The sequence below is a fragment of the Mangifera indica genome, unplaced genomic scaffold (genome assembly GCF_011075055.1).
Source record: "Mangifera indica cultivar Alphonso unplaced genomic scaffold, CATAS_Mindica_2.1 Un_0053, whole genome shotgun sequence".
In the NCBI taxonomy this organism is placed as follows: domain Eukaryota; kingdom Viridiplantae; phylum Streptophyta; class Magnoliopsida; order Sapindales; family Anacardiaceae; genus Mangifera; species Mangifera indica.
Genome location: NW_025401145.1, coordinates 1 through 140,101, shown reverse-complemented (window position 1 = coordinate 140,101; position 140,101 = coordinate 1). Strand labels below are relative to the sequence as shown.

The 140,101-nt window shown below is 32.9% G+C and overlaps 18 protein-coding genes and 1 pseudogene across 32 annotated transcripts; 7 read left to right on the top strand and 12 right to left on the bottom strand.

Annotated features, from left to right (window-relative positions):
* Positions 1–6,471: 6,471 nt before the first annotated feature.
* LOC123206900 (transcription factor MYB106-like) lies at positions 6,472–8,138 on the top strand. The gene is made up of 3 exons (XM_044624175.1): positions 6,472–6,770; positions 6,873–7,002; positions 7,087–8,138. Exons 1-3 carry the CDS (start codon positions 6,638–6,640, stop codon positions 7,967–7,969), a joined length of 1,146 nt encoding a protein of 381 aa, XP_044480110.1. The 5' UTR covers positions 6,472–6,637; the 3' UTR covers positions 7,970–8,138.
* An 11,419-nt stretch (positions 8,139–19,557) lies between these two features.
* On the bottom strand, positions 19,558–23,051 carry LOC123206897 (vesicle transport v-SNARE 13-like). The gene is made up of 6 exons (XM_044624170.1): positions 22,721–23,051; positions 22,515–22,630; positions 22,345–22,403; positions 21,367–21,555; positions 20,670–20,840; positions 19,558–19,983 (listed from the first exon to the last, which is right to left on the bottom strand). Exons 2-6 carry the CDS (start codon positions 22,606–22,608, stop codon positions 19,834–19,836), a joined length of 663 nt encoding a protein of 220 aa, XP_044480105.1. The 5' UTR covers positions 22,609–22,630; positions 22,721–23,051; the 3' UTR covers positions 19,558–19,833.
* Positions 23,052–24,153: 1,102 nt separating this feature from the next.
* LOC123206912 (ARF guanine-nucleotide exchange factor GNOM-like) lies at positions 24,154–30,317 on the bottom strand. 2 transcript variants are annotated; one of them, XM_044624195.1, is made up of 3 exons: positions 30,111–30,317; positions 28,746–29,559; positions 24,154–28,154 (listed from the first exon to the last, which is right to left on the bottom strand). In XM_044624195.1, exons 2-3 carry the CDS (start codon positions 29,481–29,483, stop codon positions 24,516–24,518), a joined length of 4,377 nt encoding a protein of 1,458 aa, XP_044480130.1. In that variant the 5' UTR covers positions 29,484–29,559; positions 30,111–30,317; the 3' UTR covers positions 24,154–24,515. The 2 variants fall into 2 exon arrangements, with proteins under 2 accessions (XP_044480130.1, XP_044480131.1); XM_044624196.1 differs by lacking the exon at positions 30,111–30,317 and adding an exon at positions 29,905–30,095.
* A 4,260-nt stretch (positions 30,318–34,577) lies between these two features.
* LOC123206904 lies at positions 34,578–35,686 on the top strand (annotated as a pseudogene).
* Positions 35,687–36,825: 1,139 nt separating this feature from the next.
* On the bottom strand, positions 36,826–41,156 carry LOC123206921 (SNF1-related protein kinase catalytic subunit alpha KIN10-like). Its single transcript, XM_044624206.1, has 11 exons — positions 40,892–41,156; positions 40,263–40,453; positions 39,712–39,896; positions 39,436–39,618; positions 39,175–39,306; positions 38,867–39,052; positions 38,529–38,618; positions 38,376–38,459; positions 37,802–37,939; positions 37,483–37,719; positions 36,826–37,238 (listed from the first exon to the last, which is right to left on the bottom strand). Coding segments are annotated over exons 1-11 (1,542 nt in total). The 5' UTR covers positions 40,894–41,156; the 3' UTR covers positions 36,826–37,124.
* Positions 41,157–50,008: 8,852 nt separating this feature from the next.
* LOC123206899 lies at positions 50,009–54,138 on the top strand. 2 transcript variants are annotated; one of them, XM_044624173.1, is made up of 10 exons: positions 50,009–50,234; positions 50,837–51,144; positions 51,316–51,399; positions 51,560–52,045; positions 52,154–52,289; positions 52,400–52,562; positions 52,667–52,795; positions 53,107–53,301; positions 53,391–53,513; positions 53,606–54,138. In XM_044624173.1, exons 2-10 carry the CDS (start codon positions 50,859–50,861, stop codon positions 53,717–53,719), a joined length of 1,716 nt encoding a protein of 571 aa, XP_044480108.1. In that variant the 5' UTR covers positions 50,009–50,234; positions 50,837–50,858; the 3' UTR covers positions 53,720–54,138. The 2 variants fall into 2 exon arrangements, with proteins under 2 accessions (XP_044480108.1, XP_044480109.1); XM_044624174.1 differs by lacking the exon at positions 50,009–50,234 and adding an exon at positions 50,384–50,590.
* A 529-nt stretch (positions 54,139–54,667) lies between these two features.
* On the bottom strand, positions 54,668–58,362 carry LOC123206915 (probable WRKY transcription factor 3). Its single transcript, XM_044624199.1, has 4 exons — positions 57,779–58,362; positions 55,864–56,558; positions 55,621–55,776; positions 54,668–55,308 (listed from the first exon to the last, which is right to left on the bottom strand). The coding sequence occupies exons 1-4, from the start codon at positions 58,184–58,186 to the stop codon at positions 55,029–55,031; spliced, it is 1,539 nt and encodes a 512-aa protein (XP_044480134.1). The 5' UTR covers positions 58,187–58,362; the 3' UTR covers positions 54,668–55,028.
* Positions 58,363–60,273: 1,911 nt separating this feature from the next.
* LOC123206902 lies at positions 60,274–63,551 on the bottom strand. 3 transcript variants are annotated; one of them, XM_044624178.1, is made up of 7 exons: positions 63,269–63,551; positions 63,092–63,186; positions 62,230–62,347; positions 61,982–62,100; positions 61,334–61,517; positions 61,063–61,206; positions 60,274–60,920 (listed from the first exon to the last, which is right to left on the bottom strand). In XM_044624178.1, the coding sequence occupies exons 1-7, from the start codon at positions 63,473–63,475 to the stop codon at positions 60,918–60,920; spliced, it is 870 nt and encodes a 289-aa protein (XP_044480113.1). In that variant the 5' UTR covers positions 63,476–63,551; the 3' UTR covers positions 60,274–60,917. The 3 variants fall into 3 exon arrangements, with proteins under 3 accessions (XP_044480113.1, XP_044480111.1, XP_044480112.1); XM_044624176.1 differs by having other exon boundaries at positions 60,274–60,848; XM_044624177.1 differs by having other exon boundaries at positions 60,274–60,848; positions 61,063–61,203.
* Positions 63,552–65,124: 1,573 nt separating this feature from the next.
* On the bottom strand, positions 65,125–67,266 carry LOC123206905 (lamin-like protein). The gene is made up of 2 exons (XM_044624181.1): positions 66,957–67,266; positions 65,125–65,807 (listed from the first exon to the last, which is right to left on the bottom strand). Exons 1-2 carry the CDS (start codon positions 67,132–67,134, stop codon positions 65,476–65,478), a joined length of 510 nt encoding a protein of 169 aa, XP_044480116.1. The 5' UTR covers positions 67,135–67,266; the 3' UTR covers positions 65,125–65,475.
* A 4,750-nt stretch (positions 67,267–72,016) lies between these two features.
* On the bottom strand, positions 72,017–73,980 carry LOC123206919 (chorismate mutase 1, chloroplastic-like). Of its 2 annotated transcripts, XM_044624204.1 has the most exons (6): positions 73,554–73,980; positions 73,362–73,448; positions 73,044–73,187; positions 72,579–72,671; positions 72,194–72,465; positions 72,017–72,113 (listed from the first exon to the last, which is right to left on the bottom strand). In XM_044624204.1, exons 1-5 carry the CDS (start codon positions 73,899–73,901, stop codon positions 72,229–72,231), a joined length of 909 nt encoding a protein of 302 aa, XP_044480139.1. In that variant the 5' UTR covers positions 73,902–73,980; the 3' UTR covers positions 72,017–72,113; positions 72,194–72,228. The 2 variants fall into 2 exon arrangements, with proteins under 2 accessions (XP_044480139.1, XP_044480137.1); XM_044624202.1 differs by having other exon boundaries at positions 72,017–72,465.
* Positions 73,981–81,993: 8,013 nt separating this feature from the next.
* LOC123206913 lies at positions 81,994–87,629 on the top strand. The gene is made up of 5 exons (XM_044624197.1): positions 81,994–82,363; positions 82,457–82,571; positions 83,399–83,628; positions 83,766–84,564; positions 85,141–87,629. The coding sequence occupies exons 3-5, from the start codon at positions 83,401–83,403 to the stop codon at positions 87,345–87,347; spliced, it is 3,234 nt and encodes a 1,077-aa protein (XP_044480132.1). The 5' UTR covers positions 81,994–82,363; positions 82,457–82,571; positions 83,399–83,400; the 3' UTR covers positions 87,348–87,629.
* A 641-nt stretch (positions 87,630–88,270) lies between these two features.
* Positions 88,271–90,200, bottom strand: LOC123206911 (UDP-glycosyltransferase 708G1-like). Its single transcript, XM_044624194.1, has one exon. It carries the CDS (start codon positions 90,173–90,175, stop codon positions 88,799–88,801), a length of 1,377 nt encoding a protein of 458 aa, XP_044480129.1. The 5' UTR covers positions 90,176–90,200; the 3' UTR covers positions 88,271–88,798.
* A 1,163-nt stretch (positions 90,201–91,363) lies between these two features.
* On the bottom strand, positions 91,364–97,999 carry LOC123206910 (probable ubiquitin conjugation factor E4). Of its 2 annotated transcripts, XR_006500153.1 has the most exons (17): positions 96,938–97,999; positions 96,452–96,656; positions 96,214–96,365; positions 95,811–96,114; positions 95,510–95,662; positions 94,879–95,082; positions 94,680–94,792; positions 94,466–94,583; positions 93,944–94,033; positions 93,638–93,841; positions 93,464–93,559; positions 93,233–93,355; positions 92,740–92,832; positions 92,464–92,628; positions 92,277–92,366; positions 91,834–92,194; positions 91,364–91,741 (listed from the first exon to the last, which is right to left on the bottom strand). XR_006500153.1 is itself a non-coding variant. In XM_044624193.1 (16 exons), the coding sequence occupies exons 1-16, from the start codon at positions 97,798–97,800 to the stop codon at positions 92,015–92,017; spliced, it is 3,153 nt and encodes a 1,050-aa protein (XP_044480128.1). In that variant the 5' UTR covers positions 97,801–97,999; the 3' UTR covers positions 91,364–92,014. The 2 variants fall into 2 exon arrangements, 1 of the variants encoding a protein (XP_044480128.1); XM_044624193.1 differs by having other exon boundaries at positions 91,364–92,194.
* Positions 98,000–99,619: 1,620 nt separating this feature from the next.
* LOC123206927 (cyclic nucleotide-gated ion channel 2-like) lies at positions 99,620–103,429 on the bottom strand. The gene is made up of 8 exons (XM_044624217.1): positions 103,266–103,429; positions 102,516–103,170; positions 101,567–101,782; positions 101,158–101,474; positions 100,898–101,009; positions 100,561–100,797; positions 100,372–100,458; positions 99,620–100,277 (listed from the first exon to the last, which is right to left on the bottom strand). The coding sequence occupies exons 1-8, from the start codon at positions 103,301–103,303 to the stop codon at positions 99,789–99,791; spliced, it is 2,151 nt and encodes a 716-aa protein (XP_044480152.1). The 5' UTR covers positions 103,304–103,429; the 3' UTR covers positions 99,620–99,788.
* An 8,624-nt stretch (positions 103,430–112,053) lies between these two features.
* LOC123206922 lies at positions 112,054–114,523 on the top strand. The gene is made up of 2 exons (XM_044624207.1): positions 112,054–112,321; positions 113,158–114,523. Exon 2 carries the CDS (start codon positions 113,312–113,314, stop codon positions 114,116–114,118), a length of 807 nt encoding a protein of 268 aa, XP_044480142.1. The 5' UTR covers positions 112,054–112,321; positions 113,158–113,311; the 3' UTR covers positions 114,119–114,523.
* A 1,539-nt stretch (positions 114,524–116,062) lies between these two features.
* Positions 116,063–119,064, top strand: LOC123206914. Its single transcript, XM_044624198.1, has 3 exons — positions 116,063–116,292; positions 117,241–117,319; positions 117,481–119,064. Exon 3 carries the CDS (start codon positions 117,484–117,486, stop codon positions 119,062–119,064), a length of 1,581 nt encoding a protein of 526 aa, XP_044480133.1. The 5' UTR covers positions 116,063–116,292; positions 117,241–117,319; positions 117,481–117,483.
* Positions 119,065–120,977: 1,913 nt separating this feature from the next.
* On the top strand, positions 120,978–123,714 carry LOC123206909 (EID1-like F-box protein 2). 5 transcript variants are annotated; one of them, XM_044624189.1, is made up of 4 exons: positions 120,978–121,059; positions 121,209–121,304; positions 122,358–123,138; positions 123,396–123,714. In XM_044624189.1, exon 3 carries the CDS (start codon positions 122,373–122,375, stop codon positions 123,117–123,119), a length of 747 nt encoding a protein of 248 aa, XP_044480124.1. In that variant the 5' UTR covers positions 120,978–121,059; positions 121,209–121,304; positions 122,358–122,372; the 3' UTR covers positions 123,120–123,138; positions 123,396–123,714. The 5 variants fall into 5 exon arrangements, 4 of the variants coding, with proteins under 4 accessions (XP_044480124.1, XP_044480125.1, XP_044480123.1 ...); XR_006500152.1 differs by having other exon boundaries at positions 120,989–121,126; positions 122,358–123,322; XM_044624190.1 differs by having other exon boundaries at positions 120,989–121,126; positions 121,209–121,263.
* A 2,688-nt stretch (positions 123,715–126,402) lies between these two features.
* On the bottom strand, positions 126,403–129,907 carry LOC123206907 (membrane-anchored ubiquitin-fold protein 2-like). Of its 5 annotated transcripts, XM_044624187.1 has the most exons (5): positions 129,649–129,897; positions 129,008–129,293; positions 127,417–127,581; positions 126,706–126,798; positions 126,403–126,625 (listed from the first exon to the last, which is right to left on the bottom strand). In XM_044624187.1, the coding sequence occupies exons 2-4, from the start codon at positions 129,138–129,140 to the stop codon at positions 126,743–126,745; spliced, it is 354 nt and encodes a 117-aa protein (XP_044480122.1). In that variant the 5' UTR covers positions 129,141–129,293; positions 129,649–129,897; the 3' UTR covers positions 126,403–126,625; positions 126,706–126,742. The 5 variants fall into 5 exon arrangements, with proteins under 5 accessions (XP_044480122.1, XP_044480119.1, XP_044480120.1 ...); XM_044624184.1 differs by lacking the exon at positions 126,403–126,625 and having other exon boundaries at positions 126,779–127,321; positions 129,581–129,907; XM_044624185.1 differs by lacking the exon at positions 126,403–126,625 and having other exon boundaries at positions 126,779–127,321; positions 129,631–129,907.
* Positions 129,908–132,595: 2,688 nt separating this feature from the next.
* On the bottom strand, positions 132,596–138,701 carry LOC123206917 (probable galacturonosyltransferase 14). Its single transcript, XM_044624200.1, has 6 exons — positions 137,960–138,701; positions 137,130–137,185; positions 136,827–136,982; positions 134,645–135,235; positions 133,997–134,299; positions 132,596–133,577 (listed from the first exon to the last, which is right to left on the bottom strand). Exons 1-6 carry the CDS (start codon positions 138,195–138,197, stop codon positions 133,293–133,295), a joined length of 1,629 nt encoding a protein of 542 aa, XP_044480135.1. The 5' UTR covers positions 138,198–138,701; the 3' UTR covers positions 132,596–133,292.
* Positions 138,702–140,101: the final 1,400 nt, after the last annotated feature.

The following is a 140,101-nucleotide window of genomic DNA, read 5'->3' as shown; positions in this document are numbered from 1 at the left end:
AATTCGCTGAGGTTATATCGGCCCCCATCTATGGGCTTTCAGCCTGAATTTGTTCAGTTATGTATGTATACTAAAAGCCCAATATATAATCTTGACTCATTATTCATACAAAAATTGAGTTCTATTTTTGGTTGAATTCAAATAAAACCCAATTTAAGATCAATTTAAATTCAAATTAATTATCTTTTTGTTGAGTTTAAATTTGAGCTTCAGAGAATTTTAGCTCTCCAACTAGACTTAAAACAAAATAACATTGTTACCCTTAAGTTTGGTTCAACAAACTCTAAAATATATAATTTTTATTCAAGTTACAGTTGAGCTAAAAACATATTTAGAATTGACTTAGTTTGTATCTGCGCATACGAATAATTAAATTACAATATTAACGAGTCGTTATACTTGTGGATCCTGTAACATTATAGACGAATAAATATACTCAAAAAATCATCAAGCATTTACGGAATTTTAATAATAAGCACTTGTTTCCTTGGCTGAAGGAGAAGGATATAATTTTAACAGCTCTGGATAAATCAAAATGTTATGCAACTTCAGTGATGCAAGTACAATTTTAGGGTGCGTTTGGTTAATGTATTCTTTTATTATTAAAAATGAATTTAAAAATTTATATAAAAATAGGTCCTCTGAAAGGTTATTGATAATAAATTTATTATTATATTTAATAAAATTAATATATATAAATAATTATTATATTTAATTTAGAGTAATAAAAATATATTAATATATTATTCTAACTATTATATGGAAGATTAATGGGTGTGAAATTATTTTTTATATTATTCTTATTTTAAATGAAAAATAGAAGCAATTTTGTTTTAAAAATTTAATAAATAAAGATAAAATAATAACAAAATTAAAATTATTTTAATAATTTTTTAATAATTAAAGTAAAAGTAAGAATTAAATTATGTAATCACAAAAAAAAAAAAGCATGATAATTCGTTGGATATATTTTCGTCGGTGCTATTGTAATCACCAACCGTAAGCATGACAATTATAGAGTGTTTAGTCAAATCAGAAAGAAATAACTTTCTTTCTTGTCAATTGATCGGGATATAACACGATTAGTCATTGATTTGATGGGATTGAACTATCATATAAGCTAATGTTTTCATACACATTTATAGATTAACATCAAACGGCATGGCACTAGCACCAAAAGTTTCACAGAAAGGGAACTCCACCAACATCTGTTTTATTATGACATAATTGGGCTATACACCAATTCTACTGTAACTCGTTTGGACGAAGGCTCCTAAACATATAGTAAGTTAAACTTGTATTGACAAATAACCCATCCATAATGAATAGGAAAGATATAGTAATGCTATGAATAACCTAGTATCGAATGTTAGTAATAACATCAGCAAAAGAACATCTCTTGGTAAGCTCAACATTGAATTTAGTTTATTTAAATAGTCAAAGAAAAAATTATTATAATCGGAGAAAGAAGAAGAATTGTCGACGAATTAATTTTTCGGTATGACAATCCCAATGTGGTGAGAAGATTCAAACTGAACCAAATTTAAATTCAAATAGTTTGAATTGGATCAATCCATTGCTAATTCCAGTAACTTCTTCACATGTAAGTAAGTGTTGGATATGCCAATGTGAATTTAGGAACAAGGGTTTCAAGTTCCAAAACAAGTATTTTAGTATTAAAATAACCGTTTCATCTAAGATATCAAAATTAAATAATTTTAAATTAAAGATAAAATAATATTTAATCATATAATGATATGTCGTTTATGTATATAAAAATATATACATATAATATTTCCCATATTTCTTGTTAGGTATCACATATTTTAGTGATCAAATAATTACCACTCATTATTTAGTTCATTTCCTAATTTCTCATGTAAACGCTGGAGTCTTCTTGCTTCAATAGAGTGCAGTTGCTCTATAGAATTCCTCCGTTTTAGGTCTATCCCAACAACTAAATGTCTCATTATAATATTTTATGGTTTTATTTAAGTTATCTACAGTAGATTCAGTATGAGCCAATCCTAACCTAAGGTCGGTTCAAGTTCAAATTGAAGTTATAATATTTGTTTTGAGTTTAAATTTATTCTAATTGTTACATAATCATTATACAGTTGTCAACGATATAAATAATATCATCAAATATTATTAATGAGATAAACAGTATTATAAACGAAAAAATAAACAGATTTTAAATCAAATTATTAAATTAAAGCTTTAATCTGAAATAGATCCATTCAAACTGAATCATGCCACTCTATAGTGACATTGCATGTTATTTGAATTCGAATTGGATTTCTCCAATTATTTATGATGATTATGTGGACGAATAAACGATCGACAAACGCGATAGAAAGTCATTAAATAGCGCATTAAGACAATGTTGGACCATGCACAACGGTGGAGCTTTCAAGTGACGAAGAAGAATTAAAGGAGGACGTCCCCATTGTCCTCGCCAATTACACCCACTAGCTGTTTGAGTTCTCCTATTAAAATCCTTGCTTTGCTCGTCACTCAAGAAAAAACAAACAATAAATTTTATCTATTTTTTGGGACTTCATTTATTTTATTTGTTTATTTATTTAATAACAATCAGGACCCTTTTCCTTGTCTTTCGATGCTAGAAAGAAATCAATGAAGAGTGAAGAAGCCATAACGAATAGCTAAGAGCCCACCTCAATTAATCTCTATTGTTCTTGAACCCTTGCTTATTAATTGACCAATTTGCCCGTCTTTAATTGCATAAATTTTAACAACATATTTTTGATATTTAGTTTATATTATAAGGTCACAATCACCGCCATAAAGTGTCACTCTTTCTAGGCAGGGTAAGTTTGATGAACCCCACAACTTGATGATCAAATTTTTTTTTCCCAATTTTATTGATGAATTTATTTGAACCCACGAAAAGAAAAAAAATGATAAAAGTAAGGGTAAATTCAATTTAAATCAGGTCTAAGTCAATTCGAGCTTAGATTAAAGATATAATGTAACTTAAGCTCATTTAAGTTCATGCATAGTTTTATCGACAATTACAAATCTAAAAATAATACTTAAAAGGGTTAATATTGAATAAAAATAATATATAAAAGGGTTAATAAGAAATAATAAAATTTAAAAAGGTTACTATAAAAATTTACGAGAACTGATAATTTTTTAAATCCAAAAGTACACTACTAGTTATTGGATAGTTGTCAATAAGATAAATAATATTATTAGATAAATGAACGATATCACTAGTTAAATAAACAATGTTATTAATTGGATGAACACATAAGTTGATTTCTAGCTACGTTAGAGTCGAGTCATGTTTGGATAGTTAGAAGAAACAATTATGCATCATCAAGATTGACTTATTTGAGTCGAGCTAGTTATGTTTGAATAATTCAATTACCTAATGATACATCATTCTTAGTACCTATTAGTATTATTTTTGTTAATACATATAGTATTATATAAAGGAAGTGAAAGACTATGAAAAATATAATTAATTAGGAAATAAAATTAGCTTCCAATAATTAATATTTAGATTATTAACACAAAACTTTTTTAGTTATAAATAGGGTTAGATAGATTCGAGTTAAATCAAGTTCAACCTAATTTAAATAAAATCAAGCTTGAACTTATCAAACTTGCTTTAAAAATGTTTGAGGTCAAGCTTGAATAGAGTTTTAAGTTCAACTGGGTATTAAAACAATGTTATTTTAATATATTTTATTTAAAATGACGTCATTTTGTATTGAATTTTGTAGACTTATCTATTTGATGAGATGAATGCCTCAAAAGCTCGAGTTTGAGCTCAAAAATATTAAATTTTCAAAGTAAAAATCATTTAAACTAAATTTGTTTCGAATTCATTTAAGCGTGATTTGAATCTAACTTTAGTTTTAGGCTTTACAGTAAGTTATTACAATTCTAGACTCTGTATTATTTTACCAGCTAATTGACTAGCTGGCTGGCTCGATTCAATTTAATGGGATATTTTTAAATTGGGACCAATATATATTTATGCATATGCATGAGACATTTATTAAAATTTAATTATGAAATTAATTTAGAGAGTAATTAAGAGGACCCTTTCTTTACCACAATCATAAAGCTACACGTGTTCATTTCATTTCATATTATATAATTTTATTTACTTGTAAATCTTTATAACCATTAGATAGACATCTTTATTTACTTTTGATAATTTCAAAAGAAAATTTTAAAAGCTTAGTTGCATTAATAAAAATATTTTGATAATTTAATACCTGGAAATATTGTTATCTGTTCAACATATATCACTAAATATGGTCGAGCCCACGGGGATTTTTCTCTTTGATCCGTCCTACTAAGTGGAAACTCATGTAAAAATAATTATATATAACATGTGAAAAAGGGTGAATAAATTAATTGCTTGTCAGGTAATTTTAATATTTATTTATTTATTTATTTATATATCAGTAAGTAATTCGCCGAAAGGGAAATCTTAATTAATTACTATTTATGAGAATTTAATTTACTTTTAGTAGATTACCACAAGTCAAAATCCAGCTGATCCAAAAACATGCTTAAAAAATATTAGGTCTGCCTAGATTTATAATTCATTCAATTTAAATTTTTCTTTGAGTCAACAATTGAGAGCTTTTAGGTCAAGCAAATTAATTATTCTACATATTTAAATTACTTCTGAGATGTTTATATATGAAACGAAAATTTTTTATCATCTGAAATGGACTAAGATACCCTTATTGGGTCAAGTTGTTGGTAAGCAACTGTCGACTTGTTGCTTAGGTTCATAATTTGATTTTTTATTATCTTAAACGGACTAAAATACCCTTATAGAGTCAAGTTGCTGGTAAGCAAGCAATGACTTGTAGGTCAAGTTCATGACTCACATTTGTTGAAGACCAAATTGTAAAGATTTTTTTCTCATGAATTCCATAGTCTTGGTGGAGATCCTTTTAACTTGATTGGAGAATGAATTTAATTATTAGTCTTGTAAAAAACGTTCATACTAAATAATTTTCTTTTGGATTATGTATATGTTTAAGAAAATTTTCATTTTCATAAATATATATTTATTTATTTATTTATATGAGAACAATGATTTATTTAGTCAAACCTTCATACTTTTAACATAGTTAAGTTGTTTCATAAAATTTTATAATTGTTAAGACTTAAATTATAATTTTATTTAGTTAAATATTATTTTATTATTTATTTAATCTATCGTATTATAAAATTGATCAAGTTGGAAGGGCTTAATCAGAATTGGGCTACTAACATATACACTACACACGCTACTACTATACAAAAATTTTGTTTAATTAAATATTATTTTAATGTTTGTTTAATCTGTCACTGATTTGACAAGTCAAGTCCTGAAGTGGTTTCCTGATTAGGTTAATGTCTTGTTTAGTTCTGAAAACATTGCAATACATAGAAATTGATTTTCCTCCTAAATCAAATCACTTAATACATTTTTAGTAATAAATATTTTTAGGGATTTCACATTTGATTGACAATTTTCTTGAACTACTTTATTTCTTGTCTAGGATGAAGAAAAATTAAAATTACAAAGTACTTGCATATTAATGTAAATTGGCTAAAAGACTTGTTTCCAATTTCAAGTATAGTAAAATTTTAAAATTTTATTTGTTAATTTTTAAAAATATAAATATTTATCTATAAGACAATTTTTTTTTTAATTTTAGTTAGGATTATAAATAAAATTGTTATTTAATAAAAAATTTTAAAAACAAAACTTTTATCACATTTCATCTCTCAATTTAAAAATTTTACAATTCCTCCACCCCAAATTTTCCTTCAAAGTTTAAAAAGTGGCATTTTCCTCCTAAGAGTTTTTCTTTTTTTCTCTAGCGATTATCCACTGTCTCCGACTATCAACCGTTCCCTCTCTTGTCTTATCTCTTCCTCTTAGTCTCTCTCTCTTTCCTCTCCAACCACAAATCAATGAAAATCGTTTGAAAATCTAGATAAAAATCATTTGGAAATCCAAACTATTCATTTGGACATCGTCATCCAAACGAAGAGATCTCTTCATATGGATTTCCAGATAACTTTTGTCAATATGTGGCTAGAGAAGAAAGGAAGAGAGACCGGGAGGGAGAGATAAGATGGGAGGAAGGACGACCAACGATCGAAGACTATGGATCGTCGCTAGAGAAAAGAGGAAAAAAAACCTTAGAGGCAAATTATCATTTTTCAAACTTTGGGTGAGAGAAATTGTAAGTTTTTAAAATCAAGGTGAAAAATGTGATAAAACTTTAATTTTTTAGTAAATAATGGTTTAAATCTTAACTCTAATTGAAAATTTTAATCAAAATTGTCTTATAGGTGAGTATTTGAGATTTTGAAAGTTGAAGGGTGGGACTTTAGATTTCATTATACCTAGGGTGAGAACAAGTTTGGCTAGGCAGATTTAACTTATACTCTGATCAAATAATTGAATTCCATTTTATTTTTGGCCTCTATCCTCTCAGCCCATCTCCTTATTTATGAGCACAACCCTTCTCCTTCGCCTTCTTTCTCCATAGCCACTGCCACTTTCATCAGGAAGAAGCTAAGAAGATATCAACAACAAACACTTCTGTTTTCCCCTCTTCAACTTCCTTTTCCTGGTTCTTATATGGGTCGGTCACCCTGCTGTGACAAAGTCGGCTTAAAGAAAGGTCCATGGACTCCTGAAGAAGACCAAAAACTCTTAGCTTATATTGAAGAGCACGGCCATGGCAGTTGGCGTGCCTTGCCTGCTAAAGCAGGTGATGATAGATTGTCGTCAACTAATGAATCAATAATCAGCTCCAAATCTTCCTTTCCTTTAGCTCCGTAAATGTTATCGTTTTTGCTCAATCGTTTTACAGGTCTTCAAAGATGTGGGAAAAGTTGCAGGCTTCGATGGACTAATTATCTTCGACCTGATATCAAGCGAGGAAAATTCAGTTTACAAGAAGAACAGACCATCATTCAACTCCATGCCCTACTAGGGAACAGGCAAAAAAACAAAATTTCTTTCATTTGTGAATTGTTTTCCTCATGATTTTGATCCTTGCATTGAAAATTTCTAGGGTTTTTCAGGTGGTCGGCTATAGCGACTCACTTGCCGAAGAGAACAGATAACGAGATCAAGAATTACTGGAACACCCATCTCAAGAAACGGCTGACGAAAATGGGGATTGATCCTGTCACCCACAAGCCAAAAAACGACGCTCTTCTTTCGAGCGACGGTCAATCGAAGAATGCTGCCAATTTGAACCACATGGCGCAGTGGGAAAGCGCCCGACTGGAAGCTGAAGCGAGGCTGGTTCGAGAGTCAAAACTCCGTTCACATTCTTTTTACCCTTCTGCTGCTTCGACTTCAGCTTCAGCTTTGAACAAAACCGCGGCTTATGCTGCTGGTTCGACTTCAATCGGTCATGGCGGCGGCGTTGATTTAGAGTCTCCGACTTCAACGCTCAGTTTCTCTGAGAATAATAATAACAATAAAGTAGCCGCGGCTAGTGGGATTGGAATCAATTCGTTGAACATGATCGAGTTCGTTGGCTCTTCTGGATCATCCCCCCATCATCATCAGAATCAGAGTGGAGGAATGATTAAAGAAGAAGATGATCAAGTACAAGATTGGAAATACAAAGAGGGAATTGAAAATTCTTTGTCTTTTACTTCAAGTATTCATCCTGACATGACACTTCCAATGGAGAATCCATGGACTCCTGAGTCTTCGAGGACAAATAATGGCACTGCCAATATGGAGGAAAATTTCACCAATCTTCTGCTTAATGACTCTATCGACGATGGCGGCCGGAGTCTGTCGGATAGTTGCAAAGATTCCGAGAATAGTGGCGGCGCTTGCGGCGGTGGAAGTGATAGTGGTAGTGACTATTATCAAGACAATAATAACTATTGGAACAACATTCTGAATTTGGTGAATTCTTCTCCATCTGACTCCCCTATGTTCTGATGATAATAATAAAAATAATAATTTCATCAAGACTCCTCAGTAATTAATTTGTTTCCTCCATTGTTGAACATTATTATTATTATTTTTAGATCACAGCAATTGGGAATTTCAATTTCATTAATGTTTTGTGTCAAGAACATCATGAATATCAAGTTTTAATATGTTGCTATTTCTTCCTTAATAGTTTAGACAATATGTTACATTTTAGTGATCAATTGCGTGGTATTGCATACATGAAATCAATAGCTGATTTTATTTTCTATAATTTTGTCTTTGGTATAATGGCTGCGAACATAGTCAACTTGGACTCTATCCATATTTAGATACAACAAGCCAAACTTAAGTTGAAGCTTTGGCTCAACTGGAGTTTGGAGATTTGTCAATGATTCTTTATTCAAACTCTTTTTATCTTATAATTCTTTTCTTTCTTGTGATTCATGTTTAGTGATTTTTCTTCATTTTTGTCTTTGTTAATTCTTTTTTTATAACTTGTCATATCATTTGATATTACTATTCATCATACGAATCAATTCAAACTCAAACTCGAACGTGTTATTCCAAATTCAAATCAAGCTTAACCTTATCTTTATTAAAGCTCAGTTCGAATCCACCGTTTCATCTCATTTAATTCAAAATGGTCAAATATTTAATGATATACATTTTATTTTATATGAGAGTATTTTTCTTTAATATTCAATAAGGCTTTAATTATATATAATATTATAAGTGTGTGTGTGTGAAGTGAAGATGCCCCAGTAGGAGATGTATTTATGACAGACTTTATTGTTGTTGGTTTCATGTCACATTCTGCTCACATTTAATAATTGATAAAAATTTTTAAATTTCGTGAATTACGACTTTACATTATCCATATCTTGTCTGTAATACTAGAGAAATTTTTAAATTGAATTTTTTTTGAGACACTTTTGATTTTGAATTTATGTTTGACCCAAACAAGCCATTTTTCACATTGGCGCTTTAATTTGATGATTAAGATTGAGTTTGAGAGTTCATAATATCACCATTTTAGTGCTCTTTTATATCATTCTTTCTTTTTTCAATATATTTTTTTTAGACAATTCTTATTTTCTTATTTGCAATTACTTCTCTTATGATTCTTATTTCCCTTTTTTATGTCATTTTAAACTCAAACTTTAATTGATTAATCTAAATTCAAATCGAATATGATCTTAAACTTATTCGAGTTAGAAACACCTTATAGCACCAAGGAATGGAGTTAAGTTGTACAAAATAAACACATAAATAAACAAAGGTTGGATTGCCCATTTCTATTCTTCATTCTTCTCTTACACAAATATATTATAAAATAAACAAAGGTTGTATGGATTGTTAGATAGTGATAAAGATGAATCATCTTCGTCAGAGACCAAAACATCAGAGAAAGGGAAGAAGGGTAAGACAGTTATTGGAGGGAGAAAGAGTCAAAGAAAAATGGTCGAGAAATGAAAAACTTAAGAGGGAAAAAATGTAATTTTTTAAAATTTAATTTTGAGGGAGGCTAATTATTAATTTTCTAAACCTATGAGAGAAATGAATAATATTTTATTATTTTAAATATATTTTTAATTAAATAATAATTTTACCCTTAGAACTAATTATTTATATTAATTTTAACACCATATAGGTGGGAATTTGGAGTTTGAATATTTAATAGGTATCAATTTGAGTTTACAATAAACCTTGAGTGGGAATATTCTTTTGGCCTTAATGTTATGATAATATTTGTTCAATTGATTTTGAAATAAAAGGAATTTGTTTATATAATAAAGTCGGTAGATAATTATTAATTCAATTAGTACTCTTATTATGGACCAAAGAGAGACTGTGACCAAGTAAGATTATTTGGCCACTGCATAATTCTATTCTCTTGTATTTGTATATGCCGTGCTCAGTAGAGATTCCCCCACCATTTTTATTACAAGTACTTTGATTCTGAGTTTTATATTTACTAATCTAACAATTTATACCATTTATCGTAAAGGGTTACTTTCTTCAACATAAACATATTAGAAAACGTTAGTTTGTATATTCAAGTCTATTTATGAGATTTCACATCTTAACCAATTATTATATTTATAGCGGATAATTTAATATGAAATATTAAACACCATTTGATCCTAATTTATGTGAAATTACTATCCGAAAAGGTCTTATATTCAATGTTTAAACACTTTGGTATTTATAGAGAGTTTTGCACTTATACATACCAAAATGAAGCCTAAAGTGTGTCCTATAGGCAACCGTCCAAAATAAATTCATTGAAATAATCTTTTTTTTTTATTTTAAAAAAAAAGCATATTCTCCTTATCTCTTAGTCGGTTTCTTTCTATAGCTTAATTTGACAGATATATTAATAAATTATGATCATAGCGACATTGTTGAGTGGTCTATATTGCAATAAACATGACCCTTCGAATGCTAATTAATTCATGTGTTGGACTGTGAAATGTGCTTAGATATCTTTGGTAGATTAAGATACATTTGATTTTGGATCTTATAAATTATTGCATGTGCCTATCCTAAAACCTAATTGTGTCAACAAATTTCATATGAGGCAATCTTTTATACATACATACATACATACACACAGAAGTATATACACTCAATTTTCATATACGTACATACACCTTGCTTCTTAATAAATTAATTTTCTTGACCACCGAAACATGACAACATGACATTTTGAGGCAAAGGGTTTTCATTAAATACATTTTTCAATATTTTTTATGACAAAGAAATTCTACTTAGATTGGACTATTCTTTTGGGATTAAACTGATGATATTAAACATATAAAAATCTTGAGTTCAATGACTAGTCTGATAACCATTATATTAGATAAGACAAAAGTTTAATTTTAATATATTATCGATAGAATATTCAATGAAATAAAACTACTCTTACATAGATAAAACAATTGGTTAAAATGTAGAATCTAAAGTGTCAATTTAGAGAATATATGTTTGACTCTATACTCTTGTAAATAGATTTGAATACTTGTTAATGTCTTCTAATATACTTATATTGATGTGAAAGACTCTGATGATGAGTTGTTAAGTTGTTCTCTCCGAAGTTTACTAGTTTGGGTGGTCGGGTCTTTCCAACAAACTCTAAAAAAAATTATAATATTTTTTGTAATGAACATACTCAAATGCTTAAGATTATGCTAATTAAAATAAAAATATAACATATATAAGTCAGGACCATTGAAGATTTACTTTTGGGTCCAACAAAAAGATAGCTTTAATTTTTGCCTGTAGCACATCAGCCATCTCATGCAGAAGAAGCAAACTAGTAATTTTCTGACACTCACAATGACCATTTAATTTCATACTTTTGATCCATTGAGATCTGTTGCATTCAATTTCCAGTGACAAAAACAAAGAATATTTTTTAAATTTATAAATAATATGGAATATAAATATACCAAATTAAATGAACAGCTTGCAGATCCTCCATGTATCCAGTTCAAAATAAAATCCATAAATATTTTCCACATGGTATAGTATAGAAATAGAAGCACAGGCAATGGATCGTTCAATAAAAAAATAAAATAATTATTGGTAGATATTCAACTAATTTATTTACAATTTTGTTTTGAGATGAAATATTCTGTATGAGATGACTAATTAATTCAGTTTATAAATATACTTATATAAGAAATTTATTGTTTTTCAATAGGTTGGTATACGTAATTAAAATATCATTCAGTAATATTTTGTGTATTAACAATAAATATAAATATGGATATAACACTAATGTATCATTATATTATGAAATGATTTTAAATAAAAGATAAAATAATATCTTATCCGTGACACATCAATGTTTATATTTGTATTTATATTCATTATTAATGTATATAATATTACTTGACTCCATTGCTTAGACATAAGGGTGTATATGAATCAAATCGAGCCAGATATCCCCTAACTCAAATTTGATTCGAATGAAAAATATGTTAACTGGAGTTCAACGAGTCAAAATTAAGAGTAGCATAAGTTCGATTCGAATTAAAAATTATTTGACTCTATTCATGTTTAGCTTAAGTTCATAGTTCGAATTTGTGACTTGAATTTACAACTCAGACAAATTTATATTGTTTTACCCATAATGAATAAAATAACGTTATTTTAATAATTGTTTGACATAATTCAAATTGAGCCACTAATCTAATTCCAACTAAATTGAACCACTCCTTAGCTCACAAACTAGATCGAGTTGAACTCTATTGATCTTGAATTTTGTTCCATTTTAAAAAAATGAGTTAACCCTTTCCACTTGAATTCAACTTGAATCTAAGCTAAATGAATTTGAATTAAACAAAGTAAAACCAACTTTTGAGATCGAACCAACTTGGTTTGAGTCCGATCTTAAGACAATATAATTAAAGTTTTTAAGTTTAAGGTAATATTATTTTATTTTGTTAAATAATACAAGATTTCAATAATATCTTATTATTAATGGTGATGTAACAAGTAATATAAAGAATAATATAGTTATCAACTCTACATTAAGTATTAAAAGATTATAAATATAATATTGATCTTCTTACAATTATATTTTTACTTATTAATTATTTATATAAAAAATACCAACATTTTAATTAATATAACAAGTAATATGAAAAATATTTTAAAATAATTATACCCAAAAACATATTTAAATAAAATAATATTTTTTTATTTTTTTATTACATCTAACCTTATTTGTATTTATAAATTTTTTTTAAATATAATAATAATTTATACCTATTAATTTTTTTAAATAATTTATTTTTATAATATTTTTTAATTTTTGGTAATATTACACCAGCAAAAAGCACCTTAAATGTCCAAGATTGATAATAACCTAATAATTAATGTAATTGGGGAACAGCTGCCTATTTTTGGCTCGTTTTGTTAAATGTTATGAAATTGAAGGATAGAGACAGTCTCTTATGTAGGAGAATAGTAAGTGGTTGAGAAAAATATTAATTATTTCTTGAAATATTGAGTCTTGACTTAATTAATATAATTGTTCATGGCAAGGTTGGTACAAAGTTTCTACTTTGATGAAATAAAATAGCAAAATATTTCAAATATACGATGCATATAGATATTAATTACGTCCATAAATTGGTTAGCTGCCTCAAAATTATAATTATTATGGGGCCAAAGGATTATTTCTCACCTAAATTTTAGGCAAATCTCAAAAACATATATATAGTATTTTAAAAATTGAAATACTCATTTATGTACTAATTTTTATTAAAATTTTTACTTATAAGTAGGAGTAAAATTTATTTTACCTTTTACATTAAAAATATATAATTTATATTATTTTCCCCCCAAGATTTAGAAAAGTGATATTTTAACTCAGCCTCTTAACTTTTAAAAAATAACATTTTACCCCCACAAACCTTTAGGTTTTCTTCTCTCCAACAACAATGACGGCAACGATAATGACTATCATTCTCCTCATTTCTCTATCTACCATTGCTGACGATATCCCACGATGGACGAAGAAGCACCAACGTGACGAATCAAAGATGAAGAAGTTATCATCGCGTTTTTCTCCCTTCTCCCTCGGATCCGTCACATTTTTCGTTGAATTAACTACAGACAAAAGCTTCTATTGTACGATTCATCTTCGTCTAAAACTGAATCGACTAAAAATGAAGCTAATGTTGCTTCGTCGCTCTGGTGCTAGAGAAGCCGAATTCTTTCATCTTCAATTCGTCGAGTCGGTGCTTCTTCATCCGTTGTGGGACGTCATCGATGGTGGTAGAGAGAGAATGGTGGTAGTTGTCATCTCCGTTGTCGTTGCTGTTGTTGGAGAGAAGAAAATCTATAGATTTGTGGGGGTGAAATATCACTTTTTCAAAGTTGAGAGGTTGGCTTGACATGTAACATTTCAAAAACTAGGGGAAAAATGATATAAATTATATATTTTTAATATAAAAGGTAAAATAACAATTTTATCATTACTTATAACTGAAAATTTTAACAAAAATTAATCTATAAATGAGTGTTTGGAGTTTTAAACTATCGTAAGTATGTTTTTTAAATTGGGTTAAAACTTGGGTGAAAAATAGTCCTTTGCCCCTTATTATTGGACATATATATTCTAAGGTGATAACACACGATTATTGAAATGTCACTTTTATTATAATTAATCGAGTAAATTATTATTTTCCATCCAAAAATTTGGAAAATTCACAAATTATCATGAGTTAAATAAATAAATTGTCAGATTGAAACATAGCTTGATGTGATTCAAATTGAATCTAATTAGATTACAACTTCACAAATGTAATTCAGGTTGAATAACAACTGAAAAGATGTCTTCAAATAGCCTAAATCACAATCAAAGTGCAATTTTGTTGGGTGCACCTTTCTTGGTGTGACTCCAACTAAATCAGCATTTTTCAAATGTGATTGACTTGAATCACACCTAAAAGTGTTATTACAACTATTAGATTTGTACCATACAATCGGCAATCCGACCAAATTATACCTCTCTTGACGTGATCTTTGATAAATCATCACACCTGATCTGATGCAATCTAATATTAGTTAATATTTTTTAAAATTTTGAAATACTAAGAAACTACCATAAGTTTTTATTTTTTAATGGAATCAGATGAGTACATGGATACCCTTCTAATTTTGTTAAATCCATTGATACCGAGCTGTTGTTTCTCAATGAAAGGGATTGAGAAATTTCCATGAAGAAACAGCTAGCTAGATTTGAAGGGAAATCCAAAATTAGAAATTGTTTGCTACCAAATAAGGTGAAAGTTTAACTAAAGAGCATTATTTTTCCACGTAAATATAAATTGAGACTCAACAATGTCTACCTCTATAATTGTCCCTCTATAATGAAAGCTGCAATCAAGGGCATCGCATTCTCATAACGATGATTTACCGACGAGATTATGGGTTTTCATGCAACTGAAAACACTTCAGACTTGTCGAGAAACGATTATCGTTGAGACGATATGCCGACACAATAAGAGGCTGTTGGCTTGCATCATTCGTCTTATAGAGACATGCACACCAAAACTATGTTCAGGAAACCGGTGGAAGTCTTATTATTATATTTTTTTGAAACTGAAAACTGTTTAAATTAGTTATACAAATAAATTTAAAGGTATAATAAATGAATCTATAATTATTATTTCGAATAAATTATAGTTTCATAAATATAATAAAAACTCAAATAAAAGTCTCTTTGATACATAACAATTTTTCTTGTAATCATATTGTTGGTGTTGAAGTTTACATTTTTTATTTGTGGTTTATATAAGAAATCGTACCTTATCACTGCTCGTTAATCACCCTGCGAATTTTGATTATGCCTGCATAACAGATGTCATACAAGCTAATTATGTGATATTTATCTAAATAAATATAAGACTGTGTTCGTCTTAATAAAAAGATAAAAATAGAAAGTAAACTATTAAAGTACGCGTAAAATGACCTAAAAGGAAGAAAGCTAGGATATCTATATAGTCTAATAGGGTAGAGAAAAATGTGAGAATGCGCCGAAACAGTTGCAATTCTGTTGACGATTTGATAGTTTGATGGGAAAGAAAATGAGAACAAAATTAATAACCCACAAGGAAAATGTATATAAATTTGAAGTCAATCCATCTGAGTGAGAAAACAAAAGGATTTAATTAAACTGTAATTTTCCTATTAAATGAGAGGGATAATGGAGCCAGCTGTGTTGAAAATGGTGGATCTACGGCAGAAGAAATATTGAAATTTTCGTCCACTGAAACAACACGACACAACGAACAAGACAACACATCCATGTATAATCTATTATCTTCTATCTCTTTTTCTTTCTCTTCTCGTTTTTGCGTACAATATGAACATTTATTTCTCAAGATAACGCTCACATGGGTCATAAATTACCTCGACTGCAGCCAACTGCCCTTATTTAATGACCTCCTCCTCTCTATCTCCCTTCCCAGTTAAACATCCATGTTCATTTGATCCATATTTCTCATTCATTTTATAATACTAGTAAATCCTAAAGGACGTGATTCCTTCCTCAATGTTTAAATCCTAAATAAACTGTTAGATGTTGTAACCCAAATTCTAGAACAGACGTTCCAAGTTGAAAACCGGGTGTTCTTGAACAAATGTTCCAGTGCAGTGAACGAGCCTTTAACCAAAAAAATTTCAATTTTTTTTCTAAGAAATCTCTAGAGGAACAGTCTCATTTCTAGTTTGAACGCTTTGACTTAAAGTTCTTGAAAGGGTGTCCCGTTGAATGAGACGTTTGTTCCTTCACAGGTGTAAATTTATTCTTTTCGCAGATTGCATTAAGGTTTTAAGAAAGGCTCAAGTAAGTGATTAGGGGTTTCAGTCCTTTGTATTCTCCTTGTAATTAGACTCTAATATTATTAATTTCTCTATACTCAGCAGTGGTTTTGTCGCATTTTGGATTTTCACGTAAATTCTTTGTATTCCTTTACTTTTGTATTGTTTGTAGTTTGTTTGCTTCCATTATTTGTTTCTTTAGTTTCCGTATAGTAATAATAATAATATAATAGCTGTAGTGTATGGGGAGCTAGGGATATAACATACGTTCCTTCGTGTCCATAAAACTGGATGAATAATAATGGAGTTAGGGTTTATTGCAAAGTCTGCAACTGCAACTTTTGTACGAGTTTGTTCATCAATGGTGGACTGGTATCTTATCTGAAATTTAATATCTATGTATTGTAATAAATGTTAATTCCATAAGGGTCTTTTTTGGATGGGGGATTTAAAAATTATTTTAACCATTTATCTTTTATTATTTCTATTACTTTACTTAGTTTACAAAGTAACAAAACATCTTAATAATTTTTTATTATCAGTAGTGATATGATGAGTAATATATAAGGTAAGTGATAATTTTAATTATTATTAATTTTTATCCTTCCTTAATTTTTAATTAAAATAATAAAAAATATAAAAAATATTTTTTATTCCCATTAATTTTTTATATAATAAAAAAACAATATATTAGTATTTCTTATTACTTCTAACTAAACATAATAATTATTTATACATACTAATTTTATCAAATATAGTAATAAATTTATACCCAGTAATTCTCAAAATAATTTATTTTCAAGATAATATTTCAATTTTGATAATAATATATTCTTCAAACTAAGCTCCCCCTAAATATCAAAGTAAAACGTTCAGTATGCATAGGTACAGAGCTCACCATCTCCATTATAAAATAGGCCAAACGACTACTTTCCACCCAAGGTTTGATGTGCACCTAACTTTTCACTCGTTAATTATTGAAAATCCAAATACTCACTTATCTATTAAATTTTACTGATATTATCAAAGACAAAATTGTTATTTACTAAAATATTTAAAAAAAATAAAAAATTATCATATTTCCATCCCCAAAGTTTGAAAAACTTACATTTCCCCTCGAGATTTTTTCTAGCACATTGTTGACGGCCGGAGACAATAGCAACAATGACATTTTCTCTCCCTCCCAACTTCTCTGCCAATCTTGTTTCATTCTCGGCCAACCACGATCGACAAAAAGCTGGAGACAAAGATGAAATAGCTTTGTCTTAGACGAAGATGACAAATCATCGTCATTTGAGAGACGATGACACGTCTTTTCTTTTAAGACAAAGACAAAGTACACCTTCGTTTGGAGATAAAAACAGTCTTTGTCGACCAATTTCCTCAGTTGATGACAACTATAAATGAAGAGGAACTGAGAGAGAAGTCAAGAGAGATGGAGAACATTGTTTCTAGTTATCGATAGTGGTGACTAAAAAAACTCTAGGGAGAAATGTTGATTTTTTAGACTTAGGTAGGGGAAACTTTATTAGATTTTTAAACTTTGAGAGGAAAATATAACAAATTTTTAGTTTTTTCAATATTTTAATAAATAACAATTTTACCCCTAACACTAATAATGAACTTTAACAGACTGATAGGTATTTAAATTTTTGATAGTTAACAAATAAAAAGTTAGGTTTGCATCAAACTTTGGGTAGGAAATAGCATTTGGCCTATAAAATATTATCTCTAACTGTTTCAAATATTGTGATGTCAAGTTATTTTGTACTATCAGATAGCTTTAATAGTTTGTGTATCATTATGTGAATAATAATATAATTGTTTATATAATCTTTAATTTCAAATTATCAATCACATAAAGAGGTGGATTCAAATCAAATTAAGCTCAAGTACAAACAAACTTGAGTTCAATTCGGTTTGAACTAAATCAATATAAACTCAGCATAATTTGAAGAGAGTTAAACAATAATTAACTAAAATAACGTTATCTTGATATATATGAATTAAAATGATATTATTTTAAATGATTTGAATCGAATTAATTTTCAAATTTACGAATTTAATGAATTAAACACTCAATAAATTCAAATTCAAATTTGACAATATAAAACCTTTAAATTTGAATTTATATGAAGTGACGTAATTTTTGACCATTCAAACCAGTTTGTAAGAAGAAATGGTCAATCTCATAATTGGCCAGCTGTTTATTTTAATTAATCATATAAACAATATTAATGGTTTATGACTTTATGGACAAAGCAATGTCCCCTTGTAGAAAAAAATTCAATGCATTTATTAATGAGCTCTTTATCCAAATTATGGTATACAATTGGACAGATGACATCACTACAACCATCAAATTTTGTGGAGATTTTTTAGTGACTTATTATTATTAGATTTAAACATTTATTTCCTTGATAAAATGATTTTCTACTTGTAAAAGTATTTATTTCATGTATTTATATAATTTGATTATTTTAAATTAAACATAAAATAAAAAAACTCAATTTTAGACTGTAATTGATAATGCATATGAAATGGCCCATGGGCCTGCTTGAAGACTCTCTTGAGAAGCAAAAACTAGTAATTTTTAGCCACGACCCACAGACAAATACCCACCTGAAAAAGACAATTTCAAATGAAAAAAAATTAAGCTATTCCTATTTAAGAAAAAGAATCTCAATATCTAAACGGAATAATGTTTCCATAAAATGACATATTTATAAGCCATATACCCTATCTCTAGGACACCCCCCATTTACTTTGTATCTTTGGCGGTTGAGAGATTTGCATCCACTCATATGCATAAACAATAAACGCCTTGCATCTCATAACAAATCAAATTTGGTATGATAGTATCAATCCCCATTAATAATTTTATTGATATAACCCGAAATATTTTTTTGAATAGACAATGACATGATAATTTTATTGATGTACCTTTTAAGAAATTTCAAAAATTCAAAAGTTTCTATGATAATTAAAATTTTTATTATTATTATTATTATTTAAAAATATATCTTATAATATAATACAATATTTAATATTCAAATCAAAAATTAGATTTTCAATACACAATACAATATAACATCAACTAATATGACCATCATGATCATGCATAAATGAGTTTTGCCAATTCAATCAAAACTGCCTGGAGATCTGATAGACAAAGAAGTAGCCCAGAAAACAGACCTGACAATACAACATGGCTCTGGAGATTGTCGTATTAAAACATGATTGAGTCATTTGAATTAAAATAAAATAAATAATTCAATCATTCAATCACATAATAATACATTAATAGTTGATGCCCGTTAACACCTGCCCATTAGCACATATTATATACATGTAGTATAGGAAGCAAAGAGGTCAAAATCTAATATAAGTATTTCACTTCAGCACTCAATGGAAAACTCAGGAAAAGAACCAAGAACAATACCTGGAGGAATCTAACAGGAAGAAAGAAAGTAAAGGGAAAAAATTCATTGTTGCTAGAACAGCCACAATCCATAAAGAAAGTATCAAAGCTACTTCAGTTTGATGTACAATATCAAGCCGATTGCAACCACAAGGACTGCAACAATGATGCCAATGATCCATTTGTTCTTGCTCATTCTCCTTGACATGGCTGTCAAAATTCTCTTACTTTTGCCTATGTTATCATCCACTCCATGAAGCTACAGCGGATCAGCAACCAGAAGTGAGTATGATGGTGTGTAACCGAGTTAAGTGTCAATACAGCTTGAACCAGAAAAAAATATATATATCCATATAACAATGTTTTCAAACCAAGATTGGGCATTGACCGCCAGTCCAGTCAGTTGATGTTTGGATCAGGTTACTGTTTAAACCAAAATTAGAAATAATATTCAAAATATTTTGCCCATTTAATCATTTAATATAAAAGCCGAATTACATTAAATCAAAATCTAATTAGACCTATGGCACAAATAAATGCACATTGGCAAGGTGTTGTTTTGAAGCCCAACAATAGCAAAAAATTTTTGAAAAAATATTTTGCCCAGATCAGACCGGGCACTGGGCCATGGTCAGATTGTTTGAACCTTCAAAAACATATATTTGAATAAATGTCCATATTAGAGCTTAATTGTATTACTTGGTTTAGAACAGATCAAAGCAGGTAACTTGAAAGAAAAAGAAATAGTAATTGGAACCCAAGAGGTGGATTCTGATACTTCATTATTTCTGGTTTAGAAAAACAAGAATCAATATCGATAGGTAATGTTGATACTTAAGAAGAAAACACTTTACACAGAGATCACAAGCCATTAAATTAATATCAAAAGGCAGACTGCTCATGTCACAAAAAATAAGGGCATAATGAGTTCAATAAATGACCTACCATGTTGTCGGCATGTAAAAGCGCTTGTCTCTGTGAACTCAAATCTTGGAGAATTGAAACACCGAGCTCCTCAGTTTCCAGCATGGTTTTTCTACTTTCCTTAATTCTACCACTAGAATGATACAATCTCTCTGTTGTCGACATTAATCTTGATCTTTGATCAGCTGATGCCTATTAAATGGGCATTGTCAAAGTGGGAAAAAATTGACCAACAACTTTTATAACAAGGATGAGCGGAGACTAATTGTTGAATAAACCAATAAGGTAAAATGAATTTGTATAAGATTTAATAAATAGCTCCCTATTCCTTTTTAACACTAAACAATTAGGACACCAAGATGAATATATTTGATACTAGTATGTAGGTCAGCAAATAAAAAAATCCTCCATAATTTTATAACTAAGAATTGAAGAAAGGTTTAAGAAAAATAAAATCACGTGTACTACATTTTTTTAATTCTTCAATTACTCAGCATATACAAGGGTGAAAAAATAACTAAAGCAAACTGTATATCACCCTTGAAGCACCCAAAAAGAAATTAAGTTCAGGCAAATAAAGTCAAACTAGAGCTCAGCTAATTATCTTTAACTGTTTCCTCTAAATTATGGACATTAAATCTCTTATCAAGATGATACCATAGAACTGCAATGAAAACTATTAACTATCTTAAAAACAAAGTAGACAGATCATATATACCATCAACGCATCAGCCATTCCTGATTCCAACAACTCATCACGAGCAGCTGCATTCAAATTCCCAGATACAAGTCGCTTCAGTTCAGTTTTAAGATTGTTTAAATCTGACTTATACTCCCTCAACTTAGCAAGAAGCACAGCCTTAACATTTGGCGGTAAACTTCTCGCTTCAACGTCCATTTTCCGAATCTGCCAAAATATAACCCATCATCCATTATTAAACACAACCAATAAAATCCAAACTACAATTTAACAAAATGTATTATGACCACTAAACATTAAAACCCATTTTACATTTTCTAAATTCTTCTAAAAATACATAATTTAGAAACTAAGCAAGCAAGAGATGCAAGAAGTTTTATAAACTAGTTTGGTTAGAATGATTAGAGTTTTTTTTTTTTTAGCCGAGCCAGTTCAGCCATGAACCTATGTTCATTTTGAATGAACTAAACTTGAGTTAAAACTTCAGCTTGACAGTTTAGTACAAGTTTGAGAGCTTGTCAACAAAGAAACTGGAGGTTTTCTTCTCCATCAATTCTTCTTGAGCCGAACCAATTTTAAAACTCCAGCTCAGCAACTCGACTCGAGTTTGGGAGCTTGTTGGCAATTCTACATTGGAGCTTTTCTTCTTCGGTAATTCTTCTTCTTTTTCAACAATTCTACTTCTTCTCCCTTTTCGACGACTTTTTATTTTTTTATATCACTGTTTACCATTTGAACTAGCTCAAACTCAAACTCAAGATTTCCAGTCCGGATGACCCTTAATCCAGCCTTAATTCTGAATGATTTCAAAAATATAGTTCACATACACTCCTAATCCTAAAAACGAGTGCAAAATTAGATAAAATTCTTAAACTATTATATTCAAATTTTTAGATTTGAAAAAATAAAATAAAATGCAACTAGATTACATATTAATATGTATAAAAAAAAATAATAATAACAACAATCAAACACTACATCAATCAATTACTATACCAACGATTCGGCTTCATCAACTCCGCTTTTTATTTCAGAAACTTTTTGCTTCTTCTGCTCTACATATAATTACACAAAATCATCAACACCAAATAAAGAAAAAAGTAAAATCTAAAAAAAAAAAAATTTAAATCATCGTAAATTATCACTAACTTCTTTTTCTACAGTACCTCCTTGAAGAGCGGCAGCTGCAGTGCACTTCTTCGAAAGATTCGCCGAAATCTCGCAGTACTGCCGCTCGTATCCTTCGAATACCTCACTCATCGTCACTTAAATCACAAATTATCTGTTCACAAATTGATCAAAAAAAAAAAATACAATCTTGATTCCGAAAAGCAGTCACAAGCAAATCGTGATTCTGTAAACGTTCTGGAACCTGAATGATTCGGAGAAACCGACTTCCCTTACGATCGTTGAGAAGGAAAAAAAAAAGTTTTGCGATTGCGAAGGTTCTCGAAATGGACTAGAGGTTAATTGGCTTCAGGAAGATCGAAACGACAGTGATTGGTTTTGTGGGAGATACTGGGAGGTTAATGATACTCTTGCTAGCTGATTCGTGACCGGTTAGTGTAAAGTTGGCGCGTGGCAGGAAATGATTGGTTGTTGGAGGGAGACTAGGGATGAGACTATTTTCGCTCGAGACTCTATGGGAGTGGGAGTATATGGCTCAGGATATGGCAGTATTCGAAGCTAATGTCAAGCTGTGTGTTAATGAAGCCAAACTAAGGTTCCTCCCAAGTTGAATTCAAACTCATCACTGTCAAGTTTGATGAGCTCCCACAATTTATGACTCAATTGAAATATAGTATCAATAAATCTTACACAGGGGCATTTAGTTAAGACGTATTGAAAATTATTTTAGTTAATTATTTTTTATTATTTATATTATTTTGTTTGATTTATAAATAATAAAAGATTTTAATAATATTTTATTATCAATAATAATGTGATAGATAATATAAAAAATAATTTAATTACCATTTCAATCTTAAAAATTAAAAGATTATTAAGTTAATATTCGTTTTATTATAACTATATCTTTATTTATTAATTTTTTTAGAGTAAAAATAATATCATTTTTAATTAATATAACAAATAACATAAAAAACATTTTAGAATAATTGTACCCAAAGTTATTTAAGTAAAATAATATATTAATATTCTTTTATTATCTTTAATTAAACATAATAATTATTTATATCTATCCAATTTATCAAATTTTATCAAACATAGTAATAATTTATATTCATTAATTCTCAAAGTAATTTATTTTTAAAGTAATCCTGTAATTTTAATAATAAAACATTTTCTAAATTAAATGCCCCTTTACAAATGTTATTTTTTAACTTTGAATGTAAGAGATAATAAATAAATATATAAACTATAAAATTTATTTGTAATTTTTTTAACCAAAATCAAGTTGGTCATTTATATCTTAAACTCAAACCTACAACTTTTAAACTCGAACTTTGTATAAACCCTACTCCAACCAAACAATGCTCAATTTGATTTGATTATTTAAATATGAATACTTCATATTAGGTATTAACAATTGTCATGTATTGATGATCTAAATATCTATTTTATTTTTAATTCAAAATTATTCGATTATATACTGGAGTGATTGGTATTAAATACAATAGAAGTGAAATATGTGAAAAAGACTATCAAAGGCATCAATTATGTCTAAAGAGTAACATAATTGTTCCACTTATAATCATCTTGCCTAGTGATATCTTTCTATCTCTCCGCCTAGTGATATCTTTCTCTCTCTATCATAGAGTATATGACACCAAGTATACAAAGATATGGTGAAATTTATGGGTTTTGGTATAAGAATAGTAACAAAGTACAAAATTTAAGGGGTACACTTAGATCCCTTGAAGAACAAATGGCCACTCACTCCTCTCAAAGAGTGGAAAAATGCAGTAGCAAGTAGCAACTCCTGGAAAACTGGGATGCTGAAACTGTCAAACTTGATATGGGTATTTCTGCTTTGACATTTCCTTCTTAATGGCTTGAATCTTTTTGACAAATCTTCTCACTTGGTGAAGGGTGAATATTCGCAGATGTAAACTTAGACAGACAGTTGACTAGAGTTAACAACTGGTACAACTGAATTTGGGCAAACTGACAAGACATATCATCAAGATAATCTACCAGTGCAAAGCTTATCTGCTTTCTGCATTCTCATGTGATGGAATGACATCGGATCCATCAGGTGCCAGAATTTCCCTGGTTTCTATGTTTTTTGCTTTTATTTGCTCCACTTCATGATCAGGGAAAACTTCCGATTGCAAAGATGGGGCTATTTGATTCACATGCAACCAAGTTAGCTGCCAAAATCTATCTCCACCAATATCATCTATTGGCCAAAGAATGCCAGCAGTCTTCATCACCAGCAGATTGTTCTTCAGAAGCTCAGGAACTAATTCATGAATCTTCTCAGACCGCTTTCCCCGGAGTCTTAGTTTCATATATCCTTCCATATGATTAAGAACCCCTAGCCATAACTTGCAGAAGGATGGTTGCTGAAAGAGATCCTGAAGTGACTGTAAGAATGCTTTTGACATTACTTTCATGGCTAAAACTAGTGTTCCATCAATGTTTCTGTAATCCTTTGGAGAGTTCGCTTGAGCAATTTCTAATAAATCATCAAGCAATTTGAATATGACCATATCAAAGCACTGAAACCACAGGGCATTTGGAAGGTGCATCCCATCTACTGCTGCCAAAGATCTCTGCAACACCAGAACAGCATGGTTCCTCACCTCTTCTCTCTGGTCCAAACACACTTTCTTCAGTCCCTGAACCAGCCTCAGCCACATCTCCCCAATGTCCTGGCTCAACTTCATAGCAGCCTCCTCCCCAGCAGTGTTCTTTGTCTCAGTAGACCATCTTACTAGACAATCAACTGAGCCTCCCATCAAATCTAGGGCAGAGACAGACCTGTCAATTTCACCAACCCGAGATTCAGCAAATTGTCTTGCTGCATCCACACACAGAATATAGTTTGACGGCAACAAGTGCACCCTGTCAGACATGATAAAAGCTAGCACTTCAAATCCTGCTTCTGATGCTTCAGGATGTCGGGCTGTGATAGATAGAAGGGAAATGATTGTGCGCCACCCTGCATGAGATCTGATGTGAGTAGCATTTGCTTTTACAAGGCGCATTACTTCCTGTGTGATGTGCTCACAATAAGCATCAGCAACCCGGGCATCAAGTTTCAATATTAGTTGGAGTGACTTGAGGAGATCTTCAGTTAGGTTTTCCTTATAAGGCAGAAGTCGCTGGCATATCCTAAGGAGCCCAAACACGGCTTTCTCTACCAGCTTGCAGGGCATTACAGTTGACTGAACAATACTGGCTATGTGCTCATAAATACCCTGCCAGATAAGTATAATTCTATCCCGATTATTCAGTGCAATTGCAATCAGTAATTCTAGGCAGAACACACCCGTGTCTTCATCTTCCATGGAGCTACTTCCCTTACGGAGTCGCCCGGAAGCCAAAATAAGAGCCTTTACAAGCTCCATTAAAGAATCAGCTTGGAGAAACTTACTCTCTGTAAATATGCTATCAATGTGGCAATTCTGTATTATCTCACGGGTTCTCAGCTTAGCTGCAATTTCTTCCTCACTTGGCTGCAATTTTGGTTCCTCTATATCAAATGATAAGAGTTGACTGAAGCGACCAATCAAACCAGATGACTTTCGTGGAGTGGTCACAGGTGTTACATGCGATGTTGATAAAGAACCTGTAGTGGGTTTCCCTTGCTCCACATCAGAGGAAAGCTCCATATCATCAGCTGCATCTCTAGCTAGACAAGCAGGTAGAAGACCAAGCTTGTGCAAGCTCAGGACACAATCCAAAATATTTTTCCAGCCAGAGTGGATGTAATCACCATACCTGTTTGCTATGGTAAAAACTGCTGTCATTGCCATCCTGGCTTTGGTGTCATCTCCAAAGGCAAGAATAGCTTCTTCAAGGGATAAAGGAGTCAAGAGGGTTGTAAATTTACAGAGGGACAGAACTAAATCATCCAAGACATCACCAAAATGACAGCATGTAGATATTTTGGCAAAGGCCAAGAATCCATTGATGCATCTCTGCAATATACCTTCCTGCTCCGCTTGATCAAAAACCACTGACATTGCAGCAATTGTGGGACCTGACAAGATCGCAAACATATCATGGTCCAGGAGTGCAGTTGAATTACACATGATGAAAGGGGTGGTTTCTTTGGATTTATGCATTACATTAATCCACCGGCTAGATGTCATTGCTGGAAAATTAACACCTTGCTCCGGGATCATCAGGATTTCATTATCACATATGGAGTGATAAAGCTCTGAAAGGTATTCTCGAGGGAGATCTTTCCCTCCATTGATGTGCCGATTGTTTCGGATGAAATCCTCTTCAGTCATCTTTTTCTTTACCTGTACATTGTGTTGATCTGTGTTAAGCAATATAAGTGAATATGACAACAAGAGAGCAGCATCTCTATTGGTCAAAATATCTGGTGATTGCTCATAATATCTTTCAGCAAATGCCTCAAGCACCCTTTGTATCTTCTGTGATTCACCAGGCAATCTGAAAGTTCCTAGGAAAAGACGCAATGCAGTATCTAGATTCATGCCATGGAAATTAAAAGTCCCAGCAAATTCTTGAAGCACCTGAATGCAAAATTCATCATGGTTTCCAAGAAAATCCCCAATGAGATTCTTATCCAACCCAGTTGTGTACCTAAAAAAAAATGCTACACTCTGTGGGTCAAGTTTGTCAGGTAGCAGATGCATTCCTTGAAGATATTCTAGACCTTTCTTAGAATCCCGGTTAAAGTGATCCGCCCCAACCATTAACCTTCTCTTAATATACTTCATCTTACAAACAAATGGAACCCAATAATTAGGGTCACCATAATCCTCACATTTCAAGCTCCAAAATGAATTATATTCCTCAGGATCTACTGATGACCCTTCTGAAGCAGGCAATTCATTGTTCATCCTCTCTGCCATACCCTGAACCATGGATATCATACCATCCAGAGCAAGAACATGCATAGCAGATAACGGTCCATTAACCGGAAATGCACTTTTTGATAATAGGTTTACAAGGTCCTCAAACAAATTGCAAGAGGTTATGTCACAATCAAAGTTGGCATATATCTCAGTCATAAATGTCTGCTGCCTACAGATATCAACCAAAGCCTCCATAGCAACCTCCTGCTGTTGGTAAGAAGACCCATGCTTGCTCTGAGCAATCCGCAAAAACACACATGAAAAGAAAGCTTCAAGCTGTGCTTTGAGTTCAGTACGCAAATGATGATAAAGATTGAGAACAATGCTACAAACTGTTGAAAGTATTAGTGGGCTCATGGACAAACCAAACTGCATCAGATTGCGAAACAGTTCATCCTGAATTAATGCCAATAATGTAGGGTGTTTTCTGAAAGACGACCCACCCAATTCTATAGCTGAATTAATCAAACCCAATGCAAATAGTGGAACATCTTCATCATATGCTATTGGATTTGATCTAGGACCAACTCCCATGTTTTCAATTACATTCAATAGAGAACAAAGGAAATGAAATATCTCCACCATGCATGGAACTCCAAATGGCTCCAACATTATCTTCTTACCATTTTGAGCAGCCTCTGCACCACTGCTACTCTCAACCTTATTTGCATCCATCTCACTTGCTTTTGACATGCATTCATTTGATGACTGGCCACCATTTTCTACACTGACATTGCCATTCTCTAGCAGTCTGTCTCCAAAAGCAAGATCTTTCTCCACTCCCACCTGCACAAAATGAAGAAACATCAAAATTGTCCAGAGAAAGATAAATTTCTCAGTTTAGCAATAAAAATAAAGGAGGCAGAGAACTTCTCAGTGAACTGCAAGTCAGCTCTATACTTTGATTGCTCAATGAAGGCTCCAAACATGAAATGAATACTCACTCTGACCACAAATGATATTTATCAATGAAAGACATAAAGCTTGAAATTTTATAACTACAATAGACAAGCAAACCTTTTTTCACTTGGCTTGCTTAAAAGCTCAACATCTACCTTAGAGCTCACTAGTCAAGCCTTTGAAATATTACATTAATTACATATTTTTGTTAGCATTTACAACTACAATTAAAATCACATAAAATTCACCTATCGAATCTTCAGAGCTGACCTACTGAAACAATATTCAAGTTAACAAAATCAACAGAATAATATACAAAATATGGAACTTGGGGCTCCACTACTAACTCTTGCATTGGAAAGGGAGGTTTACTCTGCAACATTTACCAATCATCATAATATCATGCCATAGTCTTTGACTAATTTAAACTCTAAATTTTCCATTTGAGAGAAGAGCCTATGACTTAAGGTTAATTACCTTTTCACCAGCAGCTACCCAGCTTCTATTAAGCAAGGAGTTTTCTGGGGAGTCAATATCAGGGAGGTGAGAGAAAACACACCGAACCAATTCATGCATTGTATGTCGTGCTATCCGTTGCAACAATTCACCTTTGGTGCTTGCTTGATGAACTATGTGAAAACAAGTATTAACAATATTGCACACATGCTGATTGCTCAACTTCACTGCTGCTTTGCTTTTCATGCATGCCAAAAGAACCTGAAGTATCTTCATCAACACCACCTCTTCAGATGCTGGATCAGTTACTTCAAACCGGCAGCTTGTTACAGCATCAACAATTAATTGCATAGCAGCACCCACATTCACAGTATCAAGATCAAGCACATCAAGGGTCAAGATTTTGTAAACAGAAGATAAAGCAACACCAGTAATTGGTGCACCAGTCTCATCAGATTGAATTACATCCAGAAATGGCTGAAGGAATACAGCTGGATCAATAGTATGCCACTGATTTTGCCATAAAAATATTTGTTTCCGTAATTCTTTCAGAGAATGAATGAGATAATGCTCTAGCTGATCATCATCTGCCACATAACGGACTCCCCACCTTACATTTCTCCTCATCACAGCCAAAACTGCACCTATTTCAGAATTTATCATAAAAGCTAGACCACTCCTGGAAGGTTTAACACGGCAATGCTCAAAACCTTTACAAATTGCATTGCTTCCAGACTCCATATTCACATGCCCCATCATTATCCCAGATCCTTGTACAATCCAAACTTACTCTTAAACCATGCTACAGTCCACCAAACAATCAATAAACACTAACCTGGCCAAAATTACACCAATTACTGTAAATTAACAAATTTCAACCCAACACAAAAACAAACTCATAAATTAGTACAGCCCTTGGTATTGATCACGCATCATACATTACCAAAAAAATGTTGCATCCAATCCCTATTTAGTCTCTATATTCAGATACCAAACCTGGACGTAACTAAAACGCATTAATTCTAGTAACAAAACCAATAACTGTGATCCCAATAGCATAGATGAAACAAAAAGAGCTAACAATTTGCAGTAAAAGATGAAACTTCTGACTTTAAATTACAACCCACATTATGTTTTTTCCTCATCAAAACCCAAAACAAAAACGTTAAACAAAGAGCACCTTACTTCACAGCATAAAAACGAAAATTCGGATCACATAGTCCAGATCTAACTAAAATTCCACACTTGACTAAACGGCTCAAAACCGAACCATCTTGAATCAAACGACACATAGACGAAGATCAGTGGACAAATCCATAACATCATACGATCAAATCGGTTTCAAATTTAAACAAAAACCCCGGAATTGAGCTCTGTAATGAATACCTGAAATTGTTTTTCACAGGATTCCCGGCTCTAAAACTCTTCCGTGAATAAGAAACGACGACGTTTTGGAGAGATCCCGTTAGTGAAATCGGAGGATCCCTTTACAATCGAGTAGAGACGTGAAAGAGGTCTCTCAAGTGTTATTGAGACTTCGATTGCAATACGCACAGATGTTTCGAGTTTCGGGGTGGTTTTAAGAAACGTTTCTAATAAAATTACTTTTAAATTTTTTTTTTTTTTTTGGTTGATTTGTTAATATACTTTTCCAATTTGGAGGATTTAATAATTATAACTTAAAAAGATAGATCTATCTTGTTACGTTGCAAATAAAAGTTTTTTAAAAGGATAGGGCTTTACCTGTTTATGCAGTTGGTAAGTCGAGTTTGAGGATATTCAAATGTTTAAGTTCAAATAAATGATTTAACGGAAAATAAGAAATTCTTCTGATAATATATTTTCAATTACTAATATCATATTTTTTTTTATTGAATATCTGGTTTTCACTATTTTTTATTAAAGGTACCAAAATAATAATCACTTTATTTCAAAAACAAAACAACAATTTTGTTTTTATTGAATACCTATAGTAGGAAATACAGATAATTAGCTATTTTTAATGAAAAAATTTAAAAGCTTTTAGTATTTTTAATTGAAAAATCTTGTTGTTTAACTTTAAAAAATATGAAGATCATTCATTTTAATAGAGAAAAGTAATAATTAAATACCTTTAAGAGTAATCATCTCTTAGATAGGATAAATAATATTAAACTCAATAATATCTTTAGTAACACGAAATTCACTAATATAATTAATTATTAAATATCTTTGTAGCTTTATTTTTCGATTGTTTCTATCTTTTGTATTGCCCATCATGATACCATTTTTTCTTTTATTGAAGGATGCATATCCCTCATAACTCATTTTGTTTCCTCGTAACTGGCTCTGTATATGGAGGGGATTCCTTGGAATAAGGGGAGATAAGGTTAGGTATATCTCGCCTTGAACTCACTCTATTTGTACATAATTCTAAAATATAATTTATAAAAATATTCATTCCATTTTTAATTATTTAACATAAAATCATTAATGTGATAGTATTTAAGTAGGTAGGATAATAGGGATAAGAACGAGCAAAAGTTATTTCTTGCAAATTTATTTAAGTGAATGACCTTGGCGATGGATTGTTGGGGTAGCGTTATCAAGGTTTACTAACTTGGTGTAGCATCTCACTGCAAGAAAGTATCCATTGTCTTATCCAGAGTCATACATGTTTTTCTGCACTCCACGTGTGTGTTCTTGTAGACTATGCCATTTGTGCATCACTACTTTGTTTTCCAGCTGGTTGATGAATTCTAGTATGTAATTAATCTGACAACTCTCAGTTTCATTTTCGATTTCTTAGTGTTTGTTTAATTTACGTCAGCTATCCTAGCCCAACGGAACAAAATCCAGTGAAAGTCAATTTGAAATCAAAAAGATTTGTTTGAAGATCACTCAAAATCGATGAATTAAATCTTAAATTTAATTAAAAAATAATTTAACTTCAAATTTAATTTAAATTAAATTAAATTCAAATATTTAAATCGCCCTATCCTAAATATGTTTATAAAAACGTGTTTAATATTTTATTTTCATGTTAATCAGGTGAGAAAATGAGCATTACTAAATTCTATAGTGAAATTAGTTTCAGAGGTTGACATTCACTTTGTCATTAAACGTCCACGTGGAGGAACAAGAGTGGGCATTGACTCCTTTAAACAGCCTAATCCCCTTTCCAAGTGATTCATAATGGTTAACTTACCTTGTACGGTGAAAACAACCTACTTGCGAGTAGTTAAGCCGATTTTAAACTTACCATTTGGATCAATTAAAAATATAACAATAAATTATTCATATACTTTTGAGTGTCTAAATAAAAAATAATATTATGTATATTTATTTTGAATAAACAAATAAATATATTTATTTATATTATTATATAATTAAATATTATTTTATTTTTAATTTAAAATCATTTAATTATATAATGATATATATCTCGATGTACATAGTTTTATTATTAAATAAATATAGACATAATATGTTATTATAAAATTAGGTGATATATAATATATATATATCTATTTGTATACTAAAAAATGTATATATATATATATATATATATATATATATATATATATATATATATAATATTACTCAAAATTTAAAGTAAATTTAGTGATACGATCTCATCATGATGTTAGTATTGCAATTAAACCAATCTAATTGTTAGCAAATTTAGTTGAACCATAGCTTAGTGCTATATATATAGAGAGAGAGAGAGAGAGAGTTCAACCTCAGGGCACTTTATTCCAATGAAACAGGTTTTATCAATGATTCAGATTGTTTGAATAAATTGGTTCAATCTAAATTTTAAATAAGTGCTTCAAAGGTATAATTTGGAAAATATTCAAATACTGTTTTTTTTTTATATAAATATAGAATTTTCGACAAAAAATTGTCAAGTGAAAACCCTTTTAATAATATGAAAAAAGGCATTTTAAAATACTTTTTTTATATAAAAATAAATAAATAATTACAAGAAATTGTTAAAATAAAAACTAGAAAAATGTTTAAAAAATATTTTTTTATTTTAAACTTTGGAAAAATCGACTCTCATGGTTTGTTTGGCTATTAACCCAAAGTAACTCTCCCAACCTTATTCTAGCTTTTGAAAGGGACTGACTTGTCTCACTTGTAGTCTTGCTTTGAATCTTACATTGTACAAAAATACATTTTTGCCCTCATAGTTTTTTGTTCACTTATTCCATCAAGTGAAATGGTTATTGATATGCATAAGTGAATATGAACCAAATTGAATTCAAATACTTTTTAACTCAAATTTTATTTGAATAAAAAATAAAATTGAAGTTTAACTTGAGTTTATAACTCAAATATATAGTTTAAATTTGTGGTTCATTAATAAAATAACATTATTTTATTCAATAATTGATAAAAAGATGTTATTTTGATAATTATCTAATATAATTTAAATTGAACCATGATTCAAGATCAAACCAAATCAAGTTATAAGCCAAATTTTCTTTAACTTGAGTTTAGCTCAATTTCAAAAAATGAACTAATCCTTCAAGTTCAAGTTCAAACTAAATAAATTCAATTAAGTTAAACTGAACTAAATTAGGTTTGAAGACCAACTCATGTTAGTTTGAATTATGTTATATATAATTCTCTTATATAAAAAAAATTTTATCTTCTTTTTCTTTTTAATTCTTGTAATAAAAAAATGAAGTTTGATGTAATTGAAACTGTTTTAGTTTCTAAAAGAATCGTATTACAATGAAAGTGTTGTTTTGTAGTACTCCTAAATAAATCTCACATCGATAAAATATATAAAAATGTTTTATAAATATGAATATTTAACATCGTTTGAGAATGATAACAAAATATTGTTTACATAGTCAATAAACTCTCAAATAAAGCTTAAAACAAAACAAAAAAAAAAAAGCTGTAACAAATTATTATCTAAAATATATTATAATTTAACAGTAGATTAAATTAAACTGTCTAATAATATATAGTAATGGGGTGTTAAAAATTTACCCATTTTCTCAATAAGTCAAATAATACTAAAATGTTTAACCTTTCTAAATCTGCCCTAGTTCTGCTCACAGTTTTTGGGCAGTTTCTTGTTGCATTGAGGAGACTATCTTTGGGTGGTCTCTTTCAAGAGAGTGATAACTTCTATGCTGTCTTCTTAATGCTTAAAGACATAGGCATATATTATTTTCATAATCTGACCATCAAAAAATAGTCTGAGATAGAGGATGAAAGAGAATAAAAGTGACATCTTCAATTATGATTGAAAACGAGTAAAACCAATTATTATTTAGCTCAAACTCAATTTGATTGTATTTATGCAAAATTCGAGTTTGAGAAAAGAACACTTAATTCAAACATGATTCAATAATTATATTTAAATCTTATAATTTATATATTTATCAATTACTTCTCATATTAAAAGTTAGAAAATAATATTCTAAGAGTAGAAGTGTAAAATTTTAAAGCAGAAGAGTTTATTGATATTATACTTAAACCAGAATCATAAACTCATTGAACCAAATAATAATAAACTAATAAATTTGAATTCAGTTTGAGAGCTAAACTTGAGTTGTTCGAGCCCAAGCTTGGATGGACTTATTTACAACTCTATGTTCAATGACATAGAAAGGTACCATTTGGCTAGGTCAAATCAACACTGTCAAATTGGGTTCCATATGGTTTGATACGGAGATCAAATTAGTATAGTAACAAAAGGGTATTGAGCAAGCATTAAGACCCTTTCAAATGTCTCTTTTCCTTGAAAGAATCTTCACTTTTTCAGGTATAAAAATCAGCCACTCAACACAAAACACCGTAGCCAAATTTCAACAAGCACTCAAGTTCTCTCACAAGTGAAAACATCACTAAATGGTAAGGAAGGGAAAGGCTTGTGATGGAGTGGCAATGGAGGAGAAATTCACTGGCAATATTGAAGCAAACAGGAGTTGGGATGAGATGGCGAAAGAGGCTGCGGCAGCTGCGGCATTGGGAGGAGCAAGGCGGGCTCGAAAGAGATTCGTGGGCGTCCGGCAGTGGCCGTCGGGAAGTTGGGTTGCTGAAATCAAGGACACCATACAGAAAATAAGAGTGTGGTTGGGGACTTTTGACACAGCTGAGGAAGCTGCCAGGGCCTATGATGAAGCTGCCTGCCTGCTCAGAGGCGCCAATACAAGGACAAATTTCTGGCCTTGTTCACCATCAACTTATGCAACTCTGGCTCTTCCCACAAAGATCACAAATCTCCTTCTTCAAAGACTCAAAGCGAGGAATGATTCGGTGTCGTCTGCATCAAGTTCTTCGCCTGCGAATCTGCAGAAAATCGGCAACATCAACGGGGACAAGCAGCTGCAGCTGAGCACAACAATGATTCACAGTTCACTGTTTTTCTTAACGATTCTGAAGGCTATTACACCAATGATAGTATCATTAGCAATAATGGAGGTACTCTTGATTTGATCACAAACAGTTTTGAGACTTGCTCGACGGAGAAAGAAGAAGATTTTGCAGGCCAATGTTCAAGTGCTGACAGAGAAGATCGAGAACAAGAATACAATGAAGTTAACTCTATTGACTTCCATTTTCTCGACGACATTCATTCATCAAGCTTCTACTCTCCATTTGAGTTTGCAGAAGAGATAGAGGAGCCAATGGAGACAGCAGAGTACTATGCAGATGAGCCATCAATGTTAAGAGCAGCAATGAAGAGGATGAAATTTGAGAGGATATTCTCAGCTTCATTGTATGCCTTTAATGGCATCCCTGAGTGTTTGAAATTGAAGCTGGGATCATCAGGAAAACCTGAGCAAATAAAAAAACTTCAAAATGCTTGAAACAAGAACAAGTTAATGGAGGAGCATAAAATTCGAGAGAAGAAAGAGGAACAGAGCGAGGAGGAAATTTTGAGTTCAAGCAATGCTGAAGGTGAATTGTCACTTTGGAGTTCTCTTGGTCTGCCACCAATTTGTTTTGTGAACTAATTTGCACTTCAGCTAGGGGTGGAGAGCCCTAATTTAACATTTTAGCTTGAGTTTAACCTATTTATTATATTTTATAGTCTACGTATGTTTTTGTTAAATAGGTTAAGTTATATACTTTAATAATAACTAATTTATATACTGATATTAACATATCATTATATGATTAAATTAAATTTTATTTTTAATTTAAAATTATTTAATTATATAATGACAGATTATCATTAATATACAAATTAGTATATATTATTAATATACACAGTTTCATTGTCCGTTATAATACTCAACGTACACCTAAAATTCATCATAGGAATGTATTATGATAAGATTGATTTTAATTTTGATTTTGATATGGTCTAATTGACATTGAGAATCTTTTTACATAAAATATGATTATATTAAAAGGTTCATTCAATTTCATGCTATGCTGAGTTCTGAACTTGTCTCAAAGAACAAATGCAATGTAGTTTCAGGTTTTTCTGCAGCAATATGAAATGAGTTTTGTTTGGTTTTGATCATCATCAAGATATGTCTTTATAATACCTCTTATACAAAATGATTAGATATTTACATATACAAATACACTGTTGTATCATTAGGAGTAGATATAAATCGGATCAAGTCTGAACACCTTTTGGCTTAAATTCAGGTCAAATGAAAAATATATTAACTCAAATTCATTGAATTAAAGTTAAAGGTTGTTTAAGTTCAATTTGATTCCTAAGTTAAAGTTTGAAGTTTAATTCAAATGCGTGATTTATTATCAAAACAATGTTATTTTAATAATTGTTTAACATGACTTTAATCGAATCACAAGTCAAACTCAAACCAAATCATCGTTTGGCTCACAAATCATATTCATTTTAGTGTGAGTTTGAGCCAAACTGAACCAAGTCAAACCAGCCTTCAGGATCAAACCAACTTGGTCCAGATCCATCTTGACATATCATCTATTATTACCATTTTGAATTGTCAATGATCTTTTCGACCATTGTATTTACCATATTTTGAATGGTTAATGCTATTAATGATTGAGCAGTACTAACAATACTTCATACTGTGTATAAACACTTACGTATGCTTCAAACTTCCCTAAAAAGTAGAAATTTTATCAACCAGAGTGAATATAGATGGACGATAAATGATGAAAGAAACATTATTCTTTTATCGATTTCATTCAAGTTACCTGTTAGGGTTCATATCATAAGTTCGAGATTCGACAGCATTAATAACTGGACTATCAGTACTAGAGAGTAAGTGACAAAGCCAGAGCCGAAACAAGCTTTTGCCTTGGTTTCAAAAACATTCACCCGTATAAAACTATAGGGAGAAGTTAACAAAAGATCCCAACCAAAAACTAGTTATGTACATCTAAAGGTTTTATTCACACGCATCAATAGTTTTGTGGATAATTCCTTCTTTAATGCCCTAACCTTCTTGTTTAAAGGACCCGAAGTTGTGCAAGAAAGGCCGCACAAAGATCCAGGAAAAGCAACTGTGGACCTTGAACCCTCTGAAGATCAAGCAGGTATTTCTCCTCGCGAGTTTTGTAAAGCTGTCAAGACACATAGTGAAAGGTATTATCAGCAGTGAACATTTAAAGACATCCAATATATCAGATTTAGTTCTGTCTGCACATGGCAAAGTGCTCAACACTTAAAATATCGCCATGAAAAGTGACTCAACTAGGTATTTCACTAGATTGAAGAGTGATCAATCTTAAACATTCATTTCTCGGTATAAAAATTTTTGTACACCACCATTATACTGAATAACAAAATTGATCATATTTGTGTTACCTGAACTTCAAACTTGATTACACTTGGTGACTTGATCTCATTCTCAATAATGGTGGATTCCTCCCCAAAGTAGTGATTATTGTGTACTTGGTTGTTAACCATGCCCTCATGATGACCAGGAAAGCCAGAAATCCACCGGCACTTCATGTTGTAGTGCCCGATCTTCTTCCAGCACACATTTAGTTGTTGCAAAGCTTTGAGAACTTCAGTCATTATTTCCCGTGGATGGGCACGGGACTGTTAAAATACACATTCAAAGTGAATAACATGTTAATTAATAAAGTGCTACTCAGCCATATAAATAGATCACAGACACAACCTGCAGTCCAAGAGACCATTTCCTTTCGAATGGCATCTGTGCTTTTAAACCCATTCCTTGGTAATCCATGAACGCTGGAAGGCGATTCCCAACAGGCGAAGCAACTTCACCAGGATGCATACGATTGAAACCAGAATCCTGGAAAAATTATATGAAAAGAGAAAAGATTTGCCAAATTCAGAACCTAGATAAAATAAGTAATATTCCACAGAATATAACTACCAATTAACCAGATTGCAAAATAATTCTACATAGCATGACAATCAGTAAATACTTTGGGTCCAGGACAAAAATATCGTCTCTTTCACATGCAAAAATTTGATTATACTGCTCCAGCAAATTTAATGAGGCATCTTTTACAACAGGACAACCTCCGCAAGGGAAGACACAAAATTAGATATTTAGCATCATGCCTTCTCATAACCCAGCTTGACTACAAATGAAAATAATTTTTTGTTATAAGCAATTATTTAATATTGTTTTAATATTTAAAAAGTAGAAATGGTATTCATTAGATCTAATTGGCATGCAAAATGATTAACAACACAAATAGAGTTAAGGAAAACAACTGCACCATAGTTTCTTGAAACTCAGCTCCAAGATAGCCACTGGAAACACGGAATCGGTTATCCAGCAACAGATAATACGCAACAGTAGCCTGAAATTTGCAGCAACTAATTATACACTATTGGAAAACCAAAAGCAAAAGAATTGGAAAGTTACCAACCTCATTTTGTATTCTGTTGCCAAGAGACTCAACCACTTGACTTTGATCGAATCCCATCTTAACCACTTCCTTAAGAATCTCCTCATCAATCTTCCAGAACACAATCATATTTTAATTAGTCATCATGAAAAATAGAATAGTATAATTACCAATAAATACAAGTAAGCATTCAGAAGCATTGCTCTAAATTGTCACATTCCTATGTAATCTAATTAAAAATTACACCAATACCATACTATAAAGCTGGCTGCAAGGAAATTTTGCTTAATAATGAAAGCACTATATTCACTTTATATTTACAACTGAAATTGATAAACACTATTATAAAATCAATCAACCTTTTTGGCTTGTTGCATAGTGTCAGGCGGGGGAACAGCTAAATAACGTGGAAGATGAGCTTGAAACCATGGATGTTGACGAATATCTGGAATGGAAATTCGCTTCATTGGATCAACTATAAGCATCCTTGGGATCAAATCTCTTGCACCTGGAGATAAATGACTTGGAAGTGTGTATATCCCACCCTACGATTCCATAAAATCATCAGTGAGCTCAAAATTTTAAAAGCTATCCATGCCAATATTGACTGTTGTAGATTTTGCTGACTGGAAAAATAGTAAACTTGATTGCACAAATTCAAAATTACCTTTATTTTCTTAAAAAGGTTGGGAATGTTTTCATCATCAAAAGGAAGGGTACCACAGAGAAGAGCGTACAATATAACACCACAGCTCCACACATCTACTTCAGGCCCAGCATACAGTTTTCCAGAAATGACCTATAAAAGGTAAAGGGACTCAAAATGTTAGCTTGAGATTGTTATTTAACAAAATAATTTCATTCATAAAAGAGAGCACAAGGGAGCTCAAGAATTTTAGCAATAAACCCTATCTTGCGATGTTCATACCTCAGGGGCAGCATAATTTGGGCTTCCACAACTTGTCTTCAGAAAATGTCCATCTCTCATAATATTGCTCAAGCCAAAATCAGCAATTTTTACATTGCACTTGGAATCCAAAAGCAAATTTTCAGGCTTAAGATCTCTATGAACCACCATATTTCGGTGACAGTACTCCACACCAGATATTATCTGCTTGCAGTAAAAGATTTGATTAAGTGTAAGCCAATTGGAAAGATAATAATAAAGAGTAGGATCTAGTATACAATAATTGCCAATCCCTACCTGCTGAAAGAAAACTCGGGCTTCATCCTCCTGTAGCCTGCCCTTCTCAACGATATAATCAAATAACTCTCCAGACTTCACATACTCCATCACAACATAAATATCATTTGGTGTCTCTATGACTTCATAAAGTCGTATGATGTGAGGATGCATAAACAGCCTCAAAATTTTTATTTCTCTTCTCACTGCCAAAAATAATAGTAATAATAATAAAATAGTAAGGTAAGAGACATTGTAAACAACTCTTTATAAGGACCATATAAACAACACCATTCATGCAAAATTACAGGAATTATTACCCATGAAGAATAACAATAAATCTATTTCCTCTTAATTTGTTTGAGAAAATAATCATGAAAACTACAAATTAAAAGGGCTTATAATTCAATCTCTAAGCCTCATTACATGATATCAAAGTAAGCTGCACACATTTAAAAAAAAAAAAAAAAGGAAAACAGATATAATTCTGATCACAGAGAATCAACCAAATTAACAAAGTATAGAAGTATCTTTTAAACCAGAAAATATCATAATCAAAGGACAAACCATACCTTTTTCTTCCATTTCCATGTTCTTGATCTTGCGACGATTGAGTATCTTGATAGCGACTTTATGGCCGGTCAATGCATGCTCCGCAATTTTCACCTTACCAAAGGATCCAATTCCTAGAGTTTTACCAAGCTTATAATTTGCTAAAAACAAATCCACACTACTGCTACCTCGATTAGATCCCTCCATGTTCCTACTCAGAAAACAAGATTTAGATTTGAGAAGACACATCTAGCAATAATCAGAGTTCACACAAAAATTCTTGATAACATAAAATCATGTTTCCCCTCTGCAACTAGCTTGACAACATTCCCAGGTCAGTACCGCAGTGCTTCTTCAAAAAACGCATATTTTAAACCATAAAATTTCCTTTACTACTATTTTAAACCCTAAAACACAACTAAGCCGACCTTCATCAATCCCACAAAGACCACAAAAAAAGTAAACATCTTTCGCCACAAATCCAGTCAAACGAAGCTTCAATTACAACAATACAGAAAAGATTCAACAAAACCCTAGCTGAAACGACAGATCTCAAAACCCAGCCAAAACGACATCGAATAAAACAGACAAAAACGCCCAACCCCAACAACATCCACATTCACATTAAATCAAATAGAGAAGTACTTACATAGAGGAATTCGAGCGAAATCGAGCTTGCAAATTCCAAATTAAAGCATGAAAAAATAGAAAATAAAATAAAATCAATATGACTTCAATTACAAAATACTGGAATCGAAGATTTCGTTTTGGGAGATGCGATTATTAATTATTATCATAATAAATAATTAATTAATTAATAATAATAATAATAATAATAATAATTGCCAACAGGTTGAAGGGAAAATCGTTTTGTTTTTACAACTGAATTTATAAATATATTCCCTTTCTTGTCTGTAGAGAGCGAAGAGCGAGTTAAAACGAACGGTGATGTTGTCGTTTGCAATCGATGCTTTTGATGCATCATGAGTTACTGTGTTGCCCTTCACTTTTCATATATTGACAGCAATGCCCTACTTTGGCTTCCAATTTCTTTGGGTACGAGGGGGATGTGACATTAGACCCAAACGGACGTAGCGTAAGTTTAAGTTTGACGTGTGATTGGTTAAAATGAGTTAATCTCAAATAAAAATAATTTTAACATGAGATTTAACTTAATTATGAAGTTGACAAATACAATTTCTTTTAATGATTTTTCTTTTTTGACAATTTTTTTCTTTATCGTTTTTGATAATTTTTTTTATCTTTGATATATATATTTTTTTATCTTTGATAATTTTTTTTATAATTTTGTGACAATTTAGTCAATGAACTCTTTTGTAGTTTAATAAATTAAATTCAAACAAAAAAGGGTTAAACTTATTCTAGTTAATAAGTTAGGAGATGGTTCTAAACAATTAAGTATGTTAAACAAAATTTTAAACAATGTTATTTTATCCATTATTCAATAAAATATCATCATTTTGTTAATAAATTATAAATTTAAGTCATAAATCCAAATTATAAATATGAATTACAAATTCGAATTATAAATTCAAAATAAAATTGAACTAAACTAAGTCAAATCATTTTTCATCGAAATTGAGCTCAAATTACCTTTAACTTTGGTTCAAAAAACTCAAACCAATTTTTCATTTAAACCAAACTTAAACTAAATGGTTTTTTAACTTGGTATAATTTGAATTTAATTGAATTAGTTAATTATATCATTTCTCCCCCTTAAACCCTAAAAATTAACAATTTTTCTCCAATCCAAGTTTTTTAAAAACAACATTTTCTTCCTAGGGTTTCCAAACTTTCAAATCCAATTTTTTCAATCACGAAGAGACTTCTTTGACAATCTCCAGATAACATGTCTTTCTCTTCAACGCATCTTCCTTTCGACTTGGTATGATGCCATCTTTGTCCAGAGATGAAGACGAGGTCTTCGTCGACAAAGAGTCTTCGTCATCGACAAAGACCTCGTCTTTGTCTCTAGACGAAGATGAGTCATCTTTATTTTCTGACAAAGATAACGTCACACCGAGTCAAAAGGAAGACTACCAAAAGAAGGACGTGTTGAATCTGAAAGTTTGGAAATCCTAGGGGGAAAAATTGTTTTTGAAAATTTGGGTTAGAGAAAAATTGTTAGTTTTTAAAATTTAGGGGGGAAATGAAATCAAATTTAAGTTTATTTTTAATAATAAATATAAAATAATAATTTTACTCTTAAAACTAATAGACTTAACTACTCATAAATAGGTAAATGAGATTTTCAAAATTAACAAAAAAAAACTTAAGAAAACAATATACATTAAGTGAAAATAAGTCCTTTAAAAGAAAATTCTTATTTGAATTAAATTATTCTTTTAAAAATTGAATTAATTATATCAAATAGATAAACTCATAGATTTAATAATTAATCTTTACTGATATTATAATAAAAACAAAAAATTTAATATTGAAATGTATTTAAATTATTTTTGTACTTATAATCTCCTCTCTTAACGCCCTAATACTTCCAATCAATAGTCATCATGTTAAGGATGAATATGATAGCTAAAAAGTACCATGAACAAGAAAACATTGGGATATGATGCCGAGGAACTGGAGAATATGCTGAACGGAGTGCGGTGAGATGGTATTGATGAGTCAGAAACGTGTTGCCATTCCTACTTAGTACCTTTTTTGTTTGGTGAGATTATTAATATGATATAATTGTATTGGTAATGATTTGGCAACCACAAGAGCCCAAGTGGGTCACGTGTAAACCTCAGTCTCGAGGCTGCCAACGCCAAGATCCCCACCATTTTGGCTGCATCTGCATTCTGCATCAGCAATTGACCTCGCACCTTATCTCTTCTTACTGAGTCTGCTACAATTTTTTGCTGCATCCGGCACAAAGTCAAGCAGGCAACCCTAACTCAAGTTGAATAGTAGCAGGCAATCATCTTTTTATACAAAAATTTTATTGTCAATTCAAATGAATTTAAGTTTAAATTGAATTTTATGAATTTAAACTCAATTTAATCCTTATTTAGATTCAATTCACTTCGAATCCACCATTGATTACATTACATATTTGATCAAAGTTTTTAATTCGATGTGTGAGCAATGCATACACTACCTCGCAAATAATACACTCAATCAGAAAGTGGCAGCTCACTGTGGATATGAAGGTGGGTGCTTCAATAATCAGGGATGGCGGCGAAGCGATATCCTGGAATTCGCCTCCGCGAATAATATGCTATCCAGGTCTCATAGAAGCCTACAGCCAGAAAATCGATATCACAGTGATCAGTTTATAGGGTTGTCAGGAGAAGGGAGAAGAATACAGTTAAATGTTTCATGGCATTTACAAGTATAATGGACAAAATAAGAAGCATATGGCAGATACATGAAAACAGCATTTCTAATTTACCAAGTTTGCTGCACCCACATCTTTATATGGGAGTTACCAAAAGCCAAACTACTCCAAATGGGGCATAAATCAATCATCATAGACACATAAAATCTATCTAGCCTGCCACATCAGTTAATAGACAAATATCAAGAGAGCATAAAAAATAACAATTTTCATATGAATGGTCTGACATCAATGGGCTGCAACTGAAGAAAGGCCTATTGATCTTCAGCCTACAGTTTTACAAGCTATACCAATCAAGCATTCAAAGCCCTTTAAGAATCTTCGCTTCTTTAATCAAATGTCTGATTCCATTTGCAACTAAACATGTTAGACATAAGTTATGTAGTATGTTGCACAAAAAGAAAATTAACCATCAAGTTCAAAATGCAAGCATAGCAAATCTAATTAATTAGGCACTTTTACCTGAAAGGAATGAAAGAATTCCAAGGACTAAAAGGCCATAAACTTGGGCCCTTTCTCCACTCATATGACCAGTGAAAATAAGCACAGAAAGAAAGAGAAGCAGACAAAGCAAGAAAAGTGCGAGTGCAATCGACTTCCATGGGATCTTATCAAAGCTTTTGGCGAATAATCAAATCTATAATCGTCTCATAGGTACCAAGTTTTTCATAATGAACATTGCGCTTAGATGCCATATAAACTGAACCCAATTCTTAATAATTTTCCCCAAGGAACCACACACCAAATACCTGGAGCCTTCAATCCAAAACAGACAAAAAATTTTCTTCAGAACTCAAATCAAACTAGAATATTCACAAAAGCAGAAAAATAAACAAAAATAATAAGTCAAATGAAAATATAACACATTAGGGAGCCCAGTTATTCTCTTCCAAACTAGAGGGTATTCTTGTTATTGACTGAATTCAATCAATATCTTCAGCCTAGTTAACAACTAAATCTAGATCTTTTGCTTTTCAGCTTTACTGTTATACAGAATGGACTAGCAGCAAGGAAAATGGGATCTTTTATACTCATGATTAAACATCCCAGGGAATGAATCAAGTGTGAGAGTAAATAAGAGTTAGTGAGGAACGGAAAATATCTATCTGAATATCTATATTTGAATATCAATGTCTACCTGCCTTTGCTCTCAAGAAGAGGGAGCAGCCACAATGTAACTTCCAGAATATGGGGAAAAAAGAGTTCATCTCTGGCATAATTGGAGTCAAAGTCTAAATTTATACTGGTATGGTATAGAAATCTGTTAAGAGCATAGATTGGTTAGTTATTCTTCATATAAAATCCCAAAATGAATACAGAACAATTTATCTTTAAAAAACAATTATTCAAGTTGCTTCACATCCATTGAAAGTATTTCACATCAAATGATTTCCATGTTCTTGTCCTCTTGTTTTAAAATTATCTATATAAACTCATTTTCTTCTTCTCCCTTGCGAGATGCGTTTTAAGGGTAACATCTCGAGACCAACGAAGAATTTAAGTGGTGCGCTGCGCTATCCTCGGATTGAGGCGACATCCACAGTTGCCATTTAAAAAAGAATATCTTTTGCTATGAAGAATCAGTTACGCAATCAAAAACAAAATCATTAAATTACAAATTTCAATATTTTGTGCTCATAGGAATTGCTGCTTTAGCGAGCAAGACTTTCTATTTCCACAGAAAACTACTTTTCTATGGTTGCTAAACACGCCATAAAATATAAATGAAGAACTGTGATAACAACAACACGAAAGAGAACAGATTAAATGATCTAATTTATGGAAGAGAAAATTATATTAAAGGGCGTTTGGTTCTAATTTTTTAAGATTATCTTGATAATTTATCTTTTATTTCCTTGTTTAATTTATTAATAATAAAATATTACAGTACCTTTACCGTAGTTATTTAAAGATTACTAAAGTAATCTTAATTTTATTATAATTATATTATTATTTATTAATTTTTTGAGACCAAAATAAATTTATTTTTAATTAATATGGTAAATAATATAAAAAAATTTAAAAATAATTATATTCAAGGACATTTAAGTAAAATAATTTATTAGTAATTTTTTATTACCTTTAATCAAACACAATAATTATTTATACCTATCAAATTTTATCAAACATAGTAATCATTTATATCCAGTAATTTTCTAAGTAATTTATCTTCAAAGTAATTTTTTTATTTTTATAACAAAATATTACTCAAATCAAACGCCTCCTAAGAGATTATTATACGAATGGGGAAACTCACAAGATGTCGTTGGCGGAGGAGGATGCGACGACTGATGGGGAGTTTGCCAAAGTATAAGTACAAACCACATTTCTAACCTTTTGACCCACAAATAGCTTGCAGGGGAGAGATCCGAGCCCCCCATCATCATCAGCCCCATAATAACCCAACAAGTTGATAATTCAACTTTTAACAATATCCATAAGATCAGAAGTATGAGTAGCTTTGATCTGAGTCAAGCTAAGCTAAACACTGAATCAAACCCGACTCAATTTGATAACATACAATATCATCATAAAGTTATTGATGTGAACAACAGTATTATAATAAACCCAAAACAATAACATCAAAGAAACAAACCAGCTAAAATCTCAACAACTAGCTTTGTCTCGGATCAATCACTCAAGTAAAGTGAAAACCAATTATTAATTCTATATATAGAATCTACTTAAAATCAGTGAAGTGAAAAACTTTAATTTCCCATGTGCCAATGCCTTGCATTTCTCAAACACCAAGTTCTATGTATAAAATTAATGCAATCACATTGAACCTGGAACCAAACTTTTCAGTTCCTGAAAAGGCCATCTGGCATCTGGGTTTAATGCTGTTCTTAGCTTTGACACTGCTCAATATAATATAAGTTATCAGGTGCAGCTGATCCAAATTATTCTGTCCTACAATTTTTTATTGGTCTCTTACTTTATAGACTATGGTAGCTAATTTTTAAACAAATATTGAATTTAGATATTGTCATAAAAAAGAAAGAAGATGAGTTCTTTTCTTTTCTCAGTCAAAAGTGGTGTGAAATGAAACGTTTCATGCATGATTTATATCAGAGAAATAAGTGAGGAAAGTTTTCTGTTTTCGACTCCCAAAATGTTTTAGACAAGAATAAGTGACATCAGTAGTAAATAATTAAAAATTTTGAAACTGGTTTTAGTTATATTCACATTATTATGACAATAGGATTAGTTTGACTTTCATTTAGTTGTACTTTGAATTAGTCTAGTTTGATGACTGACGCAGGTTTTAACTTTAACATGGATTGAATTTATCTCCTATTTCTGATCGATCTGAGCGGTGTGATCTAGGTTTTAATAACCTACTCTTCCATTCAAATTATTATTATATATTTTATACCTGCATGCATGTGCAATGTTGTCTTGTTCCATCTGTAGATGTTTTTTTGACTTTGTCAAGGTCAATGAGTTTGCCTCCGTTTGTACTCGTCTAGCAAAACTATATTTGCTTTCATTTTGTGTGATTTAATAAGGTTTGGATTCAAGATTAATTTATTTGGGTTGAAATTCATATTTAATTCAAATGAGTTACACTTAGTGCAAAATAATTTAGCTTGTCGAGTTTAACTTCAGCTTAAGATTGATGTTAACAACAAAGTTTATTTTGTCGGCGATTTTTTTTAATGATTATTCTTCTTTGATGATTTTTCTCTTTTTTTAATGTTGTTATTTACATTTTTTGATATTATTGTTTAAAACTTAATTCAATTCGAATCAACCTCTTATCCCACTCTTCTCTTTTTTTTTTTTTTTCAACTTAATGTATTAATTAAGAAAGCACATCAGTTTTTAGTGACAAAGTAGAAGCATTTGAGAAGCACTTTCAAAGTGATTACTTTTACTTTATGTCCATTCAATTAGGATTGCAAATCCTCAACTCTAGTAATTGAAGCTTAGTCATTCAACAATGACCTTTCAAAAGCACTTTTGCAATATAAAAAACCAAGCCAGCTTATTCAAAATCCCATTTAGAGAGGTTCATCCACTCAACACAAGCATTGCAATTCTCTTTTGCTTATTACATAAATTATTTTATGGTATTAATGGTGCACATAATGCATGTATTATATATTCTTGGCCACAAGGCTGCCCATTATGTTCTTCAAAATTCCCATTTCTCAGCTCATGAAGTCTAAGGTAAGGGCTCTTTGCACTATGGTCGGATTCGAATTGAATGGGATCAATTCAACCTCAAACTCATTTGAGTTAGTTGGAGAATCATCAATAAAATAAATAGTATTACTAAAAAGATAAATAGTATTACCGATAAGATAAATTATGTTATTTAAAGAGGATTTGAATTGAATTAAAATTTTAATTCAAACTCAAACTTATTTAAATTGGTTAGAGATGTTATCGATGAAATTAATTGTGTCATTAATAGGATGAACAAAGTCATCAAAAAGGGATTCTAGTTGAGGTAAAGCTCTAACTCAAATTGAGATGAAGTCAAACTGAGTTGAGTCAATTCAAGTGCAACCCTACTTTTTGCCCACTTAGAGCATTTGAAGGACATTCTTCTCTGTATTCTGGCTATCATACAAAGTGACCACTCATGAAGGGAAAAACTGTCAAACGATTCCTCCAAGAACAGTACTCTGAGATGACACAGCGTGAGCTAAAGTTTCCACCAGATACAATGAAAAGTAAGCCCCACCCCATTGATCATTCCCATCAACCAAACTTTGAATCACTAGAGACAAGGCCCAGTCCTAACATATAACACGTACGTAACCCTTAAAACAACCCCTAAAAATATAAAAAATTTCAAAATCCCCTCAACTCCAAAAGGGTAAAAAATGACTACCCTTGTAACATTATCAGGGGATTTGTTCACTTGGCCTTTTCAAAGTGTCCAATCGAAAATCATCGCATTTTAACACTATCGATGATATCCATCTTAGTGGAGGCCTATAACAGGTCTTGACTTTTATTTTAAAAGGATATTTGATGACTTTTCTTTTATCCTCATCAATCTCGTTTCACCCAGATGAAATCCCCTTTACATCTTGACTTGGACCTTAAATCACGCTTTGCCGTCTAGGCCCTATCTAACTTTATACATCGAACACATTAGAGAGCTTTATATTCGGAAGTCCAAATATAAAAAGCATGCTATATGTGACAAAAATGCACAACTTTATATATAGAAACTCATGTATAATACTGTTTAAATGCAGGCTTAGCTTTATAATTGAAATAGAATTCAATAAAGTTCACAAATGCAGCTGGATTCAGCTGGAGTGGGAGTGGGCTCTGATTTTATGGTCATTTCAAAGCCGAATTTAATGGAGTTTTATGTTTATGTCTATGGCTTGTGCGCTGTGTCTGTCTCTCTTGTTTTTGGACCATTTCTATTGCACGTATCTCCATGTGGTGCCTTAATTTACTATTAGGGTTAGATTTTATCGAATCAAGTTTAAGTTAAAAAAATTTTAGTTTAAACTCAATTTAGCTTGAATTTTCTCATCTTACCCGTGTTGTCTTATTGATGAGATGAGCTGATTCTTCTTTTTCTATTAGTTAAGTTCAAATTGACAATTCATCAATGTCAAAGTCAATCTTGAATTCACTGTTTTAGATTTGAGATAATTTCAAATTGAATTTTGTTTACTCTTAATCAGATCATAATTGATTGTGATTCAAGTTATATTATTCCTATTCAAAAATGGCAAGGCACAACACATCACAAATATCGTGTCAAGGCTCGTAAAAATACAAACATTGACAAGTCGTATTGATTGATCAAACCTCAAGGGCCATAACACAATCATGACACACAGATCATGTCTTTGTGAGCTATTTTGTAACTTAATTTATAATATTTATATTTTTGTAAAATTTAAAAATTTTTAATTTCTATATATAGTATCATATCAATCTATAAACCTTCTCGTGAGATATTTGATATAACTTGCTATGTTTACAAACCATGCCAAGGCTAAGTCATGCCCACAAAAAGTGGGCTATACTGATCCACTTGTTCACACGGGCCCACTCCCAGCTCTAGCCTGGATCAAATCAAACTCTAATTTAAATTATTAATTGAATAAAATATGGAAGAAAGCAAGGCTTATTTTTTTACCGAGGGTAAAATGGGAGAAGATAGAAACTGATAAAAATACAGGAAACGGGATCACGTCAAACTAGTTAGAAAAGTCAGTTAAATAGATTGACCGACAGATGACGTGGCACCTCCTCAACAAACTGCGATCAAACTTATGACTCGACGACAGCGAAATTTCGATCATGTTACCAAAATTCAAGGAGACACAGACAAAACCTTCAAGTAGATTTATTTAAATTAATAATTAAATTTCTATTTTTGAAAACAAATAAATTAATAATCAAGTCTGGCAATAAATTCTTATGTACCTCTCTCTTTGTCAAATTCTTATAGAAAAAGGAAGAAGAAGAAGATCAAATAACAGTCCTCTCTGTCGGTTCGTAGGATTTTGACCCGGATCCGACCTCGCCGTACGGCGTCGTCGTTGGACCCGGAAGCCGAATCAGAACACAAACCCAGTTTTGTCTTTTCTCTCTCTCGGCTGGGTGTCGTGAGAGAGGGAGAGTGACACACAGAAAATTCTACGTAATTTGTTTTTAAAATCGTTTCCTTTCATGTTCATCTTTCTGGGATTTCTTGAAATTCCTGTAGACGCATGCATTGTAAATTTATTTTATTTCTTTTAAATTTTTGTTAACTTTTAATGTGGACCCGTTTTGAAGCTTTCTCATTTGTAGCTTTTTATATATATAAATGTGAAAACAGAAGCTTCCGTGTTGATGAACAGAGAGTGGCTGGCCTCTCTTCCTTACTCTTTCCTCTTTTTGACTTCAATTTTGTAACTTTTAGGAGATACGGTTAAAAACTTTTCTGGGTATAAAATAATGAGGGGGGAAAAATAGGTATTATTTGTGATAATGATGTTGTAGGTGAAGATTATTGTAAGTTTGAACCCTAATTTATTTGCTTCTGTATTGATTGTTGCTTGCTTGCAACTGCATATTAGGCTCCTTATTATCATTGATTGGTTGATCTGGACTATATTTTGAGGTGTGTTGTGTACATGACACTTAAAGGATGATGACGCGAAAATGATTTTTGATACCATTTTGAGAAATGAAAAGATGGAGTGTGTTTTCATATTTTTTGCTACAGAGCTCTAATGGGGAATATGATTTTGTCTGCAGGATTTTGTAGTGAAATAGTCAGATGGGCGCTTGTGCTTCAACACCAATGCACGGCATTAAGGTAAGGAGGCGGCGGAGGTACCGGGTCTCCAAATGGCACCGGAAAGTTTCAAACGCTGTTTTTGATGGCACCAAGAAAAAAGGTCGTGATTCAGGACCTTGTGTAGCAGATTTTGCTGTTAGTCAATATGTGCATAAGGATTTCGAAAATGGTTTAACCGCCACTGGCAAAAGATCTGAGCTTCCCAATACAACAATCCATCTAAGGCAGTTGCAATGGTGCCTCAGTAGAGAACTTGATGCAAACGGTATGTACTTTGCAAAGAATGAGTAGCTTACTTTTCCATTGATAATTTGAAGCTTGATTTTAATTTTTTTTTGCATATCGCAATTGATGTTACTGACTTGTAGCTTCTTCAGTAAGCATAAATTCAACCATATAGCTTAATGAAATCTGATTATAATCTTGGTGGTCACAGTAATTTGCCAAGAGGATGCTTGGTTCGACTCAGTTAGTATTCTGGAGTCTGACTCAGACGATGAGTACATTAGTGTGTATGGAGGTAATGAATGTTTCCAAATATATTCATATCGTAAAGATAATATCAGCTTTTCCCCCTTTTCATGAACTTGTTGGAATATTGTTTTGTTAGCACCAAAAAGGCCAACTACTTAACAAATCTGAGTTTTCTCTGGTGTTTTCTGTTTTCATTTTTGCAATAGATGGTTTTCCAATTGTGGGCAATACAATTGGGACCATCTCAGGTGGCCAAATGGTTCAGTATGAAAGTTCTGCATGCATTATGGACGACAAGGGTCAATATGAAGAGTTCCATGAGAGTTATGTAGAAATGGATACAGGCAAAGCAGAAAAATGTTTGAGCAAAGATGAATCAAGCAAGTTTACATGTATTAGTGCCCAAGGTTACGACCTTTCACGCTTGGGGAAGACGGACGAGATTTTCAGCAAGAGGAAGAAAGTCTTAGATCAGTCTTACGGAAGCTTTAAAGGTCTAATAGATAATAGACGTGACTCTGAAGGGAACAACATGAAATCAAGCTTGGCTCGGATGGTTCCTTCTGTAAGTTTCAATGACAAGAATTTTAGTTCAACGGTTTCAGGTCCACAGCCTCAAAGAAAGAAATCAGCAGTTTTCAGGCTTTCATTTAAGAGGAGATCATGTGATGGAGAAGAGACTACTGAATTATGTTAGTATTCAAAATTTTGAAATGCATGTCATTTCAACTCTTCTGAATTTAGGACCCTTGAAAATATTTGGGTATTCTTGGTATGAATCTTCTTTGGTATACATGCAGGTGCTTCAAAAAGATTCGTGTATCGACCCAAAGCTGGATTCATAATTCCACGTTGCACAGATGAGAAGCCAACTCCAGGGTGTTGGTCCGAAATCCCACCATCGACTTTTAAACTCCGTGGCGAGTCATATTTCAAGTATGCAATTGACTTAGTTTCGATGGATTTCAAGGCATATGCAAAAAATAAATTTCTATTTTCTGTTTCTTGATTATGGTAGGGTTATAATTGCCTAATCTACATTGCAGAGATAAGCGAAAGTCTCCAGCCCCAGATCACAGTCCGTACATACCAATAGGTGTTGACCTATTTGTCTGCCCAAGAAAGTTTAACCACATTGCCCAGCATCTTGAGCTTCCAAATGTGAAAGCAGATGGGAAAGTCCCTCCACTTTTGATAGTAAATATTCAGGTACTTATTTGATATGTTTATTCATTAATTGCTTCCTTTTTCCTTTTTTGCATTTCATTTGGCTGATGGTGCTTATCTTATCATAACTCTATTTCTCTCGGCAGTTGCCTACATATCCCGCTGCAATGTTCCTTGGAGATAGCGATGGTGAAGGGATAAGCCTTGTTCTATATTTCAAACTTTCTGAGAATTTTGAGAAAGATATCTCCCTCCAGTATCAAGAGAGCATCAAGGTAACCTCATTTCAAATCAGGACTCAACAAGGTCTTGTCATTTCTTTATATATTGTCTTTGCCAGAAAGAATATGCATAAAGGCATATTTATACACTGCTTTTTGCATGAATACAGTAGCCAAACTCTATTATCCCAAACTTTCGAGAGAATATGATATAGCATTTTACCCTGAATTACCAGATTAGATGTGTGTTTTTCATATATGGACTCATTGTCGAGACAGTTTACAATTTCCGAATAGCAGATGTTTGCATTGAGCATGGAATAGAATCTGCTGCTCCTTGCTTACGGATTTTTTATTTGCTGCAGAAATTGGTGGAGGATGAAATGGAAAGAGTTAAAGGGTTTCCAAAAGACTCCTTTGTTCCTTTCAGAGAAAGATTAAAGATTTTGGCCGGATTGGTTAATCCAGAGGATCTCAACTTGAGCTCCACAGAAAGGAAACTCGTCAATGCTTATAATGAAAAACCGGTCCTTTCTCGCCCTCAGCACAATTTTTACAAGGTAGAAACATTAACTTCTTGTTCTCTAATGCTTCCAAATGCTTAGCCTGTGAGAAAGAGTTGCATATCAAATTTCTTGTTCTTCTGTAGGGTCCAAATTACTTCGAGATTGATCTTGACATTCATCGCTTCAGCTACATTTCAAGAAAGGGACTTGATTCATTTCGAGATCGTTTGAAATCCGGAGTACTTGACATGGGTTTAACTATCCAGGTAACAGATCAGTCTGCGCTGCATTTTCTGTCAATAAGCTTGAGAGTTTCATCGGGATTAATTTTTGACTGACCCTCATTGTTATTAAGCAGGCACACAAGCCAGAGGAGCTGCCGGAGCAAGTCCTGTGCTGTTTGAGACTTAACAAGGTTGAGTTTGTAGATCATGGCCAAATTCCCACTTTAATGACCATTGATGAAGATTGATAAAATGCAGAGAAGAGAATCCCACCAATTCCACGCAATTTAAAGCTTTTGTACATGAGAAAGGGGAAGATTCACCACTTTGTTCCAAATAATTAACCTAGAGTAACTTGAGATGTTCTTTAATTCTTCAGCTAAAGCAGTAAAATGTATGCTTTTATAGCTTTGTATTTATCCAGTGGCTACGAACCAAACCAAAACGAGCTCAAACACCCTTGACATGAGTTTGACCCAAATGAAAAAAGAAGCGGCTCGAGTTTGGTTCAAATTTGTCAAGTTAAAGTTTGGGATAATTCGAGTTTAACTCAGTCCCTAAGTTTTAAATTTAAAGTTTGGTTCGAATTTATGGTTCGAGTGTATGATTTATTAACAAAACAATGTCATTTTATTTAATGATGAATAAAATAATATTGTTTTAACAATTATTTGATATGTCTCTGACTGAATTGCAAGCCAAGCTTAGCTGAGACAGCTTTCAAGATTGAACTAATCTGGTTTGAGTTCTATGTCGAGGGGATTAAGTCGACCTACAATTTTTTTTAATTACCTTTAGGGTATAGTTCTTTTCATATTAGTGAAGATTGAAATTCAACAAAATATTGTTGGTTATGGATATCATGAATATACATGATTACTGATGTTGATGTTGAAAATCGCAGCAATGAAAAAGGCCACAAAATATGCACCAGTTTAAGTGGTAATGATGATGAATATCATAAGATTTAAGTAATTTTGAATGAATTACTAACAAAACAACAGCGTGCCTATAGAATTGCCCATTCTAGCTATAAATAATGTCCGTTCTACTCCTCGTTCTTCTGCCCATTCGACGTTATGCCATGGAGTAGAGATTTTGCTTGGAAAGTCCAATCTTCCATCGGGAACGCCCATTCTGGACTTCATATTTAGATTCAGCAAGTTCCCACAAAATGTTAGCAATCAACTTACAAATGGCTGTAACTTCTATTTTTATTTTTTCTGGAAAAGGAACAAACATACGGTTCTATTTCTTTTAGCTCCAATATTCGCAACAGCCAATGCCAGCAGAAATGAACAAGGGCTAAAGAAAACCAGGCAAGTCAAATTACATTACCAAGAACATCTCTGCCTTTAAATTTGAGAGGTCCTATGCAACAATAGTACTTACGGATTCGATTTTAAAGTTGGTCTAGGCAGCATGACTCATACATTGGTGCAATGCTTCTTCCATATCATTCCTTGCAATGCTTCTTCATGTTGCACCATGTGATTTTGATGGAAGCAGCCACTGAACTGGTCTCGTGACAACTTGAACGGATTTTGAAAGAGAACTTTACACTATGATTTGCTCTTCTTTTAACCGCAGAAGCACTGGTCTTTGGTCATGGTTTCCGAACTCCATGTCTTTGAGTAACGGATGCTTCTGAGTCACTGCCTTCGGCCGTTTTAGTTGTGGTGCATTGTTGGCTGCATTCTGACTGCTATTTCTTGAAGCTGGGACATCGTGATTGTGTTTCCCCTCATATGTAGTTATGACAGCTTTGGGGTCAGTTGGAGCTCTCTCGACATGTTTACGGACATTGCAGCCTGCACTGGTGCATTTGTAATAGCTCCTGTAGATAGATTTTAATGCATCAGAAAAGATCCTTAAATAAATGGATCAAATTGCTTGTGAAAGTACCAAAAGCTTCACTGCTCAAACTCAAAATGGAAAAATAGAAATAAATGAACATGCAAAGCAAGATAAACAACTACATTGGGTAAGCCCGTCAAATTGAAAATGGTAAGTTAAAAGCAAGCTCTCCAAATTCCTTACTGATCCATATTCCAAGAGTGTATTCAGCAAAAAGTTGCCTAGAATCCACAAGCATTAATTTATTTTTGTACCAAAATACAAATGATAGATATGTAGGCAAAAATACCACCTTGGATAAGGATTCCCTTTGACCACTTTCTGCCCGTACTTGCGCCACCTGTATCCATCATCTAAAAGATCAACTTCGCTTCTTGTTTGCACAATGATCTTTGGTTCTGTGACTGTCTTATGTGACACCATTACATCTGGCTCGCCAGCAATGTTCCTGGTCCCCAAGGCACAGAAAACTCAAAATTTGGAAGAATGAAGGAAAACTCGGTATCATTCATTAAGAAACCAGTTTAAAACTTACCTTCTCTTAGGATTTGGCTCATCATCATCCCCTTCCTTTCTATTATCTGCATCACCTAGTTCCTCGCTGTCACTTGACTCTGGAATCTGTATGGGAGCTGCATGACTAGATTCCTGGTTATTTCCTGGAACCGAATGAGAAGGTGCTATTTGACCTTGCAAAACAACTTCAGGCTTAGCCTGAGAATTTATCTTTTCATTTACATCACAGCCATCTTTTGCACGTCTATTCAGTTGAGGCTTTTCATGGTTGTGCTCATTTTTGTAGATGATCTGAGTTATTGCACCCTCAGAAGAACGCTCTACTTTCTTTTTAACTGGGCAATTCAAGTGCGTGCATTTATAGTAGCTTCTAGGGAATTCACTGCCCTTAATCGGCTTCTGCCCATATTTACGCCAGTTGTAGCCATCATCTGCAGGTTTATCCACAGCAAGAGAAGGATTCAGGTGCCTTCCATCAGACTGAGAGACCTCTGATGTATCCATCACAGAACTTTGAGGGTCTGAGTTAGCAGGTTGCATCGGCTTTTGTGAAGCTTCATCTAGAGTTAACAATGGATGATGTGCCAATGACTCTGCAGAAGCAGATACTTGTGCAGGTTGATATTCAGCTTGCAAGTGCATATTTGATTGGGCTAGTACAGCTTGAGCCGTAACCTGTGCCAACGCCTGCTGATGGGACATTCCAAAGGGACTCTGCATGGATTTTAAGGTGCATATGTGAAAGTATGATACAAACACAATATATTGATGTCTACTGGTGTCAACACTAGAAAGAAAATATAGCCCAATAGCATCGTTTTCCGCACCATCGCAGTAGCACAATCCAAGTTTAGGTAAGCAGGGAAACAAGATCTACACAATTTTTTAATTTTTTTCCTTGTGCAGAACATCTTTCCCACCTGTCCCTAAGAACAAACACAAACTAAACTGCATTTCCACTCCTCCCTCAAAGTTGGCATGAAGGAGATCGATCCCTAAAGTTCTTTCTCCGTTGCAAAATCTACCTATCCTCTCAGGGACAATAAAAACTACACAGTTCTCAACAGAAATTTCAAGGTTTCCAAATGGTAAAGCAAGTTTAATGACAAGCAGCATTTAGTCTCATATAATATTATTTTACATATCTCACCAAATTCACCAGAACCAAAATCTTCAATGTTTCATGCTAAATAGTAAGTTTTCATGGAGACTCACCATGAAAATACATCCTGCATGAGATTTTGTATGCAGAAACATACCAATACGAATTTTTTTTTTAAACGTCCAGGAAATACACAGCTGAAGGACTTAAAACACTAAGACAAACTGGCATAAGGAGGGTTGACTTCCTTCCAATTCCAAAACAACCTAACCGTCGAATTATAATACCCAAATCCAAAAAGAAAAAAAACCACACACACATTTCCCAATCTCATTTCACCCTAGAGAAAAAGATACACAAACTGTCTCATAAATCTCCACTTCAATTCTAATAGAAGTAACCAAAGCAAGCATCATTTTATCACAGCAACAACCAATCCTCAAACCCCAATCAGAAACACACTAAATGGCAAAAACAAACTTAACCATAAAAATCAACACTAAACCTTATTCTCAATTACAAAATTCACAAGCACCCAACTCATAAATATCTTAACTTCAAGCTCAACCTGATAACACATTCAAAACAAGCGTAATTTCATCACAACTACAACAATACTGAAACACACCAAAAGGCAGAAACAAACTTAACATTTTAAAGCCAACACAAAACTACTTCTCAATTTCACAATTTACAATCACCCAAATCATAAAAATCTCAACTTTCATGCTCAACCCCATGAAGTAATCAAAACAAGCATCATTAAAACACACACCAAATAGCAAAAACAAACTTAACCCATTAAAACAAACACAAAACTCATGGAAATTACCTGAGGTGGAAAGAACCCAGGTGAATTAAGCAACCCGGAAGGGCTTAACCCAGGAGGAACACTGAAAAAAGGAGAATTAGTAGCCACTACCAAACTCCTCGGCCTACTATCTTTAAAACTAAAACTACCCCTTTCATCCCCATGCTTAACATCTTCATTTCTACCATTATCAACCAGAAGGCTCGGTGTTGGAGTTGGAGTTTGTCTAGCCAATGGTGAAGCCATGGCCCCTGCAAGAAGCTGAGAGAAAGATTGGTAATTTAAGTCCTCAGAGAAGAAACTTGAGACCAAAGTCATGGGTCCAGGGCTGAACCCGGTAACTCCATACAAGCTCTCCATAGACGGCCGAGGTGGAAGTGTGATTGTAGGCTTCTTCTTCCTCGATTCTTCTTCTTTCCCAGTTGCCATTTGTGGACAAAAATCCGAACTTGAAGGTTGGACTTGAAGACTCCTTGTTTGTGAAAGTAGTTTGAAGAAGTTAAAGGGAAGTTTGGGATCAGATTTGGGTTTGGATTAGTTTTTAGTTTTTATCTGTGTGGGTTGTGGAGGATAGTTTCATTAAGTTCATGCTCATCTTGAAAAACTCTCTCAGTGGAAAGCAAAAGTCCATGGGGCAATAACTGAAAGTGACTTGCTTAATTTTTGTTCTTATCTATTATTTATTACAATAACTAATAAATAAATATAAAGAATAATTAATTTCATATCATTACATTTAAATTGAGTTGAAACTGAATCCGAAAATAGGTGTTCTATTTGAATTAAGTTGATTGGTAATATTATTAAAAAAATTATTAAAAAATAAATAATATTATTAAAAAATTCGACAAAAGTGATATATGATGAAAGCTTGTTTTTAAGACATTTTTCCTCCTCCTAATAAAGTCATCTATCAGCATCTCATGATGTTTAGGGTGAATATATTTCAGTTCTTTGATGGGATTGAAGTCTTGTCTTAATAGACTTTAAATTTTAATTTCAAGGGGAAACAAACAAATTTATTTAGACTGAAAAAAAAAAAAAAAACAGTAATACTTAGTTCCCCAATTACTTGTGAAAGTATTATTTTGTATATAAATTAGTATTTATTATTAATATTTATTAAAATTAATAAATAATATTAAATATATTCAAAACTAATTAATCAAACTGATTTAATATTATTTTGAATCTAAACAAAATTTTTGTTTAATGAAACTCATAAATCAAAATTTAATTAATTTAAAAATTAATTGATTTTAAACTAAATAAAAAATATCAATTAACTTAATCGAATTTTTAAATAATTGATTTTGATCAGAGCTTCAAATATTCACCCTCTTTATTGTTTCTTAATTATATTTTTTGAAAATTAGTTCAACACTTTTATTATTTTTTCAAATTGATTTGATTCATTTAATTGGTTTTCAAAATAAATAAATCGTAAATCCAATCAAAATATCGAGTTTTTATATTATTGAAATGATATCTAAATCAATTTTTCATGAAACCTAATTTTTTTGTTCAGTTTTTTATTTGAATATCAGTTCAATTCGTTCAACAGAATCTTTTGAACAGCTCTGCATAGGATTTTGATAGGCTATGACCAAGAATGCAAGTTGGAAGCAAGATGAACAAAGACACTTAAATTAAGTTTGTGGGCAGATTCAGAGAATTAAATGGTGAAATGGACTGTGGCAGAGTGTTTCAATTCTGTTCATGAACCTCGCTCACTTGCTATTGAGCCTATGTTTGTACCTTCAACATTTTCACTACCTATTGTACCCTAGAACCCCATTTCACATTTAAGGGTGTGTCCACTCCTGCATGGTTGCATTGCAACCGCTATTTAGAGCATAGATGTCCATCGTGAGACTTAACTCGATTCGAAACTGAGTCTATTTGTATGGTGACAAATTTATTATCGTTAAATTTATCTTCTATTGAATTATTACAGTTTATGATACATGTAAAATTTTAATTATATCATTTTCATCATATTGTCGTTATATTGTCAACTGATTGGTCAGATTGGTCAAAAGTCAAAACCCAAACCAGCCTTTAATCTGATCGGAAAAACATCGGATAGAGGTGCTTGTAACTTGATGCTTACCTGAAGAACTTGTGGTGCTGGTTGAGGGAACAAATTGTTGATGCATTTAGTATCAATAGACGTGGTTTCAATCAACTTGTGTGGAGTCATTGTCAACATGAGAGCCGCAGGCCAACTGGCCATCTTCACCAACTTTGAGATATTTATTATTCAGCAAGTTGGGGAGTTAAAGACAATGTTTTGCATTGTCAATGACAACGTTATACTGCTATTTGATCTTCTCCCTCATCATCGAGAAATGCATCTCAACAATTTTTTTTCTTCTTCTGCAGCGATTCTTTTCCTTCTATTAGAGTTTTGCATTCTTTCTTTGTCAATTAATCCTGCTGTGATCAAGTTTGAATTGGCTATGAATAATAACTTACAATTGGTGGCATCCAAGAGTACATGAAAGGGCAACTTATAAGCCTCTCAAAAGTTTTACTCTTTCAATTCATATCCAAGAATGCATACATAGTTTTCGTTATATTATTGAAAATCCCCAGCTAGGGGTCAGAAAAGATAAAGAGACCATTTACACAGACGGAGAAAAATTACACCAATGGACCTTTGAATTTCTGTTTAAACAAATTCCTATCCTCACAACTCAATCAATTAATGGAAGGTAAATACTACATCAGTTGGCTTTCTCAAAAATGGATCTCTCATTCAACAGAAGAAAACTAGGTACAATGATGTGGGTGAAACTCAAAATTTGATCTCAGAAAAATAAGTTGATGAAACAGCCAAGCCTTCGACATCATAGGTTCGAACCAGTCTTTGTCTCTTACCAGGGGCTTCAACCCAACCAAACTCCAAATGGAATGACTTCGACTCTGCAACACTCTTTGCAATATCGCAAGGCCATCCCATGTACATGCCTCCTGGCAAAAACGTATATTGGTAGCCTCCATCAAATGTAACGAGGTTGTCCAACATCGTTCCTGTCCAGTGCACATTAGTCGTAACCGCTTTTCCATCAGATGTTGAAGAAAAATCCTGATATTTTGAGTGGAGAGAGTCAGGACAAAAAAGGAGCTCAGATTTTGGCCTTCGTTAAATATCTGTTCACTATAACAAGTACAATTTTTTGGTAGTATTGGTATACATTAGACAGTAAGCGCAAATGATATTTATTGCAAATTTAATACCTTAAAAAGTCTCCCATTTCAACGAATTCAAGAAGATGGTTTGAGCATATTAAGAAGAATACCTGAATTAACTGACCCTTGCCATCCATTTCAAGTAAAGCAACCGTATCAGCTTCATCAATTGTTGCTCCATAAACTCCACTGCGCTTCGTTATAGAATGGCCTTTCCAGTTACCAAGAAATGGTACAATTTTGTCAATGTTCTTCTGTAACCAACAGAAGGAATTGGTATAGCCTTGTGCATTTGCACAAATGTCTAGTTTACTCTCAGTACAAACCATGGAAATTAAGCAAAGTACAAAATAATTGCTCTACTTGGCCACTTAAACTTACCACATCACTGTCAAGTGAAGATGGAAAATCTTCACTATCTCTGTCCTCGAGGAAGATAATAAGCATATCCAAATTCCCTCTTGGATCCATGATATGAAATGCTCTTGCTCTCCTATCTCTCTCTTGAGAATATAAGCAATTTTCACATACGATAGCAGGCCGACAAGAGGGAAGCTTAAGATTTCTGCAAAATTAAGAAAAAATATGTTAAAAACAGTACATACTGAGATTCTGGAAGCACTTAGTAATTTACTAGAAATCTTAGAAATGGAGATAAGTAGTACAAAGCCTCAGCATCCACTGGTATAGGTTTGTCGAAAATACACATAATACAAACAAACATAAAACAAGAGCCAGGCTAGCAATTCATTCTCCTTGGGATACATGTAAAATAAGAGTCACAACCATGTATAAATTGAGATTCCAACAGAATTATACAGTTCTTTTTTCCATTTTTAAGGGGCAAAAAGGCACAGCCCAAAAAGCCTGGCTTAGAAACACTCAACAATATGAGAATTGGCTTCTTTATCGACAAAAATTTTACATCACTGTTTCTCAAACATGTTCAGATAGTCCCACTCAGATAATCTAATGGTAGATCTCTTACTGATGGAATAGAATAGCAATGCTGTCTGAAGCATGACTTACTTGGGTGATTCTTCTCCAATGTCATCTTCCCCCAACACACCTTGCCTTAAAACGGTTTCCAGCATGCCGGCAGTCTGATATCTCAATGAAAAAGCCCTTTCATTGGGAAAAAAACCAATCTGCAGACTAGAAGTAACACACATTCAAGAGAAAACAACAAAATCATAAAAGCTAAGATGTAAGCTAATTTTGAACAAGGTAAAGAACGAAGAGACAGTCTGAATTCTCAAAGTCTCAAAAGCATTCACCTGTTGGTATTTGTCCACAGTGAACATATTGGTTTCTTTGATTTTGTATTCAGCCCATTCTGGTTCCTCTTCGTATCCAGAAATCAACGTGCTTGATGGAGGTTGTTTTATGTACAGCCTACAAGGTACAACCAAATTAAACCATAAAAGGATAAAAGCCAAATAAAAAAGAAAATCACTACTAAAGAGAATCCCCATATAGTTTGATATGGGAAAATCTTCAACTTTCTCAGTAAAATCGGAATCTGAACAAATGGCAAGGATACAATTTTTTTTAATTTCAATCTATTTAACTTAAAAGAAAAAAATCCAAATTCAAAATTTATGATGAGCCATAATATATTCTTCCACACAACATTTCAAGAAACATCAAACTTCTGTGCAATCTACCAGGAACTCAACAAAAATCCAACAACCTTATATGGGAAAAATGATGGAGGACCAAGCCAGTAGCCCACGCACGTAGAGGAACCAAGGCAAGAAGAGTGCACAATCAAGTCCAAATGGCTGATAGGCATATAGTGACATCATCAAAGAAAATAATAAAGAGGAAAAATAATAAATCTTTTCTTTGTTAGGATTACAGTTGGTTGTTTTGGAAGCATATCTCATAGAATCCTAGTCCTAAGTTTTTCAAGAGCTTGATATAACAAATTGATTCTCAGTTGTATGCTATTGTTCTTATCTTGTTGAACAAGAACATGAACATGATGTCTACATGAACGATATCATTACCAATTTGACGCATCTAAGTGTTACAATCTCTTCATTGTGATCTCGCCGTTCAATGTTAAACTCATTTTTCATTTGCTGAAGATACCCAAAATAATAATCTTGAGAAAAAATAAAAATAAAAACTTACGTTTGAATGAGACTAATGAGTTCATCTTCTCCATAAGTATTGACAGAAAGCTTTGTACGAATTTTTTGCATCAAATTTCCAGTACCATCAAATTGCTGCAAAATTAAGTAAAAACATTTAATTGTTTTATTCAAGCAGAGATTAAGTTGAACTAGAGCCAAGTTACGAAAAACTCACGTGGAAAGAACCGGACCAGTTGCCAACGTTGAGGTCGAAGAACCGTTTAAGGTTGTCTATGCTCATGGAGGCTTCGCCTGTTCGGGTTGTGGAGTTGACCCGGGTGGTCTTGGAGACCCAGATTGTGGAAATGGATCGGGGAAACGATTTTGCATTTGGTGGGGTAGAGACTGAAGGGAACAATAGTGAAACGGAAATGGACGCCATTGGAGGAGATTTGAGGTCAGTGAGTGTGGAGGCTTTTTTTAAGATAGCTTATCATCTCAAATAGAGGTTGATGTTTTGATGGAAAACTTGTTCGATTCCCCATGGCCTATAAAAGAGTAAATCAGATTTTCCTTGCCCAAGGTTTAGCCGGAAAGACATTTTTACCCCTAGATGGCTTAAATTACACTCTCACACCCAAGATAAAAATTTGTTAACGAAAAAAATTAGCAACACAAAAAATTGAAATTATCTTTTATCTTTATTAATAAAATTATGTGTATATATTTTTGAATATATATTTAATATGTTATTATATAATTAAATATTTTAAATTAAAAATAAAATAATAGTCAATCACATGATGATACATTAGTTATATACCCAAAAGATGTGTATATAGTATTAATCTATCTCTATAGTTTTATTTTTTCTAAATTATCATATAACTCAAAATTAATAAAAATTAGATAAATTGTCAATAACATGTAATTGTATATTTAAAGGTAAACTGTATTTTTTTTAATATTAGAGGTATTAATGTATTTTTGAAGGCTTTTGGGAACCAAAAAGTCCGAGGTGTTCGGAAAATTTTTAAAATTTTAATATGTCCTTTAATAGTTTTAATAATTATATGACACCCCAAAAAAATTAAATAGAACTAAGCTAAATTCGAATCGAATTTATTGAAACTCGAGCTTAAACTCCGCTCGAACGAGTTTGAAATAAGTCAACTTATACAAACTCGCTTGAGCCAACATCTTCAAGCTCAAGCTACTCATTAAATTTGTGAATTAAAAATTTTGATACAAAATGATGTTGTTTTGACTAATATATATTAAAACGATGTCGTTTTAATAACAAGATAGTTAAAAGCCTGAGTTCGAAACGAGTCAAGCTGAGTTCGAAATGAGTCAAACCAAGTTTGAGCTTAGTTTTTATGAGTTCAAACTCAAACTCTAGCTCTACTATATACAAACTAAACTGAGCTCAAATTCAAATGAGTTTGAGTTCAGCTTAGCTCGAATCTAACCCTAAATAGAACAAAATATGAGTGGAAAGTCATATTACAACATATATAGACTATAACAACCTTTTCAAAATACATAACTTGAATAAAATAGTTTAGTTTGATAATTTATTCAAAATATATAAGTTGACTAGGATAATTTTTTTAACAAAAAGGAGAAAATATATATGTGCCCTTCAGAATTTTAAAAAACTAATTTAAATCCTTGAAAAAATGTTCATAGTTCAATCTGGAAGGGTTTTATTATAATATTTTAAACTTTATGGGTGACAAGATGAGGACATGATAATAGTGAAGAAGAGGTATCAACGTTAGTGTTTTAAAAAATCTTCGTAAGTTTTTAAATTTTTTTTTCAAGAATCCTATTTAGACCTAATTTGTAAAACAATCATTTTTATTATTATCTTTTTTTTTTAATTTTTGGATGGTATATTTAATATTTAGCTTTACACCACTAGTTTATTAAACAGAATTTAATTTTAAATTAAAAATATCTAAACTATTCTTTATTTAATTTGAAATTGAGTAAGGGAGTATTAAAACTCGATTAGATTCATATCCACCACCCTTAATAGGATACCCACCTGCATTGAAAATTTTGGATGAAGTCTCTCTCAGTGTGGTATCAGTATTTAAAATTTCAACAGGAATCTCTGCAATTTCACCTAAACAAAGGCATGCTATGTCTCTCCAGAGTGTAAAGTAAACAAAGACAGGGACGATCTGTCTGAATCAATGGCTATATTTTACAGCATTAAAACATGGTGCATGTGGCCCAAAACAACTCAAAAGAGCAGAAAACATTTGCATAATTATGCAGACAAATCCTCCAATAAATAAAATCAAATCTTCAAGTGTCTTTTCTCAACATTCACAGCAACAACCACCACAGCATTTCTAGAGGTAATCTTTCACAAATTGGTTAAGGAATGTAGAATCTGGTATCCTGATAGATATTACTAGCTTGTACTGGTTACCGGAATCGGATGAGGGTGTCCCACAGGGCGCCAACGGCAAAAAGAGATGTTAAGACAATGTTGCATTGGTAGAGTGATGGAGAGCTGCTTTTGACCGGGGAAGCGACCGGAGGAGGAGGCGGGTTTATCACATGGACGGCTAACTTCATACCACCATAGCAGAAGCCCTTGCCACTAACGAAGTAGTAATTACGCGTCACATTAAGTGGAACCACGTCCCTCCCTGCTCCGGTACTCCAATTGTGAAGTGGATAATCAGAGTTGCACGATTCGTAGTCTGTCTTGTTCACCTCTAGCACATTCATCTGGTTCCTGTCATACACAAAAACTGAGGACAAACAAGAGTTACCAAGCAGCAAAAATGGTTCAGAAGTACCAATAATGTGTCAAATTAACTCAATCATATCAAAGATTCAATCAAAATGATGTGTTAACCTTCAAAATTATCGCATTCAGTTCGATCATAAAAGATGTTACTCAACCTAAGGCCAATGGGTTCATATAAGAAATCTGTGCTTGCTTAAATTGCATTTCTGTTATCTGCTGAGGTGATTAAGGTTGAGGCCTAATGGACTGGTTGCTGCTGAAAATGCTGAAAACGGGTTTTTGACACTGCTAGTTGCACCTCTGGTTATCGAAGAAAGAAGATGGTTCGCCTATGTAATCAACTAACCGATTAGGCCTGAAAATGGGGTTCGCAGAGTTGCTACTCGGAGACTAATCGAATTGCCATGATCAATTAACCAGCAGCAAAAACCAGAAACATAGATCAGAAAGGCAAGAATGTAACTAACAAGAAAACAACAAAAAGGTGAAATATCCTTTTCAACTAAAAGGCTGAAAAGGGAAACTTTGTGATTTCGACTAGCCAGATCAGAAAATTGAAGAAAGTTCAACAAAGAGGGGGGATTTCATCAGCGGAGAAAAGGAATAAAGAAAAAATTCAAATCTGGGTAATCCAGGAGAATTAATATAAAATAAAAAAATCAATGGAGAGATCAAAAATAAAAAGCACTTCTATTCAATTAGTTTCCAGCACACTTGAATAGAGCTCATCTTAGTCAACAAGCAAAAATTCTTTTTCTCAGCAGCCAAACAGGGCTGCTCATTGAAGCTAACAAAGCTGAAAATAAATAACACAAAATAAAGAAAAAGCACATATTCTCAAACAAACTACTCATTTTCAGCACAACCAATTTCCAGATCCAACTCTTTACAGCTTCAAAAAAACCAAAAATAGATTAAAATTAACGAAGAACATGAGCTACTCAGCTCCCCATAAAGACATATATATCAAAAGAGAAAGTAGAGAAGCTACAATGGGTTAAAAACAGATCTTTAAACAATTCATTCATAGAAAAGCTAAAATTAAAGAATGTAATGCAGCTATACAAAGATAAACAACGGATCTAAAAGTAACTCCATGCAAAGAACCAGGACTAAAAACTGCAAGAAGATAAAGAAAGCGAGAGCATACAGAGCCAATCTCCATTGATAAAGAGCTTGTCCTGAGCCCAAATTGTGTAGCTCACATTAGTAGTCCAGCCCCGGTTAGCTCCCACTTGCCACCTGGTTGCAGCCACCTCAGGAATCATCACCATGGCCCATGCCAGCCCTAGAGCCACCCCTACCACCATTTTTGGTGCCACAGCCATTCTCCCTTTATCCTCACAAGTTTGTGCAAAGTTGAATGCGTGAAGCTCTGGCTGGTGGGTTTTTATAGGGTTATTATCAAGACAGCTCAGGGAACACAACAAAGTTGGTGACTTTGTTTTCGCTGTAGTAGACTGTAAAGTAGCTTTATATCTGTACAAATAGTAACATGGGTTAGTTTCAGTTAGCCGCTTTTGATGGTTTGCAAATCTTAAAAAGCCGCATGGATTGGAGGATATTTTATTATAAAAATTAAAAAATTATTTTATTAATTATTAAATATAAATTATTATTATATTTGATAAAAATTAATAAATATAAATAATTATTATATTTGATTAAAAGTAATAATAAAATATTAATATATTATTTTACTTAAATACTCTTGAGTATAATTATTTTAAAATGTTTTTATTATTATTTGTTATATTAAGTAAAAATAAAATTTTTTTAACCTTAAAAATTATAAATAAAATTATAGTTATAATAAAATTAAAATTATTTTGATATCAAATAAAATAATATAAATAATAAAAGATAAATTATCAAAATAATTTTTAACCCCCTTAAACCGAACACCCAATAAAAATCTTCATGTGTCTTTTACAAGTCCATTATTATTTTTGTTACTTATAATACACGTGATTAATTTTCCTTTCTTTTTCAATACTATCAACAAATCTTTGCGTTTCAAATACCCCCCAACTGTTTCGGTTTTAGCCCCTTTTCATCTTAACATTTTATATATATATTTTTCGTCCTCATTTCTTTCTTCTTTTTTCATTCTTTGGCCACTAAAAAACACATTGATTGAGTTAACATAGGTGGGAGAGATAACTTCTAGACTCGAGAGTTCTGTGTCACAACTATTCTCCTATTTTCAATATTGTTCTTTTTTTTATGATGTTGTTATCTTATTTTTGACATTGTATTTATATTTTTGATGGTTTTCTAACATTATCCTCTAATTTTTAACACTGTTTTAATGACCTTCCTACATTATTATCTTAGTTCTAACATCACTTTATGGTGTTTCCAACTTCCGTTATTGGTTTGATGATTTTCCAACGTAGTTCTCCTAAATTGATGTTATTCTTCTATTTTAGATGTTTTTTTGATGGCTTTCTAAAATTATTCTTTAATATCCAACCCTATGTTGGTGGCTTTTCGACACTCATCGATCTACCTTGTTTCCAACTTCTGATTATTTTGGCGAACAAACTACAATGTAGCTTCCATAAAGACAATGAGCATTTTTATCTTTTCATCCATTTTATAAAATATTAACCTATTTTATTAATAAATTTAATACAAGGTAAAAAATAGAGTTTTTCAACTTAAAAATGAAAAATTATTCCTTCATCAAAATTCAGATAAAAAATAACTGTTTGAATATATTTTATTAACAGGTGTATTTTATTAAACAAGCTTGCTTTAACAACTCAGTAATGTTGAAAGCCATTAATGCATTTAGACAGAAACTTTCAGTACTTCATGTTCCATATTCATGACTGTGAATAATCTTTTTACTATTTTACTTTGGCCAAACGACTATTTCCTACCCAAGGTTTAGCGTTTTCTCAAAAGTCCCCCCTTTAACTATGGAAACACCAAATACCCACCCATGGCCGGTTAGATTTAACCAAACCCTAACGGTGGTAGGGGTAAAATCGTCATTTTTGCTATAATATTAAAAATAAACTAAAATAGAATCTAATTTTGTCCCCCTAAACTTTAAAAACTAAAATTTTCCCCCACCCTAAGTTTTAAAAAATCACAGTTTCACCCTAGGGCTTGGTTTTGAAATCTCTGGCGACCTCTCCGGCTCCGTTGCCGACAGCCGCTCCCTCCCGAAGCAACCTCTCCTTCCGGCGATCTCTTTCCTCCCATTTGGAGGTCCGATCGACGTCCGGAGACGCCGTGGGAGACAAAGAACTTCGTCGGGAAGACGAAGTTCTTCGTCTGGAAAGACGATCGTCTTCCCAGAAGAAAACCTCTGGGAAGACGACCGTCTTCCCAGACGAAGACGACGGCGTCGGCTTCGTCTGGGAAGATGAAGAACTTCGTCTTCCTGACGAAGTTCTTCGTCTCCCACGGCGTCTCCGGGCGCCGATCGGACCTCCAAATGGGAGGAAAGAGATCGTCGGAAGGAGAGGTTGCTTCGGGAGGGAGCGGCCACAAGCAACGGAGTCGGAGAGGTCGCCGGAGATTTCAAAACCAAACTCTAGGGTGAAACTGCAATTTTTTAAAACTTAGGCAGGGGGAAAATTTCAGTTTTTAAAGTTTAGGGGGGCAAAAGGAGATAATATTTTCAGGCTTTAGGGTTTGGTTAAATCTAACCGGCTATAGGTGGATATTTGGTATTTCCATAGTTAAAGGGAGGACTTTTGAGAATACATCGAACCTTGGGTGGGAAATAGTCGTTTGGCCTTTTACTTTCTTAATTGCATGCGTTTTGGACTTTTCTTTTTTTCGCCAAATAACTTATTCCCACCCAAAATTTAGCGAGTTGGCAAACTTTTGTCCGTTAAATTTCAAAAACTCAAATATTCATATATTTATTAAATTTTACTGTGACCGTTAGAAATAAAAATTTTATTTAAAACAATTATTTCTATTTTTCTATCTTACTTTTAAAAATTAATAATTTCTTCTTTAACTTAATTTTAAAAACTTAATTTTTCACTCCACCATCTAGGTTTTCTAGGTTTCTATATTTCAGGTTAATATTTGTCTTCTTAAACTTAAAATATTACACTTACACCTCAAAAAAAGTATATTCTCTCTTTGGTGACTGTTATTTTTAACAATTCATTCTCTCAATTGTCAACCCCACTATGGGCAAACTCTCTCTCTCCCCGGTGGTTTCCTAATACGATGCAAGAAATAACATTTTAGTGCATGGAAATGGAAACAAAAAAACATAGAAACTTGGAAACAAAAATGTGAAAACACATTATTTTTTTAAATATAAGAAACAAAAAATAGGAAAATTTATAAATATAAAAAATATAAGATTTTTTATAAATACCAATTTTTTTATAAAAAAAATATAAACTTAAATAGTATAAAAATAAATAATAAAAAAGGAATGAAAAGAAAAAATATTATAAAATAAAATTATAGAATCTATTATAAATCATTTTTGAGCAAACACATATAGATATTTAAAAAAAATAATAATACATATCAATTTATATAACATGTTAGAGAGAAAATGAGTAATACATCGAATAGTGGGATTGAGATGAATTCAATATAAGATTTAAAGATATTTCAAGCTTGAAAATATAAAAATATGTATTTAATCGATTTCATGATTTTTTTTTTAAAACAAATACCTATCAAAATTTTTCAAAAATTTTGAAATGATTCAAAATATTTTGTATAAGTTTCTAAAAGTTTTGGAAACAGAAATATTTCTAAAACATGAAAACGCAATCCATTATGAGTTTGCGTGCAATTTTGGTGCAGAGCATTTATATTCCTTTGAACATGCAGGCGTTGTCAAAGAGAATTCATTACGGTAAATTTGTCGCCGAGGTTTCAGCAGATCCAGAAACGCACAAAGCTGCCATCAGTGCACAGGTATAGTACTTTCTTGCACTCGTTGCAAAGACAACACTTCTGGTAATATTCTCGATTTTCCCTGAATTGTGGTTCTCCACACACTAATATTTCCTTTCGTGTGAATTTTGCAGGACCGAGATAAACTGACGATAAATCTTCCCGTAGATGATGTTGATTTTATGAAATAAGTGCTTTACTTTTTTCTGTGCTGGAGTTGGGGAGTGGCTTGTTTGCCTTTGGGAGTTTGAAGGAGAATTACACAAAGAGCCCAGAAGAAATATGTAAAACATTAATGTAAACCAACTAAACCAATGTGAAAGTTATTTACTCATGAACATCCAAGAGAAATTGGAAAACAAAACCTCCATTTTTTAGGTTAATATGTCAGGATTCATTCTGACACATCATCAACCCCATAACCAGTAAGTTTTCTCCATCACCCGTGGTTTCTCGATACGAAAACCACTCACTGTCTAGATGAGGTAGCTCAAATCTGTCCTTCTCTAGTGTTTTGATGTTATTCTTCTATTTTTGATGTCTTTTGGAAGGTTTATAAAACTATCATTTAGCTTTCAACACTATTTTAGTAAGTTTTCGACATTGTTCTGTTTCTAACGTTATTCTCTAGTGTTTCAAACATTAGATCATTTTGGAGAGCAAACTATTATTTAGCTTTGGTAAAAACAATAAAAATTTTTGTTTTTTTAATCAATTTTATTAAAAAAAATCAACATATTTAATATAAGGTGAAAATTAGAGTTTTATACTTACAAGTGGGAAACAACCGTTTCGTCAAAGCTCGGATGAAAAATAATAATTTGACAATATTTAATTAACAAGATGTTTAATATAAATGAAATGTACTATCATATAATTAATTAATTTTGAATTAAAATAAAAATAAACAATTAATTAAGTCAATCGAACAAGGATTCATCAATTGGTTTATACTCATACTTCCTATTTTAACTTTTTGCAATTATTTTTATTTTTACTATAACAATTTCCAAAGTTTATTGTAATTATAAAAAACTCAATATCGAACTAACAATTTTAGATTTTAACCAAGTTTAAATTGATCTTTATTTGAGTTCTATTCAGTTCAAACCACCCCTAAGTGAATTCAGGATTTGACATATTAACCTTAAAAATGGAGGTTTTGTTTTCCATTTTCACTGGGACCTTCATGAGTAAACAACTTTCACATTGGTTTAGTTGGTTTACATCAATGTTTTACACATTTCTTCTAAGCTCATTGTGTAATTCTCCTTCAAACTCCCAAAGGCAAACAAGTCATTGCTCAACTCCAGCACAGAAAAAGTAAAGCACTTATTTCATAAAATCACCATCATCTATGGGAAGATTTATCAAACAATGTAGTATTCTACATTGTAAAGTGCCTCTCAGCTTCCTGTTAAATGCATATTCAATTTACACAGTGCAGGAATCAGTAAAACCGTCACACCAAAAAGCATTTGCAGATTCTGTTACCTGTATCTTAGAAAAGTTGAAGACTCCATGGCTATTTAGCCCAACCTTCTTAGTAAGTACTCTACTTGGACTTCCTTTGTTAAGGGCATGATCCAATTACCGTAGAGATCCGCAACCAAGCTTGGCGTTATTCTAAACACCGGCTCTACTCCATCTGCTTCATCATCTCTGGTGACTTCTTGTGCATAAGCTCTGGCTTTCATTTCCACTCTCCGTTTGATTGCCTCTTCAACTTTTGGGTATGTCAGCATACTCATCAGTTTATCTCGGTCCTACAAAATTCACACAAAAGGAAATATTAGCGCGCAGAGAACCATGATCTAGGGAAAATCAAGAAACTTACCAAAAGTGTTGTCATTGCAATGAGTACAGGAAAGTAATATACCTGTGCTCTTATGGCAGCTTTGTAAGCTTCTGGATCCGCTGAAAATTTGGCCTCGGCGACAAATTTACCATAATGAATTCTCTTTGACAATGCCTGCATTTTCAAAGGAATGTAAATACTCTGCATTCATGAAAAAGAGAACTTGCCAAAAAATGATCATTGGTTTTAGAATATGAAACTGATATGCAAGTGCATGATAACACAGCAGATCACGGATGCTTGATGCAAATAACACTTCGCCTCGAAGCCCATACAGAAAGAAGGAAGGAATGCAATTAACTGGAAGAAAGGCAGGACTTTTGAGTAATTCATGAAAGGTGTGGCACTCAAAGTCAGAGATGATTGTGGTGTAAAAACAGATGGAAACACAAAGGCAGAAAAACAAAGTTAAGAACATTTGATTTTGAAGAAAATCAAACTGATGAAAATCACTTCAAATGTAAATAAATTCGATAAAAGGCCTACCTGCAAGCACATTGTATCACAAACAGCAGTTGACCCAGAATTGCCATCATCTCCTTCTTGCACTAACCTAGGGACGATATTTACAAAGTACATGTCCCACACTTGCCCATTTAAATTGATTGAATCAGCTATGGGATGTAGTACCTGTTGATAGAGTAAAAACCGGAGAGGTTAAACCCAGACCGGAGGTTAAACTTAGCAAAAATTATAATTAGCATCCGAAAATGCAGAGACAGAGAATGACCAAGTGAGAAAGCTCACATTGGCAAGACGGACACAAGCACTAAAATGTTATTACCAGTATATATTGCATCATACCTTAGGGTATTGCAAAGGCGGCAAAACCGGGGCAGGCAGTTCGTCTGGAAAGAAAGGATGTTCATCTGGGCTTTGGTATCTGCCCAACTGACAAGTAATTAAATTGTTCAGAACTCTAATGAAATAAATTTTCATTGTTTTTCAGTGAACTTTTCACTCACGACAAGTGAAGAAAAAAAAAAGTTCAACAACCTTGGCATGCAGCTTTTCAGTTTCTATAAGAAGATACTGCACCAAAGAGCCTGTGAAACCATCCATGTTGAAAAGATTAGGATCATATGTGTCTGCATTATAACAATATTGAGCTCTCTCTAAAAGACTAAAAATTATGCTATCCTCCTGTCGAATTAGAAAACTTCTTATGCCATCTAGGGTCAAGTAGTCACTCTCATCAACCCTTTTCTTTCTCCCTGATGACCTACACAGGAAGAAAGCCAGATTTATACCATAGTTACTGCAATTCAAAAGATGCAATGCTTTTGGCATCCGATTCCATTCGATGATTTTAGATTCCTCACACGGGAAAAAATTAAAGTGCATAATTATGCGGATTCTTTATGTATGTAAGCATTACCATACTGTGATTCTTTACAATGTGAAAAAAACATGCTTTGTTAGGTGTTCCCTTTTCTCGAAGGCAATGCACTCTACACATTAGACACAATGGAAGAACAGTTACACTAACACAATGCAGTAAATAAACCAACAAAGAAACTGATACTTAACTGATATACATAAAAATTTCACGTGTTCTCGCATCCAGACATACGGATGGTGACAAGACATAACAATTTTAAAAATGCATTCTTTGTTAGGTATTCCCTTTCTTCAAAGGCAATGTACTCAAAATATTACGCTAATCGGGTGGAACGGATATATTAACACAATGCAGCATATAACCTGACACAGAAATTCACGCTTTAAAGATGCAAGTACTCGAAGACACGTAAACATTCACGTGGGTTCTCACATCCAAACACATGGTGAAAACAAAGCAAAAGACAGGAAACACTCCAGAAAATTCATAAAGAACTAAACATACCTCTGGACACACAAAAAATAACAATAATAATAAATTATAAAGAAAATAAATTATGACATATTTTTAGAACTGATGTATTCATCTGTGCTTCATGCTATCAAATATTGAAGATTATGCATCTAAAAATTGCACTGAACCATCTATTGCATATAAAACAAATACAAGATTGATAAATTCAAATTAACAAAACCAATTGTTGAATAGCAAGATAAATGTTAGGGAGGAGAGATAATTTTATAAGGGAGAGACTTTGCGTGAGAGAATTATTTGAGATGAAGAGTCTTATAAATTTTTATTTATACTTCAAATACAAAATCACTAGGGTATTTATAGGAACAAAAATGGTTTTTAAAATCTTAAATACATAAATCTAATATTGAATTTGTACATTAATCATAAATAACTTAACATTGAACCTATATTACTAATATTGAACTTGTGTATGAATTATGTATGTACATGAATTTGTGTTATGAACATTAAACTTAAAGTGGTGTCATATGAGATGCATCTAGAAATGTGTTTATGAACTTGTGTCACATGAGATGCACTTAGAAATCTTCAAATTAATCTTCAACACTCCTCCTTAATTTGAAATTTTCTTCTTTACTCTAAGATATGCTCGTAATTGAAGAAAATCTTCAAACTTGAGTGGTTTTGTAAAAATGTCTGCAACTTGATCATGTGTCTTTACATACTTAAGTTTCACTTCCTTTTTTTCAGTACATTCTCTTATAAAATGATACCTTGTGTCAATATGTTTGCTACGATCATGGAAAACTAGGTTCTTAGCTAATGCTTGTGCAAACTTGTTGCCCATGCAAATTTCAATTGCTTTCTTTTGTGGTAAGTAGAGTTCCCTTTATAAACTCCTAAGTCAAATAGCATGACAAGTGCAAGATGTTGCAGCCACATATTCAAATTCACAAGTTGAAAGAGTAACAATGGATTGCTTCTTCGAACTCCATGTAATAGCATAATCACCCATGAAAAATACAAAACCAGTAGTGCTTTTTCTATCATCAACCTCTCCTGTAAAATCACTATTACAAAATTCAATAAGCTTGAAATCCATTGTCAAAGAATAGAACAAACATATGATCAATTATTCCTTTAAGATAACGAAGTATTTTTTTAGCAGCTTTCATGTGGGTAAAAGTAGGAGCTTCCATGAAACGACTTAACACTCCAACTACAAAGAGAATATCTGGCCTTGTACATGCCATATATCTCAAACTTCCCACAAAACTTTTGAATACAATGGGATCTTCCTTAGATCCTTCATCAAACTTTGACAATTTTATTTCACATTCCATGGTGTATTAACAGGATTGTAGTCAAGCATGTTGAATTTCTTCGATATTTAGCTTGCATAGCTTTCTTATGAAATAAAAATTTCATCTTGTGTTTGCTTCACCTTCAAACCCAAATAGTATGACATAAGTCCTATATCTATAATCTCAAACTCTTGTGACATAGTTTTCTTAAATTCTTCAAATAATCTTGGATTATTACTGATGAAGATTGGATCATCCACATAAAGGCAAACAAGTAAAAAAAAATCTCCATTCTTATATGATTTAACATAAAGAGTACTCATGAAGGCAACGAACAAATCCATTGTCTTGGAAGTACTTGTTAATGCAAGTATTCCAAGCCCTCGATGCTTGCTTTAAACCATACAATGTTCTCCTCAATTTCAAAACTTTATCTTCATGGCCTTTAACTAGAAAACCATTGGTTGCTCAATATAGACCTCCTCTTCAAGATAGCCATTTAAAAAAGTTGACTTATCATCGAGTTGACAGATTTTCCACTTCACTTGAGTTGCCAAAGAAATTAACAATCCAATCGTCTCCATACAAGCAACAGATGCAAAAACTTCTTCACAGTCTACAACATACTTTTGCTTATATTCCTTAGCAACAAGCCTTGTTCTATATCTTTCCACATCTCCTTTTACATTCTTCTTTGCTTTATAAACCCATTTGACTCCAATAGCTTTATGACCCTCAGGGAGTGTTGACAATTCCCAAGTGTTATTTTTCTCAATCGTTTTGATTTCTTCCTCCATAGCTTGCCTCCCCTTGTTGTTTTTCACCACTTCCTTATACTTTAATGGTTCACTATCTATAAGAAGACAAAAGAAATTATTTTCATCATACTACAAAATTTCTTCAATTTCATATGTCAATGCCATGCTTAATCTCTCAAATCTACCTTCAAGCATTTTATTTTTATTGTATGGAGATTCAACATAAACATTCTATTTTTGGACATAAACACCTTAGCAATCAATTTATCATTTTGATCTTTGAGCCAAAGACAATAATCTTTCACGTGAATTTTATACCTTTTTTCAATAAGTTGTCTTAAACTCAAACTATTGGTTTTTAATTTAAGGATATAGTATACGCCAGTAATAAGCATATGACTTTCATATCTTGAGGAAATGAAAATAGTACATTTTCTACAAATTTGAATTCGTGAAGAATCTCCAAAGGAAACATTGTCTTGCACTTTATCATCAAGCATCACAAATTCTTCTTTGTCCCCACACATGTGATTGCTTACTCCATTATCTAAGAACTATGAATTTTCTTCTTTTCCCTTGTCATCTTTGAGTGTTAGCAACAAAACGGGCTCCTCAACTTCTTGATTATCATTAACAACATTCACTTGTTCCTTAATACGAGTCGTTCCAAAATAACATTCCCAAGAATAATGACCAAAATTATAACAGTTTTAACACTTAACTTTAGACTTATCATACCTCTTTTTATTTGGTCAAGAATTGTTACCTCTCCCTTTTCCTCTTGCTCTTCCTCGACCTCTATGCGATTGATGGCTTCCTTTATTATTAGTAAAGTTGTTATAATCACCTCTATCTTATCCTCCTCGACCACGTCCTCATCCTTGTCCTCGTCTTCGTCCCCGTCTTCGTCCTTTTTGGTTAGTCTCACCATTATCATCTTTCAAAAAAAAAATTTCTTTTAGAACTTACTCCAATGGTTCATCTTCCCTCTTTTTAATCCTGTCTTTATGGGCTTGTAAAGTGCCTTTTAATTGTTCAAGTGACAAGGAGTCTAAATCTTTGGACTCCTTAATAACACAAACCATATAATTAAACTTTGGAGTCAAGGAATGAAGAATCTTTTCTACTGCACAAACATCTTCAGTTTGATCTTCATACCTTTTTATTTAACTGACGATGACCTTAAACCTTAACAATAATTTGAAATTGACTCGGAATCCTTCATATGCAAAGCTTCAAAATCAAGCCCTAGGGTGAAACTGTGATTTTGGTAAGATTTAGGGCTGAATTCAACTAGAATACAGGGCAAATAATATTGAATTTACAGAGATCAGTTTAAATAAAAAAAACTTTGATCGAAATTGACTAATTGAAACCCAAACTTGATTTTAAATCAATTTTACTTATAATAGGCTAGAAGTCAAATGTTCATATCACCTTAAATTCTCCTTACACTTGTCTAATTTTTCATGAGATGCCTTCGAGTAACAAAGCATAAAGCATGATGCCCTTACATAAAGGTTAGGCTAACCCTTTAACTTGTGACATGCTTCATTATGTTAGTCAATCTAACACAATTATAGTAAAATATATGTTAAATTGAATCAAAACATGATCACACTTTAAATAATTAACACAATAATCACTCAAATCTTGTTTATAAGTAACATTATCCAAAGCCTTTCTTTGCATTTGCTTATTCATAGATATGTAACATTACATCAATAAAACCATATACACCAAAAAAATAAGTATTAAATTAGGCTGGATTGATAGTCCTAGGCTTCACACATTTGGATTATATCGGTGATGAAAATAATATTTCATAATAATAATAAAACACAATCGCAATTTGGGTTCCCACATAATTTATTACAAATATAATTGAAATAGTTGAGATTCTTCATTGCCCACCAAACCCTAACCTGAATCAAGCTATTTCTATTATTGTACCCTAGCTCAAACAATTTGTCTCCATCTATACACATATATTACAAACATATGTTTGGCTAGTATTCAAAGAAAATTGATAAGATAGAATGTGAAATTTAACCAAACAAGCACATGATACCGTTCTAGAAAACTTTATAATTTCCGTCATTATTGGGATATCCAAAATTTTTAAATGGGTTTTAGCTATATGACATTAGTTTGATACACTTAACATTTTTAAATGAGCTTAAGTCATGTGATATAACTATAATATTGTTATAATGGTTTGATCGACGATTAAGCTATAATTTAAAACTATTAACTTGATTCAACTTTGAATTAATTTGATGTAATTATTAAATCAAATTTAATGATAATTCATGCCAAGTCTGGCATCAATTTTTTCTTCAATTGATCGATTCGATCCGAATTTTAAAATATGATATGAAATATTTTTTTTTAGTTTTAATAAGATAAAAATAGAGATTAAAATTGAGAAATGATACAAGAAAACTAGTTGTGTGATTGAAGATGTCTTTGAGATTTAATGTTTTCTTTTTAAATTGTAATGATGTTGGTGGCATTTTTTGTACCTCTTTTATTGGGTTCTTTGAAATGCTTTAGGTTTTAGGGCCATTCATTGTTGTTCCATATTGACAGGCTTTTGAAAAAGCAACTTTTTCCCATTATATTATATTTATTTACATTCAAATCTTTCCAATTTCTGTTGAAGTTACAAGAGTTTATTGGCCCCCCCTTCTCCCCCCTCAACCAAAAAAAAAGAGAGTTATTTAGGAGATCTTAATTACTAGCTTCAACAGAAAGAGAATTTGATTCCAAATTTTTCTTTTCACTTTTTGCTACCTTACTTGCTGATTGCTTTTCTACTTTTACTAATTTGACAAAGTCTCAAAAACTATGATTTGAGGTTTCCATTAAAGGTTAGAGATAAGAGAATTTTTTGATTTAATTGAGTTAGTTCGCTAGATTGATTGGGTAAGAGTTATTGGTTTTTTTTTTTTTAGGTTTAAATCTTAAATTTTAGTTAAATTATTAATATACTTAAAGTTAATACAATAATATATCATATAATATTAATTTTAAAGATAAAATTATTATTTTATTTATAATATTAAAAATAATCATTTGATCCAAAATTTTAGTTGGCATTACAGTTGAATGGCATTGGTGGGAAATGTGAAACACAGATCCAAAGGCGCGTGGAGGATGTTAGACAATTGAAACTAGATGAGCTATCTTAAGGTTATTATATAGGCCAAACGACTATTTTCCACCCAAGGTTTGATGTTTTCTCAAATACCCATCCTTTAACTATAGAAACATCAAACACCCACCTATGAGCAGTTAAAATTTTCTCAAATACTCTAACGCCTGAAAATTTTAACTGCTCATAGATGCATGTTTGATGTTTTCATAGTTAAAGGATGGGTATTTGAGAAAACATCAAACCTTGGGTGGGAAATAGTCATTTGGCCTATTATATATATTTTTTCGCCAAATGACTTTGTCCCACCCAAGGTTTGGTGCACACTATTTTCAACCCATAGGCTATCAAAAATTTAAATATTTACCTACTTATTAAATTTTAATATTATTATTAAAAGTAAATTATCACTTAAAGATTTTATTTTTAAAAAAATCTTTTTCTCATTTTAGTTTTAAAAACTAATAATTTTTTCTCTAATATTAAATTTTATAGATGTTAAAATAAATTTTTTCCTTCAAATATAGGGTTTGTATAACTTTCATAATTTTTCATTTGACAATCAGCCCTTCAACTTTCTAAAAATTTAGTTTTAATCCACTTCACCTTTAAGTACTAGATTACTATTGACATCCATCTCTCTCTCATATCTCTACCATCTAATGCAAAAGTCGAACGAGATCGATCGAGATATGGTGGATTCTCGCTCGATCTTGATTGACTTTTGTGTTGAATGACAATATATGATAGGGAGATAAATGTTAATGGCTTGTGTTGGATTGTGGATATGTTGGAGATGGAAGGAGAAAGTTGTTGACGACAATCTGGAAACTTAAGGTGAAGTAGGGGTGAAACTCAACTTTTTTACATGGCTAGGGGGCAACTAAATAGAAAAAATATAAAGATTATACAACCCTTAGATTTGGGAGAAAAAATCAATTTTTAAACTTGAGAAATTTGAAGTTAAAAGAAAAATTATTAGTTTTTAAAACTAAGATAGAAAAATGATTTTTTTAAATAAAATTTTTAAATGATAATTTTATCTTTGATAATAATAATAATAAAATTTAACAAATAGATAAATATTTAAATTTTTAATAGATATATAGTGAAACAGTAAGTTTGCAACAAACCTAGGTGGGAGATAGTCGGTTAGCAAAAAAATATATATAATGAGCTTAAGATAGTTTATCTAATTTCAATTTTTCTAATATCCTCCACGCGCGTTTCATGTTTCCCACCAATGCCATTCAACCATTAATGCCGACTAAAATTTTCTACATATTAGTTATTTTTTAAAATCTTTTCATTACATTTTATTCTTTTTCTATTCAAAATTCTTCTTTTCTTTTTTTAATGATTATTATTTTTTAATTATTTAAATGATCAAACTCAATTTCAAAGTAATTATCTTAAATTTGTATTGAATTTAAATTAATTATTATTAAAATTTGTTTCTATTTAATTCTCCTCTAATCAGTATATAATTATTTTTATTGAGATTATTGTTACGTTTAATAAGATTATAAGTATAAATTTGTTATAAAAATATGTAAATAGTATTTTTTACTATCTATTTATAATAATAGTAAATAATACTTACTAATAATGATCAATATTATTGTAATTTAATTAGATCATAATAATGGAAAATGATTGATATCAAATTCGAATTGATTTTTGTTTAAGTTCGAATTGGTTTGAATCTATGTTATTATTCATCTTATCTATAATCTTTGAATGATATTGTATTTAAGTTTAAACAAATTTAAACTAGACATACTAAATCAAGTTGATGTCAATTTGAATTTATCTTTATTAAAATTATTAATTATAAAAAATTAAAGGGATAATAAGGTATTAAAATATTATTTTTTAAATGAAGAAATTAAACTTTTTTTTAATTAAAAGAATTAAACTCTCAAATTTTTATATTGAAAAAACCAAATTTGTAAATTTTTTTAATTAAAAATACCTAAATAATCACCTTGCCTGAGCTACATTTAAAACAGAAGAAAAACAAACCAAGCTTTGGTACTTCAATATTGAAGTACTTAAAGTTGGGAAAAAAATACAAAAATAAGTATAATAAGATTACAGTTTCAAGATTGATTGAACTGAGATACATTGACTGATAAGAGAACTATTTTGTAAATACATGGCAATGACAGAAGACGAGGATCAATGGAGTTAAGGTGAAGTCAAAAGGGCAAAAACAGAAACGGTGGCATTAGATTACGTTTTACGTTGAAGTATACTTGTCTGTGACGTTGGGAGAGAAGATAATGTAAATGCTGTTGATGCGCGTGGGTAAAGTAATCTTAGTAAGATCCCATTGAAGACGGGTCAGATACTTTTGGAAATTGTTTGGTTGTTGTCTGAGTACACCCAGGCGTCTGCATATTTCTAAAGTACTTAAAATATGTGTACCCAAAAAGCATGGAAGGTAGAGAGAATCTAGAAAATGTGAAAAAATTGCCCATATCTTTCACATCCTCAATCAACCCCTTTATTAATTAAATCCGATATTTATTTGGTTAAAGAAATCATCGAACTTGAGCCAAAGGTGAAGCAAAGTATATAGAATATAATAGAGAGAGACTACAAGTTGACAAAATTCAAGTCATTCAACTCATTGTATCAGTTGTTGTTGAGGGGGGTTCAGTTCTCTCTCCTTTTATTTTTCGGCGCTTTTTTGTTTTTTTTTTGAGAAGAAAGATCCCATTTTTATCATCTGGGTATGTGGGATCTCTCTATCTTGTTATCAGGTACTGGGCCAGTAGATCTTAGTTTGCTTTTGTTCTTTTGTTTGGTGATTATGATTGGTATGACGATCTAAGCTTCTTCTATGGCTTTTTCAGGTGTTTTGACTCATGGTCATGATGATGATGACCATGATGATTTGTCATGGAGGATGATTTGGTGAATTCGGGAGGGAGCTTTGATAAAAGGGGTGGTGGAGGATATAGTTATGAGGTGAAATTTTATTTCTTTTGGGTTGATCGTTTGTTGTTAACGGCTGTTGTTAGGGTCTGGTTCATCTTGTGATGTTTCTGTTTGATGATTGTTTAGTGGTTTTTTTTTCTTCTTATTCTGAATTATGATTTGGGCAATTTGTCTTATGCATTGTGTTGTTAACAAGGGTTTCATGGTGTTAGTTTAATTGTTTCTTTTGTTGGGTGTTTTTTGTGTCTATTTCTAGTTTTTAGCTAAATTTTTTCCATTCCTTATCTGAAAATCTTGAATGGGGTTCTGGAATTGGGCTAAATTGTGATTTTGCTAATAGCCATTGTGTTTCTCATAGTGAATTTGCTGCTTGATTTTCTCTGTGAGCTTCTGCTTTATTGCATTGCTCATGACTCCCGAGTTCAATCCTTATGGAATGTAGAATTCATTCTCATTCTTGATTATAAGTTCCATTTTAGAAGATCTGCTTTAAGATCTGGGGATCATCATGGGAATTAGTAAAAGTTCAGTTCGTATTTGCGCCTCTCTGTTCGTTGTTTAACTTTCAGAAACAAATTTTTGGTTAAGCAATTTGTTATCTTGAATCTCTCCATCAAAATGAGTAACACATCTCTCTCTGGTTCTTTTTCTAAGTACATTATAAGTATTTTCTTCTGAGTAATTCCAAGGACTACTTTTGACCAGTTAGAAGATTTTTTTCCAGCTTCATAATATTTTCTTATATTTGAAGCTGCATCAAGTTTGCAAAGCAAAGAATTACTCTTATGGTTCCATGGATTGTATTAACTATGTTTCTCAGTCGAGTTAATTTAGTGCTTTTTTTGAGTCATATGCAGGAATGGGAACTGAAGTACAGTCTAAGATGTATCTACCAGGTTACTATTCCTTGAGAGATCTAAATGACAATACTGGCAGTGGTAGCTGGTCTTTATGTCAGCAAAGCAATACGTTTGGTCAGTACCATGATTTTTTCATGTCAAGGCAAGCAATAGATGTTAAGGAGGAACATGACAAGCAACAATTGAGGCAAACGATATTGAAGCATGAATCTATGTTCAAGCATCAGGTATGCTTATTAAGACTGAAGTTTTGTAATATGGTACAATAAACCCCTAGAGGCTCTCGTTTGTTCTAAAAGCTTAGTACTTGAGGCGCGGTAGTTGCATCACTTCTGAACTTATTGGTGTTTGGATCTTTTTTCAGCTCCATGAACTTCATCGTCTTTATCACATACAGAGGGACATGATGAATGATATGAGAAGCAGGGAATTAAACAAACATCTGATCCCGGAAAGACTATCACGGTCAAATCTTTATTCATCTGGATTTTCATTCACAGATGAAAAAGTTAGGCAGCATATTTCCAGTTTGTCCACGGTGGATTTGACTCATGGCAGACTGTCTATTTCTGGTGCTGACAGCTTCCAACGTCATTTTGGATCCATAAAAGAGAATACCATGCAGTCCGGTTATGGTCCTAAACAAAATGGATTAAGATTGACGGGCTACGAGACTTCAGAATCTGAAAGCAAGAAGCATCAAAGAAGGTTAATTGATCTTGAACTTCCTGCTGAAGAATACGTTAATTATGAAAGGGAAGGTCAAGGGCTTTCTGGAGTGTCAGTGGGTAGTTGTTTCCTTAGCAGGGACCATGCGATGACTCCTGAAAGAGTTGGGAATTCATCTTTTCACTCTGGTGATGGGCCTAGTCCGAGTTCATATATGAGGAAACCCCAGGGACCAAGTAATTTAAATGAACATGTTAAGGTTAAAGAAGCATCTGTCTCAGCTTCCACAAATGTTCTGGGAAATATTATCTGCTCCAACAATGAGATGGAAAGACGGTTTCCATCTTCGTATTCACATTCTAGCTTTCACTGCTTGGATAATAAATTATCCCAAGATCCCCACAAAGGAAAGGAAAGAGGGGTCAGCTTTAGCAATTTGCATTTAGAGACTGAAAGGCAACAAAATGGGTGGCCAGGGTATAACCTTGAAGCTGGTAAGGCCTAATTTTGCACTGTTGGTTTAAATTTATTGCCTTCTAAATTTGCTTGAGTTTGTAATTCCAGTGCTTCTGTCTTTTATCAGTCTCAATGACAAGTGCTGATACCCTTTGAAATTATGAACTGGCTGATAAAGAACCAATTGTTTTTCCATCTTGATAATCGTGTAGAAGTAATTATATTTTGATGAAATTGCAGAGAAAAAGAAAATGTAAAGAATAATGTCTAGAAAAATAAAACCTAAAAAAATGTTTACCTGCATCCTGATAAATAGGAGAATGATATTCCGAATGCCATTTCTACAACTTGCATTTACCTCTAAGCGGAATCTACTTCCACACTGAAGTGAATATGTATATATACATAAAGAGTTTTCTTTTACCTGGCTGAAAGGTGACTTAATGTTCATTGTGGGCAAGTATGTTCCAAATATGGCTTTATTGTTCTGTGTTAAAAGGTGCCATTTTGCTTTATTAATTTGTTTTTATTTGTTTTAGTGTCACCAAAGAGAGGATAAGTAGTACCAAAAAGTTGTTTAATATAAACTGATAGATTGATTTGGCTTCTTATAGGCCAAACTGGAAGCAATGGAGGTCCATGTCATGCGAGTTATTCTCGAGAGGATTTACCTGCAACTGCTAAGTCACAGCAAGTTGAACCTAGGAACTCCAGCTTTTCAAAATTCATCTTGTCTGAAGAAAAGAAGACGGAATCACATCAGAAGAAGAAAATTTTTGGTATCGAAATATGTGAAAGTAACAATGGTGCATCCATTGAGGCCTTCCGTTTTCCTAATCAGAACCCACTTATTCCTCAATCTAATACGGCCAATTCTGATTCATCCTCCATTTCTTCTTGGAAGAAGCTTTATCCTGGCTCAAGCCATAATGTGATGACGGTTCAAGGACACCCCTTGGTTAGCGCCTTTACTCAGTCAAGTAAGAGTTTGGTGACATTGATGCACAGCCCTGACCCTGTTGGACACAAATTGGGTGTCAGTAGCAGTTCAAGATCTGTCTCAAACACTAGAGCTGAAGCATCATACCAAAATGAATTGTGCTTTGGTTCTCAGTTGGAATCCAAAGAGTCATGGGTTTGCCGCTCATCAAATGGATTTGGTCACCCAAATGTCATCAGTGACAGTAGCTCTGCTTCTGAACATTTTGCTCAGCATGGTCCTAGAAACAACTTAAGGGATTTAGGCTCCATGATGGATTCCAAGTTTACAGAAGAGAAGAAAGCAGATGCAGTATCTCCAAATAGTTATCAGAATGATTCAGTTACATATGTTTCTATCAATGGGACAAAGAAGCAGAACCAGCAAGGAGAATTGCCTTGGCTTAAGGCAGTTCCTTCATGCAATGGAAACTCTTCTCAGATGAATGTAGATTCATCGCAAAACTATTCCCACCAATTTGTTGATAAAACTGAAATGATGAGAAAGAGCTCCTTACAAACCTTTGTTCAGGATTCTTTGTCAGCTACGTGCGCCCTTGATGCTGAGCACTGGAAGACTGAAGTTGGTGAGTGTTCAAGCAACAGGAAAATTCCTAGGTTCTCCCATTTTGAAAAGCCTTATAAATCTATGGATCTTGCTACCCCTATTTCCCCCTTAAAACCAAGCCATCTTGTTGCTGTTGATGGTATGAAGGCCAATGATCCAACATCACCTGAATATGGAAAGCAGCATAAAGTGGAGGGTCAGATGGAGAAAGGATTAGTTAATCACAGTGCTGATTCAAGACATCATATTGATTTGAATTTGTCTGTTGTTGATGAAGAAGTTGAAGAACTGGCTCAACCAACCCTCTTTTCTTCAAGAAGCAGTCAGAAGATAGCTCTTGAGATAGATTTGGAGGTGCCAGCAGTTGGAAATGAAATGGAGATAGATTTGGAGGCGCCAGCAGTTGGAAATGAAATGGAGTTGCCTCCTGGGTTTGAACATTATAAAAGCAGCAGACTACATGTTGACAGCAGCAAACCTCCTGGGTTTGAAAATTCTGATGGCAAAGTTCAAGGACCTGTTAACTTGCTTCAAGATGTATCTAAGGAGCTGTACGAAGGACTAAGACAGGTTGCAGCTGAGGCTTTAGTAGCCATTTCATCAGCTTGTGTGCCTAATCATGATGATAGCTGTTCTCAGGAATCAGATGATTTTCCTGGAGATCCCCTTCATTGGTTCGCAGATATTGTCTCTGCTTACAAGGGTGATGTTCAGAATGAGGTTGGATCAGTTTCAGTGGATCAGGAAAGTGTTCTTGAACATGCTTTTCCTATTGGGATGGATTACTTTGAGCTTATGACATTAAAACTGACTGAAACTAAGGTAGAACAATGCAGTTATGAGCCTGAAGTTTTTGAAAACTCAAAAACTGAAAACTTAATGCCTAAACGACCCCGAAGAGGTCAGGCAAGGAGAGGGAGGCAAAGGAAGGACTTTCAGAGGGACGTACTTCCTGCTCTTGCTTCACTGTTAAAGAATGAGGTAACCGAGGATCTTCAGACAATCGAAGGGCTGATAAAAGCCACTGGTGGCAACTGGAAGTCAAGTTTGGCACTGAAAAATGCTGTGAAGAATGGTGGGGGCAAGAGAAAGAGGCGATCAGTAGGTTCTGATTCTCCTCCTAATGACCCTGCAGCTTGCCTACCTCAGATTGAGCTACCTAAATGTAGCGAAGTGGCATTGGAGGAGAGAAACCTACTAGGATGGGGGAAGAGGACCAGACGTCCACCACGACAAAGGTACCCTGTTGGTAGCCCTCCTCTCTCTATAAAATAGCCAGAAACAGAAAGAATATTTGATTTCAGAGAATCAGAATTCTCTTGGCTTTGGTGCCAGCCGGGGTTTTCCATTCCAGGGAGATTCACTTTGTACATGCTTTCATTTCTTAACCTTAATTTGGTTTCCCAGTACCTTGAGTGAGTTGTGTGTTTCATCATAAATAAGTTTCATTGTTCATCTCTGAGCTTAAACTGAAACTTCACGGCTTAATGTACTATAATTGCAGGAGTGCTCCTGAAAGTTTGGCATATAGCAAATTTTAGATTCTGGAGTTGCCCATATTTTTCCCATTGACATGCTTTGTTAGTTTGTTTACCAGCCATCTTAGCAGCTTTTTATCCTTGTGTCACTAGTGAAACTCATCTTTGTCTAATCATTGACTGTCATTGACTAGCTATATTAACATATTAAACAGTCTCTTATCAGTAAATCATCTAGGAGCCTAGATAAGTCTCTTACTTCTAAACAATAAGAAGAATTTCACAAGGTGGTTTGTTTCTCCGGCACTAACGAGATTCTTTTTCTGTTCTCTCCCTTGTCCGTCAAGCGAAAAGGATCGTTTTCTATCTAGTCAAAATAATGCTGCTAATAATTATTCTGCTTTAGTTAGATTAGAATAGTAATAAATTGTGAAAATTATGTCTAAATTAAGAATACTCAGACAAAGAGAAGCAAGATTGAGATAAACACACAAGAATTATACTATTGGCAAAAATCAAGTCTTATTATATTTATAATAATTAATAATATATCAATGACACATTCAATTATTAGGTCAAATCATATTAAAAATTGTTTTTATCTTTATATCTCATTTATCTTTTAGTGTAGTGAATAAAAAATTTAATTAGCCGAATTTTTACTATTGTTTATTGTAATTTATTTTAAGCAAGAATCTAAATTAGGTAAAACATTTGGCAATGAAAACACCTTGCATTGACCCAACTATATTTTTGTGTCCTTGATAATTGGACTTACAAGCAGAATCTCACAACCCCATGTGTGAAAAACAATTACGTCAATAAAAATCTCGAATAAGATTTTGAGTCAATAAAATCAACTCATATGTGATATTGAGATTGACCATTCTGAGATAATGATTTTGGGGTTGATCATAATTGAAGATCTCATATCATGATTCATAAATTGTAATTGATTATCTGTTGATGTTGTTTCAAAGAGTGCACTAAAGGCTTTAACTGGTATAGTTTTCTTTTCCAGGAAACAGAGAACTTAGAACTTTCATTATGCAACTCCAGCAAATAATAGTCCAGTTTGTAAACTTCCTGATATTGACTCTTTTCTGGCATGCTAATAGTTGTTATAGCTTTGATGAGATTAGATAGCCATATACTTGTATGCTTCTATCAAAAACTAGTTTTCTCTTCTTCTGATTTCATGTTAAATTTTCGCTATGAATGAATAATGTAGAGCAAACATCATCAACTTCATTCTTTCTTCCACATTTTGATGAGTTCAGTCAGCCCCTTCTTAGAACTCCTATGCAGTTCTATCCGATTCCCCGCTTCTTCTCTAATGCGCATCGCTTGCGATCTCAGGAACTCATTCCCCATCATCTGCCTAACTTTTTCTGCAATCTGCTCCCTCATTACTATCTGCTCACCTCCCCAGCCCCAACTTTTCTCCCATATCCCTAATCCAATACTTGTCACCAGATTTGCATTGATTTTCTGGTCTCCATGTTGAGGCCATGCTAATACTCTAACACCATGCCACATAGCCTCAGTCACTGAATTCCAGCCGCAGTGAGACAAAAATCCACCCACTGCAGGGTGTTTCAATATGCTCTCTTGGTTCACCCAGTGCTTCACTGCCACTCCCTTTTCTTTAACACTCTCCATTAGTTCATCTCCTATTACATCAACCAGTTCTTCGCCATCTTCTCGATCAACCTTCTTATCTTTAACCACCCACAAAAATTTATAACCACAACCCACCAATCCATTTCCCAGCTCTCTGAGTTGTTCCCTTGAGATAGCGGTCCTACTTCCAAAGCTAACATACACCACAGACCCTGCTGGTTGATCATCAAGCCATGTTAATGGTTGGTTGTCTTCAAAACAGCATGGTGGAAGCAGCCCAATGGCAGTCACTGATGGTAATCCTTTTATAACTTTACCACCATTTAGTGCTAGCAATGAACTTTGCTCAATGCTATCTAATGTGTTCACTAGAATTCCATCTGATTTTGTCATCGCTTTGCCATTCTCTATAATATAAGTCTTCAAGAGATTATTTGTATCTTGTAAAAGTGGTGGGGGAATCCATGATCTGGGTGTTGCTTCTAGACTTGGAATCTTGACACCATCCATTGAACCAGCTAGTATGTGGAAAGACACAAAAAGTATCAGCATTGTAGCAGATGATGTGAAGAAAATGAAGTTGGGAATTTTAAGAGCTTCAGTGATTGGAACAACTGCGGCTGTCAAACTCATGTCTGTCACAATTGCAGAAGGGGGTGGAGACAATGAACGGAGAAGGGAAGAGAGGAGTTGCGACGACTGTCGAATGACTTCAATGTGGCAGTAAAAAGGGTCATCTTCTGAACCTGCAGAAAGATTGTCAAGTGGAAGAAGATGAAGTTTTTCCTGACTAATTTGAGGGAAGGCTGAGAAAAAATGACACAAAATCTGAGACTCAGCTAGTGAGACTGGTGGCTCTGGAGTGATGAAGGTGACCTTGACATTACATGAAGCAAGTAAACCGGCAAGACGAAGGAAGGGTGTTAGATGCCCCATTCCAGAGCTTGGAAGGAGAGTAATATGTGAGGAAGGAAGAGGCCCGAGTTCATTGGTATCTGCCATTTTTAGAGTTCTAAGATGGTTTGGCTACAGAGTGTATTGATGATCAATCCATAACGAAAGATTTATGTATTTATAAGTGTGTTTGGTGCTGAGTTTGAGTCAAATTTGTTGAAGAAACTTAGTTTTGTGGTTAGCATGCACTGAATTTGCAAAATGTGTGAAATAGAAAATTAGTAACTGGTCAGCATTTCTACTTGAAGGCCAAGAAAGATTGACAAGAAACAATGCTTTTTCTTTTTTGTTTTCCTGGGTGACAAGGCCAGACTTAATTCATATTTGGTTTAAACAAGTTAAACTTGAACTAAAACTTTAGCTTAACTCGAGTTCGAGGGTTCATCGACATTGTCACACTGAATCTTGTCTTGCCAACAATTATTCTTTTTTTTTTGTCATTTTTGTTCATCGTTAACAATTCTTCTACTTCTTGTGATCGAATTTAATCTCTAATTAGTCATTTTAACTTTAAGTCGAGTTTAAACTAACTTTTGTTTAAACTCCACTTTTAAAAAGGCTATTAACAAAATAAATAGTGTTATTATAGGGTAAATAGTATTATAACAAGATAGACAATGTTGTTCGACATGGAACAATGTCAAACTAGAGCCGAGCTGTCGAATGAGACCTTCAATTTGAGTTTAACTCATTCAAGTCAAACATAAATTTAAACTTGAGTCAGTTTGATTCGAATCCACCCTTAATGATAGATGGGCTCTTGTTATGTTAATTATCCATTAGGTCTTGTGACTATTCTCAAATGACAAAGCAAAAGACTAGAGAACTTCCTGTGAATAAGTTCCTGCTGGTTGGTGGGTAATCAATGTTGATCCAGGCTGTGGCTGTAGGTAAAACTAATCAACTTCACAAATTGCAAAGCCATTGCTCGAGAAGCTTTGCTTCCCATTACTTATTTCATTCCAAAATTTTTCACCTCAGTAACATCAAAACACTCCAAAATTTTTCACTTCATACCATCTAAACGTGATCATACATCATTTCAGTATTCTGGTCTTACAGCATCACGAAAGGAACAGCAAGAGTGTGATGACCTTAGCCCACAAGCATGCCAGGCAAAAGGCTATTGTGTCATGCGAAAACAGATCAAAAAAATCAAATTCAAGCTAAGAATTGAATTTGTTTTTTTAAACAAACCAAGTTTGTATCAATCCAAATATTCTAGCTCAACCTGGCTTGGATAAAATCTAAAGTTGAATTATTTTTTAACTGAGTTTAAATCACAACTCAAATGATCTCAAACTGAACCTTGTTGGGGTTTGACCTAGACTGAATCCATTACTAAATGTAACCTTATAGAATAAAATATTCACAGATTGTAACCCAGTAATGAGAATCCTTCTGGAAAATTACCGCAAACAATTCACAGACCAAGAACCCAACACAAACATGGAAGTATTTGAACAAGAGCCAGGACACTAATTTCATGAAGCCAAAAAAACCCAGATGGGATTTTGTGAATTTATGCTCAAAGATGCGATATGCCATGCCGATATGGTGATTCAGCCATGGCTGAAGCTCAAAACCCCTCTTGAAGAAGTGTTACATATTTGCCTGGAATTCAAGTTTGTTTCAACAATACAATAAGATGGCATAGAGATTGAGACACAAAAGACTCATACTTTTTAATTAAGAGAAATCTGTACCTGTTGTAACATTGCACGTAATGTTGTATAACTTCAGAGGATCAGGAGATATCAAGTCTTGAAACAATTCTATGAAAATAACTGTACGTAATGAACCTTTAACAGGATCCCCGTGAATCTTTTCTGCTTTTGTGAATCCAATTCACCATTAGAAAATCCATTAAAGTAATGATAATTTGGTCTAATCAATCAACATCTCATCATTGGTTGTCTGTATTCTATCCTCCATGCTCTGAATGTTTAAGCCTGCTCCACGCCTTTTTAATTCTTGAGATCTCACAAAGTCCACGATTCTTGCCTTCAATTCTTCATCAGGTATCAACATGTCTGCTGTAAGATGGGAACGATTGAATGGATCCGTCTGCAATTAAAAGAAAATTACCAGAATATTTTTTTTACTATTTTCAATTATACACTCCATAAAACTAAGCGAGGATGCATACACTATCACTGAGAAGATGCCTTTGAATAACTGGCCTGTCCACTGTGATCCTTGATGAAGGTAAGATTACTGGATCCTTCATCAAAGTATACTGAAAAAGCAACAGAATCGATGTACATTTCAGTAATCAATGTGAAGCGGATCACCTACATAAAATAGTAACAGTTACAGCTAAAAAGAAAAATTACTTGGATTGGATCTAAGAATTCATCAGGTATCTCTCCAAGGGTGGCTTCCGCATCAATAGCCTCGGAAGCAGCAGCTTTAGCTTTTGCACCAAGCTCAACGAACTCCTGAATAACCCTCCCATCTTCACCAATTCTACGAAGCACAGCAGCTGCAGCACCAAACAACTAAAGTGGGATTGATTTGTTAGATTGAGTTACTTAACCCAAATCTCATGAGACAAAAATAGCGAACTTGAATAAAAAATTATCGTGAAAGCTTTGACTAAGCTGGATTACCTGCTCATTGTATGATCGACCATCACCGGAGATAGCAGCTGGAAATATGTTTTGCGCATCACCCCTTGCCAAATGGACATATATGTGGACAATCTTCAAATATATCAACAGAAGTTTATTAAGTTAGCTATCCTTCAGCCCATAACAATAAGAAAATTGTAAGATTCAGTAGAGAAGAGAAAAGATATCATCAAATATGCAAATGATTCAATAAATAAACATTAACCTCTGCAGAAAGTACATATAGTGACAAACACAAGAAATCGCTATGTGGATAACATGCTAACCATGATTCCTAGATAGAAACAAGACAAGACAAGAAACAAGTAGGAAAAAGACCCAGATCCCTTTAATATATCATATAACAAACGTTGCATTTCTTTTACTGTGTAATCTCAGAATGCAAATCTGTGTAACCTTATGTTTTATTCCTCACTCCCAAAAATTAAATAACGAAAGAACATTCAACCAAGAAAAAAGTTTAAATGCTAACCTGCTTCAGCAACTGCTTTGGACGGAATTCATACTTTTCAGGGTCTTTAAGAGTAAGAGATTTTCTTTGGGGACCCACAAGTTGCAACAAAAAATAATTGAGCATGCTGGCCACTCTTTCAACCTGATAAAAAAAGGGCAGAAACTTAGGTTCATTGAATATCAACTGTAGCTTTCGTGTCCTTGATTCTTAATAGCTAAAATATAACAGTGAACAGGAGAAAGATTTTACCATCTCAGGAAGTAGGAAAGGAGACACAATCTGCTCAGAAGTGAATGCTAACATGCTCACATCCTCATTGGCTAATTTCATATCAATTCGTATAATCTGAACACACAATAATATTTTTTATAAAGTTTGTGAATTCACTACATACAATACAGAAAAGTAAATAGTCACACTAACATTCTCTTGTGAATGGAACTGCCGGGTTCTCTCCTGCCTCTCTTGAGCTGGTCTTTGCTCCCATTCTGTTGTGTTTGACATCTCAGCTTCAATCTCTTTGAGTTCCAGAATTTTGTTAAGACTTTCATCAAGAAGATATATGCTATCGTTGATGAGGAAGTTCAAGAAATTCAGATAAACACCCTTTTCCTCTTCCTTTGCAATCTGAAAAATATTACAGTTAACCAAGCCAAGGGTTTGTTTATTAAAATAACAGAAGTGTTAACTTGAAATCCCCAGTGTGTAGGTAATGAATAAGAAAACTACCTGTGTCCACGCATTACGGTGACTAGGGACTTGCCATAGGTACTCAAGAAGTTCAGCAATATTGTGGCGAATGTTAAACTTATCATAGAACTGTGCAGGACAGAAAAGAAGCTATTAATAGACAAAACTCAATAAAATAAGGGTAAACAAACATCTGTGATTGTCAAAGAAACAGATTTAAAAAAAAAAAAACAAGGGAGTTAAAAAATTAAACAAGTTAACAACTGTCTCATGAGTAGACACACAACAAATTAAAGAAACCAACAATGAAGACTAACCACCTAGTGAGTACCATGACAATATTGACCCAAGTCCCAATGCCAAAACTAAAGATAATGATGCTTCATACTTGGCATAGAATGGCTCCTACATGGACCAACCTTGCAATACTGTTAGACATGCCATAGAACATTTATGTGTATACTCTGCAAAGATTGCCCTAGATTACCCTTATTTCTTTAAAGTCACATACACTGTTTAGATGGCCATCATCCTGTGTAACTTATGTGAACTGGGAATCACCTGTGTGTGAGAGCCTGTGAACTCAATGTCAACATATAACTTCAACAGATTCCTCACAAGATAGTCAAGAGACATTTGATGCCCTTCGAATAGAGTAGCTGTGGCAGATGATGAGCCACTGCACACAATAAATAAATGGCCAAAATTAGCTAATAATCCAGTTACCATAATTCGGCAGAAATTACCGCAAAATATATCCAAGACATAAAATCACCTTCCACGGGGCATCCAGCAGTTCAGAACTTCAACCATCTTAGCTCTGAGATAAGGGTTCCTGATAAAATTTGGACTTGCCATGAACATAATAATGAAGTTCATAAAATCATCCTGCCATACAAATCAGGAGAACATTTGTCATGATGAAAATGAGTGATTACAAAGGGCAAAACTGTTGAATAAAGAACACAACCTACCAGCAAGACCCCGTCCAACACTTTTTGAATCCGTGAGGCAAAGATAAGCAGTTCCATTGCATCTTCCACAAAATGCTCAGGCATACAAGCAAATTCCATTGGGCAAGTTGATGGCAAAGGCATTTTAAATCCACCAACCAGGTCAACCAACCAAACCACCATTAATCGATAGAACGAAAGTGCATGCTGAATAAGATCTGGATCCTTTGAAAGAAAAATAAAACAAATAAAATATATGACAAAAATGTCAGTAGGAGAGAGAATTTCTGGTTGAACAAGGCATAGAAACTACGAAAAAGGAAAAAAAAATAAAAGTTTGACAACCAATAATTTAATGGGGAAAAAAAAAACTTATTCTGGCACACGAACTAAAAGGCAAATAATAGGTATGCATCTGACACACCAGATCAATTGACGCACCAATAAACCTTATTGGCATGACCATATTCCAAAATAATATGATTCAAACCTTGGTCAAATTACTCCAATGCTCAACAAGAGTTAAAAATTCAACAGAAAAATGTAAATGTTATTAACCAACACAGAGGTTCAAAGGTACCACAGGAGAGTAAATACACTGCGAGTGTTTTTGTATGGGTTGAGAGGAGAGGAAAAAAGAGACATGATATACCCTTAAAATCTGAGCCTCGTAACAAAGTTTTTCCTGTGAGTACAATTCAGTTTCTTCCTCAATTCGTTTTATATCCAGCTTCAATTGTGGAGTCAGCGTCTGCCCTTGCATGGCTCTTAAAGTGGCAAGTGTCTCTTCAGCTCTTGAAATGTCCTGGATAAAATAAATAATTAATAAGTTATTTTCCTATTCGTCTGTACTGCAATGCATACTTAAATAAGTTAAAACAAAAAAAAGAGTTCTGAAAGAAATAATTTTGTATTCAACACTTCCCCATGTAGAAGCCATGCAAGCAATATACCTGAACTAGATGCTTAAAGTCAGAAAATGCTTTTAGCAGGCCCAAGTTGAGCACCCTTGCAGTCATAAAGAAACATTCACAGATAAATGTATATTTAGATTTTCCTGCACCGACATTTGATGTTAGCTTCACATTCTGGAGAGAATGTTCAGATGCAAAGCTGCTGGAACTGGTGGCTTCTTGAGATCGTAGCAATCGATTCTCACCATCACTATATAGTCCAGAGACATCTGTTTTCCCAGGACTATCTTTATTAATCCATTGAGCAACTTCTTCTGATGATGCATGAAGAGCAGTCAACTCTCTGATATAGATTCAAAAAATGATTAGAAACATCAGCAGTTATTACATGTATAATCAGATAAAGATGAAAATAATTGTTTTCTACAGATAAGGCCCTCACTTTAGATCCAAACGACAACCGTAGAAAACGTATTTGGGATCAATTTTATCCCTTTTAGTTAAATTTGCATCTAAGAATGGATCACAAAGCCGAAGCATGACAGCACTAAGGTTGACAAACATGCCAGAACTTGCACAGGATAGCGGTTCAACCTAAGAAACATGTTGCATAAGATGCGTGTTAAGGAAGATTGAAGAGAGTAATTATATAATAATGACATCAAGGAAGGAAAAATAACCTGAATATGGGCCCTGGAAGAATTTTTATTTATCACCTCTCCAAGATACTCAAGAACGTGCTCCCTTGTCTCTGTATTTTTCAGAAGAGCGAGAACAACATCTCCAAGATCCTTATATAAACCTTTCATTACTGTTTTTATCATGGTAAAAGACGATGACAGATCTGCTTGTCGACGAGTTGAGGCATCAGAAAAACACTGCTGGCTGGTGATTGCAAAGAGACAATTGATACATCAATAACAAACCCTTCTTCCACAGAAAACATTGCGTCCACAACCAGTCAAATAAATTGGTTCATAAGTAAATAAAGAAAAACATTCACAACACTTAACAAAACAAACATCAAGTTAATAAGTAAAACCTCAAATTTTCCATCTTTGATTTCTTCCCAAGTCAGAACAAAAAACGCCAGCATTTTGAGTGTTCACTCCAACTCAAAAACTTAAAAAATGCTAGTTTAAAAAGAGTTCAAAAGTATCACTCACCCAACATCAGGCTGGCTCTTGAAAATAGTATGATCAGGCAAAGCGCTGACATGAAAAAAGGGACCCAAAATACTTGTCATCTCTATAACTCTCCCATTCATATAAACACTCTTGGGAATCCACCACGGATGATTCACCAAACTCTTAGCTCCAACTGGAAAACTAATCAAATACAACAATGCCCTCAATGGCTGCTGAAAATTCCCCAATGCAGAAACATTCAACACACTTCCCCTCAAATTCTCATATAACCCTCTCAAAATCGGGTCCAAACTATCCCAATCAGCTTCATCAAAGAATTCCTTCAAAAACCCCGGAGGACACTGAGCCCCACTACCACCGCTACTACTTCCTCCAAACCCGTCCATTCCTCCTCCGACCTCCGAAAATATCAATGGCAACAACGGCGAAACATTGGAAACATTCGGTTTATTACTCTTCATCTCATCACTGCCACCAAAACAATCCGGATTCGCTAAATGAATTCTACAATAAGAAACCAAAAGCTTCTTCGCTTGTCTGAACACCGACTCCAATTCGCTACGTACTTTCTTATCCTTCATATTCGCTATCTTCTTAAGTTCCTCATGAGCGCGCCGATACGAGTTGATCAAATAAGTAAACGCCGGTTCGGCCGCGGGGAAGCTGCCGGAAAGCCGGTCGATAAGAATCCTCTCCATCAAATCACAAGACAGCTTTAGGTCTCTCCCTTCACTAAGGATTTCGGCGGCGGTCAATTCGAGGTAGACGATTCGAGCATCGGCAACAGGATCGGCGGCGTCGGTCAACCGGACGAGGAAGATTTTGCGGAGGATTATATCCTCGATTTCTTCCAGCGACCTCTGCGGCTTGTGCGTTGACATTGCGCTCCGATGTTAGTATTTTTGAGTTCAGATTTTTTTTTTATTTCTCGGGATACAAACGGAAATTGAGGGAAATTGAGAGAGAAAGTAAGGGGTTTTTAGGTTATCGATTCAGTGACTGATGGATGAATTGGAGAAGAAGAAATTTTGAGAGTGAAACTACGACGTCGTTAAGAATTGTACAAGAAAAAGATAACTCAGGTAGTTGTAGTTTACTTGATAATCAATCCAGGGAAGAATTCTCGTCATTCAATTAGGACTAGGATTTTATGGGCCAGTTTGGATCCATTGGGCCTACTGAATTTGGGCTTGGTTTAAATTTTTTTTTAATTTTTTAAAATTTGAAAACGAATTTTGACAAATGGAAGTCACGAGTACTCGGAAGTCTATCCTCATTGCTTTGTTATTGCGATGATTTAGCAGCGTGACAATTTATATGGTAGAATTACTGCTGTAACTTTATTATTATTTTTTTTTACCTCGGTACAATCTTTAATTAAGACAATAAGTTTAGTTAAGTATAATTATAAAGTGGAATCTATTAAATTTATCTAAAACTTTGAATTTGGCAATAAGTGGTTGTTATCCCATAAAGTAATTCTATGAAATAGAAATGAAATTCCGTGAATGTAGTAAATTGAGCTCGAATTTGGGTCTTTAGCTCATCATGCTCATAGATTTAAAAAAGTTTAATTTGAAACAATTAAAATGATATTATTTTGATTAATTTATATCAAAACGATATCATTTCAATTGATATTAACTAAATTATAGTATTAAACCGAACTCAATTCAAATTTGATTCAATATTATAATTTAACTTGAATTAAACTCTCTTCAAATTGAGCGAAGCTTATTGACCTTGAAACTAACTCGATTTTTAAGTCTAATCAACTTTAAATTGATTTTAACTTAAACTTTGCTCAAATTTATCTTGAATCTAATGTGTTCAATCCTGTGTTATCAATGTGAGACTTTTGGTACCTGACATAGAAGACAAAAGAACCTAAAATGTTGGGAAAAGATGTGCAAAATCTGGTCAGGAAATTTCCTGGAATCTTACAGGTTACGAATTATAAATGCTGTGACAAATATAGTTTACTATTACAATGGCTTCTTCTTCTTCTAATTCTGATTTATTTGTATTGTATGGATGGTATTTGAATCCTGTTAGAGATTGTCTAAATTCAGAAAGTGTGGATTCGAGAGACGGATTATGCAAATTCAGGAAATATGGATTCAAAATTTCCTATCGGCCACAATTGAAGCCAGAACGGGCATTCCTTTGGTTGTTTCTCCATCCCAAATGTGAAAAACAGGAAGTAAAACAAATTACAGTCTGAACTGGATTGTCAAGATGCATCACTGTTTGTTTTCTTCAAAGAATGTCAGGATTGTTTGGGTGTATGTATGTTTACATGTAAAAAGTGCTTCTTCAGAAAATTTGTTTTATTATTTGGAATTGGAAGTGCTTTTTGAACAAATACTTTTGTTTATTTAAATTAGTAGTCAATTAATAAAATAATAAAATTATGTATATATATTTTTTATATATAAACATAGAGATGTTATAATGTAATTTGGTAATTTTGAATTAATGATAAAATAATATCTAATTATATAATAACACATTCTTATGTGTACATATTTGTATATAAAAAATATGTACATATAATATTGCTTATTTGTAAAAGTACAAAGTCAATAGCATTAACCAGTATATTTAGTTTTTTAGCTCCTTAAATAAGTTCAAAAAGCTCTTTTGGCAAAAAGCATTGTATTTTCAAACAAACTTTGTCTTACACTCCATCATAGGAAATTTCCGAAGAACAAAAGTCATTTCTATTTTTATTCTTGTCTAAAATAAATACAAAAGTTCCAAGACTTCCATGGCCAAGTTCCTACCTAGAGAAAGGCAAAGAGCTTTATTGGTCAATGAGGATGGCTAACAGAGAATTAAGAATTGAAAATAGATAGCTAGCTCTTGGTTATTCAAGATGGTCATGAGGTCTAATTGACATGAACATTGCAGCATATTTGAGGAGCATGTTCTCATTGCTGCTGCCATTTTCAATCACAGGAATCACAGGCCCCCTAGTCCTCATCCTGTATTTTCTCCAAGCAAATTGGATGTTCACCGCCGCCCAAGTTCTCCAATTCGATGAGTAGTATCTTGCTGTTCTCTTGAGCCTCTCATTTGCAAATTTGTACCTGAAGTGATCTGTGATGTATTTGAGATTGTTTGCATCTAGGCCATATGCTTCTATAGATTCAACACAAACAAATGTTGCAGATGAGGCTGGAAGGCGGTCCAGGAAAGGGCGGCGAAGGCACCAGGAGAGTAGCTCATCGCCCAGAAAGCCTCCTGGTTCTAGCACACTTGTAGCTACCATGCCTTTGCTTAGGCTTTGGCTTCGTTTGATTCGCCCTCGGACAATGAACACCATCCTTGGAACAGGATCCCCTTCTCTAATTATCTGTTTTCCAATTGAACATAGAGAATTTTCAGCTCACTGATTGTGGTTTTTTAAGAGGGTTAAAGGAGTGAATTTAAAGTGTGCAAATTTTCACCTTTTCATCTTTGGAAAAAACTAGGGGCTTCACCCTGTCACATATGTTGTCAAGAATGAGATCATCCAAATTATGGAACAAAGGTACCTAACAGCCAAAAGAGCAATAAGAAAAGATAAATGAGATTGTAGTTGTGGCTGAAATAAGAAATAGATGCAGTTGGGAAGTTAAATTTGCATCAGTTCCTACCTTTTTAATGAGATCAAGGCAAAGATAACGTTTAATATCTCTTCTAAGGCCTTCTGGTAAATCTTTGATCAATTCCATCTCATCTTCTCCTCCCATTGTAGCCCATCTTTGACGTTCATAATGGCGAACTCTTTGCCTCAAGCGTGCTGGCAATTGTCTCCTTCTCATCCACCATTCCATGTCTCTACACCTGAGCTGCATTTTTCTCTTCTTTGCCATGACAGCATGCAGAAATACCTACATGGAAACAGCAGGTCCTCATTACTAGAATCACATAAGCTGCAATAAACATTTTCTGCGTTATGAAAACTACAATGAAACATTGAATATGACTTACCTGAATATTTCCAATCAACAGAGTGAAGAGCAATAATCCACTCAGCACAATACAAATGCTGAACATCACTTCTAGCCAGTGACTTGTTGGTTCAAGATCATTGCCAAAGGTGCTGTTACATATGCATAGAGGCCGGATAAATTACATTTAAGTCAGCATGTACATTTTCATTATTAACGTTTTGGAAAAGCTAAGACAAATCCTCATCGCCATTGCAATTTGGTTATTACAGTTCAAATTATAGAGGTAATTTTTTTAACCTGAGGGTCATGAGGCCCCAAAAAATGGGATAAAGGATCTTGACAGCAACAGAATTGCTTTCAATGACTGGAAGAGCCCACTGATAAATTCCATAATTGAAGGGACCATTAACATCTAAACACGTGGATTTTCTGATAGTTCTGGTTGAGTTACCACCACAAGAATTTCCAATTGCCCCTGCGGGGGCCAGAAACTGGTAGCAAACCTCCTCTGCGCATGAAAAATAGAGATCACAATGAGCCTTTCTTTGGCATTGTTGTCGAAGGCAAGAGACCACTTGTTGTATTGCGAGGACATACCAGCAACCTCCAGCAACCTGTGAACAACCATCAAAAAAACCATGAACAAGTTGTGAAAATTTCTGTGCTGTGATGACCATTTTTTTTAGGATAAGCAATGCGGCCTTACATGAGAGGCAATGAAGTAAGCAATGAGATTAAGGCCAAACCCCCACCAAATGGTACCAAAAATATATCCTGTAACTTTCTGCATCCTTCTCATTATCAAGATGCTATGGTAAACCTTGGGAAGGAACTGAAACAAGAAGATTAATAGGAGTATTGTCATGATCATCTTAATCTTCTCTTCCCGGATCAATTTCGGAACAACTAACCAAAACACTGCCTGCAGAGCCAAATAGAAGACACTTGTAAACAGTCAAAAACTTGATACTCTGTAAATTAACTGGCTCGTGTAATTTCATAAAAGTAGCATATGCTCTTGTTCCACAGTCAAAAACAGGTTCATAATCAGAAAAGTTAACTTGCTCCTGTACTTAAAATCCAGTTTCTACAAAAGGTAAAGATTTTAGAAGTAACCAGAATGAACAGTGTCCACCCGACTGGCCAACCAAATTTTAGCCTCTTTTTTTGAATTTCACTGAAAAAGCTTCCTATCATACCACCAGTATTGCACCAACCAAGATCAAATAACGATTGGCATTATCGTACAAGACCAAGATGGGGTCAGCGGAACCCACTTAGTATTATCAGTATCACGCCACCGTTAGATCACTCACATCATAACAACTTCAACTCTCATGATGACACTAACGTCTAAAAATACCCACTTACATGAATATGCATAAATCTTTGCCAACTTTCTGTAAATAAACAGAGCAATCAATTCTGTTTTTTTACCATGCTTTAAATGCAAATGGCAACTTAAGATGGAAAAGACAAGACAACTACTCCAATAATTAAGCGAGTGTAAAAACTTTTCCTGATACAGAACAAGCAAAACTAATTAATTGAAGGTTCCAATGTTCTTACCACGAAAGCTCCTATTTTTTAACTATTTACCTCACCGTTTTGAGTTCACTCAGTATTTTTATTAGAGAGATGGATTATTGACTCACCTGCGGAACGGGCAGGATCACGAACAGGTCGAACCAGAAGCCCCGAAGGGACCGGACGTAGTGAGAGGCGATGGCACGTGCGTCCCACACGAGTTTGCCGCAGCCGACGACGAGGGACTCTCTGGACACGTAAGCCAACCTGAACTGGAGCCACAAGTGGAAGAGATGAACCGTGTCCACACACGAGCGAAGGATTGTGACGATTGCGGCCAACGCCCCGTCCATGTAAAGGCAGGGGGCCCCGCCTCCTCTGCCAATCGACAAAGCATAAAAAAACAAAGGATCAACTGCCAGCGACATGCCACGTGCCAGAAGGAACGCCCTGTTCCACCTCTGAACGCGCTTGCTACGTGGGTCCAAAACAGTCCCGAACGGTCCCGATAACCGAGCCTGAGCCTGAGCCTTAGCCTGAGTCTGACTGTACGAAACCTTCTTGGACCGGGACCGAGCCTGGATTGGAACGAGTGAAGACCCGGCGGAGGCCTCCCATTCGGGCTGGTGGGCGTCGTCGCAGCTGGTGGAGTGGAAAATTGGAACCCCTACTTGAGTACAGGCGTAGCATTCAAAATTGTTGGTGATTGGGATGTCATCATTACTGTTTTCGCTGCCACCATTTTCATTACTTGATCTTTTACTCTGAAACAGTCCAATCCACCTGCATGAAGCATGTTAAAAAAAACCCAGTTCAGTATAAAAACAAAAAAAAAAAAACAGTTCTAAGATACAATCTTAATTCAAAATTTGCATCACCTTGGGATGGAAAAGAGGGAGTTGGGGTGAGAGGGCATGGCGAGAAGAGAGGAACCATGGGAGAGAGTGAAAAAGGAAGGAGGAAGAGAGTGAAGAAGAAGGGCAATTTGGGAGGATTTATAATGGAGAAAAGGATAAGTGTGTCACGTAGTCCATGATGAAGAAGAGGGGAAGAAGAGAATAAGAGAAGAAAAGTGCCAGCCACACACGAAACGTGAAGGTGGGGTTGCTGTCGTCGAACCAGCCATGGAGAAATAGGACCCACCACGGTCGAGTGACTACTCAACAATCTATGTCACCACCAGCCAGCCTAGCTTTTTGGACCACCACCCTCCTCCTCTAGTAATGAGCGGATACTCCCCGGGGTACTCTGGGACTCTTATTCAGTTGAATGAAAAATAGGATAGTCATTTTAGAGCCGAATCATCCAATTAATTGCATTATTTTTTATTAAAAGCTAGTAATATATATATTAGTTTAGAATAATATTATGTATATATATTATTATTATTATATATATTATATTAATTTATTTTTAATATATAAAAAATAATAATATATATAAATATATTTATATATTTAAAATAAATACATAAAATTTGAGTGATTAGCTTACCTACTAGGATATAAAAAGTTAAATTGGATATTATTTAACTAAAACACAATTCAATGGAATTCACTTAAGACTTAAACTCGGTAAACTTAAGCATTGCCAATTAAAGCTGACCCTTGAAAACGATAACTTAAACTTGGCGTAAAATACTATAATTATACCTCACAATTATATATTTATCTATTATTTAACATGCCCAAAATTAAAAGAGTAGAATTTTACGGAGATAAATCTAGGATTTTTAATGATATTATACTTGAATCAAATCACAAACTTACAAGCAAATTGGAATTGGAGGTACACTTATCATGTATACGCGCGCACGCGTGTGTATGTATATATATATATATAAAAGAAATCTTTGAATTAAACTAAAATTATATTTTCAATCAGCTTTTTATCACAAATTATTGTACTTAATGACTTCTAATTTAGAAGTTTACCCTTAATTACTCAACTATAATGATGTGAAATGTTGGTGCTATTATTATAATTATAAAAAAAATTTCTATACATTGACAGCCTAATCAAATCTTTGAAAATGCAAAGCAAAGATATTTAGAACTTTTTGAAAACAACGTGTTTCAGGTGCGCATTATTAGTAACGTACAAACTTGAAGGCTACTCCAATAAAATACCCATTAATTTCCTTGTAATGGTGGCTAAATAAAGCATTCGAAATGATAATTAAACCATATGAACAAACTAATTCAACTTTTTCGGGATTATTTGATTAACAAAAATGGGGTGTCTAAGCAATAAAGGAAGCATGGGTTTGAAATTGGCGAGATGAATATCAAAATTATACTATTAATTTATTTAATATAATAATTATAGAGTTAATAATTGAATTCAAAATTTAAACAATCTTTTTAAATAAGTAAATATCGTTAAAAGAATAATTTGCTCTATCATTCTGATTTGTCAAAATTCTCATTTCAAATCAAAGCGTGAAAATACCTTTCCGAATATGGTTTTATTCAACAAAGCTAATTTGTTAAAAATTTTATATACATCATCTATAGTTTTGCTATTAAGTTCTCTATAGTCGATTATCATTCTAACATTTATTCTTATTTGTTCAATTAATTAGGTCGAAATAGGTCATTCCTAATTAAAAGCAAAATAAATAGTTTGATTTAAGTCAAAATTTCTTGTTATCGGTATGATAAATGTTTTTAGAAAAACAATAACATAACGACGGTATATTTTAAAATTTTCATAATTTTTGAAGCCTTATAGTGTTTTTTTAAGGTAATGTTATGATTTTAATTATTGTTATTATTTTAAAAAAGACATTCCTCCTAATATATGAATGTGTAAGATATATAATTGAGAATATTAGATATTTTACATACAATATTGGATAGATTATTTCAGTAACAAAAACTATAATATACAAAACCATATTTTTGGATAGATTACTTAACTTATCATATAAACGATTTCATGAGGTGGGCGAAATGAGAGAGTTGTATGAAAATTAAATCCCACTTGCACTTTTGTGAATGGAATATTTTGGCTTTATTAGTCAATTACATTTCATTCAAATGAAAGATAGAGGTACGGTTACTGTTATCGGTACGGCATTTAAAAAATGACTACAGTCCAAATTTTCATTGCCCCCACATGTAAATTCATTTGAAAAAGGTTGTTCCCTTTATATTTTTTATATATATTGTCTCAATTATTTGAAGTTGGTTCAAAAATTAAATGAAAAGAAGTGTGAACCGAGTTAGTATATAGTATTATTGAAGTATTGTTAATGGGGTCAGCGATGTAGTTACAAGAGTTAATAGTATCGTGGATTAAATGAATAGTATTATAAATGGAATAAATAAATAAATCTCAAATTAATTAATTTAAATCAAATCTTCTCTTAGTTAAATTCTCATCCTACATAAAAAAATCATAATAACGATTAGAATTATTAATTTATTTTGTGTCAATAATTTAAGATGATATATAGAATTAATGATGAATAAATAGGCTACGTAAGTAAACATTAAAACCAAAACATTTTTAATGTGATTCAATCCGTTACTTTAAAGCTTATGTCGTAATTATATTATTTACTTTTTTGAAAAATTTCTATACAATTTTAGTCATGATTACACATGAGTTGTAGCCAATGAATCTAGTGAATTTATTCATATTTTAATTATATGAAAATGAGATGATTACATCAATTATATAATATCGATGTCATCAAAAATGATAATTTTTTTTCTATAAACACTTGATGAAATAAGAAAGTGGTCTCGTAGATGCTAAGTTAAATTATCAAGTGTTTATAGAAATAAGTCTTTTTTGCATGTCACATAAAACCGCATAAAAACAAGTTTACCTAGTTGAGGGGGTTGATTCACACCTTCATGTTCCATGGCTTTCGTTCATTAATGGTACGATACATGCATCCATAAATATTAATTTTAGGCCAAAGGAATATTCCCACCCAAGTTTTGATATATTCTTAAACTCTCACCCTCATTTTTTCAAAAACTTAAATATCAATCTGCTATTTAACTTTTATTATATTTAGTTATTAATTAAAAAGATAAAAACATCATTTTATCATTAATATTAACAAATATAATGTTAACCCATTTCTTCCATCGGGTTTTGAAAACTGATAATTTTATCGCAAGTTCAATTTTTTTAAATTTGAAAAATAACATTTCCCCCTATCTTAGTTTTTTTTTTTCTTTCCTCTTCAATTACCATCTCTATATTCGATGACTCTTTCTTCTCACCCTAACCTTTTGTAGACAGTCTCTCTTCCTCCCAAGTGGTATCTCCAGTGATTCTATCATGACTTTCGATTGCAAAACAAGTAAGAAATCTAGATCTTCCACTCATTTTTGCGGCGTCGTCGCCTCTCCTTTAATGGTCGATGACATCATGTTGAAGGAGGAAGGAAAAGGTTGATTCCTTGACCATCTCCTTTTTCGATTTGTGCATAGGAATGTCGAATTGTTCCTTGGATTTTTTTGGACCAAAAAACGAACGTTGGATCTTTGTTTGATTATCATCGATAAGTCCGATTTTCTTCTTCAGCTTTCTTAACTGACAATGCTAACTATGCCTTGGATTTCTTCATCAACTGGAGATGAAAGGAGTCGTTCGAGATGGAGGGAGAAATGGTGGAAGACAGGGGTGCAACTATATTGTTTCTAAAGTTTAGGGGGCTACAAGGATAAAATTTTGAGTAATAGGAAACATAAGTCAGAAGAGAAAATGTAATTTTTCTAAATAATATGTTTTTTCATTAAATTTATGTTTTTCATGGTTAAATATAATAAATGTTAATAAGGGTAAAATAGGATTTTACAATTAAATTAATAGGATTAGTTAATCTTAACCAATGGAAAGTGGGCAGTTGGGATTTTAAAAAGTTGAGGGTGAGAGTTTGAGTATGCATCAAAACTTAGGTGGGAATAAGTTCTTTGGCCTTGATTTTATTGCAAGAGACAAAAGGAAACAAATGAGAAAGAATAAATTATTGCACATGCCTTTATTTCATTGTTTGTCTTGTAATTTAGCTCATGACGAAAGCATTTTATCAATAATTCATCATAGTTAGAACAGTTGGTTTAGATATGAAATTTCAAAAATATAGTCAAAAGCCATAATTTTAACTTTATACTCTTATAAATAGAATTAAGTTTACACACTAACGTATTATGATATATATGTGTAAAAGTGAGAGCTCTTAGTAAAAGATGAATTGATCTAAGTCAAACTAAGTATGAAACTAATTTGAGATCTAATTAAATCTATAATATTTAACTCAAACGATTGTATAATATCACATCAGGCTGCTAATAGGATGAACTATATCATTAAAATGGTAAACCATCGTAAGTGCGATAAACATTGTTAATAGGCTTCAAGGAGTAGCTTGAATAACAAAAAATATGAAATTTCTAAGAGAGAGGGTTTAGACTTAAGATTCGTTGGGATTATATCAAAATCAGATCATTGATTTACTAGTGCAATATTGTTGAGTTAGTCACTTGAGTCGGAGTTTTACCTATTCGATATGATTCAAAATGATTTGACTTAAGTAAGATTTTCTATTACAAAAAAAAAGTCAATAAATAGACAAACATGTTAATCTCAATTTGAATTATTAAGAAGAAGTTTCAATACGAAATCGACTCATTTAAGGCAAACGATAGATTCAAATCAAGTTAATTCAAATCGAGGCCACCCCTCATCCCTACTGGTGGGTCATCCAGCTAATCTCCCAAGATTTATAGACTTGATGACTGTGTTTAGTTATTGGGATTCCTTCTCACTAAAAAATAAACATATATTTAATCGAATAATTTCAAAAGAAGAATAGAGAAATGTGGCAGAATTTCCTCCAAGAAAACATAAAATGCAATTGGATGGAGGGATAGCTATCAGAAAAGATTTTGAAGAATCAATAATGTTGTAAAAGTTACCAAAAGGTCCCTAAATAATGCAGAAAATTTTCTGGATTATGAAATGTATGTGGCCCCCTTTATTTCATAAGTTTCTAAGCTTAGTTATCTTGTTTGTAGATTCCAAACACATTATTAAGGCCTTACAATGGGTTATATCAAAATTAGTACATTCCATTGTACTAAAATCATGTCATTTCAAAATTTGTAAAAATATAGATCTTAGTGAGCTATATTAGCTTCAAAATTTTTAAAGCATGAGACACAACTCACGATGTGATAAGTCATGTCTTTGCAGATTTTTAATAGATTAAGTCACGTGTTTTGTATATTTGTTTATCAAAAATATAACTTTTTTTTTCTTTAACAAATCTTATAAATTAGAAACATTTTTTTTTTTTAACGATTCTCTCTATCTTTTATTTAGTATTATTATTTATTGATCAAGTAACTTAAATTCTATCTTAATTTAATTATTTTGAATTTAAATTGAGCGTGGGATAACCCTGGTTTAAAGTGGCCTCCCATCCACCGCTCGTTTTATAAAATTGAACAAAACCATGCAACAATGCCCCGGAATAAACATAAGCTAATACTTAAATTTCATTTTCTCAGCAATATCACATTTCATTCATGCTTGAAACTGTTCCTTCATAAGCTTAATAATATTTTTTCTCGTAAATTGTTTCAATTATTAGCCATGTGCGCATCACCTTTTACTTTAGGCCAAGCAAGAAAGGGACAACATACCTGTCGAAATCTTGTACTGTCACGGCCTCACCTTTGTGGCCCTTTCTAGATTCCACCGTCGCATGGTGAAATGGAATTAAATATAGTTGAATAGTATTTAACTTAAACTCAAACGTGAGAATAATTTTTTTTACCTCAATTTAAAAAATTTAAATAAAATATTATAATTTATAAAAAATATTTAAAATTAATAATTTATATATTTATTAATTATTTTTTAACTCAATTCGTTTATACCCTTAACTTCACCTTAACTTCATTTACAACTTAAAAATCAAAATTAAAAATCTTTATGATGTTCATTTTAAAGAATTTGCATCAAATATATATTAGAATTTTGAGTTTGATTTTATTTAAAAAAATATCGTCATACTATTGGTCGAAAATCATTTGGGGCATAGCTCTCCCAATTGGGATCAAAGGATTTATTTGGATAACCAATATAACAAAAGATTTATTTATTTATAATTACATTATTTTAAATTAGTATATAAAAATATAGTTATATTTTCTTAATCTTATCATCTTAAAATTAATAAGAAACCTTTTACAATAGCGGACTTAGACATTATTAGCCTAACAACACAAATTCGTTTTGTTATGTATGCATGACTTTGATTTACAGTTTCTTTTTCGTTTGATTCCTTTTCTATTTCCGTTTGCAATTTTATGATAAAACTTTTTATTTAAACTGGGATTTTTTTCTTATTCAACGATTTGATGAAATATAAGAAAATCAAGAGCAACAAAAAGTAATTACTAAAAATATTATTAATATAAATGGTGTATACAAAAGAGTATAAACAAATTATTTTATTATTTATTTTATTTTTAATTTAAAATTATAAAATTATATAATAGCATGTCAATTTGTTTCTATTTATTAATACTTATCGTTTGTATATATATAAAAAATTATTTGAATAAGTATAGAGTATTAACATTTGAGAATTAAAAATGTATTTAATTAGAATCAAATCTACGATTGATTTGAGTTTAAATATAATTTATAATGCCTAATTTATTTAAATTAATACACAATATTACTATAAAATTATTGGTGGGAAAATAACATCATAAAATAGACAAATAAATCAAATTGGAACTTTAGTTTGAAGGCGATTTGTTCAAACATCACTCAAATAATAATTATTTGTTTCATGAATTATTAGTCCAGGATCCTTATATAAGCCAAACAGAAAAGGAATCTAGAGCTCACATGGACGTCAAAATCTAGCTAGATGAAGCCAACAAACTCTGTGAAATTCTCGAGGAATGAAATGTAAAGGCGAAAAATCGAGAACCAAGAATCAAAGATGCTATTTCGTGAAAGTACGGGGTCCCCACGTGTCAGCCCCTGTGAAGCTTCAATAGCCGTTCATGGCTCTTCCTGTGACTAGATTATTATTCATCTTGAATTTGAAAACAAACGTGAATCTTGCACGGCATGTTTTTATGCAATTTAGGAACCTTCCACTATCAAGCAAAGAAAGGAAGAAAATAAATTACATTAGTGTTCTTTTTATTATTGCGTTTATAGCAATGTTATGTGAATATAGTTATGTAGAGTATTTTATATTATGATTGAATATTAATTTATTTTTAATTTAAAATTATCTAATTATATAATAATATATTATTTGAGTATTTAATTAGATATTTAAAATTAAAAATATATAATTTATTATTTGAAAAATATTATTAGTGTTAATGGGTTATACATCCACCATATTAAAGCGATTGTGATTACATTAGATTTTAACGACTTTATTATGAACACTTATTAATTTACGATTTGTGAATAAACCCTAAGATGAAAAGATGGTTGTAGGATCATAATGAGATTGAGATAATCCCACGACCTACAGACTTAATCTAGAGGCTACCACATATAGATTGGTTGACCTCTCACACGATGTTGCTCTTGCAATGTCAATTGTGGTTGGAGAGTAGGCCCTATCAACCATTGCACACACGCCAACCGTTTGGAGCACTAGCAAAGGTTGTTAAGTAGTAGCAGCCGAACTCTTCAATTCAATCCTCTCTTTTAATTTTTTGCAATTTTCCATATTGTTTATCCTCTAACCCCACCACTGACGATTTATTATAGTTCTCCCACACCATCTTAATATAAGAGGCACTTTAGTAAATTGATATTTTAGCATGTTTTTCTTATTATTAATCAAATTTAATAATTATTTATAAAAAAATTTACGTATATTTAATTTTAAATACTTAAATAATATATTATTATATGATTAATGATTTAATTATTTTAAATTAAAAATAAAATAATACTTAATCATATGATGACATATTTAATTGAGTACTCAAAACTAAGTGTATATAAAATACAAACAATATTATATATACCTATTTTGAGTATACAAATATATATAGACTTATATGTGTCATTATATGATTAAATATTATTTTATTCTTAGTACAAAATTATATAATTATGTAATGACATATATAAATATATATTTATTTGGGTATTTAAAGTAGGTTCATATAGTTTTATTGATAGTGTATTCAAGACTGAGTGCACATAGCACATAACATTGCTCAAACTTGGATTTATTTTTATAATAAAACTATACATATATATTTTTTTGTATATAACTTAAGTGTACAAATAATATATTATTATGTTATATAATAATTTTGAATTAAAAATAAAAAAAAAACACTAAATTAAATAATAATATATCATTTATATACTCAAATTATATACTAAAAATATATATAAATAATATTATTCTTATTTTTATTTTTTAAACCTACCAATTAAAATGAATAGGACTATAAATGCAAACAATATTTATAAACAAAAGTACAAATAATATTATATATAATTAAATATTATATTTCCTTTTATTTAAAATATTTTAATTATAAAACAACAAATAACTATTTATATTAAGTTTGATGGTACTTTTTATATACATAATTTTATTTTTACGGAATTTCAAAATTGTATGTTTCTTATTTGTACTTGCGATAATAAAACCGTGAAAAGATACCGACAACAACTATGTCGTGGTCAAATCCTTTAATGGCGACCGCAAGTAGTTGAAGGAGGAGAATTCCTTCGTTCCCAGTACCTGAAATCCTCAACTTTTCAGAAAGAGCAAATACAAAATTCTCATTATAGTTCTCCCTCTCCTTCTTCTTCTACACTCAAATCAGAAAGAGAGAAACAATCAGAGGGTTTCTGTCAAAACCCTCCCTTTCTTTTCTCTCGTGTCGTCAGTCAACCGGTAAGATCGCCTCGTAATTGGTATTTATTACTTGATTCACACGGATCCCACGTTAATTACGATAAATAATTTATGGGTTCTTGGCTCCACTCGATTTTGTTTCCGGGTTCGTCTTTGATTGATAGCTAGGTCTTATTTCTTTTCGGGTTATATAATTAGGTTTGATCATTGATATATATATATATATATATATATATATATATATATATATATATATATATATATATATATATATATATATATATATATATTTTCTTAGCTTTTTTGAGGCTTCTTGTTTGTTTAAATTTTGGATTTAGATGGTTGTTTCTAGTTGAATGTGATATCATTGTATTAATCTAGGTTATGCAAAATATGAAATGATGTACAGTTGCACCAACAAATGAATTTGATTGAGTTGAATCGTTCTAATTATTGGGCATTGAGTTGGCTGTTTAGGCTTTTATTTTTCTCTTTAATTGAGCCGAAATGTAATGAGGCAAGAAATGAATATGGACTAGTCATTGCTCTAGCGTAAAGCAGTGATTTGAAATATTCTGAAAGTAGAGAGTTTTGAGCTTTGTGCTCAGAAATATTTATGGTCTACTGTTATAAAGAAAGTACATTGAAAGCTTGAAAAAAGGTCAGATAGAAGAATAGTTGAAAAATCATTTGAATCTTGAGTTCTATGAGTTATGCGGCTTACTGTAAAATTCATCTTATTTATACTTATTGTTTCTAATAATAATCTTAGTAATTTGGGATTATGGGTTTTATCTTGATAACTTGTTAAATTTTGTTGTTGAAAATATTGCCTATCTTTTGGTGTATGAAGTTATCTGCAATTTTCCTTCCAGGTTCACTTGTAAGAGCTGTATTACTGCAGTCATAACTTGAAGGGCATCCTCAGGGTTTTGGTTGATGGATATTGGTTTCCATTGTAAGGTTCAGTTTCTACTATAGCAGCAAATGATTTTGTTGGCTTAGTTATATTTGCCCCAAACTGTCAAAATGTGGAATTTTGCATCCAACTACGTTGCTGGAAACGTTGGATTGAAAAATGACTCTCTTAAGCTAACTCAAGCTGCTTCAGAATGCTCAGATGATGAGGTGTCTTCTATTGTTAGCAGAGAGGAAGGGCTGGAGTGCCCAATATGCTGGGAATCCTTCAACATTGTAGAAAATGTACCCTATGTTTTATGGTGTGGTCATACTCTTTGTAAAAACTGCATCCTAGGGCTGCAATGGGCTGTTGTGAAATTTCCTACTTTACCAATTCAGCTTCCCCTTATAATCTCCTGTCCATGGTGCAATCTCTTGTCTTTCCGTCTGGTTTACAAGGGAAACCTCAAATTCCCTCGCAAGAATTATTTTCTGCTTTGGATGGTTGAGAGCATGAATGGTGATAGATTAAAGTCTCATTCTGGTTTCTGTGAAGATCATCTGCCATCCTGGTCATCAAACAACAGTTTAAGTTTTGGAAATCAAGTGAGTTGTGGTAATTACAGAAGGGCACAACGCAGTCAACACTCTGAGCCAGTAGGACCAAACCATGATCACTTTCGTGGTAATAATTACCTCCGTGTGCAGAGAATGCATTCCTCCCTCCGAAAGTCTCTGGTTTTCTTTGTTCATTTGACAGCCAAGTTTCCCCTGGTTATAATATTTCTTCTGATTGTCGTGTATGCAATACCTGCCTGTGCAGCCATCTTGGCTTTGTACATACTTGTCACTATTTTGTTTGCGCTCCCATCATTTCTCATTCTTTACTTCGCGTATCCTAGTTTGGATTGGCTTGTGAGAGAGATAATCACTTGACCTGCTACTGGATTTTACTTATAAGTATTGTGAATAGAAGTTTGGACCTATAAGATGACATCCCTTTATCTGTGTGTCATCAACTTTGCAGTTCATCTATTTTTTAGCTCCTAAAGTGTGCCCCAGTTGTCACAGGCACCGGCAAAGCTACTGAATGCTAGTTTCTCTCCAAGTCTTAAATGATCAGAACCTTTTCAGTGCCTCCAGGATATGGGATTGTATGATAGTCGTTTGTTTATTCCAGGGATTTGGTAGATTGCTGGAAATGAAGGTTTAGACAAAATGCAATGTCTATAAAGTGAATATGCAAAGCTGTTGCTAGTATGTAGTGAAATATTTTTATGGCGAAAAGCTTTCCTCATGTAATGAGATTGATGTTAATTAAAGCTTTGTAATAGTTCTGTCCTTGTTGTGTTTCTTTTCTTTTCTTTTATCTTCTCAGTTAGAATGGGGTGCGATTGTGTCCCCTGCAGGATGTTTTTCTGGATTTTCTTCCTATTCCATTATGTGTCTTCAGGAAAAAGCAGCTATCATCATGTACGAAATCACATCATGTAATTGATGGAATTATCTTATTTACATAATGAACAAAATAAAAATCTTTCTCTAGTTTAATGTTTGTATTAGATACACTTCAGTATCTAATACAATCACTTGTATTAGATACAAGTGATTGTATGAAGGCAAGGGTAGGGATTAAGAGAGTTGAGTTTTACTCCTTGTATTATATAAAAATTTATTCTCAGAGACATAAATAACATAACTGTTGACGTAGGTGTTCGAACAATAGATTCACATTTTAAAAATGTCTTCTCTTCAAAATTCCTTTGCTCGTTCTCCTCCATTCATAATTATTATCTTTTTATTATTCTACCTAGTATATGCAAAATAATTAATTCCACTAATTTTAATGAGTGTTATTATATTCTTACGTTTGATTTACCTCGGATTTATTATAAAGTATGGTTTGTAAATTTTTTAAAAAATTATTAGAAAATGAAAAAAAACAAAAAAATATATAAGAAATTTATTTTAATAGGTTGACTTATTGAAAAGTACATGAAAACATGATTCAGAGAGCTATTAAGTTATATCCTAGACTTTATTGTTGAGATGGGCTAGCACGACCCTTTGAAGCCTCCATGACGTGACAAGACTAACCTTCCTTTCATAAAAAAAAATTATATACATATTTTTTTAGTTTTTTTTATTGGGTATTTATGTAATATACAAATTATGAGAGTAATACTAATTAATGGATATATAAAATATAATTAAATATTATTTTATTTTTGTTAAAAATAGTAATATCCATAAATGTTAATTTTGTATCTTTCTATAAATAAAAACTAATTTAATTGTTGCACGTTAACAAACGAAATGACAAGAAAAAAGATCGTTTTCAAAATTTGAAAATAAAATCCTCTTTATTATATCCCTAATTATTTTGACAACAAATACAGTATCAATGAAGCTGTAACAATAACAAAAGGCATAAATTTTGAATTATTTCCAAATAATGACAAAATTACTATTAAAATTTCAAATTTTCATCTAAAATGTCTCGTTAAAAATTTGTAATTTACATAAATTTATTTGTCTCTCCTCAATAATTAAATAAATTAATGTATAATAATATAAAGTCAATAACATAATTTAAGTCATGGGTGGATCAAATGCTAGTTGCTCTACTTTGGATCACTATTTAATTTGACTCAAACCTTTTTGTTCTAATACTAATTATACTTTTTTTCTTGAGAAAACTGTTTATCAATCAAGCAAACTGAATTAGATTTCGAATTAATTTATTTAAATTTAAACTAAATTTAAATTAATTTTTATTTGAAATTGAATCAATTTGAATTTATCTATCCCTGAATGTAAACATTAAAATATATAAAAAATTCTATAAAATTGGAAAGAAATTTGGGTGGGCTCCTGAGTCCCAATCCAATGAATACTTCCCATGCTCTTCTCGAACTCAAACGTTTTTTTCTTGTCCTCAACCAGACTTCAAACTAATTCAAATAACGCCAACAGTTTGCATGCACGATCAATCCGAATTACATAAACAACAACACCAACAATATTAATAATCACACAGAAAAAAGGAAGAAACAATTCGTTTCCATTTTCCTTCGTTTTCTGGTTAAGCGCAACATTTGCAACCAAAGGTATATTCAATCAAAACCCTGTTGCTTTTTTCTCCAAATGCTATATGGGTTTCGTTCATCTCCTTGTTTGCTCAAATGGGTCTGCTCCAAAATTGGATTTTCTGTTTCGGGTTTGGCTAAAAATATGCTCTTGTTTCTTTCCCTTTTTGGTATCTGGTTTTTGTATTTTTATCTTTGCCTGTTTTTTTGAAGTATATGGTTCTTTCAGTTAAAGTTTCATGTTTAGAGTGAGGTTGTTTAGCTTGCATGCTTGTTTAGCAATTTGTTTGCAATTTGTGGAGATGGTTTGCTGAATAAACTTAGACTTGTGATATTTATTATATATACTTTCAATAATTTTGATGAGTGTATGTGTAAGTAATAATGTTGTGAATTTTAGGTGTGTTATTAACTTGTTCCCTTCAGTTATTTTCTGTTCAGTAAATTGAGATTGGATTGCTTGTGTTCTGCTCTGTGCTAGTTCTTTCTTTGATTCAATTGGGGTACTTGTTTCTGTTTTTTGGGGGTGTAATACTTGCTTTTCTGTGACTTGAAACGTTTTTGCTATCGTATTATTTATTGAATATTCAGAAGTTATAACAAGTAAGAGGAGTTTTTTATTTTCTTTCTGTGATTAAATATTGATTTGTTTTGTGTTGTGGAAAATTGTATTGTCTGCAACTGTGGAGTTCATTAAAGTTTACCTCATTGAGTTAATGCTTCAATCAAGCCTGTATAAGAAAAGAAAAGAAAAGAATTTATTTTGTTATTAATTAATCAAAAAGATTGGATGCCTTTTCGGTTTAGATTTAGTTAAATATCTGCTTTTCTGTTTGTTATTACGGAGGTCATTTTATTGTTAATGTTTTTTAAAGATATATGCTTTTTCGGAAAGTTGATTTTGAAGATGGTCTTTATTGATTTTAAGAAGCATATGCGATGCTTATTTTTATTGTTTTTGTTTTTCAGATTGGAGATTTTTTGAAAGTTTCCCTAGTTATTGTATTACATTATTATTTGATTCACTGTAGCATTGGAATAGATTTCGGTGAGTTGGCATCCTTTTACAGCCATGAGAAAAATGTTTCCAAACTTGCTAGGTTATTGTCTACTTAAATCTAATAAACTTTACTGTTGTCAAATATTTATCATTACTTTTTGAGCTTGTCTATTCTGAACTTTTTTTTGTTTTCTTTATCTTGTGCCTAGTTGATGGCTGAGGAGAGTGGCAATTTATTGGTAACTCAAGAAGGAACCAAATCTGATGGAGGTACTTCAGGGAGAACATCTATGGGAAAATTAAGTTCTTCTAAAAGTGGAGAGAAAGTTCTTCCTCGTTATCTCAGAGTCTCTACTGGTTCTTGTCATGACTTGTGTAAATATGGCAGGAAGCATGCATTTGAAGCCAAGGAAAGATGTCCTATGGCAAAAAGAATTGCAAAACCATCAATTGACAACCAAAGTCAAATGAAAATATTGATCTTGCCAGAGACGGAAAAGACATTGGTGGTGAGGCCCAAATCATCTCCTGATCCAAAATCCTTTTCATCTGACATCCCTGAGATCATCAATCATGAAGTATCTACAAGATCACCAAATGGACGTAATGTGCTTAATATATCAGTGGATGGTCACAATCCACTTAAGGGGGAAGTTCTGTTTGGGATAAAAAAGACATCAGCAGCCAAGCTCAGACCATCACCCACTTTTGAAACCCATCTATCTGAATCCCCAAAATTCAATAGGCAGGAACTGTCAGCTTTGACAAAGATGGAGTTGTCTTCAAAATCAGTTAAATCTAAATCTAAAGAAAAAAATGCGTCATTAAAGCATGCCTGTTCTTTGAAACCAAAATCTTTGGATCAGAATCCATTATCTTCTCTTGATTCAGGAGGTTTAAGTGGCAGAAGAAACTGTGACATCATGACTGGCCCGTACAAAGCAGCCATAAAAAAAGTGATAGCTTCCCCAAGACTTTCATTGTCATCTCCGATGGCATCAGTGTCTCCTAAACCTTCTATCAGTAGAGTTTCAAAGAAAGTAATGGCTTCCCCAGTAGTTTCTCAGGCATCTCCAAGGGCATCATTGTCTGCTAAACCTTCTATCTGTAGAGTTGCAAAGCAAGTATATGCTTCCCCAAGAGTTTCACTGGCATCGCCATCTCCTAGACCTTCTCTAAGTAGAGTTGCAAGCCTAAATGAAAGAAAGCGTACAGGCTTCAAAGTTGTGTCTCCTATGAAGAATCAGGGCCGAACTAAAACAGGTGAACCTAAGGGGCCCAAGATTGAGCTTAAGCACACTAATAATGATTTGGTCCAGGAAAAAACCCTGCATATTATCAAGATGGAAACTGAGAACAAATCTTTGGAATCTGATAAAAATGAAAGCTATGTTGTTGAACCAGCTGTGCCTCCATCATGCTTGTTAGCTGAATTCCGTCCAGTTTTTCCATCATCACCGGTACACAATGAAGAAGAGCAAGAGATATCTGAGTATACAGAATCTGAACAGAAGATGCGTCTCTTTCTGAATCTGATGAAACCATTAGCACAGAAGATGTGGGGGATGAACACCCAGGGAGGCCCAGATGGGACGGGATGGTTTATTCTGAGGACAAAGGTTCCCAGGCAATGGAATTACATTGTGGTAGGGGAAAGGTCGTTGACATTCAATCTCAGAACAAAAATCCAGGAAGGCTCAACTTCAGGAGAGGAAGAGTGCTTGGAGAAATTGAAACACTCAAGGGTGATGGCAGAAGAAGCTTTAAGAAGAAAGGAATTGATGTTGTGGTGATTGAAAGCAACCCTGGTTCACAAGAAGTTGTTTTGAGACATCAAGATGTTCAAGGAAAGAAAGCTTCCCCAATCCTTTTAAATAAAGTCATCGAACAAACAGCAAGTAAACTTGCTGAGATCCGGAAAAGCAAGGTTAAGGCCTTGGTGGGTGCTTTTGAAACAGTTATCTCCCTCCAAGACACCAAACCTTCTGCAAACACCGTTGCCTGAGTTGGAGTACAGTGCTTTTATTAACATGTCTTTGTTCTTTTTCAATATATCTTAGTAAATAAACCTAAGCATACGCGAAAAGAAGTAAATGAAGTTTGCAAGCCTATGGAGTTGCAGAAGTGTTAGAGTAGACTGCTCTGGGGGGAACCCAAATGCTGGGCTGAATGTCCTAATCCTCTGTGTACTGACATTGACTTGCTTCATACACATTTTTTGTTGGGTATGCTTCATTTCCTCTTTGAATTCCATACTAAATGTGCCAGTTAATACACAGTTAATAAAGCAAATATACTAATGACTTTTATGCATCTTTTGAGTGTGGAAAGCGAAGCTTCTTGACTGTAAATTGGCTGGCTTGTGTGTGCTTTGTTACATTTTGTGTTTTCACTTTTTCTCTCATTCAGTGTTTTGGATTGTTCTTTTATTCCACATTGAACAGAACTTTTTGTGATCTACTTTGTTCTCCATGCTTAAAAATTATCATATAGTTACGCATGATTGTCTGGTTGCAGTAAAATTCTTGTGGATATTATTTGAATATTTATTTATATAATTTATCAAAAACCAGCAGGATTAGTAAATAACCTGATCAACCCCTTCACTGGTAAAAATTATTGATCTTGGGTAAAAATTAAAAGTAATAAAAAATATTTTTATTTTTTAATACGTCTACGGTGAAAAAATTGCCATTTTTCAACTTTCAGATTTACTCATTTTAGAATAGATTGATGGGAAATTATCATTCTCACACATCAAAGGTAGGCATGCACTCTCAAGTAAAAATATAAATTAACCCACTAAGAGTGCGTTTGGTTAAGGGTTTTTAAGATTACCTTGTTTCTATTACCAATGCTGACGTGACAGGTAATATAGATGGTAATCTGATTACCACCTTCATTTAAGGTATTTAAAGATTACTGGGGTAATCTTGAGTTTATTATAGAAAAATTATTATTTATTAATTTTTTGAGATAAAAATAAATTTATTTTTAATTAATATGACAAATAATATAAAAAATATTTAAAAATAATTATATTTAAGGGTATTTAAGTAAAATAATTTACTAGTAATCTTTTATTATCTTTAACCAAACACAATAATTATTTATACTTATCAAATTTTATCAAACAAAGTAATCATTTATACCCAGTAATCTTCTAAGTAATCTATCTTCAAGGTAATCTTTTTATTTTAGTAATCAAATATTACTCAAATCAAACGTCTCTAAGAGGTTACACCTTAAAAGCACCGGAAAATAAATAAAACCCAAAAATGCAAGAGCTGACACGTGGAAAATCGTAGGGTTGAAGGTTCTCTCTGTGGACATGAAAGCTTTTAACTATCCTCAAGTCCCGACAAGGCAAAAAGGTTGGCTTGTTCAGGTTTAAGTCTTTGTGATGATATATTAAAATAATATTTTTAATTAATTTAATGATTATAACTTGTTTGATATGTTAATATTCGTTACTTAAAAACAAAGGAAGATAACTGTAAACGATAATACGACGCCGTTCTTTTTCCAAAGTCACCGCCAATCAGGTCGGTGCTAAATAAGACAAAGTGGCTCCCACTTGCCGCCTATGCATCCGCCACGTAATCGTTTACCTGCTCAAATGCTCAATCGTCGACGTGACGTCTTCTCATTTGTCGTTTATTTGATTAATAAAATTACCTGTCAGCATATCTTGCCCTTCAAATATTTAACGTTTTCTTCTTCTATATGGAACCCAAAGCCCTCTCTCTCACTGCTTTCTCTGCATTTCTCTTTCTTCCTCTGTAAATGTAATTCTTTTGGACTAATTTCCCCCTGTTGGCAGTGGAAATTTACCAGCTTTTTCGTTGTTTGCGAGTTGAGAATTTGTTACTTTATTAATTTGTTTGGTTTGATGTTTCAGCACATGCAGAGCCCTAATAATTTTGTATTTGTGCAGAGATGGTTTTTCTGGGGTTTTGAGGCTGTGCATGCAAGAAACTTCATGAGCTGAGGTGAAAAGTAGGGTCTTGATATCATGTTCATTACGATCTAGGTCAGTTTCAGCTTGTTTGCTTCTGTTGAAGCTGGTTTTGTTGTGGGCTGAGCGGTTGTCAATTTTTGTTTTTACAATGTTGATTTAGTAGTATCAAGAGAAGATGTGAACTGGGTTCTCTTTGGATTGGTTATTGCTTGAGTTTGTTTTGGCTTTTTTTAAATGATGTAAATTCTGTATAAGTGGTTTTCTGGATCTGAGATTTTGGCTTTGAGTAACATGCATTGATTTATAGATTTCTCTTGTTAAAGAAAAAGGTTTTTGTATTGAAATTAAAAAACACCGAGTTCATCATATGTGTGCAGGCTCCCAAAAAGGTGGATAATTGAAGGAAGTAATAAATGTTATGAAGTTTGATGTGGGTTAATTCGTTGAAACTTAAAAGCCGTGATATTTTATTGGACTATGCGAGTGAGATAAAGTGAGCATTAGCTCTACAGTTAACTTGCTCATCTTGGAGGTTTTGTTTTAGTTCTATTTGACTTGGTGCTTTTGGGTTATCTAAAGAACTTTACTTAGTTATGTGGTTTGCTGTTGGTGTTCTTTGATTTTTGAGGTCTTTTTGTATGTTCAGATTGTCATTTCACCATTTCTTTCTTCTTCATCAGTATGGGGATTTTTCGTTATCTTGTTTTTTTAGTGGATGCTGTGAGAAATTATTTGAGAAGAAATGGTATAACAATAATGGAAGAAGGATTTGTCAAAAGGGTAGCTTGAGACATTGCCTCTGCAATAAATTATATTTTATGTAGGAAATTATTCTCTTTTCTTTTCAAATGGAGCACATTACAAGTAAAGATTGGCTTAGCAATTAATGAATTATTATATGTTTATGTGCCTAGATAAACTGATACTTAGTCGTACAGAGTATTGATTCTTGATTATTTTTAGCTACTTTCATCCCTTGTCTCTTCAAATAGCTTGATTTGTAATGACAGCATGAGGTTCTATTATGTGGTTCCTATATATTGCTGGTGCAAACAAGCATAGGCGATTAAAGCATCATAAAATTGTGTTTTTAGTATTGTCCTTATCTTTCTTGGTTCTCTGTAGGAGGAAGTAGAAACAATGATTATAACGAAGCAGTATCGTTGCATACACTCAGCAAGCTGTCAATGCACAAAAGGACATCTCAGTGAAGATGTGATTTTCCTAGTATTTCAACAAATGAACTGGAACCCCAAGCTTATTGCCACTCTTTCCTGTGTATGCAAATGGTTTGATGATCTTGCCAAGCGAGTATTATGGAAGGAGTTTTGCCGAACAAGGGCTCGAAAGATGATGCGTGATCTGCAATCAAGTGGGAGTCACAGTGTTGATGGAAATTGGAGGGCACTTGGGAAGCTTCTTATATATTGTTCAGGATGTAGCAAGGGTGGTTTGTTCAATAGCATTGAGATCCCTGGCCATTTTGTTTATAGGACCCGGTTTTCTCGGACATCAGGAAAGAGTTTTTTGTTGCCACAGTGCAGAACAGATATCTTGTATGTGTCTGATCCATGTGAGCATCTTGACCAAGGAGAGGAAGGGGATGTAGGGTTTTTCCGTGGAGTTTTTAAGTCTTTCTCAATGTCAAAGGTTAAGAAAATGCTGATTCAAAGGGGAGCCCAGCTTCATCCAACAGAAGTATGTCCTTATTGCAAGGCAAAGTTGTGGAGCATGCTGCAAGCCAAAATGATACCACAGAGTGCCACCTGCAGGTTGGGTGCATATGAGGATTGCATTGAGTATTATGTCTGCCTCAATGGCCATATGCTTGGGATTTGCACCCTCTTACCTTTGTCTGATTCAGAAGAGGCATCTGAGCGGGAGTAGTAGTTGGAATAGATCACAGGTATTCACTTGCAGCAACAATCTCAGCTATATCTTGTTAGTGAAGATTTGGGATGCTTGAAACAGTCACACTCATCACTATGCAAGTTTTAGAGGATCTTTGTTACCTGTTTCATAAATTGCTAAGACATTCATGCCCTTTTTGGCTTAAGCATCATGTAGAAAGTGGAAAATATAACTGTGAGGTAGTTTGCTTGTTTTCTTAACTGAAAAAATTTTGTAGCGCCACCCTAACAAGATTATTCTTTTATTGGACAGTTTGATTAGTGCTGCAGGCATGGATCTTGTGTCTGCCAATGGATTTTTACATGAATTATAGAAAGTGAGACGTCCGATAAGATGGGCCGGAAATCTCATTCTCTAAGAGCTTAAATCACTGATCAGTCGGGTCTTGACTCCTGGGTCCAGTGCTATCGAGTCTTGCTTGCCCCAGTGAAATTGTTTCCTTGTGAAAGGTTAGAATCTATTGCTAACCATTACCCTGTATTTATGAATGGTCATTAAATGGATGGCATTTTGGCCACTGCAATAATTCATATAGATTTCCTGTTAATGATAAATTAGTTGCCATGCTCTATGCTCCACGCTTCACGTTGCCATGAAGACAATTCTGCAGGTTCAAGTGCAACTTTATGTTTTATATCTTATTTAAATGTCCCCAGGTTCAAATTGCTTGACAAAACACAGCAACGTATCAATGAGGGCTTGCAACCTCATTGATTTTTCTGATAGCTTGAGCCCACACCACTATAATATGTTATCATGGCCGCCAAAACCTTAATATGTTCATACTGAAATGTTATTGGTCACAGCCCATCTCTAAGTCAAATTGGATGTGCTCGGTATTTACCACATTTCTCCAACCAACAGTTGTACTTTTCATATTTCTGACCACAAATTCCCGCAAAATAAATGTGCATTGAGTGGCTAAGCAGGTACTCCCATTTTCATGTGTTAACCGTGTATTGATGATGATAGGTTAATTCAAGTGTTAGAAACTGTCTCAACTACATAAGATATGGGAAAATGTAATGTTTTATGAGTATATCCCAACTGAGAATTTGGTGAATGAATAAGAAAAGGGATCGTGGGTAGGGGTGTTTAAAACTAGTTAACTAAATGGGGCTTTTTTTTTTTTTCAGTCGAATTAGATTTTTGGTTTAGAGAAAATTGAAAATAGGAATTGAATTTGTTGAAAGATTGGTTGATTTTGAATTGAACAAAAAAATATTGGATAAATTTAGAAAAAATTTTAAATTAGAATTGAATCAGTTGAAAGATTAATCGATTTTGAAATGAACAAATAAAAAAATATTAGATAATCAAACTGAGTTGGTTATAAACCACTTTTGTTCCAATCTTGGGATGATTGTTTTGGCTTCAGATTTTTATATACTTTTTTATTCGTTCAGAATGGTAAATGACTTATGGAATTGGTTGTTTCTGGTTGAATAGACAATCCGGAAAATGGAACGGGCGTTTCACATCTTGAACAGGAGTTCCCACCTTCAAAGTTTTCTCAACATTTGCAATTGAATTGATTTGGTTTGGTCAATTGATTTTGAAAAAATCGAAAAACTAATAACCTAACTGAAAAACCAATTTTTGCCAAAATCCTAACTGGTAACTAAACTGGTTTTCCAGTTACCTGCTTTTCAGTCAGGTTACTAGATTGGATACTGGTATTTGTGGGCATAGAAGAAATTTAAAAAAAGAGGAAAAAAAGCATCTTAGAGCATAATTTGGCATATGCCATCTGGACTTACTGCCTGCCTATACTGAAATCTAGGATTGAAAAGCCTAAATATATTTGAAGCACAAAAAGATTCCCTTTAAACTTAAAAGGAGCCTAAATTCTCCAAAGCATATTTCCAAATGAATCTTTTGGGCAATGACTCACAAAAATGCCACTGCAAAATCTTTGTAATTTAGTAGATATATCATATATGTTACATGGACTAAAGAAAACTCAATTACAGAGAATTAAACAAGAAAAAGTATACAGGGTCGAACCATAAACTGCATGAAATAGGTTCATTCTATGCTATATATGCCATAAGAAAATTTCATATTCCTTCTGTTCTATCTCTGCCTAAAGCCCTCTATTTCTTTATTTTTGTGTTTGCTTGATGTTTTTGGATGAATATTGGCTGGATAGTGGATACCTATCATCCTCTACTTCAAAGTCTAATCCCGATATGCCCATCCCTCCAATATCAACTGCACAGTTGAAAACTTTTGCCAGGCATTGAACAACCATTTTAAGCTGCGTGTATAAACAAAACAAAGAAAACAATAAAATGGCAGCAGTTATCTGAGAAGTGGAACCAAATTTCTGGTTACCTTGTTTCTGATCCAGTTATTAGTTCGGATACCTATCCAGTTCTGTTTTCGGACATTGCTGACTAAAAACTCCAAAGAAAGCTTTGGATTTTGGGTGCCGAAATCCTGGGCTTGTGCTGCTGTTAAGTGCAAAAAAGATCAAAGGGATTTGATTCTTCAAATATTGAAGCACATGCAAGAGCCATAATTCTCCAAAAACTGCACCAATAAGATGCATCAAGAGAAGGGTCTGTTTATTCATAATTGTTCCTTTAGTACAAAAAGTCCCTAATAGTAAAGTGTTGCCAACTAGTTCTGTCATTACCTAACAACTTGTCCGTTAACCAAAATCCAGTTTTTATACTGATAAAGCAATTCCGAACCAACAATTGAAAAAAATCTAAAAATGCAAACCGAAACTGATTCACCAGTCTACTGGCTTTTGCAGTTTGGTTTCCTTGGTTTTAGTTTGATTTATCAGTTTTCTGGTTTTTTAGCAGCCCTAATAGAGAGAGCCTCGAGATGTCAACATGACTACATGGCAAAACTAACAAAATTTGACATGATATTTGAACGATGATCAACATTTCAAACAAGATGTAATTGTTCAGTAGGCCAAAATCCAATAGTTCATCTGGGTAGAAGTTCCCAGAACATATATATATACACACACACACACAAACACACTCATATATACATAGACATAATATGCAAGCTGTAGCGTCATGAAGACACCATCAATATCATGAAATATAATGTCAATGAAGTCAATCATTTGAACATTTCAGCTGTGGATTCAAAGAAGCATACAACAATCGATATTGGTAACCTGTAACAACTCAGAATTTCGAGCAATTCTGCTTTGCAAAGCATGAGCATCGACATGAATTCAAGTACTGATAAAGGCATTAAAAATGGTAATAAAAGAAATAGGAGACACAAATTTCAGATACTGTAACTTGGATATAGTTGCTTGATAGCATAGTCTAATCAACGACTTAACAATGGATGCAGTAAACCAAATGGATGAAAATGCAACAGCTGTATGAAGAGAGCGTAAACATCAGGAAAACATGGCCTATCATAAATGTGCTTAATGCAGGTGCCTCTCATCAATGCGCAATTCACCAAATCAATTTATCTAAACCGGCTCCAATGTCGCTTATCTGTGGAGAAATTTAGAACACAACAGTAAATTAGTTTACTGATAAAAGTAATGAGAATAACAACCAAGTACCAAACCCACCTGTGAATGATGCCTTGGACACTGCCAGAATCGAAAATTATAATATAACACAAACACATTTGTTCTGCTTTGATTGGCTAGCTTCTTTCTTTTCTGCTCCATCACAAAATAAGAAACAAGTGGAAGAACAATTACTGAACATGCTTTATGTTGGGGAAAAGGCTAGAGCAAATTAGGTAGTCAGGTAGGGTTGTTGGCCTTGGCTTGGCTGGTTCTGTACTCAGGAGGCCAATAATAATTGAGTAAATCTATGTGCGTTCACAATAAGTACTAATATGTGTACTAATGATAACGTGTTATCATATGATTTGGTATTACTTTTTATCTAGCTCAAAATCACTTAATTATTTAATGACACGTCATCATCAGTACACAAATTAGTATTTATTGTTAGCACACAATTTTATTGATAGTAATTTAAGCTTGTTAATTTACAAAAAAAAAATGTCTGAAAATTTCAACCCTTTGAAAAAAGATTAGTTTTTGGTGACTGCAGTTTCCATTATGATGTTACATTGATGTTTCCATAGAAGGGACAAAAAAGATGGCAGAAGTTGGAATCTCATCATCTTTAAAACACAATTTTCTGCTATCTTTTCGGTATCAAATCTGCATACTGTTCAAACAAAAATTAAGTAATTTATTTCTAAAATTCATCTTAGAATAGCATATTGGAAAAAAGAGCAAAATATGCAATGCAAAAAATGGTACCTTTCTCCTGAGATGGAGGTTGAACAATGACATGCATGGTTGTAACACTACCCGGAATATCACATAGGGGACTCTGGCACTCCCCCAGTGTTCTGTTGTTCTCCAATATCTTTCCTGCGCTTATAATCTTCATATCTTTCACTGTTCTTGGACCATTCTCCTTTTCTGTCCAAATAGATAAATGCATACATTCTTAAAGATCATGTTAATTAACAAAGGAACAGAAGTCACAGAGGAGATCTTTTAATAAGCAATAAGAAGACAAATGCAACCACATGGCAATCAATACCTGAATAATTCTAAGGCTTACAATCTGTTCAAAGTCATATGTTTATCACAAGATTGACAGTTCTAGAATTAGTTTAATGGATTGCTTATTAATTTTTTACAAATTTTTGCCAAAACTGTTACTGAGTTGTTGATGGACTAAGACCAAGGACAAGCTGCAATGAAAGATGATTTCCAGACTTTCACGGTATCTAACTTCTACATCAGCTCAACCAGGTATAGAGAGAGAATTGGACAACATTTCAAGTGAGCGGCAACTAAAGGAATATACTGCATGTCTTTGATAAAAAGAAATATATTACAAAGTTTGACTCTCTTAATTTCGGTGCAAAAATAAATAAAGGACATATTTTAGTCCCCAGATGAACCAATTATTGCAGGTGAATTGTCCTGAATTTGGATCCAGTTACAACACAACAAAAACAAGATAGCAAACAACTTAAAAGCATGTTCATTTAACTGATACTAAATTAATCACAATGCATCATTTGAGACTACATGGACGAGACAACATCACTAGGAGAATGAAAAATGTGATATTTCAGCTTTGGTTGTAGGTTAAACTAGAGTACAACCTGTACTACCAAGCTAAGCGTAAAACGGAGAGGCTATGGTTCTGTCTCTCCTCCTGCTACACAGCTTGTACTCTAGTCTAACATGGTTTAACCACAGCTGTGGTTAACAGTGTTAGACTAGAGTAAAACCTATGCGCAGCAGGAAGAGAAACGGAGAGGCTATGGTTCTGTCTCTCCTCCTGCTACACAGCTTGTACTCTAGTCTAACATGGTTTAACCACAGCTGAAAGCCTGAAACATCACATTTTTCATTCTCAACAGATCACATAAGAATGAAAATTACTTGATGATGTTTCATATATTCTTTGAGACAAGTTTCTACTACTCTTCCACAAAGTTCACAGCTAGTTCTTTTGATTGTCTTGAAAAGATCATGCATATCCAAGAATTTCACCAAGAAACCTAACTAAATTTTGACATTAAATTGGCGGCAAAGGCACTTGACAACAGCTCTGCTCCAAAAGATGGTCATGTTCATTCAAATGATATGTGACTAATTAAACCAACACAAAGAGTCAATTCCATAGGAGTTTCTCTAAGTATATATCAAAATTTTGTAATTTTAACAACAATATGTCATCTGATTTCTCTCCGCAAGTGTTTATGCCTAACCATAGTTAACAATGAAACATTTACCAAAGAAGAAACTCGATGGAAAAGTAGCTACAAATGTTAAACTTTGCCAACCCTGATAAACTTGGAATTTAAGCAAAACACACCCAACTAACCTTTAGGCCATTGAGCAAGAATGCTTTCCTTCAAGGTTGCCACGCTTGTAGCAGTAGGAAAGCTCTTGGGACCGATATCCGACCCATCGGTCAACCGAAACTTGATCTCTAACTGATCTTGTACACCCGCCATCTAAAACCTCTTCTGATTGACGGCAAGAAGAATCTCTCAGACTTAAAACTCCAGGATCCTCACTGAAGCTTTCTCCTAACGAATTTATCAATAAATATACCGACAAGGTTCACTATGAGTAATCAGTAATCACAGAAGTCCTCGAATCAAGTCCTGAATTTTACAGATTGATCAAAATTCTCACTTTAGTATTCTTTAAGTATGAATATAAATCACACACAAAAAAAAAAAAAATCAACAATCTTAGAAGTGGAAATTAATACAAGAAAGGAAAAATAGTTATAATAAAGACGTGAATTTCTGATTTTTAGGCAATAAAAAATAACATCATTATCCCCAATGAGGATAATCCATATAAATCCCACCAGAAAAATGAAATTAAGAACCAAAAATACACAAAAGTACAGGGTTTTAAACAGGAAAATCCTCAACTGGGTCACCTCCAAAACAATCAAAAACCCAAAGCAACCACTGAAAAGAATCCAAAAACCTTGATGGGTTATCTTACTTGCCTCCGGAACTGATCTGGGTCACTCTGTTTTTATCAAACTGAGGAAGCAGACGAGAAGAAGAAAGAAGAAAGAAAGGTGATGTCTTTTCAATAATATTAATTAAAAGAAAAAATAAAACGAAGAGATAAAATAAGTTGCTTGAGAGGGGGCAGTTTGAGAGTTTTCAAAGTCTGCTAAATCTAAGGTCAATGCTACCATTTTTTCTTGCCTTCTCCTTCCAATCTCCTGAGGCTATGGAAGTGGACAAATTTTACTCTTTTATTTCTTTTAAGACTGTTAAACCCTCTTCCTAACTTCCAGTCTCCAACCTCACAAACGACCTCGTATTATGTGTCTCACTTACACAAATTCACTTGTGTCCATCTGAAATCGTCACCGTTCACTTCTCTCATCATATCATATCCCACCAATCATCACTCTTTATGGGACGTTTGATTTGGGTATAAATAATTACTATGTTTGATAAAATTTGATAGATATAAATAATTATTATATTTGATTAAAGGTAATAAAATATTACTAATAAATTATTTTACTTAAATACCCTTGAATATAATTATTTTTAAATATTTTTTATATTATTTATCATATTAATAAAAAATAAATTTATTTTTATCTCAAAAAATTAATAAATAATAATATAATTATAATAAAATTAAGATTATCTTAGTAACCTTTAAATATTTAAGGTGAAGATAGTAATCAAATTATCATCTATATTACTTATCACGTCAACATTAATAATAGAAGATTACTGTAATATTTTATTACTGACAAACAAAAAAACTGAAATCAAACACTCCCTTAATGTGTGACCCAGTAACCATACCGACTCCTTATAGCTTTGTGAGTGTTCCAACCGTTCCCATGGTTAATAACTCACCAATTGAAAATTCCCATAAAAATATCTAAAAATCTTTTTAATGGGATGAAGTACTTTCTTATGAGTCAAAGGATTGATGTGTGGATCGACCTTTTAATTAGATTTAATATGTTTTTAGTCATATGACGTTGATATAGATTAAAAGTTGTTTTAGTTATTGTTTGAAATTGATTTGATACTAATTCTCAATTAGATTGGTTGATTGGTTCAAATTTTAAAACACCGATTATAAATACTATTAAAATTATACAATTTCATAATTAAATAATAAAAATATGTAAATTTGTAAAATAGTGATATTCTAGACTTACCCATGTTGTTAATAGGTTAGATGAGTATTTTTCATCTAAGGTTTAATGTAAATTTTACTTTTCATTTGTTAACTATAAAAAATTTAAATATTTATCCGTTTATTAAATTTTATTGTTATTGTCAAAAGTAAAATCGTTATTTAAAGATTTTATTAAAAAGAAAAAAATTATCTCATTTTTTTTACCTTAGTTTTAAAAGCTCATAATTCCTTTTACCATCATATTTTTCAAGTTTAAAAATTGATTTTTTTCTCCCAAGTCTAGGGTTCACAACCTCCATATTTTTACCGTTCACAATTGCCTCTACAACTTTCTGAAAAATCTCAATTTCAACCTCTTTTTTATTTTCAACTTTTTACACATTCTAGCGACCTTCTCCAACCGACTCCTCTGCTCGAGACCATGCCTCCCTTCCTCTCGATGTAAGTCAAGCCTCTCTCTCTGATTGAGTCTCTTTCCTTCAATGAGATTGCGATGCAATAGGTCTCTCTGTCATAGTGCAACTTTCGGCCATCATTGGCATTGCACGTTGCTCACGTTTCTTCGTTGGCTCTTGATCCTTCATCAATGCATTTCCTTGACAATAAAGATGAAGTCTTCGATTTTGACAAAGACATCGATTGAAAGAGAAATGGGAGGGAGATGGACACTGATATCTTAGACTTGGTACAAGAGACACCAGAGACAGAGAGAAAAGGTCGTCAATAGTAATCTAGAAACTAAATCTAAAGTGGATTGAAACTGAGATTTTTCATAAAATTAGGGGGGCAATTGTGAATAAAAAAAATATGGAGTTTGCAAACTTAGACTTGAGGGGGAAAAAGTTAGTTTTTAAACTTGAAAAATATTAGGGTAAGGGAAAATTGCGAATTTTCAAAACTAAAATAGAAAAAAAGAGATAAATTTTTTTCTTTAAATAAAATCTTTAAATAGCGATTTTACCTCTAAGAGTAACAATAAAATTTAATAAACGAATAAATATTTAAATTTTCAATAATTAATGGATAAAAAGTTAGGTTCACATCAAACTTTAGATGAGAAATAGTCGTTTGGCCTTGTTAGTATTATAAAGTGGTCAAGTTCAAAATTGAATGAAGTTTACATCCTAAAAATTGGTTTGAATTCTATTAGGGATTTATGCTATCTTTAATGAATATATATATTTCATGCACTAATAATGAATATAAATACTAATACCGGTACTAAATTTTGTATTACACTATCATCATGAATGTTAACAAACCCCGAAGTGACAAAAACCAAGTACAATTTCTTTGGCTCGAGCTCTTTAATTTCAAGCAAATACAATGAACATATTTCTTCCATCTTGTGCTTTGAAAGAATCAATTGTAGCTTACATAATTGCAACTAAATACCCCTAAACCTGTCTTAATCATTCAATCATTTTATTGACAAGAAGAGGTGAATCATATTTTTGTTATTAGAGAAGCAAATTGCCAAAGAGGTCCGATCAAATGTGGGTTCAGAACATTAGGAATATGTCAAGAATGAAACCTCTTTGCCTTGAAAATCAGAATTTCAATCTAATATGGATGCCAAAAATTAAAAAGAAAAAAAAGGTGCTAAATTCTAAATGGATTTCTTGTTATCATCAACTAAGCAAATTCCAAGAAAAAGAGGAATCTTTCTTTATACCATCTTGCTAATAAATTTTCTTAGAGATTCTATTCCCAAGACATAAACAAAGTAAGTTACAGAATGGCCAATGGTGGAGGAGGACGAAAAAAATGTTTTGAAGAAAATGAATTATCTGCACATTTGAAATGTGTATCAGGAATAGTACATAACAAATACCAGTATGTAATGTAACCTAATAACAGTTCCCCAATTGAATGGGACCTGAAACAAAGCAATCTTCCATGACCTACTCCTAGAATTCACCATGATACCAAAAATCAAATGGGAGGTACTAACAAAAAATACAGCACCAGTAACCAAAAAAATAGTAAAAATAATAAAGGGAGAAAAAATGTTTATGGACTTCATGGGGGAGCATAACCGAAAACCTTTCCTAGCGTTCCTCATCCCGTCATCGATCAATCAATATGAAGACATCAACATAAGCAGTGTATTGTGTATTTCAGTTTTATTCCAAATTATGGGCCAAGTAACCAAGCAAGATCCCTAGCAGGAATACCGGTAACAGTATCCTTTTTCCCAAGCAAAGAATTAACCACGGATTTGTATAATACAGAATCAAAGAATGAAACTCAATATCCGTCTAGCGACGCACGTCCAGTCCTGCAATAGTATGGGGTGACTGCAATATCTGAACCTGGAAGGTATTGCCACTTTCAGCCAATTTTTTCAACCTGACTTCTCATTTATAACCTTGAAAGAATGAGACAAAAAAATGTATTTAAACCCATATCAGTAATGTCTTTTCCCCTTCTATCTCTTGTTCCTAGCTCCACTAGTTGATTGGTTACGTCTCCAAGATGTGGCAGTTCCTCACAAAATCATTGGAGTAGTTGACATACTTGCTCCAAAATGGGCGGAGATGCTCAAAGCCAATCTGTAGCCATGGTTTTGACTGGCCATTGTAGTGGATAACTGCAGCCTTCTTCACACTTTCGATATTGGTCTTATTCTGATAGCCCAAGCCAAGCATGTGCCATGATGGGTCAATCGGGTGAACATGACCTTTAAATGCAATCAAAGCAGGTGGTAGGGTTCCAAGCTTCCACATTGTCAGATTTGATTTCAGGTTCTAGTATAAAAAACCCCACAATAAGAATAAAATTGTGACAAAGCATATGCTAATGATACAATCAAAAAGAAGAGAAAGAAATTAGAAAACACGTTTACAATTCTTTGCTCATTAAAAGTAAGTCCTAATATTAGTCCAAAACTTCTATAACTGAAATTTCAAATTTCAGTAAACAATTTAACATCCTACAAATAGACAATGCTAACAGATATAAATGAATAAATGACCATGACGAGATTTAGTTGTAGTAGAAAAAATTTGGCATGGATGCTCTAGCAGATATGAATATTGAATTCTATTTCCTTAAATAACTCACTCAGCCATTCCACAATCCTCATTATGGCTTAAAACACAAATAAGGAGGGAGGTTAAGGTAAAGGAAATAATTATAGCGAGAAATAAAGTAATCAAAACTTTACCTCTTTCAGCCAGAAATGGTAAGTTTCTCTTATATTCGTTTTCCTCCATGCACGAAGATCAAAGATATTCATCCCATAAGCCCACGCACATTCCTCAGGGTCCAAATTCTTTGCTACAAGGGGATGTGAAAAATTGAAGTAGTTTCTAAAGCGCTTAGACATTACCCACTCATCTTCGCCTCTACAAGTTTCCACAGCTCCATTAACCTTGCCCTTAAGATCAATTTCCCAAAGAGGAGACAAATCACGCTGGATTACAATATCATCATCTACAAAGACCACTTTGTCGAGGTGTGGAAAGAGCTGTTAAATACAAACAATTGGCAAACAAAACCATAAACCATTCACTCTCAATGCTACAAATTATGTGCACAAATTGTACGGACAGCAAACAATCCTTTTTCTGGTTACTTGATTAAATTACAAAGTCCCACCTAAATAAGCAAATATAGAAAATATTAGATGTTTTAACAAATTCAAAAGCAATAGAGATTGTAATATTCTTTTCCGATAATCTCCCTAATTATCCTACTCACTGTCATGTCAAATTTTGGTATACTTTTAAAGAATTTTATGAGTATGAAAGACAGGAGAAGATTTTTGTATCCACATAAGAGACAAGAAACAGCTAATATTGCATCTACTTACCTCTGGTAAATATATGCGGAGATGGTTCAGTATAGATATGTACTTTGGGCTTCTAGCCTGTAATTTTGAAGCAAAATGTCGAGGAGTGGTATCACTGAGATTGGCTCCAGCAATGTGATTCCCATGGTAGTAATTCCTGATTCCATAATGGTTCTCAACAGCCTCAAGAACTGGAACATTCTCTCTTGTTAACCAATCAAACTGGTGAACACCTCGCACTTCAACAATAGCAGGGGAGACAGGGTTTAGTGCAAACCAAGAGTGCATACCCGCATAAGTTTTCTTGTCTGTGATTATGTGGAACACTATCTTTTCAGGTTTTAGAGATGACTGCACTGCAGAAGCAACAACAACTGAAGCAGCCAAAATATTATCAGTTGACAGGACGAAGTGGTGGTAAGAGTTGTCAGAAAGCAAAGGAAGGAGCTCCGGGGGAGGCAATTGTTTGCGTGCATGAGCATTAGAGGAATATTCATCAGTCAAACGCAGAGAAAGGCAGTGGATGCCTTTAGGAATAGAACTTGCAGCAAAGTGCTTGTTCATCAGTTCTGCAAATTTAGATTCCCTGATTTCTCTTTCAAATTTCTCCATCTGTGCATAAACAATAATATCAGTCTAAACCAGTGCGGTAAATTTGTTCTAACTAAAATCATATTCACAATAAAGATAAGCATACAGACATTATATGACTACAACTTTAATTATTTATTTATCAGTCTCTTTCTTGATAAAATAATAGCAAAGCACACAACATAACTGGTAAGGCTAAAATAAATGAGGACATACCAAAAAAGTTAATAGTTTAAAGACATCCTCATTCGTCACAACACACATGAAGGTTAAGAAATTCAAGGTGAAAATATTGTAGAGATAATTCTGATTTCCTACTTCCAGTTAATGATACAACATCCCTATTTTCCCCATTTATTAAAATAACACACCATCATAGTCCAAGAAACTTGGACATTTTTTTCTTATGTAGGTCACTGGAGAGGGGTATGCACAGTGGAAGTCTTGGTTTACCAATGAAACAGGCAATATGAGACAACATATGTTGTCCCTTCTGGCTTTCAAAGCTTAAATCCTAAAGAGAAATATCAGGAAATTAGGTCACAGATTGATCAAACAGCAGGTCTGATTGCCATAACAACACTCCTCTAATTGCTGCATGCTTTTTAAGAACTGTACTGTCCAGAAACAATTAAATTGCTTAACTGTTAATCTCTCAAACAGATGAGCAAGCAGTGGAGTTCATAGAAGCCTTAAGTTTCTCATCTAACTTAAATCCCAATATCACATACTCTGGACACTGGACACTGGAAAATGCAGTCTTAATAATCAAGACATGTATCCTTATCCAAGCAAGATAACCAGGGTATCAAAAATGAAATGAAGTAATCCCCCAGCCATTAATAAAAGAAACCCTCTTTCATTCTCTCTGACATTGGCATCAAACTATATATACTAAGTTGTGTTCATAAGATCTGAGTATCCTCAAAACGATTTAAACAAAGTATAAACATTACCTGCATCATGTCTTCATTTGAACCACAAATTTCATATCATAAGCACATAGTTCTAACACTATGGAGATGTGATAGTACATTGAAGGAGGATCGACAAGAGTAGGCATCAAATTTACAGAGAGAGAAACTGTGGTAACCGTATTAACTAAAGTAGACATCAACAGAGCATATTTACCAGTACATTAATATTCTGTGGCCCAAATGCTTGCAATGTTTATTTGACTAAATGAAAATGCAGGGAGCTTTCTTTTCAATAGTAAATTCATAACTTAATTTAGATAACCAATTAAATTTCTACAAAATTGACACTGGTTATCAGAATCCAGCGCATTAACGTAGGGGGCAAGTAGTAGCTTCATCCTTCTTTCTTCTCCAAAACACCTTTTTTTTCCCTGAATTTTCCTAAAGTTTATGAATACTGACAAAAATCTAAACTATCAAAAATTTAATTCTCACTAACCCTCCTAAGACCAGGGATTAGAACCTCATTTGGTCTTGTTACAAAGCTTTGAATGAAGAAGGAAAAAGTGTAGATGAGATTATTTCTTGAAGCCTTAGTTTTCTTCACCCCATTCCTCTCCACAAAATTTAAAAAAAAAAAAGCAAAAGAAAAAAATTAGACAGTAGACAAAAACAAAACTAGATCTTCAACATACCATTGCTCTCAACATGATAGCAAATGTCCTAGCATCATACTGACTGGTCTTCATGTCAGAAACAAGTTGACTAAAAGAATCTGGAAGCTTTACATCATTTGGGATTTCCTCGGCGTTAACTTGATTAAGGATCTTGTAGAACTCATTAACCAATTTCTGTTACATCATCACCAGCACAAAGTGTAACCAACTTCATTAAAAAACATAAAAATTGACAACAAACCAAAAATGAAGGATCAAAAGAACATGTTAAATGTAATTTGAGAAAAAGATAGAGACAGAGAGACAGAGGGAGAGACTTACCTCTGAATCATCAACCCGACCGAGAAACCTTGGTCCTAACCGTCTGCCCAAACAATCTGAAGCAGAGAAGAAAAGCACAGACAAAGAATCACAAACAGGTCAAGAACAAATAACTAAAAGCACTATAAATACTACCCCAGATCGCAATCTATTTTAGTAAAAGCAAACATCTAGTTACTACATACAGAAGTAACGATTTCACAATTTGTAATACCTGGAAATTACAGTTACAGCTGACACTATTTGAATGTTGAACAAGAAAAAATAATACAAGTAAAATTTAAACCCATCAATTGGGGAGGGTATCTTCCAAAAAAAATTAATCAAAAGATACAATCGATAAACGAATTTCAAACAGTGCTTGTGGTAGGTCTCCAATCAATCTCTAATGTCAATTATAATCTAAACGAACAAAGGGTTGACTCAACTTATTTGAAATCAATTAAATTAATTATAACATTGACAATGCAAACACTTAGATTGAGCCATAACCCCATAATTCTACTGATTCTAGCACTGGCAACCACTAGACAATATGAATTCACACTAGAAGGCCAATAAGTTGGTTTCAAAATCATTTCCTCTCCATATCAAATGTGGATTACATTAACTTAGATTCAGAATTTACTAAAGAAATCAATCCAAAACTCAGATCCTATAATGAAATCAAACTCCATAAAAAATCCAACCATTAACATCAATCCATTAGGTCTAATCAATTATTAAAAATCCCAAATTTCAAATCTTTTAAAACGAACTAATCAATGCAATAAAAAAATGGAATCAAACCCATAAATAAAATGAAATGAATCAAGATCAAAGAAACATACCAAAAGAGGAGCACTTGTTGACACCTTCTAAAGTAACAAGAGCGGTAAGAATGAAGACAAAGGGCAACAAGAAAGCAAGAATAAGAATTGCATGAAAAAGGGTCCTATATGAGATGTGACGAGATGCGACCTTGATCTTCATAAAGTCAATGAAACCTCCTCCATTGCCATTAACACCGTTACTGCTACTTGATAATATTGTGATGCTTCTCATGCTAGGCGAAAAGTGAAGCTGCATCCTTGTCTATGCAGCCTCACCACCACACCGCCACCACCACCACAACAACAACCACCAACAGCCTCTTCTCTAACACAATTTAAGCAATCCAAATAACCTCGACACCAACAACAATAACTCAGACTCACACAACCCACCATCAGATCTTGATCTTTCCCCGAAAGTCGCCTTCTAGGTCTCCCTCAAATTTGGTCTTTTTCTCAAAGACCGCATTGAGTTTTTAAACAAACAACTCCACAACTCCACAACTCCGCCTCTCCGCCACTCTCTCTCGCCAATAATAATATTAATAATTGCAATAAAAATTCAAACTTTACACTCAAAATTGAATCTCTTTCAATCAATTAATGAATGACTCACCCAGTTAGCCTTCTGGGTTTTCTTGATTTTCTCTTCCTTTTTCTCTCCAAATCAATTAATCCATGAGGGAAGACGAGAAAAAATAAAATAAAATTGTTAATTTTTTTCGGTTATTTCTCATCGATGGACCCTCTGATCTAATTTCCCTTTTCTAATTTTTAATTATTTCAAATTTAATTAATAAAATAATAATGTCATATATTAATTAATTTTAAATAATTCATATTTTATTAATAAATTAAATAAAAAATTTGGTGGTGGTGATGATGCCTGGACCTTGAGATTAGGAGGGAGTTTTTGAGGCTATATTTAGATTGTCTTTATTATTAATTAATTGTTTGTCGAGCTTAGATTGGAGGGTAATTAGTTTTGTGTAAAATATTTTTAAACATTAATATTTCTAAGAATGTTGGCCAGGTCAGGGGAAAGATGGGATAGTCATTTGACCATAAAAATTTGGTCCTCTTCTTATCTCATCTTATGTAAGAAAAGAATTTTTTGACATGGTTGAAGATGAGAATAGAGATAAAAACAATCTTTGTCTCGTTTTTTTTTTGTTTTATACGTATTTCAAAGTGTAATTTATGAAATATTAATTGAATTTATCAGTATTATTACTATAATATTAGTCTAGTAGAGGGGAGGGGATTAATAGAGGATAGGGGGTCAAAGGAGGGCCATTTTACTCTGGTTAAAATTTGAAATTTTGTTCAATATATACGTGCAATACCTTCGATGCAACTTCCACTTGGAGGAGGACAAATTGTGGCAAGAAAAGAGGCTCATTAAATTAAACAAAAGGATGTGGATGACAGTCATTGGTGACCCCAATTACTTGTTTCTTCTCTATTATGCTCTTATAATTATTTTATAAGCTTTCAGGGTATTTGTGATTCTAAATTGGAACTATTTTTTTAGTTGTTTCATTTTCTTCTTTCATGGTTTTTCTTCTCTTTTGATGATCATTTTTTTACTTTGATATTATTATTTGTATTATGAATTAATCTTTTTTGAATTTAATTTAACTTGAATTCACTTTTGATTATTCAAGAAAGAACACACGATAAAGTTTGAAACATTAAGTAATCAAAGAGATTAAACTTTGATATAGTTAAATGTCCTTGATAAAAATACTGAAAATGTGACTTCACTTCAATATAATAAAACAAAATTAGATAGAAAATTGGTAACAACAAGTCTTCTGTAGACTTAATTTCCAGTCCATAAACAATTCGTTGGCCGTTAATCTCTTAAACCTTATTGACTCTTACTAATCTGACGGTCAGTATTTGCTAACTGCACTTTCCTTATCCAGAAGATAACAGCAGACGCGGGTTTTGGCAGTTTCTCGTCCGCGGCGGCCTCTTTGATCTTGTTGAAAAGGTAACTCACGATCAAATTCAAATCCACAGACACCCTTTGGTTTCTCCGTCTCTTTTCACTTCTGGGTTATCTTCATTTGCCTCTTCCATTATTTTTGTGCTTTAAAAAATTGTTCTTTACTGGCAGTGTTACTTATAAAGTGTGATTCATTTCATGTTCTG

Bases quoted from the DNA above. Each gene is read 5' to 3' on its own strand.
- LOC123206900 (XM_044624175.1), top strand. From the start codon at position 6,638: ATGGGTCGGTCACCCTGCTGTGACAAAGTCGGCTTAAAGAAAGGTCCA. The intron at 6,771-6,872 runs GTGATGATAGAT...ATCGTTTTACAG, and splicing joins TGCCTTGCCTGCTAAAGCAG to GTCTTCAAAGATGTGGGAAA. The intron at 7,003-7,086 runs GCAAAAAAACAA...AGGGTTTTTCAG, and splicing joins CATGCCCTACTAGGGAACAG to GTGGTCGGCTATAGCGACTC.
- LOC123206897 (XM_044624170.1), bottom strand. From the start codon at position 22,608: ATGAGTGAGGTATTCGAAGGATACGAGCGGCAGTACTGCGAGATTTCG. The intron at 21,556-22,344 runs GTATAGTAATTG...ATATTTTGGCAG, and splicing joins TTGATGAAGCCGAATCGTTG to ATTCGGAAAATGGACGTTGA. The intron at 20,841-21,366 runs GTATATATGATC...CCCATTTAATAG, and splicing joins GAATGGCTGATGCGTTGATG to GCATCAGCTGATCAAAGATC.
- LOC123206912 (XM_044624195.1), bottom strand. From the start codon at position 29,483: ATGATGGGGCATGTGAATATGGAGTCTGGAAGCAATGCAATTTGTAAA. The intron at 28,155-28,745 runs GTAATTAACCTT...CATTTTGTGCAG, and splicing joins GGGTAGCTGCTGGTGAAAAG to GTGGGAGTGGAGAAAGATCT.
- LOC123206921 (XM_044624206.1), bottom strand. The intron at 39,619-39,711 runs GTAGGGATTGGC...TACTGCAAGCAG, and splicing joins CCCGAGTTTTCTTTCAGCAG to ATAATATCTGGTGTGGAGTA. The intron at 39,053-39,174 runs GTAATTTTGAAT...ATGGAATCGTAG, and splicing joins ACCTTTTTAAGAAAATAAAG to GGTGGGATATACACACTTCC.
- LOC123206899 (XM_044624173.1), top strand. From the start codon at position 50,859: ATGGGCGCTTGTGCTTCAACACCAATGCACGGCATTAAGGTAAGGAGG. The intron at 52,290-52,399 runs GTATGCAATTGA...TCTACATTGCAG, and splicing joins CGTGGCGAGTCATATTTCAA to AGATAAGCGAAAGTCTCCAG. The intron at 52,563-52,666 runs GTACTTATTTGA...TTCTCTCGGCAG, and splicing joins TTTTGATAGTAAATATTCAG to TTGCCTACATATCCCGCTGC.
- LOC123206915 (XM_044624199.1), bottom strand. From the start codon at position 58,186: ATGGCAACTGGGAAAGAAGAAGAATCGAGGAAGAAGAAGCCTACAATC. The intron at 56,559-57,778 runs GTAATTTCCATG...AAATCCATGCAG, and splicing joins CTGGGTTCTTTCCACCTCAG to AGTCCCTTTGGAATGTCCCA. The intron at 55,777-55,863 runs GTAAGTTTTAAA...CTTGGGGACCAG, and splicing joins GAGCCAAATCCTAAGAGAAG to GAACATTGCTGGCGAGCCAG.
- LOC123206902 (XM_044624176.1), bottom strand. From the start codon at position 63,475: ATGGCGTCCATTTCCGTTTCACTATTGTTCCCTTCAGTCTCTACCCCA. The intron at 62,348-63,091 runs GTAAGTTTTTAT...TGTACCTTGTAG, and splicing joins CTCATTAGTCTCATTCAAAC to GCTGTACATAAAACAACCTC. The intron at 60,849-61,062 runs GTATTCTTCTTA...TCAAAATATCAG, and splicing joins GCAAGGGTCAGTTAATTCAG to GATTTTTCTTCAACATCTGA.
- LOC123206905 (XM_044624181.1), bottom strand. From the start codon at position 67,134: ATGGCTGTGGCACCAAAAATGGTGGTAGGGGTGGCTCTAGGGCTGGCA. The intron at 65,808-66,956 runs GTATGCTCTCGC...GTTTGTCCTCAG, and splicing joins TATCAATGGAGATTGGCTCT to TTTTTGTGTATGACAGGAAC.
- LOC123206919 (XM_044624202.1), bottom strand. From the start codon at position 73,901: ATGCACTTTAATTTTTTCCCGTGTGAGGAATCTAAAATCATCGAATGG. The intron at 72,672-73,043 runs GTAGGCCTTTTA...TTGAAAATGCAG, and splicing joins GTGATACAATGTGCTTGCAG to GCATTGTCAAAGAGAATTCA. The intron at 72,466-72,578 runs GTATATTACTTT...TGAATTTTGTAG, and splicing joins AAGCTGCCATAAGAGCACAG to GACCGAGATAAACTGATGAG.
- LOC123206913 (XM_044624197.1), top strand. From the start codon at position 83,401: ATGGGAACTGAAGTACAGTCTAAGATGTATCTACCAGGTTACTATTCC. The intron at 83,629-83,765 runs GTATGCTTATTA...ATCTTTTTTCAG, and splicing joins AATCTATGTTCAAGCATCAG to CTCCATGAACTTCATCGTCT. The intron at 84,565-85,140 runs GTAAGGCCTAAT...GGCTTCTTATAG, and splicing joins AGGGTATAACCTTGAAGCTG to GCCAAACTGGAAGCAATGGA.
- LOC123206911 (XM_044624194.1), bottom strand. From the start codon at position 90,175: ATGGCAGATACCAATGAACTCGGGCCTCTTCCTTCCTCACATATTACT.
- LOC123206910 (XM_044624193.1), bottom strand. From the start codon at position 97,800: ATGTCAACGCACAAGCCGCAGAGGTCGCTGGAAGAAATCGAGGATATA. The intron at 96,657-96,937 runs GTGAGTGATACT...TGCAATCACCAG, and splicing joins AAGAGCCAGCCTGATGTTGG to CCAGCAGTGTTTTTCTGATG. The intron at 92,195-92,276 runs GTATGCATCCTC...TTTTAATTGCAG, and splicing joins GGCATCTTCTCAGTGATAGT to ACGGATCCATTCAATCGTTC.
- LOC123206927 (XM_044624217.1), bottom strand. From the start codon at position 103,303: ATGCCCTCTCACCCCAACTCCCTCTTTTCCATCCCAAG. The intron at 103,171-103,265 runs GTGATGCAAATT...TGCTTCATGCAG, and splicing joins TCCCTCTTTTCCATCCCAAG to GTGGATTGGACTGTTTCAGA. The intron at 100,278-100,371 runs GTGAAAATTTGC...ATTGGAAAACAG, and splicing joins TTTTTTCCAAAGATGAAAAG to ATAATTAGAGAAGGGGATCC.
- LOC123206922 (XM_044624207.1), top strand. From the start codon at position 113,312: ATGTGGAATTTTGCATCCAACTACGTTGCTGGAAACGTTGGATTGAAA.
- LOC123206914 (XM_044624198.1), top strand. From the start codon at position 117,484: ATGGCTGAGGAGAGTGGCAATTTATTGGTAACTCAAGAAGGAACCAAA.
- LOC123206909 (XM_044624189.1), top strand. From the start codon at position 122,373: ATGATTATAACGAAGCAGTATCGTTGCATACACTCAGCAAGCTGTCAA.
- LOC123206907 (XM_044624184.1), bottom strand. From the start codon at position 129,140: ATGGCGGGTGTACAAGATCAGTTAGAGATCAAGTTTCGGTTGACCGAT. The intron at 127,582-129,007 runs GTTAGTTGGGTG...CTATTTGGACAG, and splicing joins TCTTGCTCAATGGCCTAAAG to AAAAGGAGAATGGTCCAAGA. The intron at 127,322-127,416 runs GTACCATTTTTT...TTGTTTGAACAG, and splicing joins ACCTCCATCTCAGGAGAAAG to TATGCAGATTTGATACCGAA.
- LOC123206917 (XM_044624200.1), bottom strand. From the start codon at position 138,197: ATGCAGCTTCACTTTTCGCCTAGCATGAGAAGCATCACAATATTATCA. The intron at 137,186-137,959 runs GTATGTTTCTTT...TCTCTGCTTCAG, and splicing joins CAACAAGTGCTCCTCTTTTG to ATTGTTTGGGCAGACGGTTA. The intron at 135,236-136,826 runs GTATGTTGAAGA...GTTTATGCACAG, and splicing joins CTATCATGTTGAGAGCAATG to ATGGAGAAATTTGAAAGAGA.